General features: G+C 46.7%; 6 protein-coding genes and 1 non-coding gene across 15 annotated transcripts; 2 read left to right on the top strand and 5 right to left on the bottom strand.

Moving 5' to 3' along the window:
- Positions 1 to 280: 280 nt before the first annotated feature.
- LOC144486728 (uncharacterized) lies at positions 281 to 7,690 on the bottom strand. Of its 2 annotated transcripts, none has more exons than XM_078204754.1 (2): positions 7,571 to 7,690; positions 281 to 3,462 (listed from the first exon to the last, which is right to left on the bottom strand). In XM_078204754.1, exon 2 carries the CDS (start codon positions 3,340 to 3,342, stop codon positions 2,533 to 2,535), a length of 810 nt encoding a protein of 269 aa, XP_078060880.1. In that variant the 5' UTR covers positions 3,343 to 3,462; positions 7,571 to 7,690; the 3' UTR covers positions 281 to 2,532. The 2 variants fall into 2 exon arrangements, with proteins under 2 accessions (XP_078060880.1, XP_078060881.1); XM_078204755.1 differs by having other exon boundaries at positions 7,540 to 7,656.
- LOC144486716 (uncharacterized) lies at positions 7,424 to 50,728 on the top strand. The gene is made up of 4 exons (XM_078204724.1): positions 7,424 to 7,474; positions 7,982 to 9,058; positions 50,031 to 50,343; positions 50,428 to 50,728. The coding sequence occupies exons 2-4, from the start codon at positions 8,266 to 8,268 to the stop codon at positions 50,726 to 50,728; spliced, it is 1,407 nt and encodes a 468-aa protein (XP_078060850.1). The 5' UTR covers positions 7,424 to 7,474; positions 7,982 to 8,265.
- LOC144486720 (uncharacterized) lies at positions 11,287 to 19,476 on the bottom strand. 2 transcript variants are annotated; one of them, XM_078204737.1, is made up of 3 exons: positions 19,343 to 19,476; positions 18,191 to 18,793; positions 11,287 to 13,835 (listed from the first exon to the last, which is right to left on the bottom strand). In XM_078204737.1, the coding sequence occupies exons 2-3, from the start codon at positions 18,682 to 18,684 to the stop codon at positions 13,124 to 13,126; spliced, it is 1,206 nt and encodes a 401-aa protein (XP_078060863.1). In that variant the 5' UTR covers positions 18,685 to 18,793; positions 19,343 to 19,476; the 3' UTR covers positions 11,287 to 13,123. The 2 variants fall into 2 exon arrangements, with proteins under 2 accessions (XP_078060863.1, XP_078060864.1); XM_078204738.1 differs by lacking the exons at positions 18,191 to 18,793; positions 19,343 to 19,476 and adding an exon at positions 17,138 to 17,439 and having other exon boundaries at positions 11,287 to 14,401.
- Positions 23,216 to 48,678, bottom strand: LOC144486723 (uncharacterized). 7 transcript variants are annotated; one of them, XM_078204746.1, is made up of 3 exons: positions 48,593 to 48,678; positions 29,647 to 29,763; positions 23,216 to 24,569 (listed from the first exon to the last, which is right to left on the bottom strand). In XM_078204746.1, exon 3 carries the CDS (start codon positions 24,475 to 24,477, stop codon positions 23,422 to 23,424), a length of 1,056 nt encoding a protein of 351 aa, XP_078060872.1. In that variant the 5' UTR covers positions 24,478 to 24,569; positions 29,647 to 29,763; positions 48,593 to 48,678; the 3' UTR covers positions 23,216 to 23,421. The 7 variants fall into 7 exon arrangements, with proteins under 7 accessions (XP_078060872.1, XP_078060869.1, XP_078060868.1 ...); XM_078204743.1 differs by lacking the exon at positions 48,593 to 48,678 and adding an exon at positions 30,944 to 30,997; XM_078204742.1 differs by having other exon boundaries at positions 23,223 to 24,486.
- LOC144486712 (uncharacterized) lies at positions 39,509 to 70,298 on the bottom strand. Its single transcript, XM_078204721.1, is given in 6 exon segments — positions 39,509 to 40,242; positions 40,324 to 40,699; positions 42,188 to 42,355; positions 57,745 to 58,834; positions 63,984 to 64,679; positions 70,255 to 70,298. Coding segments are annotated over 5 exon segments (2,949 nt in total). The 5' UTR covers positions 64,565 to 64,679; positions 70,255 to 70,298.
- A 14,188-nt stretch (positions 70,299 to 84,486) lies between these two features.
- trnav-aac (transfer RNA valine (anticodon AAC)) lies at positions 84,487 to 84,559 on the top strand. Its single transcript has one exon. It is a non-coding gene; the product is annotated as a tRNA-Val (tRNA).
- A 21,941-nt stretch (positions 84,560 to 106,500) lies between these two features.
- LOC144486731 (uncharacterized) lies at positions 106,501 to 123,505 on the bottom strand. The gene is made up of 5 exons (XM_078204759.1): positions 122,761 to 123,505; positions 111,119 to 111,418; positions 110,126 to 110,236; positions 109,653 to 109,685; positions 106,501 to 107,134 (listed from the first exon to the last, which is right to left on the bottom strand). Exons 1-5 carry the CDS (start codon positions 122,816 to 122,818, stop codon positions 106,644 to 106,646), a joined length of 993 nt encoding a protein of 330 aa, XP_078060885.1. The 5' UTR covers positions 122,819 to 123,505; the 3' UTR covers positions 106,501 to 106,643.
- Positions 123,506 to 133,633: the final 10,128 nt, after the last annotated feature.

Genomic DNA, 133,633 nt, shown 5'->3' on the forward strand with positions numbered 1-133,633 from the left:
GATGTCAGGGGTAGGTTCTTTACCCAGAGGGTGGTGAGGGATTGGAATGCCCTGCCAGCATCAGTAGTAAATGCGCCTAGTTTGGGGGCGTTTAAGAGATCCGTAGATAGGTTCATGGACGAAAAGAAATTGGTTTAGGTTGGAGGGTCACAGTTTTTTTTTTTTGTTTTTTTTTTTAACTGGTCGGTGCAACATCGTGGGCCGAAGGGCCTGTTCTGCGCTGTAATGTTCTATGTTCTATGTTCTATGTTCTATGAAAGAGGAGGGTGCAGAATGGAGTATTACAGTCATAGCTAGGATATAGAGAAAGATCAAATTAATGTGAGGTAGTTCCATTCAAAAGTTTGATGGCCTCAGGGAAGAAGCTGTTCTCGATTTGGTTATACATGTTCTCAGACCTTTATATCTTTTTCCCGATGGAAGGAGGTGGAAGAAAGAATGTCCAGGGTGCGTGGGGTCCTTGATTACGCTGGCTGCTTTTCTAAGACAGTGGGAAATGTAGACAGAGTCAATGGATAGGAGGCTGGTTTGCATGATGGATTAGGTCATTCATGACCCTTTGTAGTTTCTTGTGGTCTTGGACAGAGCAGGAGCAATATCAAGTTGTGATACAACCAGAAAGAATGCTTTCCAGAAAGGGAGGAGAATGTTACGTGACAACCAGAATATCAGTTTCAAATTTCTATCCTGTGCTTACATTCATTGCTTTGATAGATGTTTTTATTTACAAGGGATTAGAATGGAAGGATTTTCAGTCAGAAACATCTTGATTCATTTGGACACGACTATCATCAGCGATCAAATGTCAGAGGAACACTGATGCCCTGTTCAAAAAGATTTCAATCATCAGTGCGAATGGAAAAGTTGTGTGATGCACATTCCCAAGAGAGAGAGAGAGATTTCCAGGAAAAGAGACATAAGAATATATGAACAAATGAACTATGAGCAGGCCACTCAGGCCGTTTCAGTGCTCAGCGCCGACAACTGCCAGTTTCCAGATGCAATTTTACAACTCATCCGCTTCATCCTGGACCACAATGTCTTCACCTTCAACAACCAGTTCTTCATCCAGACACACGGAACAGCTATAGGGACCAAATTCGCACCTCAATATGCCAACATCTTCATGCACAGGTTCAAACAAGACATCTTCACCGCACAGGACCTTCAACCGATGCTATACACTAGATACATTGATGACATTTTCTTCCTTTGGACTCATGGTGAACAATCACTGAGACAACTATATGATGACATCAACAAGTTCCACCCCACCATCAGACTCACCATGGACTACTCTCCGGAATCAGTTGCATTCTTGGACACACACATCTCCATTAAGGATGGTCACCTCAGCACCTCACTATACCGCAAGCCCATGGATAACCTCACGATGCTCCACTTCTCCAGCTTCCACCCTAAACACGTTAAAGAAGCCACCCCCTATGGACAAGCCCTCCGTATACACAGGATCTGCTCAGATGATCGCAACAGACACCTCCACGCGCTGAAAGATGCCCTCATAAAGAACAGGATATGGCGCTCAACTCATCGATCGACAGTTCCGACGTGCCACAGCGATAAACCGCACCGACCTCCTCAGAAGACAAACACGGGACATGGTGGACAGAATACCCTTTGTCGTCCAGTACTTCCCCGGAGCGGAGAAGCTACGGCATCTCCTCTGGAGCCTTCAACATGTCATTGATGAAGACGAAGGTTTGTGACAAATCCCCACATTAACATGGTCAATTCCCCTATATTTCTGTGCTTGTGTCTCCAATTGGGCCCCCAGACTGCCATCATTTCCATCCACTAATGGAAATGTTCATATATTTGGCATGGTGTGACACCCCTATGGCTGTAAAATGGTAGATCCTCTGGCTCAGTATGAGCTGTGACTTGGTGGACGGGCTATGAATGTGATATAAATACAGCCTTACAGATGATGCATTTCGTCCAAGTCAACTTGACAGTCAAATGATGAGGGCTGAATGGACTCCCCGAACTCTCTCGTTGCATATTGTTCTTATTGAATGGGATCATACCTATCCAAGCAGTGTAAAAAAAAGGAAACAACAGGAAACAAGTAGCCAGAGTAAATCTTGGTCCAGAGAAAGCTCACTTCAAAAGCAACTAACTTGTGTTAATATTAAAAACATTTGCCACATATTGTTTGACACAAAACTGATTCAGTTTAATTTTATCCAGAACATTAACACCTATTACCGAGCTGCAGTTTATGAACACCAGCAGAATCGGACCCTAATGAATGTTGTTCAGTCCTGGGTGTGATTAACAGCAAACTCTAACTCCTGCCTTCACTTATGAATTCGCTGATGCGTCAGCAGGTTGGATTTCCGAGTGAATCCCTTCCCACACTTGGAGCAGGTGAACGGTCTCTCCCCAGTGTGAATTCGCTGGTGTTCAGTGAGATGGGATGATTGTCTGAATCCAATTGCACAGTGAGAGCATCTGAACGGTCTCTTGTCAGTGTGAACATGCTGATGGGATTTCAGTTCTCCAGAACTTTTATAGTAATTCCCAGTCTGGGCACTTGAAAGGTCTCTCTCCAGAGTGAACCCGCTGGTGCACCATGAGTTGGGATGACCGACTAAATCCCTTCCCACACTCCGTGCAGGTGAATGGCCTTTTCCCAGTGTGAATTCGCTGGTGTTCAGTGAGTTGAGATGATTGCCTGAACCCAGTCCCGCAGTGAGAGCACCTGAACGGTCTCTCCTCAGTGTGAACACGTTGGTGGTACGTCAGTTCCCAGGAGCTTTTATAGCCCTTTCCACATTCTGCACAGTAAAAAGGTCTTTCCTCAGTGTGAACTTGCTGATGGCGTGTCAGTTCCCGGGAACTTTTAAAGCACTTCCCACATGCAGGACATTTAAAAGGTCTCTTGTCAGTGTGAACTCGCTGGTGTGATAGCAGGTTGCTTGTGTGAATGAATCCCTTCCCACACAGGGAGCAGGTGAATGGCCTCTCCCCGGTGTGAACTCTCTGGTGTACCAGCAGATTGGAGGACTGAGTGAATCCCTTCCCACATTTGGAGCAGGTGAATGGTCTCTCTCCAGTGTGAACTTGCCGGTGTCTCAGCAGGTTGAACGACTGAGTGAATCCTTTCCCACACACAGAGCAGGTGAACGGCCTCTCCCCAGCATGAACTCGCTGGTGAATTTCCAGTTCAGATGGGGAATAGAATCCTTCCTCGCAGTCCCCACATTTCAACGGCTTCTCTTCAGTGTGACTGCACTTGTGGTTCGTGGGGTCAGATGATTCATACACAGAACACGTGTACAGATTCTCCCCACTGCAATCGATGCTTTTTTCTTCCATGTTCAAAATCCAATAATGATACAATGGTTACAATAAATTGGGCGACTCCATCAGATCCTGATGTGATGTTCGCTTTGTAATTCCCGACTGAAAATCCTCCTCTTCTAAAACCCTGTGAAACTGATTTAAATGGAAAAAAGGCAGTGAGAGAGAACCCACAGAAACTCAAAGGCAGGTTGTGAAATTGAGCTGAATGGATCTGGTCATTTGTGGGGCCGGCAGTAGGAAAAAGTGACCATGGAAACTGCCGGATTGTCATTGGGCGGCACGGTGGCACAGTGATCAGCACTGCTACCTCACAGTGCCAGGGACCCAGGTTCAATTCGCGGCTTGGGTCACTGTCTGTGTGGAGTTTGCACGTTCTCCCGGAGTTTGTGTGGGTTTCCTCCGGGTGTTCCGGTTTCCTCCCACAGTCTGAAAGACATGCTGGTTAGGTGCATTGACCCAAACAGGTGCTGGATTGTGGCAACTAGGGGAATTTCACAGCAACTTCATTGATGTGTTAATGTAAGCCTACTTGTGACTAATAAATTTTTAACTTTAAAAAAACTCAACTGATTCACTAATGTCCTTCAGGGAAGGAAACCTGCTCCCTGGTCAGGGGCGACACAAGACTCTGGACAATCTGGGAGAAGAGATCGAGGGGGAAGAGGCAGTGAGACAGAAGTAGGAGAGGGTGAGACAGAATTGGGCAGCACAGGAAAAAAGGAATTTCAAATATTTCAAACTCCCACAACCTCCACCACCTCGATGGAGCAATGAAGCAGGCGTATGGGAACACCATCATCTCCAAGTTCCTTTTCAACTCACACACCATCCTGACATGTCTGACATCCAGTACTGGATGAACAGAAACTTCCCCCAATTGAATATTAAGAACAAAGCCGTTGTCTTCAGTCCTCACAACAGACTCCACTCTCTCTCCGTGGCAACTGTCTGAGGCTGAACCAGACTTCTCACAACCTCAGTGTCCTGGCTCATCCCAAACTGAGCTTCCAGCCACATATCCTCATCATCACCCAGAATGCCTATTTCCACCTCAGTAACATCGCCCGAGTCTCAAATCATCTTGTTCAGAAACTCTCATCCATTCCTTTGTTACCTCTGGACTTAACTCTCCCAGAGCACTCTTTGCTGGCCTCCCACATTCAGCCTCCCTGCAATCCTGAGGTCATCCAAAACTCTGCTGTCTGTGTAATTATTCAAGACTTGTTCACCCATCACCCCTGTGCTCACTGACCTATAAAGGTTCCTGTTTAAGAACCACTAACATTTTAAAACTCCCGTTCTTGTTTCCAAATTTCTCCATGACTGCGACCACTCCTCCCTCTGTAATATCCTTCAGTCACACAATTCTCCATCATCGATGCTCTCCCCTAATTCCAGCCTCTCTTCAGTGTGAACATATTGATGGGATGTCAGTTCTTGGGAACTTTTATAGCACTTCCCACAGTCTGGGCATTTAAAAGGTCTCTCGTCAGTGTGAACTCGCTGTTGTGTCACGGATAATGATGACTGAGTGAATCGTTTCCCATATACAGAGCAGGTGAATGACCTCTCCCCGGAGTGAACCTGCTGGTGTTTCAACAGATTGTTTGACTCATTGAATCCCAACCCACACTCAGAGCCGGTTCACAGCCTCTCCCTTGTGTGACTGCGTCGCTGAGTCTCCAGTTTAGATGGGTAACTGAAGGCCTTCTCACAGTCCTCATGTTTCCACAGTTTTCCCCGGTGTGATAGTGTCTCGATAGGTTAGATGATTGGTTGAAGCCTCATCCACACATAGAACATATGTACGGTTTTTCCCCACTGTGAACAGTGCTTTTTCCTTCAATGTTCAAAATCCCATAATTTGGACACTCCATCAGATCCTGATGTGAATGTTTGGTTTGAGTTTCCTGACTACATATCCTCCTCTTTCAATATCCCATGAAATTAATTTAAAACAGAGAAAAGGGAGTGAGAGAGTGCCCACAAAAACACAAAGGCAGGTTATGAAATTGAGCTGAATGAATCTGGTCATCTGTGGGGCCGACCTGAGGAAAAAGTAACCATGGAAGCTCCTGGATTGTCACAAAAACCCAACTGGTTCACTAATGTCCTTCAGGGAAGGGGACTTACCACCCAGTCTGGGCCTACACAAGACTCTGGCCTCTATGGGAGGGGAGAGAGGTGAAAGATGCAGGAACAAAGGAGGTGATTTTCTACTTTGAATTCTAGAACTCTGACAAAATTCTCCAAACCTTCAACTTCCGCACCAAGGAGGACCAGGTGTATGCGAACACCATAATCTCCAAATTCCCCTCCAACTCGCACCGTCCTGCCCTGTCGGATATCCAGTACTGAATGAACAGCAATGTGCTCCATTTAACTACTGGGAAGAAGAAAACCATTGTTTCTCTTCAGTCCCCGCTACAAACTCCACTCCCAAACTACTGACTCCATCCTTCTCCCTGATAACTGTCTGAGACTGAACCGGACTGTTCCCAGCCTCAATAACAGCTTTCACTCTAAACTGAGCTCCTGACCTCATATCTGCATCATCACCAAGACTGCCAATTTCCATCTCAGTAACATCATCTGTCTCTTTCCTTGATTCTGCTCATCTGCAGCTGGAACTCTCATCCATTCCTTCAATAACTCCAGACTTAACTATCCGAATGCATTCCCGGCCTCCTACATTCAATCGCCCTGAAGTCTTAAAGTCATCCAAATCTCTGCTGGCCATGTGCTTCCTCACACCAAGTCTTGTTCACTCATCACCCCCGACCTCACTGACCTGCAAAGGCACTTAGTGTATAACACTTCTTTGAAATGCCGTGGGAAAGTCTATGACATGGAAGACATATAAATACAGATTGTTATTATTGACATGTATCAGCGTTCCTTCATCATTACTGGGTGAATAACCTGTAACTCTTACTGAACGAATTGTGGGAGCACCTTCACCACATGGACTGCAACGGTTCAAGAAGGTCAAACATCATCTTGCCCACAGGTACCTGGGGATGGGGAATGTTTGCTGCTGGTCTTGTTAGTGAAAGGACACAGTCTATTTATTTATTAGCATCATAAGTAGGCTTACATTCACATTGCAATGAAGTTACTGTGAAAACTCCATAGTCGCCACACTCCGGCACCTGTTCGGGTTTACTGAGGGAGCATTTAGCATGGCCAATGCACCTAACCAGCACGTCTTTCGGACTGTGGGAGGAAACCAGAGCACCCAGAGGAAACCCACGCAGACACGGAGAGAATGTGCAAACTCGACACAGACTCCACAAGGCTGGGAATCGAATCCGGGTCCCTGGCGCTGTGACGCAGCAGTGCTAACCACCGTGCCACCTTAATTTTCACATCAAAGCAAAAACAGTGACTTAACTATTTGGGACTTTCAAAGGTGGTGATTTTAACCAACATTCCCCACGGTGGTGAATGTTGAGTTTAAAAGTTGGCAAATTATGTTACAGTCATATAAAATATTGGTTAGGTCACATTTGGAATACTGTGTCCAATTCTGGTCGGCATTCTACCAGAAGGACGTGGTAGCTTTGGAGGGAGTACAGAAAATGTTTACCAGGATGTTGCATGGTATGGAGGGTATTAGCTATGAGGAAAGATTGAATAAACTGGAAAGATGGAGGCCATGGGGCAACCTGATAGAAGTTTATAAAATTATGAGGGGCGTAGGTAAGGTAACAGTTGGAAGCTTTCTTCCTGGCAGAAATGACAATCACAAGGGGGCACAATTCAAAGTAAGGGGGGGGGGGGAAAGTTCAGTGGAGACACGGGGGGAAGTTTTTTTACACAGTGGGTGGTGGGGCCTGGAATGCACTGCCAAGTGAGGTGGTCGAGGCAGATACATTAGCAACATTTAAAACTTATCTGGATAGAAACATGAACAGACGGTGTATAGAGGGATATAAGCGGTTGGTTTAGATAGGATAACGTGATGGGCGCAGGCTTGTGGGCCGAAGGGCCTGTTCCTGTGCTGTACTGTTCTTTGTTCTTTATCCCCTATCCACACCATAGGGGAACAGTGCGCAGGCGCAGTACCGAACATGGTAGGGAGCATGCGCGATGTCAGTGATGGCGAAGGGGAGAGAGGATCCTTTTGTCTGATCCGCAGCCGGTAAAGATGTGGAAACGCGCAGGGCCGATGGAGTCGGCGGGTGAACGGGGAGGGTTTCTAAATACCTGCTGAAAGCCTCAAACCGCGAATACGGACCTGCAGGTTCCGCGTTTGCAGCTCCGGTTTGTCCTCCCGGGGCGAAGACCCCGGTTACCAGCCGCCATCTTAGTTCAGCGGAGGGCAGAGCGCATGCGCTGGCGTCTTGGTGACGCGCATTGTGACACAACAGAGAGTGGATGGGATTCAGGATTTCTGTTTTTAACTGGGTCCTAGTGCCCGAGGCCACATAAAAGGTTCAGAGACACTGGTCAGAACTTTCTGGTTCAGTGAGGAAGGTTCCCTTTGGTTTTGTTGATGCTTGGTTGTTGATTTTTGTCTTTCAGTTCGTTTGGACCATATGATTGGAGGGAATAAGAAAGGAAAGAATGTTCCATCCAAACTAGAATTGTCTGTTTTGAATTTCTATCCTGTATTTACACTGATAACTTCTGTAAACTCCTTTTACAGGGGATTAGGATGGGAGGATTGACAGGTGGGAAACTTAAATCAAACATCACATTGAGATCTGACAGTCATTCGATTCATCAGGACCTGAATATCAATGTGGAAGGAGAAATGTTTATTTGTTCTGTCTGTGGGAAAAGATTTCAGACATCAGTGTGATTGGAAAAGCACCGAGACACACACACACCCGAGTGAAGGTGTTCCAGTGAACTGACTGTGGAAAGAGCTTGAACCAGTTACACAGCCTGAAAAAACATCACACCATTCACAGCAGGGAGGAACCGTACATGTGCAGTGTGTGTAGTCAACTGATCATCAACCTGGAGAGACACAAGGATACCGGCACCATGGAGAAACCATGGAAATGTGAGGATTGTGGGAAGGGATTCAAATGGCCATCCCAGCTGGAAATCCATCAGCGCACTCACACTGGGGAGAGGCCATTCACCTGCTCCATGTGTGGGAAGGGATTCAGAGAGTCATCCAACCTGCTGCAACACCAGCGAGTTCACACTGACCTGAGACCTTTTAAATGTCCAGACTGCGGGAAGGGCTATAAAAGTTCTGGGGACCTGATGTCCCATCAACGTGTTCACACTGACCAGAGGCCATTTAGGTGCTCTCACTGCGGGACTGGGTTCAGGAAATCATCTGAATTCACTGTACACCAGCGCACTCACACTGGGGAGAGGCCATTCACCTGCTCCATGTGTGGGAAGGGGTTCATTAATTCATCCAACCTGTCGAGACACCAGCGCACTCACTCTGATGCAAGAACTTTTAAATGTCCTGACTGTGAGGAGAGCTTTAAAAACAGTGATAATCTGCTGAGACATCGACGCACTCACACTGGAGAGAGGCCATTCGCCTGCTCTGAGTGTGGGAAGGGATTCACTCGATCAGCCGCACTGCTGACACACCGGCGAGTTCACAGCGGAGAGAGGCCGTTCACCTGCTCCGAGTGTGGGAAAAGATTTACTTGTTCATCTCATCTATTGAAACACCAGCGCACTCACACTGTGGAGAGACCATTCACCTGCTCTGAGTGTGGGAAGGGATTCACTCAATCTTCTAACCTGCTGACACACCAGCAAATTCACAAGTGAGTGCAGAGGTTGGAGTTCTCTGTTATTGCTGCTGTTGATCACATTGAGGACTAAATGTGTGGATTAAACCTGAGGTGTGTAAGGAATGTGTCCCAGCTGCTCTCTTCCATGGTTCAGAGCTCCTCGGCACGGAACAGAGGCTCCTTTACAACTGTGTTTAGAGTCAGGAAGAACAACAGTGAATGCTGGAAACATGCTGTCAAATCAGAGATTGTTGTAAAACTGGGATCTGTTCCTGAGTGAGAGTGAAACAGCAGGTTTAAGTTTCCTGTCTGGAACTGATTGTGGTAATTATGGTAATCATAGAATCCCTACAATGCAGAAGGAGGCCATTTGGCCCATCGAGTCTGTACCGACTCTCTGTCAGAGCATCTTAGAACATAGAACATAGAACATTACAGCGCAGAACAGGCCCTTCGGCCCACGATGTTGCACCGACCAGTTAAAAAAAAAACTGTGACCCTCCAACCTAAACCAATTTCTTTTCGTCCATGAACCTATCTACGGATCTCTTAAACGCCCCTTCCCCAGACACACCCCTCCCACGCTAGCCCCATTACCCCACGCATTTACCCCACTAATCCCCCTAACCATAACATCTTGGGACATCTATGGGGCAATTTAGCATTGGTCAATCTGTCTAACCTGTACATCTTTGCACTGTGGGAGGCAACCAGGGAGCATTTCCGTGGAGATGCTGCTTCTACCCAGAGTGTAATGGTAATGCTGCTGCACTTTGATACGACTGCTCAGACATCAGACTGTGTCAGCTCTTATTGATAGTGAATAAAATCTAACCACTGTCACCAATAAGGGCTATTACTGGGAATCATTTCAGAGTTTGGGAAAAGAGAATAAAGGGCTAATGGACACCCCGAATCCCAATTCTATAGATTAAAAGGATGTTCACAATGCTCTGGGTCCAAATGGTTTCTCTTCAGCTCCTCTGCACCTGTTACTGTGACTCCACACTTTGGGCACATGGACTGAACCCCAGGGGTTCCGTCACCACCTGCCCCAATCGCCCAGTCTCCTGCCCCGATTGGCTGGAGGCCCATTTCCCAGTCAGTCTTCCAGCACCTTCCTGTCTCTCTATCAGTGCGACGTCCAGGGCAGTTTCCCAACTGGGGCACAGGCCCCATTATTCTCAGCTAAATTCAGCTCTTAGCTCCGTTGCCTGGCTGGCATTGACACAAGCAATAGAGACAGAAAGGTGCCCCAGGGTCAAGTGGGAACCTGAAACTTGTAGCTTTCAACAAACTCTTCAACATTTGTGCATTCAATACCTGTTTTTGTATGAGGTTGTTATTTTTCCATTGAGGCACTGGAGGCAAAGAATAACTTTCCCTTTCTAACTTTGTATTGTCTGTTGTATCAGCCACGGCGCAGTGGATCACAGTCTTCCACAAGAAACTACCAAGGGTCATGAACAAAGCCCAGTCCATCTCACAAACCAGCCTCCCATCCATTGACTCTGTCTACACTTCCCGCTGCCTTGGAAAAGCAACCAGCATAATTAAGGACCCCACACAACCTGGACATTCGCTCTTCCATCTTCTTCTGTTGGGAAAAAGATACAAAAGTCTGAGGACACGTACCAACCGACTCAAGAACAGCTTCTTCCCTGCTGCCATCAGACTTTTGAATGGACTTACCTTGCATTAAGTTAATCTTTCTCCACATCCTAGCTATGACTGTAACACTACATTCTGCACTCTCTCGTTTCCTTCTCTATAAACGGTATGCTTTGTATAGCGTGCAAGAAACAATACTTTTCACTGTATGTTAATACATGTGACGATAATAAATCAAATCTTCACTCTGAATCTGAAGATTGTTCTTTCCAATCCAAGTCCATTGACCTGAGGCCAACATTCAAAGTGCCAGCACTGAGGGAGTGCTGCATTATTAGAGCTGCTGCCTTTAGGATGAGATGTCAACCCAAGTACCCCATCTGCCCCTTTTATCCCCAAAGTGACCATTACCTGACATCAGAGTTGGGCTGATTGTGACGTGACACTTGGTCAATTTGGTGACCAGATTAATTTAACCGGATCCCCAATTACTGACACCACCTTCTCTCATTATCTTAGACAGGAATACAATTGCACAGTTTCACACTAACCCTTTATCTGATTCTATACAATCAGGTACTCAGACAATTTCAAATTCTGAGACAAATCAGAGCTTGAAGTTCTCTCTTGAAAATACATTTATCATCATTGCACATTCTTCACATACACAGCAATTCAGATTATAATTTTTACAGCAAATAAAACTCAGCTTTTACGATAAGCCGACATGTGACACTAATAGATAAATTTAAAAACAGTGACTGATTCTTGATTGATTTATTAATTGTAACTCAATTAAATCTCACGACTTCTCCAATCATCTATTGCTGATCGCCAGCTAATTAATACAGTAATCTTTAATTAATATACTTGGCTACTACAAGATAGACTAGTTCAGAAAATGTGTGCCACGGAAATGTATACAGCAACATCATGCTGAGCAGAGCATATAAAAACTGCATTCATCGTGGACCCAAATGTATGGATTTCATTTTTGATGAGACTTTGTAGAAATGGAATTGTTATTTTTAAAAGACAGTTTGTAGAAAGACAACAGCTTTCTTCCTTACTAATCCTGACCAGACTGAACCTTATTCTTCAGCTGGACTTTGGAAGAATATGATATCCTGTAGCTTATCAAAATTAGAGAATAATTTCTTCCTTTAAACAATTTCTGCTGGCTCTGCGGTTTCTGGAAACATTTCAGGTGATTCAGTGTTAATATTTTAAAATAAAGATCTAGCCTTTATGATGTAATTGTCTATTACACTGAGTCACGAACGATATCTTAATCAAGGTTCATTACTGAATCTGTTTCATGACTGGGTTTTAATATAAAATCAATTTGTAGCAAATAAAGACAACTGACAGAAGGTGAACAGACTGTTAGAAGCCACATGTTTTGAGTTTAAAATGGCTTCCTTGACCTTGTTACTTATAGCAATGAACATGGTATGAAAATGATTGAATTTTAAAACTAAATTTGATTACCCAGGCCTGCAGTTTCCTCCATTAGCACAGTCACTACAATTCACAGAACTTCATTCACTGTATAATGCTTCAGGACAAAGGCAGAGTTCGATAGATTCCAGAGAAACAAGGTGGTGAAAGGTTATCAGGGGGAGGTGGGAATGTGGAGTTGAGGTTTCAATTAGATCAGCCATGATCGTGTTGAATGGCAGAACAGGCTCCTGATTCACATGTTCATCTGACACCCGGTGGTTGTGAGAGGTGCTACAGAAATGCAATTTTTTCTTGTTCTCCACAATATTGTATATATTACACTCAGTCCCTGCATCAAAATCATTGTTAAAGGTTGAGTCTAAATTTGACACATTTTGAATGATGGGCTGCTTTTCTCTAGAAAAGAGAAGACTGAAGGGTGACCTGATGGAAGTCTTTAAGGTTATGAAGGGGTTCAATAATCCAATAGGGATTTCAGTGAGAAACCTCTTTACCAGCGAGTGGTGAGAATGTGGAACTCACTACCACAGCGAGTGGTTGAGGTGAACAGCATGAATACATTGAAGGGGAAGCTGGATGAGGGAGGGAGAAAGAAATAGAAGGATATGCTGATGGGGGGAGATGAAGAGGGGTGGGTGGAGGCTCATGTGGAGCATAAATACTGACACAGACCAATTGAGCCGACTGGCCTGGCCCTGTGCTGTAGACTCAATGGAACAGAGACTAATGTATTTATTTTAGATCTACCTGTAGTGGTAGGAAAAACACTATTTACTGTCCAGGATAAAATAAATATCCTTCATCAGTTTTTGTGGATCATTTCAGTGGAAATGTGCCCTCGCTCAAAGAGCATCAGCCCACTGGAGGTAAAGTTGTGAGACCAGCCAGTCCAGCAGAAAGAAACCCTCCGACCCTCTCACTTCACCAACTGTCAGAATGAACATGCTTCAGTCCTGGATGTGATTAATAGCAGCAATAACAGCAGAATTCAGCACCTGTCATCACTTGTGAACTCGCCGGTGTCTCAGCAGCTTTGATGACTGAGTGAATCCTTTCCCACAGTCAGAGCAGGTAAACAGTCTCTCCCCAGTGTGAACTCGCTGGTGTGCCCGCAGGTTGGATGAATTACTGAATCCTTTCTCACACTGAGAGCAGGTGAATGGTCTCTCTCCGGTGTGAACCCGCTGATGTGTCTGCAGGTGGGATGACTGAGTGAATGTTTTCCCACAATTTGGGCAGGTGAATGGTCTCTCCCCAGTGTGCAATCGTCGATGTTTCTGCAGATTTGATGCATAAGGGAAACGCTTCCCACACTCAGGGCAGATGAACGGCCTCTCCCCAGTGTGAACTCGCTGATGTATCAGCAGATAGGATGAATCAGTGAATCCCTTCCCACACTCGGAGCAGCTGAACGGTCTCTCCCTGGTGTGAATTCGCTGGTGTCTCTGCAGGTTGGATGAATTACTGAATCCTTTCCCACACTCAGAGCAGATGAATGGCCTCTCCCCGGTGTGAACTCGCTCGTGTGTCTGCAGGTGGGATAACTGAGTGAATCCCTTCCCACACTCTGAACACGTGAACCATTTCTCCCCGGTGTGACCTCGCTGGTGCATCAGCAAGTTGGATGATTCACTGAATCCCTTCCCACAATCGGAACAGGTGAATGGCTTCTCCCCGCTGTGAACTCGCTTGTGTGTCTGCAGGTGGGATGAACTTGTGAATCCTTTCCCGCACTCAGGGCAGGTGAATGGCCACTCCCCTGTGTGAACTCGTTTGTGTGTCTGCAGGGAGGATGAATGAGCAAATACCTTCCCACACTCCAAGCAAATGAACGGCCTCTCCCCAGTGTGATTACATCGATGAGTTTCCAGTTGGTGTGAGAAATTGAATCCTTTACCACAGTCTCCACATTTCCACGGCTTCTCCATGGTGCTGGTGTCCATGTGTCTCTCCCAGTTTGATAGTCAGCTGAAGCCTCATCCACAACAAAACACCCGAACGGTCTCACCCCAATGTGACTGGTGCTGTCTTTTCAAGCTGTGTTGGAGTTTTTTTCCACAGTCAGTTCACTGGAACGCTCTCACTCCGATCTATGTGCGTCCATGCTTTTCCAATCACATTTATGGTTGAAATCTCTTGAAGCAGAAGAACAGACAAATATTTCTCTTTGTAGATGCCAAAGGCGGATGTTGTCCAGGTCCCGATGAATGGAGTTAATCTGTCAGATCACCATGAGTATTTGTTTTGAGATTTCTGTCTGGAAATCCTCTTCTGATATCCTGTAACACAAATTTCCAAAATTCATCACTGTCAGTGCAACTTAGAAATTCAGAAAAGACAATTCCAATTTTTATAGAAAATTCTTTACTTTTTCCCACTATACACCCTCCCAATTCTCCTAAAGGTGCCAATTCATGTTGGTTAACCAATCTATGCTCACCACTTCCTGTTCAAATGTGTGTAATATGCAGCACTCATTACTTGGTTGGAGATATGGTGGGTGCAGCGAGTGATCATGATCTGGAACTGGGTGCCCACGGATCTGGTGGCATTGAAAGCAATTAAAGATTTCAAACTGAAATTGGAGGCACACTTGAAGGAAATAATCTTGCAGGAGAATGAGTAGATGGAGGGGCAATGGGTCTGACTGGATTGCTCTATAAGGAGTTGACATGGACTCCTTCTCTATTGGAATAACGATGCCTGGAAATATATTAACATAGTTACAATGTTCTCATAGAAACCCTACAGTGCAGAAAGAGGCCATTCGGCCCATCGAGTCTGCACCGACCACAATCCCACCCAGGCCCTACCCCCATATCCCTACATATTTTACCCACTAATCCCTCTAACCTACACATCTCAGGACACTAAGGGGCAATTTTAGCATGGCCAATCAACCTAACCCGCACACCTTTGGACTGTGGGAGGAAACCGGAGCACCCGGAGGAAACCCATGCAGACACGAGGAGAATGTGCAAACTCCACACAGACAGTGACTCGAGGCCAGAATTGAACCCAGGTCCCTGGAGCTGTGAAGCAGCAGTGCTAACCACTGTGCTACCGTGCTGCCCCATTCTATTACAAGACTAGAATTATAGAATCCCTACAGTGCAGAAGGAGGCTATGCATCTCATCCAGTCTGCACTGACCACAATCCCACCCAGACCCTATTCCCATAACCCCACTTAATGACCCTGCTATTCCCACAGACACTCGGGTCAATTTTACCACGGCCAATCAACCTAACCCGCACATCATTGGACGAACCTGTGTTGAAGATATTAAAAAGGCCATGTGTTTAACATAAAGTCAATTTATTTGACTATTATCCACAATATTAACATCTATAAATGGACTGTAGTTTATTAACAGCAATGGAAACAGACCCATTCGAACATAATAATTAGGAACAGAAGGAGGCCACTTGGCCCCTCGAGCCTGTTCCACCATTCAATAAGATCGTGGCTGATCTGATTGTAACCTCAACCCCACATTCCTGCCCACTACCCTCACCAATAATCTTCCATCTCCTTGTTAATCAGGAGACCATCTTGCTCTGTCTTCAAAATATTCCAAGATTCTGCTTCCTCTGCCTTTTGAGGAAGAGAGTTCCAAAGATCCATGATCCTCTGAGAGAAAACACTTCTCCCTATCTCTGTCTGAAACACATTTTTAAACAGTGTCTCCTTGTTCAAAATTCTCCTGCAAGAGAAAAAACATCCTTTCCACAACAACCCAGTCAATAGCCCTCAGAAACGTAAAAGGTTTCAATCAAGGCCCCTCTTGTTCTTCTAAACTCCAGTGAACAAGCCCAGATTCTCCAATCTTTCCTCATAAGACAACCTGCCAATTTCTGGTATTAGTCTGGTAGACATTCTCTGAACTGCTTCCAATGCATTTACATTTTCCTTAAATAAGGAGTTCAATACTTTAACAACACTCCAGATGTGGTCTCACCAGTGTCCTGTATGACTGAAACATAAACTCACTCCTTTTGTAACCACTTTCCTCACAATAAACAATGACATTCTATTAACTTTCCTGATTACTTGCTGTACCTGCATTCCAGCCTTTTGTGATTCATGCACTAGGACACCTCTGAATCTCAGAGCTCTGCAACCTCTCACTATTTAATGTTTTTTGAAATATTTGGCAGGAATTCCTGCCAAAATTGATAATTCCACATTTGCCCATGTTATGCTCCATTTGCCAAATATTTGCCCACTAGCTGAACTTTATCTACATCCCTTTGTAGCCTCCTTACATCCTCTTCACAACTTACTTTTCTACCTTTGTGTCCTCAGCAAATTTAGCGACCATGCTTGCATCCAAGTCATTTACATAAATTGTTAAAAGTAGAGGTCCCAGTTCTGATCGCTTTGGCACACCACTCGTCACATCCTGTCAACCAGATAAAGATCCATGTGTGCCAACTCTGTTTCCCGTTAGCTCGCCAATCGTCTTTCCATGCCATATTACCCCCACACTGTGAGATTCTATTTTCCACATTAAGCTTTGATGTGGCAGCTTATCAAATGCATTTTGGAAATCTAAGTACAGTACATTCACCTTTGCTGCCCCATTATCCAATATATAAAGGCACCATCTCCCAGATGTCCCCTTGAGAGGGAGAGCTGACTGGTGGTCACTTAACCTGAGGATCATAAATTCATAAGATATAGGAGCAGAATTAGACCTTCGGCCAATCGCGTCTGTTCCACCATTCTATCATGGCTGATAACCTCCTCATCCCCATTTTCCTGCCTTCTCCCCATAACCCTTCAACCCATTACCAATTAAAAATCTGTCCAACTCCTCTTTAAATTTACTCACTGTCCCAGCATCCACCACCCTTTGGGACAGCGAATTCCACAGATTCACAACCCTTTGGGAGAAGCAGTTTCTCCTCAACTCTGTTTTAACTTTGCTGCCCCTTATCCTAAGGCTATGACCTCTCATCCTAGAATGCCCCAGAAGAGGAAGCATCCGTTCCACGTCTGCTTTATCCATACCTTTCATCATCTTGGATCACCACACCTCACGTGAGGGGCAAGATTGAGGAGACGGCACCTTCATGAATAACCTTGGTTGGCACGAGAATTGAAACTGTGCTGTTGGTGTCGCTGTGCATCACAAACCAGCCACCCGGCCAACTGAGCGAACCGACCCCCTTTATCCAAAGTATATGTGACTCCTTCAAAGAACTCCAATAAATAGGTCGAATATGATTTCCCTTTCTCAAACCATGCTGACTCTCTCTGGTTGTCTGAATTTTTCTCATTCTCATGATATCTTTAATAAAGATATTTTCCCTACATCAGGTTTTATATTAAGTGGTCTTTAGTTTCCTTTTTGCCTCCCTCCTTTTTTTGAATAAAGGAGTTACATTTGCTACTTTGCAATCTACTGGAATCTTCCTCAAATCTCGCGACTGTTAGATAATTAAAACGGTGCTATTTCCTTCCCTGTTCAAAATTCTCTGCTGTTCAGGTTACGATACATTGTGCAATTCCATCCAATCCTGATCTGATGTTTTGTGCAAGTTTCCTGACCCCAAATCCTCCCCTTCGAAGACCAATTATATCAACACCTATAACAGAGCTGGAGTCACTTTTCAATTCAGCAGAAACAGACCCAAAGGTACATGATTCAGTCTGAACACGAAAACAGCAAAATCCAATCACAACAGTTACTTGTGAACTCGCTGGTGTCTCAGCAGATTGGATGACTGACTGAATCCCTTTCCACACTTGGAACAAGTGAACGGCTTCTCCCCGGTGTGAATTCGCTGGTGTGTCAGCAGAGTGGATGAGTGAGCAAATCCATTCCCACACTGGGAGCAGGTGAACGGTCTCTCCCCAGTGTGAGTGCGCTGGTGTACAGTGAGTTGAGATGATTGCTTGAACCCAGTCCCACAGTGAGAGCACCTGAATGGTTTCTCATCAGTGTGAACACGTTGATGGTAGTGCAGATTTACAGAATTTTTAAAGCATTTCCCACAGTCTGGACATTTAAAAGGTCTCTCATCAGTGTGAATCCGCTGGTGTGTGGAGAGGGTGGCTGACTGAGCAAATCTCTTCCCACACTGGGAGCAAGTGAATGGCCTCTCCCCAGTGTGAATTCGCTGGTGTAATGCGAGGTTGGAAGACTGAGCGAATCCCTTCCCACACTGGGAGCAGGTGAACGGCCTTTCCCCAGTGTGGATTCGCCGATGTTTCAGCAGATGGGATGAGGCAGTGAATCCTTTCCCACACTGGGAGCAGTTGAATGGTCTCTCGTCAGTGTGAGTTCTCTGGTGTATGTGTAAGCTGTTTGACTGAGTGAATCCCCTCCCACACTGGGAGCAGGTGAATGGTCTCTCCCCACTGTGACTGCGCCGATGAATCTCCAGCTGGGAAGGGTAATCGAATCCCTTCCCACAGTCCCCACATTTCCACAGCTTCTCCCTGTTGCGACTGCAATTATGTTCCGAAAGGCTGGATGATTGGTTAAAGTCTTGTCCACACACAGAACACGTGTACAGTTTCTCTTCACTGTGAACGGTGCTATTTCCTTCCATGTTCAAAACACAATGATATTCAGGTTACAATAAATTGGCTAACTCCATCAGGTTTTGATATAATATTTGGTTTCAGTTTCCCAACTGCAAATCCTCTTCTTCTAAAACCCTGTGAAATTGATTTAAAACAGAAAAAAGGAAGTGAGAGAGAACCCACAAAAACACAAAGGCAGTTTGTGAAATTGAGCTGAATGAATCTGGTCATTTGTGGGGCTGGCACTCGGAAAAAGTGATCATGAAAACTGCTGGATTGTCATAAAAACCCAGCGGGTTCACTGATATCCTTCAGGGCAGGAAATCTGCCACACGGTCTGGACACAAGACTCTGGACACTGAGAGAAGACAGAAAGAAGTAGGAGAAGTCGGGGTGAAGGAGAGGGATTTTGTACATTGACAACTCAATGAGAACTTTGACAGAAAGTTTCCCAAACCCTCAACCTCCACCCACCTAGAAGGACCAGGGTAGCAAATAGATGGGAACACCATCACCTTCAAGTTCCTCTCCAACTCACACACCATCCTGACTTATCTGACATCCAGTACTAAAAGAACAGAAATTTCTTTCATATAAACACTGGGAAGACAACCCATTGTCTTCAGTGTCAAAGTGAGGGAGCGAAAGGATGTCAATGTCTTTGAGCGAGAAAGAAAAAGAGACCTGGGCCGAGTCTTGCTCCTAATTCCGATGTTGTCTGTTTCCTTTCCAGAGTCTGCACCCTCCCTGGATTCACTTCCTTTCCCTTCAGTTGTTGCAAGTCCCCAATTTCCCCCAGAATGAGAAAAGAAACATTGATTTCCTCCCAGATGTTGTCCAGAAGAGGAAGTTTCAATCTGAACATCGTTGGCCAACTTCCGCATTGAGACGTCACAATGGAACCGAGCCTGAATTAGCCAATAGGAATAAGTCTGTACCGATGTGACGTCCTGGAGTTCCAGTGTGCAGGCCCGGGCGTGCAGACATGGGAGCCCCGCCCCCTCCCATTGATTCCCCCGCCCCCTGCCATCTCCTCGAGCCAAGGTTTCCAGGCAACCGGCTGGCGGCTCCGGCCAGAGCGAGAAGCCGCTCGGTGATCTCCCCCTCCCCCCTCTCTCTCCGGCGGCTGCTCCAAAAAGAGATCGAGAGCGACCGCTGGCGCCAGCCGCACTGCGCCTGCTCCGGACAGCTCGGCTCAGCAGCGCTCTCTGCGCCTGCTCCGGACAACTCGGCTCAGCAGCGCTCTCTGCGCCTGCTCCGGACAGCTCGGCTCAGCAGCGCTCTCTGCGCCTGCTCCGGACAGCTCGGCTCAGCAGCGCTCTCTGCGCCTGCTCCGGACAGCTCGGCTCAGCAGCGCTCTCTGCGCCTGCTCCGGACAACTCGGCTCAGCAGCGCTCTCTGCGCCTGCGTGCTGGGCTGCCAGCTGAGGGAGTGGGGGAGGGGACTTTGCAAAATCTTCCCACCATTTTCTTCCAAGTCCCGCAGTTTGATTTGAAACAGAACAGCTTCTGTTTGTAGCTTCACCACAGACTCAAACTTCACCACAGACTCAAACTTCACCACAGACTCAAACTTCACCACAGACTCAAACTTCACCACAGACTCAAACTTCACCACAGACTCAAACTTCACCACAGACTCAAACTTCACCACAGACTCAAACTTCACCACAGACTCAAACTTCACACACAGACTCAAACTTCACCACAGACTCAAACTTCACACACAGACTCAAACTTCACCACAGACTCAAACTTCACACACAGACTCAAACTTCACACACAGACTCAAACTTCACCACAGACTCAAACTTCACACACAGACTCAAACTTCACCACAGACTCAAACTTCACACACAGACTCAAACTTCACACAGACTCCAACTTCACCACAGACTCAAACTTCATCCTCTGGACAACATCTGTGAGGAAAACACTTTCTTTCTGCCCCTGGGAAATACAGAGACAGAGAAATTCTCTGGAACTGGAATTAGAGTCAAATATACTGAGGGAGAAATGTTTGTGATTTTGTGGAACCTGTTTTTATTGTCTGAGCTTTTTAAAGTGTAATTTATCCTGTCTATTCAAATACTGTTTCTTAATGCATGATTCAGTGATGTTAATTTTAGATTAATTTTTAAAGTAAAATTGTTTTAAAATGAAACATTGTCTTTGTTTATTCGATTGGGATTTGTGAGAATTTGTTTATTATAAGGTGACCATGAGGATCGTAACAACATTGATATGTCTGGTGTTGTTATATGGTGTGGAGATGCCGGCGTTGGACTGGGGGAAACACAGTAAGAAGTTTAACAACACCAGGTTAAAGTCCAACAGGTTTATTTGGTAGCAAAAGCCACACAAGCTTTCGGAGCTCTAAGCCCCTTCTTCAGGTGAGTGGGAATTCTGTTCACAAACAGAGCACATAAAGACACAGACTCAATTTACATGAATAATGGTTGGAATGCGAATACTTACAACTAATCAAGTCTTTAAGAAACAAAACAATGTGAGTGGAGAGAGCATCAAGACAGGCTAAAGAGATGTGTATTGTCTCCAGACAAGACAGCCAGTGAAACTCTGCAGGTCCACGCAACTGTGGGAGTTACAAATAGTGTGACATGAACCCAATATCCCGGTTGAGGCCATCGTCGTGTGTGCAGAACTTGGCTATCAGTTTCTGCTCAGCGACTCTGCGCTGTCGTGTGTCGCGAAGGCCGCCTTGGAGAACGCTTACCCGAATATCAGAGGCCGAATGCCCGTGACCGCTGAAGTGCTCCCCAACAGGAAGAGAACAGTCTCGACAATCACCAGGCAAGACTGTTCTCTTCCTGTTGGGGAACACTTCAGCGGTCACGGGCATTCGGCCTCTGATATTCGGGTAAGCGTTCTCCAAGGCGGCCTTCGCGACACACGACAGCGCAGAGTCGCTGAGCAGAAACTGATAGCCAAGTTCCGCACACACGAGGACAGCCTCAACCGGGATATTGGGTTCATGTCACACGATTTGTAACTCCCACAGTTGCGTGGACCTGCAGAGTTTCACTGGCTGTCTTGTCTGGAGACAATACACATCTTTTTAGCCTGTCTTGATGCTCTCTCCACTCACATTGTTTTGTTTCTTAAAGACTTGATTAGTTGTAAGTATTCGCATTCCAACCATTATTCATGTAAATTGAGTCTGTGTCTTTATATGCTCTGTTTGTGAACAGAATTCCCACTCACCTGAAGAAGGGGCTTAGAGCTCCGAAAGCTTGTGTGGCTTTTGCTACCAAATAAACCTGTTGGACTTTAACCTGGTGTTGTTAAACTTCTTACGTTGTTATATGGTGCACATGATGTAGAGATGCCGGTGTTGGACTGGGGTGGGCACAGTAAGAAGTCTCACAACACCTGGTTAAAGTCCAATGGGTTTATTTGGAATCACGAGCTTTCAGAGCGCTGCTCCTTCTCACCTGATGAAGGAGCAGCGCTCTGAAAGCTTGTGATTCCAAATAAACCTGTTGGACTTTAACCTGGTGTTGTGAGACTTCTTACTATGTGGTGCATAATGGGTATATTATTTATGGATTTGTATTACAGTTGATGTTGTTTAATTCCAGAATAGTATTGTAACTACTCTGTATATTTTCCAGTCAAAGAGTCATCAGAGCACAAGATAAATCAATTCAGCAGCTTGAGTCCGTGCCAAGTCTCTGTCGGGGAATCCACTCAGTGCCATTTTTCCTCGATATCCCTGTTCCCCAGTACGTTTCATTCCTTCAAGTGCCCGACCAATTTTATTTTGAAATCACTGGTCGTCTCCACTTCCACCACTCTCATCGTCAGCGAGTTCCAGAACATGATTGCTTGCTCCCTAAGTCAAGTTCTTCCGCACCCACCTGTATCTCTAATCATGTAATAGAGTTCTGAATATTGCATACATTTTTAGTTCACTAAATATGCAAATTTTTTATATGCTTAGACACGAGCCTGTGTGAAGATTTCAGGAATATGTGTCCTGTACATGAAACAGTCAGCACGGATCTGTCGATTAGGATGAATCAGCACCCTCAGGACAATGTCTCTTTCAGGTCCAGCAAAGTGAGAATGGAGGGAGAGTGTTTGGGATGGAGATTTACAAATTTTCAAGAATGAGACGAAAGAATGTTCCACAGAAACGAGAATTGTCTGTTCTGAGTTTTTATCCTGTACTGACAGCAATGATTTTTGTGAATTTCTTTCACAGCCTATTAGAAGGGGAGAATTTACAGACACAAATCTCTGACGTTAGAATCTGACAGAGTCACACAATTATTCAGGATCTGAATACCATCGGCATTTGAAACTAGAATGGGAAATGTTTGTCTGTTCCTTCAAAGTGTTTAAACATCAGTGTGACTGGAAAATCACTGAGACACATCCACTCGAGTGAGAGTATTCCAGTGAACTGACTGTGGAAAGAGCTTTAACCAGTTACACAGTCTGGAAAAGATCGAAGGATTCACAGTGAGGAGAGTGGCCATGTATGTGTTACCTGTTATTATGTTTGAGATATTAAAAAGAGTCAACACAATGTGTGAGTTTGACGCAAAGCTGATTTATTTGACTTTTAGTGAGAATATTAGCCCCTAAAGTGGCTGGGGTTTATTACCAGTGTAAACGGACCCTAATGAAGATGGTTCAATCCTGAATGTGAAGAACAGCAACATCCAATCACTGTCGTTACTTGTGAACTCACTGGAGTCTCAGCAGGTGGATGAAGTCGTACATTCCTTCCCACACTCAGAGCAGGTGAATGGTCTTTCCCCAGTGTGAATTCGTTGGTGTACAGAGAGTTGAGAAGATCACACAAGATCGCACCAGTCCCACAGTGAGAGCACCTGAATCAGTGTGAACACGTTGATGTCGCGTCAGTTCCCCAGAACGTTTATAGCACTTCTCACAGTCTGGGCATTTAAAAGGTCTCTCGTCAGTGTGAACTCGCTGGTGTGCAGTTAGTTGAGTTGATTGTCTGAACCCAGTCCCACAGTGAGAGCATCTGAAAGGTCTCTCGTCAGTGTGAACACGTTGATGGGACATCAGTTTCTCAGAGGTTTTGTAGCATTTCTCACAGTTTGGACATTTAAAAGGTTTCTTGTCTGTGTGAACTCGCTGGTGTGTCAGCAGGATCGATGAGGTAGTGAATCCCTTCCCACATTCAGAGCAGATAAATGGCCTCTCCCCAGTGTGAACTCGCTGGTGTTTCAGCAGGTCAGATGACTGAATGAATCCCTTCCCACAGTCGGAGCAGGTGAACGGCCTCTCCCCAGAGTGAACTCGCTGGTGAACAGTGAGGTCAGACGATCGTCTGAACCCAGTCCCACAGTGAGAGCACCTGAATGGCCTCTCCTCAGTGTGAACACGTTGATGGCGCATCAGTTCCCCAGAACTTTTATAGCACTTCCCACAGTCTGGACATTTGAAAGGTCTCTCGTCAGTGTGAACTCGCTGGTGACTCAGCAGGTGGGCTGAAATAGTGAATCCCTTCCCACACTCGGAGCAGGTGAATGGTCTCTCGCTGGAGTGAACTCGCTGGTGTGTGAACAGAGAGGATGACTGAGTGAATCCCTTCCCACATGTGGGGCAGGTGAATGGCCTCTCCCCAGTGTGACTGCGCCAATGCATTTCCAGCTTCGACGGGGAAATGAATCCCTTCCCACAGTCCCCACATTTCCACAGTTTCTCCTCAGTGTGACTGCGATTGTGTCTCCACAGGTCAGATGATTGTCTGAAGCCGTGTCCACACACACAACACGTGTACGGATTCTTCCCACTGTGAAATGTGCTTTTTCCTTCCATGTTCCAAATCTGATGATATCAAAGTTACGATAAATTGAGCCACTCCGTCAGCTTCCCAACGGCAAACTCTCCCCTTCTAACACCCTGTAAAACTGATTTAAAACAGGAGACACGGAGTGAGAAAGAGAGAGCCCACAGAAACACACAGGCAGCTTGTCAAACTCTCCCCTTCTAACACCCTGTAAAACTGATTTAAAACAGGAGACACGGAGTGAGAGAGAGAGAGCCCACACAAACACACAGGCAGCTTGTCAAACTCTCCCATTCTAACACCCTGTAAAACTGATTTAAAACAGGAGACACGGAGTGAGAGAGAGAGAGCCCACAGAAACACACAGGCAGCTTGTCAAACTCTCCCCTTCTAACACCCTGTAAAACTGATTGAAAACAGGAGACACAGAGTGAGAGAGAGAGAGCCCACACAAACACACAGGCAGCTTGTCAAACTCTCCCATTCTAACACCCTGTAAAACTGATTTAAAACAGGAGACACGGAGTGAGAGAGAGAGAGCCCACAGAAACACACAGGCAGCTTGTCAAACTCTCCCCTTCTAACACCCTGTAAAACTGATTTAAAACAGGAGACACGGAGTGAGAGAGAGAGAGCCCACAGAAACACACAGGCAGCTTGTCAAACTCTCCCCTTCTAACACCCTGTAAAACTGATTTAAAACAGGAGACACGGAGTGAGAGAGAGAGAGCCCACAGAAACACACAGGTAGCTTGTCAAACTCTCCCCTTCTAACACCCTGTAAAACTGATTTAAAACAGGAGACTCGGAGTGAGAGAGAGAGAGCCCACACAAACACACAGGCAGCTTGTCAAACTGATCTGAATGAATCTGGGAATTTGTGGGGCCGGCGCTGAGAAACATTGACCATGAAAACTGCCGGATTGTCACAAAAACCCAACTGGCCTCAATGGGAGGAGAGAGAAGGAGGTGAAGGAGAGGGATTTTGTATTTCTACAAGACATATTAAGAGAGTAATTAGCAAAGCAAATTTGACCCCGAGCTTCATAAAGTGTGATATTGGTCTATAAACAGGGAAGTTATTCTGAATATTTATAAAGCTCTGGTCACCGCTCTTCAGGAAGGATATAAAGATCCTTGAGAAGGTGCAGAGGAGATTTACCAGAATGGTTCCAGTAAAGGAGGTTGAGGGGAGATTTGATTCAGGTACACAAGATTCTGACAGGTTTCGATCAGGTGGATAAAGAAAATCTGTTTCCATTTGCTGATCGTACAAGGGCCAGGGGGACAGATTTAAGGTTTTGGGTAAAACCTTGATTGAACATAAGAACATAAGAAATAGGAGCAGGAGTAGGCCATCTCGCCCCTCGAGCCTGCCCCGCCATTCAATAAGATCATGGCTGATCTGACGTGGATCAGTTCCACTTACCCGCCTGATCCCCATAACCCTTAATTCCCTTACCGATCAGGAATCCATCCATCCGCGCTTTAAACATATTCAGCGAGGTAGCCTCCACCACCTCAGTGGGCAGAGAATTCCAGAGATTCACCACCCTCTGGGAGAAGAAGTTCCTCCTCAACTCTGTCTTAAACCGACCCCCCTTTATTTTGAGGCTGTGTCCTCTAGTTTTAACTTCCTTACTAAGTGGAAAGAATCTCTCCGCCTCCACCCTATCCAGCCCCCGCATTATCTTATAAGTCTCCATAAGATCCCCCCTCATCCTTCTAAACTCCAACGAGTACAAACCCAATCTCCTCAGCCTCTCCTCATAATCCAAACCCCTCATCTCCGGTATCAACCTGGTGAACCTTCTCTGCACTCCCTCCAATGCCAATATATCCTTCCTCATATAAGGGGACCAATACTGCACACAGTATTCCAGCTGCGGCCTCACCAATGCCCTGTACAGGTGCATCAAGACATCCCTGCTTTTATATTCTATCGTAAGAAGTTTAACAACACCAGGTTAAAGTCCAACAGGTTTATTTGGTAGCAAAAGCCACACAAGCTTTCGAGGCTCTGAGCCCCTTCTTCAGGTGAGTGGGAATTCTGTTCACAAACAGAACTTATAAGACACAGACTCAATTTACATGAATAATGGTTGGAATTGCGTCTCATTTTGCGTTTTCCAATCAACCGGCACTACCCCAGAATGCAACGAGTTTTGATAAATAATCACTAACGCATCCACTATTACCTCTGACATTTCTTTCAATACCTTGGGATGCATTCCATCCGGACCCGGGGACTTGTCTACCCAGCACTGCCTCTCTGGTAACATTATATTCTATCCCCCTCGCAATATAGGCCAACATCCCATTTGCCTTCTTGATCACCTGTTGTACCTGCAGACTGGGCTTTTGCGTCTCATGCACAAGCACCCCCAGGTCCCTTTGCACGGTAGCATGTTTTAATTTGTATCCATTGAGATAGTAATCCCATTTGTTATTATTTCCTCCAAAGTGTATAACCTCGCATTTATCAACGTTATACTCCATTTGCCATATCCTCGCCCACTCACTCAGCCTGTCCAAATCTCTCTGCAGATCTTCTCCGTCCTCCACACGATTCACTTTTCCACTTATCTTTGTGTCGTCTGCAAACTTTGTTACCCTACACTCCGTCCCCTCCTCCAGATCATCTATATAAATGGTAAATAGTTGCGGCCCGAGTACCGATCCCTGCGGCACGCCACTAGTTACCTTCCTCCAACCGGAAAAACACCCATTTATTCCGACTCTTTGCTTCCTGTCGGATAGCCAGTCCCCAATCCACTTTAACACACTATCCCCAACTCCGTGTGCCCTAATCGTCTTCAGCAGCCTTTTATGGGGCACCCTATCAAACGCCTTTTGGAAATCCAAAAACACCGCATCCACCGGTTCTCCTCCATCAACCGCCCTAGTCACATCTTCATAAAAATCCAACATGTTCGTCAAGCACGACTTTCCCCTCATGAATCCATGCTGCGTCTGATTGATCGAACCATTTCTATCCAGATGCCCTGCTATCTCCTCTTTAATAATGGATTCCAGCATTTTCCCTACTACAGACGTTAAGCTGACCGGCCTATAGTTACCCGCCTTTTGTCTCCTTCCTTTTTTAAACAGCGGCGTAACATTAGCCGTTTTCCAATCAACCGGCACTACCCCAGAATGCAACGAGTTTTGATAAATAATCACTAACGCATCCACTATTACCTCTGACATTTCTTTCAATACCTTGGGATGCATTCCATCCGGACCCGGGGACTTGTCTACCCAGCACTGCCTCTCTGGTAACATTAATTGTATTAAGTATTTCTCCTGCTGCCAACCCTCTATCGTTAATATTTGGCAAACTATTTGTGTCCTCCACCGTGAAGACCGACACAAAAAATTTATTTAAAGACTCAGCCATATCCTCATTTCCCACTATTAACTCCCCCCTCTCGTCCTCCAAGGGTCCAACATTCACTCTACCATTCACCATACAAGATCCTGAGGGGACTTGACAGGGTGGATGTGGAAAGGACATTTCCTCTTGTGGGAGAATTTTAAACTCGGCACCACAAACTAAGGGGTCACCCGTCTAAATTAGAGATGAGGATTTTTTTTCTCAAAGGATTGTGAGACTTTGGAATATTCTTCCTGCAAAGGTGGTTGAGGCAGAGTCCTGAATATCTTACAGCAGAGGTGGATAGGTTCTTGATAAGCAAGGAGGTGGAAGGTTATCGGGAGTAGGCAGGAACGTGAAGTTGAGATTAAAATGAGATCAGCCACAATCTTACTGAATGGGAGAGCGGGGCCGAGTGGCCGACTGCTGCTCCTAATTTGTATGTAAACAGTTGTTTCTGTCGTGTTATCACGTTCGCTTCACACGCGAAATGTGCCCGGTTCGAAATCGGGCCGAAACACTGTTGGATCTTTCTCATTAAACATGAGCAAAGTCTACATGATTGCTCAACATTTTGCGAATCTCAATGTTACATCAACTCAAATGCTTCTTTACAGTAAATGGCAGAACCCTTAAGGGTATTGATAGGCAGAGGGATCTGGGTGTACAGGCACACAGGTTACTGAAAGTGGCAACGCAGGTGGAGAAGGTAGTCAAGAAGGCAAATAGCGTGCTTGTCTTCATCGGCTGGGGCATTGAGATTAAAAATTGGCAAGTAATATTGCAGCTATATAGAACCTTGGTTAGGCCACACTTGGAATATAGTGTTAAATTCTGGTCGCCACACTACCAGAAGGATGTGGAGGCTTTGGAGAAGGTACAGAAAAGATTTATCAGGATGTTGCCTGGTATGGAGGGCATTAGCTATGAGGAGGGGTTGAAGAAACTTGGTTTATTCTCACTGGAACGACGGAGGTTGAGGGATGACCCGATACAAGTCTACAAGATTATGAGGGGCATGGATAGAGTGGATAATCAGAAGCTTTTTCCCAGGGTGGAAGAGTCAATTATTAGGGGTCACAGGTTTAGGTGCGAGGGGCAAGTTTTAAAGGAAATGTACGAGGCAAGTTTTTTTACACAGAGGGTGGTGGGTGCTTGGAACTCACTGCCGGGTGAGGTAGTGGAAGCAGATCTGATAGTGACTTTTAAGGGGTGTCTTGACAAATACATGAATAGGATGGGAATAGCGGGATATGGTCCCTGGAAGGGTAGGGGGTTTTAGTTCAGTCAGGCAGCAAGGTGATGCAGGCTTGGAGGGCCAAAGGGCCTGTTCCTGCACTATAATTTTCTTTGTTCTTTGTTTTGTTCTTTAGTACAGGAGATGTGAGGAAGAGTGTTTTTAGACAGTGAGTGCGAATGACCCAAAACTTGCTGCCCATGATTGGGGTGGAAATGGACATGATGAATAATTTCAAAAGGAAATTGGATAGACATTGGAGGAAAAGAAATCTGCAAAGATATGAGGATAGAGCAGGGGAATGGGACTGGATTGCTCTAGGCAGATGACATGGACTCAATGGGCCAAATGGCCTCCTCTGTGCTATAATGACTTCCTGTAATCTCACCTTGTGATTTAACCTGGGGAGTTCAAATATCACTCAGGCAAATCTGTGCTACACTCCCTCCAAAGCCATTCTGTCCTTCCTAAGGTATGTTGCTCAGAACCAAGCACAGTTCTCCAGGATTTGTGAATCTCAGGGCTTTTCCAGTCACACTGAGACCTGAAATCTTCTCTCTCAGACAGAATCGACAAACCTGTTACCTTCCACATTCAGAAGCTGCTGATATCCAGGTCCTGATTTTTTCGAGTGACTCCGTCAGATCACGATGTGATGTTTGATTTGTGTTTCGCGTCTGTCAAGTCTCCACTTCCAGCACCCTGTAAATTTACAGAAACCATCACTGTCTGTCCAGGATAGAAATTCACAACATTCTCTACTCCATAATCGCCAACTGTGATTAAATGTATTCCTGGAGGTTTTATCACATCTTTTATGTTGCCCCCATCCTCCAACCTCATTCCACACTGCCTTCCTAGGCCAATTGGAAAGCAAAAAGACTCATCACGTTACAGGACGATTGATGGTCAACCAAACAACTTTTATCTTTTGTCAATATTTTAATACCCAGTGAAGAGAAATATTCAAACGAAATTACAAAAAAGTATATTTTTTAATGTCCAGACAATTTTCCAGAGATGCAGGTTTGAATCCCACAGTTCAAAGATGTGTAGATTAGGTGGATTAGCTATGCTAAATGTACAGGGTTACAGGGATAGGGCTGGATGGTGGGCCAAATGGCTTCCTTCTGCACTGTGGGGATTCTATGATCCTATGGTACGGTGAATTTTGAATATAATTAAAATCTGGAACTAAAAGCCTACTGATAACCATGAAACCATTGTTCGTTGTTGTAAAAACCCATCTAGTTCACTAATGTCTTTGAGGGAAGGTAATCTGCTCTCCTTACCTGGTCTGGCTTATATGTGACTCCAGATCCACAGCAATGTGGTTGACTCTTAAAACGTCCTCTGAAACTTAGTTCAAGGACAAATAGGAATGGGTGATGAATGCTGGCCCAGCCAGGGACACCCACAGTGTGAATGAATTAGGAAAAATATCTGCCATCCTTACCCGGTCTGGTCTAACTATATATCAAGAGCAATGTGGTTGACTCTTAAAATGCCCTGAGATGGCCAAGCAAACCACTCAGTTCAAGGACAATTAGGGATAGACAATAAATGTTGGCCTAGTCAGCAATTTCCACATTCCCTGGACAAATAAAAAATTCCTGGAGACTTCAGTCCAATCCGGGAGAGTTGGTAACCGGTCCAGGCTCATAGCGCATGCGCCCTGCTGCACATTGTTCCTGTAAAGATGGCGGCCGCTAACCCGGGCCTGGAGTCGCTCAGCTCCGACTCTATTCGGTACCGATTGAAGCGATACCGGGAACATGTTATCTGAATTAAGGCATCCACTAGGTATTTATGAAGCCTCCCAGCCCACTCCGCTGCTTCTGTCCCTCCCCGGTCACCCAGCGGCTCCATTACTGAACCTCACTCCATTGTTTCTTTCCGGCTCCTCGCAGCTCCAGTCACAGTCCGGACTGCGCATGCTCCGGTCAGAGCCAGGTCCTGCGCTTGCGCAATAATTGCAGTAATGTGGATAGGGCACAGTCTCACCCGCAGAGAATGTTGGGTAATCACCTCACCATTCAAACCCATATTGTTCAATAGAAAATACGATTTGCGATCTGATTATGATTGGTACCATTGGGCCAAGGTTCAAATGTGTTACTTCAATTCATTTGGCAACTAAGCAGCATAGGCCTTCCAGCACATTTCTGTCCTGGGTGTGATTGACAACATAACAATCACCTGCATTTAGATGTGAACTCGCTGGGGTGAACAAGTGATTTGTGCCCTCTTGGACAGAACAGTTAAACTATCCCTCGCCAATAAGAGGGGTAGTTAAAATGCTTTGAGCTTTTAAAGTTATAGATTGTTAACCACTGAGGAAATCCCTTTGCGAACGTTAAGTGTTTGAGTGGTCTTCCTCTGGTGTAATTGTGCTGTTCTATCGGTAAATGGGATGACTGAGTCAATTTTCACATTCAGCTGGGAAATAATTTGTTGATGGTGGGATTTAATCCAAAGGTTTACAGCTTGGACGGGAATCTCAAAAATTGGGCAAAAAATGCTGGTCTTGCCAGCAATGCCCACACCCCACGAATTATTATTATTTTTAAACAGTTCCTTTTGAAGTGCTCTCCATCTCCCTGTCTCCTTCTTCCTCAAAGCATCAAACTTAAGGGAAAAGCATATAGCTACACAGAGGTGAGTGACAGGTCAGATGATTGGCTGGAATATAAAGAACAGTAGAGAATTACTAAAAGGTTAATTGGAAGAAAAATATTAGAGTATGAGAGGAAGTTAGCTGTTAAAGTAAAAATGAATAGCAAGAGTTTCTAGAGGTATTCGAAAAGGAAAAGAGGAATAAGGTGAGTGTTGGCTCTCTGGAGAATGAGAATGGGGAGTAATAATAGATAATAAATGGCCAATGAAATAAACAAATCTTTCATAGAAATCATAGAAACCCTACAGTACAGAAAGAGGCCATTCGGCCCATCGAGTCTGCACCGACCACAATCCCACCCAGGCCCTACCCCCATATCCCTGTTTCTGTCTTCACTATAGAAAATACAAAACCAGCCAGTCCTCGCTGTAAATCAGGAGGTGGAAGGGGGAGAGGAACTAGGAGAAATTACAATGACGTGGGAAGCTGTACTGAGCAAACTGATGGAGCTGCGGCTGACAAGTCTCTGGGTCACGATGGAATTCATCCTAGCATCTTAAGAAGGTGGTTAATGAGATAGTGACAGTAGATTTGTTGGTGTTAATTTTCCAAAGTTCCCTAGATTCTGGAGAGGTTCCATCAGACTGGAAAGTAGCAAATATAAGCCCTCCAATTCAAGAACGGATGGTGGCATAAGACAGGAAATCTAGGCCAGTTCGTTAGACATTTGTTGTGGGGAAGATGTTAGAATCAATCATTAAGAACCTAAGAACATAAGAAATAGGAGCAGGAGTAGGCCATCTAGCCCCTCGAGCCTGCCCCGCCATTCAATAAGATCATGGCTGATCTGAAGTGGATCAGTTCCACTTACCCCCCTGATCCCTATAACCCCTAATTCCCTTACCGATCAGGAATTCACACAGGTGAGAGGCCATTTCAATGTTCTGACTGTAAGAAGAGCTTTAAAACCAGGACAAATTTGAGAAAACACCAGCGAGTCCATTCTGGGGAGAAGCCGTTCACCTGCCCTGTGTGTGGCAAAGGATTCAATCGTCCATCCAGCCGTCTGTCACACCAGAGAGTTCACATGTGATTACCGAGGTTGGATTCTGCTGTTATTGCACCCAGGACTGAACCATGTTCATTCTGACAGTTCAGGTTTATTTCAGTTGATATTAAACTCCAGTCCAGTTAAAGAGATGAATAGAATGAATATGATTGCGTTAAATACAGTGTATGTGTCCTTGATTTTTCCATGATAAGAGGAGACTGACTGATGTCCTGTTATCGACTGTCCCATTGTTGGGTATTTTCTCCTTTGTTAATGGAAAACTTGTATTAATATAGCGCCTTTTGCAACTTCAGGGTGTCCCGAAGTGCTTTACAGCCAATGAAGTTCTTTTGAAGTGGAGTGCCTGCTGTAATGTCGGAAATGTAGCAGCCAGATTGTATACAACAGGCTCCAACAAACACAACTAAGATGCTGGAAACACTCAGCAGGTCAGGCAAACATCTGTGGGGAGAGAGAGAGAGAAATTTCAAAACAGAACTATGATTCTGACCAGATAGTCTGAGTGCTGATCACTGAGGGCTACGTATTGAGCAGTTCACCCGAAAGAACTTCCCTCTTCAAAATATCATAATGGGAACTTTTACCTCCTGCAGGAGCAGATGGGTTATAATTGAAGGTTTCCTCTGAAGGACAGCAGAGTATTCCCTCAGGAATGCACCAAAATACCAGCTGCATTTTATGATCAGGTTTTTGGAGGTGAAGTTGAATCCACATCCTCCTGACTCAGAATGGGAATGTAACACTAACACCTCATCATTAACTTCTGGATTATTTCAGCTCTCACATCTTTGGTTGGTCTCCTGAACACATTAACCCACTGGGCTCTTTGACAAAGCTAAGTGGATTCTTTGAGTTTTTATTAAGCAAATGGTGATGGTTTCCACGGTCACTTTGGTGGTGATATCACAGCAAGAGACCGAGAATTGTTTTAATGAATTCAAGAACTGACATCAAACGTCACAACATGGTGACAATTTGAATTAAAGGCTTTGCTTTTCAAAGACTGAGTCTTAACCATTCAGGCCACTTGTTGTCTTTCAAGGTAAAGTGCTTGAGATCAGGAGACATGGAAGTTACCTCCAAAATGATTGCAAACACTTCTCACTCTGATACAAAAGCACAATTTTAAAACCAACAAATCTGGGCATAATTGTGATTGAAATTGATGAAATAAAGTGAAGGGGAGGAGATAGTATCGTGGTATTATAGCTAGACTATTAATCCAGACACTCAGCTAATGCTCTGGGGACCCGGGTTCGAATCCCGCCACTGCAGGTGGTGGAATTTGAATTCAATATAAAAAAATCAGGAATTAAGAGTCTGCTGATGATTGTGAAACCATTGTCGATTGTCAGAAAAACCCATGTGGTTCACTAATGTCCTTTAGGGAAGGAAATCTGCCATCATTACCTGGTCTGGCCTACATGTGACTCCAGAGCCACAGCAACTGCTCTCGGGCAACTAGGGATGGACAATAAATGCTGGCCATCCAGCGACACCCGTGTCCCACCAATAAATAAAAACAAGTTGCTATTTCACACATCCAAAGGGAGATTTCACTGAAGTTTGGGGGATTGTCAAATTTTCAAAACACAAACTGGCAACAAACAAGCTTGGATATTGGAAAAAAAGGTTTCCATTGGGGAAATAAATTGCAGATTAAGGAAACCTGTCATAACACTGGGAGTCCAAAGATGTGCGGGTTAGGTTGATTGGCCATGCTAAAATTGCCCCTTCGTGTCCTGGAATGCGTAGATTAGAGGGATTAGCGGGTAAAATATGTAGGGATATGGGAGCAGGGCCTGGGTGGGATTGTGGTCGGTGCAGACTCGATGGGCCGAATGGCCTCTTTCTGTGCTGTAGGGTTTCTATGATTCTATGAGTTGAATTTGAGCTAATATTGAAATTTACAAAAAAAGTGGGTGACTTTTATATAAAACTATCTAAAATAACAAACAAATTGTGTTGCCACCTGGAATCAAATTGGCATGTTTGATTCCTGTTTTAAAGATATTACGAGAGTTGGACAGAAAAGTTTCTCCAGGCCACATGAATGAGATGGGATGGTAACTAATGGGATGTTCAAATGAGAGCAAGTGATTGAGGGTGAGAAATAGAGTGACGGGAAAATAACACACCACTGATTGGGAATTGAAATAACCCAATGTGGGTGCTGTTCAATGGAATATGGCAATGAGGTATTGATGTATATTTTAGTAAAGGGAAAGTCTAGATGCGACTAATAAAATGATGGCTCTCTTGGGGATGTTTATATCCTTGTGCATGAACTTTCACAGAGAATTGCATTTGATAAACTGGCCACTGCCAAAGATGTTGAAGAATGCATGGGAAGACAAGCAAAGATCCTTACAGACATCTAGTGTGACTAGGTAGTAAGTTTCAGAAGAAATTATTCATATTCAGACCAGTTACATTTTATGTTTACTTAAGTAAACTTTACTTTTGGGGTGGTACGGTGGCACAGTGGTTATCATTGCTGCCTCATAGCGCCAGGGATCCATGTTCGATTCTGGCCTTGGGTGACTGTGTAGAGTTTGCACATTCTCCCCGTGTCTGTGTGGGTTTGCGGTTTCCTCCCACAATCCAAAGATGTGCGGGTTAGGTTGATTGGCTATGCTAAATTGCCCCTTAGTGTCAGGGGGATTAGCAGAGTAAATATGTGGAGTTACAGGGATAGGGCTCAGGTGTGATTGTTGTCAGCGCAGGCTCGATGGGCCAGATGGCCTCCTTCTGCCCTGTAGGAATTCAGTGATCCTGAAAAAGACATTTAGTGTCCAGTGATTAACCATTTGTATTAATCAGTGAACTGTATTAATTAGTCACCAGTCAGAAACAAATTATCAAAAAAAAGTGAGCCTCAATTAATTATCATTGAAAACTTAATGATCTATTAATAGTTTTTCAGTTAAATGTTAGTTTCAAAATGGCTTCATTGATCTTGTTAGCTTACTTCATAGAATAGAATCATAGAAGCCCTACATGCAGGAGGCCATTCAGCCCATCGAGGTTGCACTGACAACAATCCCACCTGTGCCCTATCCCCATAGCCCTATCCCTGTAACCACAATATTAATAGTTATATTAAAAGCCTGGTATATTCTTATAATTCTGTAAGCCAGTTTTAAATTGCATACCACAATTTCTGTAAGAAGGAATGTGTGATCTGATGAGATGATTAACAACGAGTCCTTTGCGGCCTGGGTTAAACTGATTTGGAGCCGAAAGGTTACACAATGAATAGAAGGCTTGCCCAGGATCAGATAGGAGGGATGCACTGAACAGTCCCATTCTATCTCTATCTGAGACAGTTAACCAAATCATTCAAAATCACTTGAATCGATTCAATAATGAAATCAACCAACCATTGCATTCTACCCAGTTTATTCGAGTTGAGGTAAGAGCCATTGAAGGATTTAAATCTTGAGGATTCGAATTTTTAAATCCCTCGAGTTGCTGGCCAAGGACTGGAAGCCCCAAAGCACGATTCTCATCAGAATTGTTGTCAATCAAGGGGTACACAAGGAATTATGCTTTTACAGTCTGATCAACCAAGAGAAATGGTAAAAGTCTGTTCTGTATTGATAAATGTATCTTTTTCCTTCTGTATTGATAAGTATTTGCCTTTTAAATAAATTTATTTCAATTTACCATCTGAGATTCTTGTCTTACCCAGTGGTTAAGTCTTGTTCAAACTAAAACAATTGAATGAACAATTGACAAGCTCTGATGGATTGGGTTGATTGTCACTCGCCTTAAATAAATTATAAGCTGGACACCATCCAGGACAAAGCAGCCCCGCTGGCATCCCATCCACAAACATTCACCCCCTTCACCATCGATGAACAGTGGTAGCAGTGTGTACCATCCGTAAGATGCACTGCAGTAACTCATCAAGGTTCCTTAGGCAGCACCTTCCAACCCACTACCATTTAGAAGGACAAGAGCAGCAGAAACATGAGAACACCACCACCTAGAAGTTCCCCTCCAAGTCACTCACCATCCTGACTTGGAAATATATCACTATTCCTTCACTGTCGCTGGGTCAAAATCCTGCAATTCCCTCCCTAACAGCACTGTGGGGGTACCTACACCTCAGGGACTGCAGCAATTCAACAAGGTAGCTCACTATTACCTTCTAAACGGCATCTAAGGATGGACAATAAATGCTGGCCGAGCCACATCACATGAATAAAAAAAAAAGAAATTGTTAACGTGAAAAGTAATTTTTTTAAAAAATCATCAATGTGTTGACACTTACTCCACAGAGAAACTGACTTTAAAACACCCAGGACGGAACTAAAATCATTGGTTCTGGTCAACAGGAGTAAAATTGAAATAAAGGAATTGAGTTTGGACAACTGGAGACTAGGAATAAATAATCCTGAATGAGAATTATCCTCAAGATAGATACAGGTGAAGGGAGAGCTGGTGAATTTTTAAAGTCCAAGCATGATCTGTCACTTTAATGGTATGTATTTATTTGCTAATAATTTAGAATTAACGGCACTCCTGAGGATAAGGAAAATCAGAGAGTGTTGTGCGGAGTGCCAATCTCCACACAAAATGACCATCTTTGAAAAAGTTAAAAACAGGCTCCTGAGAGGGAAAAAAATACTCTGGAATTTTTTTTTAAGTGATCCACACTGCGTGGCCTCTGTCAGGCAGGAGACAACCTGGGAAGAATTTCCTAACACTTCAATTCAGAAGGAGCTGGCTCTGCCAACCATCAACAACAGAAACAATCACTCATCCTGTCGGATCAGGAAACCAGAGTAGAAATGTCAGTTACCAGGGGACATAGGTTTAAGGTAAAGGGGGGAAAGTTTAAAGGAGATGTGAGAGGCAAGTGTTTCACACAGAGGATGTAAATGCCTGGAATGCGCTACCAGAGGAGGTGGTAGACGCAGAATGTTTAATAGGCATCTTGACAGATTCATGAATAGGCAGGGAATAGAAGGGTATGGACCACATAGAGGCAAAGGGTCTTTAGTTCAGGAAGGCATCATGTGTCAGCATAGGCTAAGTGGGCCAAAGGCCTGTTCCTGTGCTGTAATGTTCTTTGCTCTCCTTTCACAGCTCGTATGTTTCTGCTGATCTATTTTGTTCATACATGATATTTAAACGGCTGCCTCTTCATAAACTACTTTAAAATTATGTCAGCGTAATCTCCCTTATCCCCCACCTCACTTTGTGGATAACCTGTGACTCCCAAAACCAAACCTTAACAGTTCCAGCTCTTGATAACTTCCAGAGTGTCTCTTTGAGCCTTGGTATTCAGGGATGGTATTAGTAACAATGGCCTTGGGAGTGTTTGATGGGGTCATATATGTATAGAAGAGGATTTATTCTGTATCTAACTCCGTGCTGTATATTTCCTGGGGATATTTGGGGAAGAGAGTGTAAGGGGAGCTTTACTCTGTATCTAACCTTGTGCTGTATCTGTCCTGGGAGTGTTTGATGGGGACAGTACAACGGGAGCTTTATTCTGCAACCCCGTGCTGTACCTATCTGGGAGTGTTTCATGGGGACAGTGTAGCGGGAGCTTTACTCTGTATCTAACCCCATGCTGTACCTGTCCTGTGAGTGTTTGATGGAAACAGTGTAGAGGGAACTTTTCTCTGTATCTTACTCCATGCTGTCCTGGGAATGTTTGATGGGGACAGTGTAAAAGGAGCTTTATTCTGTATCTAACCCCATGCTGTACGTGCCCTGGCAGTTTTGATGGAGTCAGTGTAGAAAGGGATTTAATCAGTATCTAACCCCGTGCTGTATGTTTCCTGGGATTGTTTGATGGCCCCGCAAAATGACACTGCGCATGCTTCTGATCGAATCCAGTTCTGCGCATGTTCACTGCTCTCTTGTAGCATGAATAGGGCATATTCATATCCGCACGGCATGGTGGGTAACAGCAGCGCCATTGTGACTTGAAACTGGGAATAGGAATCCCAAAAGAACAGGGAGCAGTGATTATAAAAACCAGGGAATTAACAGAAAAGTCCCAGGAAGACTGAAGTCAAAGAGACAAAAGGAACTGGAAACTGAGCAATGTACTTACTGTTCCCTGAAGTTAAAGACAAAGAGAAAGGCTCCCAGTTAAAGTCAGAGCTGACAGGTGCAGACTTGGTGAAGTTGACTCGGGAGAAGCCAGATATCTGAAGCAATCCTAAGGTTGATGATATCTTAATACAGCCTGTGAAGCAGTGATCTTCCGTTAGCATGGCTGAATGATTGTGTGGAAGCTTGATTGCACGTGGCAATCCAAGGCATGTCTTTTCGAGTGTTGAGTTTGCAAACATTTGTTTGGAAGCTGCAGTTCCAATGAAACCAGTTGGCTCACAATGTGATCATCATCTGGGGGAAATTCAATGAGAAATCCACAGAAGATGTATTTGGTGGTGTCTGCCACTTGGTATGAGAGTGTGATGTATCTGACCACAGTCAGAGCTCACAGGTGCAGACTTGGTGAAGTCTATCCAAGCTTTGTAAAAAAAGGAAACAAGTAGCCAGAGTAAATCTTGGTCCCTTAGCCAGAGGAAGCTCACTTCAAAAGCAACTAACTTGTGTGAAGAAATATTAAAAACATTTGCCACATTTTGTTTCACACAAAACGGATTTAGTTTAATTTTATCCAGAACAGTAACACCTATTTCCGAGCTGCAGTTTATGAACACCAGCAGAATGGAACCCCAATGAATGTTGTTCTGGGTGTGATTAACAGCAAACTTTAACTCCTGCCTTCACTTATGAATTCGCTGATGCGTCAGCAGGTTGGATTTCCGAGTAAATCCCTTCCCACACTTGGAGCAGGTGAATGGTTTCTCCCCAGTGTGAACTCGCTGGTGTTCAATTAGTATCGACGATCGACTGAACCCAGTCCCACATTGAGAGCACATGAATGGCCTCTCGTCAGTGTGAACACGTTGGTGGGACCTCAGATCTCCAGATCGTTTGTAGCACTTCCCACAGTCTGGGCATTTGAAAGGTCTCTCCTCAGTGTGAACCCGCTGGTGAGCCATGAGTTGGGAGGACTGAGTGAATCCCTTCCCACAATTGGAGCAGGTGAACGGTCTCTCCCCAGTGTGAATTCGCTGGTGTTCAGTGAGATGGGATGATTGCCTGAATCCAATTGCACAGTGAGAGCACCTGAACGGTCTCTTGTCAGTGTGAACATGCTGATGGGATTTCAGTTCTCCAGAACTTTTATAGTAATTCCCACAGTCTGGGCACTTGAAAGGTCTCTCTCCAGAGTGAACCCGCTGGTGCACCATGAGTTGGGATGACCGACTAAATCCCTTCCCACACTCCGTGCAGGTGAATGGCCTTTTCCCAGTGTGAATTCGCTGGTGTACAGTGAGTTGAGATGATTGCCTGAACCCAGTCCCGCAGTGAGAGCACCTGAACGGTCTCTCCTCAGTGTGAACGCGTTGGTGGTACGTCAGTTCCCAGGAGCTTTTATAGCCCTTTCCACATTCTGAACAGTAAAAAGGTCGTTCCTCAGTGTGAACTTGCTGATGGCGTGTCAGTTCCCGGGAACTTTTAAAGCACTTCCCACATGCTGGACATTTAAAAGGTCTCTTGTCAGTGTGAACTCGCTGGTGTGATAGCAGGTTGCTTGTGTGAATGAATCCCTTCCCACACTGGGAGCAGGTGAATGGCCTCTCCCCGGTGTGAACTCTCTGGTGTACCAGCAGATTGGATGACTGAGTGAATCCCTTCCCACATTTGGAGCAGGTGAATGGTCTCTCTCCAGTGTGAACTTGCCGGTGTCTCAGCAGGTTGAACGACTGAGTGAATCCTTTCCCACACACAGAGCAGGTGAACGGCCTCTCCCCAGCATGAACTCGCTGGTGAATTTCCAGTTCAGATGGGGAATAGAATCCTTCCTCGCAGTCCCCACATTTCAACGGCTTCTCTTCAGTGTGACGGCACTTGTGGTTCGTGGGGTCAGATGATTCATACACAGAACACGCGTACAGATTCTCCCCACTGCAATCGATGCTTTTTTCTTCCATGTTCAAAATCCAATCATGATACAATGGTCACAATAAATTGGGCGACTCCATCAGATCCTGATGTGATGTTCGCTTTGTGTTTCCCGACTGAAAATCCTCCTCTTCTAAAACCCTGTGAAACTGATTTAAATGGAAAAAAGGCAGTGAGCGCGAACCCACAGAAACACAAAGGCAGGTTGTGAAATTGAGCTGAATGAATCTGGTCATTTGTGGGGCCGGCACTGGGAAAAAGTTACCATGGAAACTGCCGGATTGTCATTGGGCGGCACGGGGGCACAGTGATCAGCTCTGCTGCCTCACAGCGCCAGGGACCCGTGTTTGATTCCCAGCTTGGGTCACTGTCTGTGTGGAGTTTGTACGCTCTCCCTGTGTCTGCGTGGGTTTCCTCCGGGTGCTCTGGTTTCCTCCCACAGTCCGAAAGACATGCTGCTTAGTTGCATTGACCCGAACAGGTGCTGGATTGTGGCAACTAGGGGAATTTCACAGCAACTTCATTGATGTGTTAATGTAAGCCTACTTGTGACTAATAAATTTTTAACTTTAAAAAAACCCACCTGATTCACTAATGTCCTTCAGGGAAGGAAACCTGCTCCCTGGTCAGGGGCGACACAAGACTCTGGACAATCTGGGAGAAGAGATCGAGGGGGAAGAGGCAGAGAGACAGAAGTAGGAGAGGGTGAGACAGAATTGGGCAGCACAGGAAAAAAGGAATTTCAAATATTTCAAACTCCCACAACCTCCACCACCTCGATGGAGCAATGAAGCAGGCGTATGGGAACACCATCATCTCCAAGTTCCTTTTCAACTCACACACCATCCTGACGTGTCTGACATCCAGTACTGGATGAACAGAAACTTCCTCCAATTGAATATTAAGAACAAAGCCGTTGTCTTCAGTCCTCACAACAGACTCCACTCTCTCTCCCTGGCAACTGTCTGAGGCTGAACCAGACTTCTCACAACCTCAGTGTCCTGTCTCACCCCAAACTGAGCTTCCAGCCACATATCCTCACCATCACCCAGAATGTCTATTTCCACCTCAGTAACATCGCCCGAGTCTCAAATCATCTTGTTCAGAAACTCTCATCCATTCCTTTGTTACCTCTGGACTTAACTATCCCAGAGCACTCTTTGCTGGCCTCCCACATTCAGCCTCCCTGCAATCCTGAGGTCATCCAAAACTCTGCTGTCTGTGTAATTATTCAAGACTTGTTCACCCATCACCCCTGTGCTCACTGACCTATAAAGGTTCCTGTTTAAGAACCACTAACATTTTAAAACTCCCGTTCTTGTTTCCAAATTTCTCCATGACTGCGACCACTCCTCTCTCTGTAATATCCTTCAGTCACACAATTCTCCATCATCGATGCTCTCCCCTAATTCCAGCCTCTCTTCAGTGTGAACATATTGATGGGATGTCAGTTCCTGGGAACTTTTATAGCACTTCCCACAGTCTGGGCATTTAAAAGGTCTCTCGTCAGTGTGAACTCGCTGTTGTGTCATGGGTAATGATGACTGAGTGAATTGTTTCCCACATACAGAGCAGGTGAATGGCCTCTCCCCCAGGTGAAGCTGCTGGTGTTTCAACAGGTTGTTTGACTTATTGAATCACAACCCACACTCAGAGCCAGTTCACAGCCTCTCCCTTGTGTGACTGCGTTGCTGAGTTTCCAGTTTAGACGGTAACTGAAGGCCTTCTCACAGTCCTCATGTTTCCACAGTTTTCCCCGGTGTGATAGTGTCTCGACAGGTTAGATGATTGGTTGAAGCCTCATCCACACATAGAACATATGTACGGTTTTTCCCCACTGTGAACAGTGCTTTTTCCTTCAATGTTCAAAATCCCATAATTTGGACAACTCCATCTGATGTGAATGTTTGGTTTGAGTTTCCTGACTACATATCCTCCTCTTTCAATACCTCATGAAATTAATTTAAAACAGAGAAAAGGGAGTGAGAGAGTGCCCACAAAAACACAAAGGCAGGTTATGAAATTGAGCTGAATGAATCTGGTAATCTGTGGGGTCGACACGAGGAAAAAGTGACCATGGAAGCTCCTGGATTGTCACAAAAACCCAACTGGTTCACTAATGTCCTTTAGGGAAGGGAACTTACCACCCAGTCTGGGCCTACACAAGACTCTGGCCTCTATAGGAGGGGAGAGAGGTGAAAGAGGCAGGAACAAAGGAGGTGATTTTCTACTTTGAATTCTAAAACTTTGACAAAATTCTCCAAACCTTCAACTTCCACACCAAGGAGGACCAGGTGTATGCGAACAGCATAATCTCCAAATTCCCCTCCAACTCGCACACTGTCCTGCCCTGTCCGATATCCAGTACTGAATGAACAGCAATGTGCTCCATTTAACTACTGGGAAGAAGAAAACCATTGTTTCTCTTCAGTCCCCGCTACAAACTCCACTCCCAAACTACTGACTCCATCCTTTTCCCTGACAACTGTCTGAGACTGAACCGGACTGTTCCCAGCCTCAATAACAGCTTTCACTCTAAACTGAGCTCCTGACCTCATATCTGAATAATCACCAAGACTGCCAATTTCCATCTCAGTACAAAGATCAAAGAACAAAGAACATTACAACACAGGGACAGGCCCTTCGGCCCTCCAAGCCTGCACCAACCATGCTGCCCGACTGAACTAAAACCCCCTACCCTTCTGGGGACCATATCCCTCTATTCCCATCCTATTCATGTACTTGTCAAGATGCCCCTTAAAAGTCACTACCGCTTCCACTACCTCCCCTGGCAACGAGTTCCAGGCACCCACTACTCTCTGTGTAAAAAGTCTGCCTCGTACATCTCCCTTAAACCTCGCCCCTCGCACCTTAAACCTATGCCCCCCAGTAATTGACTCTTCCATCCTGGGAAAAAGCTTCTGACTATCCACTCTGTCCATGCTTCTCATAATCTTGTGGACTTCTATCAGGTCTCCCCTCAACCTCCTTCGCTCCAGTGAGAACAAACCAAGTTTCTCCAACCTCTCCTCATAGCTAATGCCCTCCATACCAGGCAACATCCTGGTAAATCTTTTCTGTACCCTCTCCAAAGCCTCCACATCCTTCTGGTAATGTGGCGATCAGAATTGAACACTATATTCCAAGTGCGGCCTAACTAAGGTTCTATAAAGCATCAACATGAGTTGCCAATTTTTAAACTCAATGCCCCGGCCGATGAAGGCAAGCATGTCATATGCCTTCTTGACTAGTTTCTCCACCTCCATTGCCACTTTCAGAGACCTGTGTACCTGATGTGACCTGTGTACCTGACCTGAGTAACATCACCTGACTCTGTCCTTAGACATGATGTGTAGTTGCCGGCGTTGGACTGGGGTGAACACAGTAAGAAGTCTCACAACACCAGGTTAAAGTCCAACAGGTTTATTTGGTAGCAAATACCTTTAGCTTTCGGAGCGCTGCTCCTTCGTCAGATGGAGTGGAAATGTGCTCTCAAACAGGGCACAGAGACACAAAAAACAAGTTACAGAATACTGATTAGAATGCGAATCCCTACAACCAGCCAGATCTTAAAGATACAGACAATGTGGGTGGAGGGAGCATTAAGCACAGGTTAAAGAGATGTGTATTGTCTCCAGACAGGACAGCTAGTGAGATTCTGCAAGTCCAGGAGGCAAGCTGTGGGGGTTACTGATAATGTGACATAAATCCAACGTCCCGGTTTAGGCCGTCCTCATGTGTGCGGAACTTGGCTATCAGTTTCTGCTCAGCGATTCTGCGCTGTCATGGATTCATGAGGGGAAAGTCGTGCTTGACGAACATGTTGGATTTTTATGAAGATGTGACTAGGGCGGTTGATGGAGGAGAACCGGTGGATGCGGTGTTTTTGGATTTCCAAAAGGCGTTTGATAAGGTGCCCCATAAAAGGCTGCTGAAGAAGATTAGGGCACACGGAGTTGGGGGTAATGTGTTAAAGTGGATTGGGGACTGGCTATCCGACAGGAAGCAAAGAGTCGGAATAAATGGGTGTTTTTCCGGTTGGAGGAAGGTAACTAGTGGCGTGCCGCAGGGATCGGTACTCGGGCCGCAACTGTTTACCATTTATATAGATGATCTGGAGGAGGGGACGGAGTGTAGGGTAACGAAGTTTGCAGACGACACAAAGATAAGTGGAAAAGTGAATCGTGTGGAGGACGGAGAAGATCTGCAGAGAGATTTGGACAGGCTGAGTGAGTGGGCGAGGATATGGCAAATGGAGTATAACGTTGAGAAATGCGAGGTTATACACTTTGGAGGAAATAATAACAAATGGGATTACTATCTCAATGGAAACAAATTAAAACATGCTACCGTGCAAAGGGACCTGGGGGTCCTTGTGCATGAGACGCAAAAGCCCAGTCTGCAGGTACAACAGGTGATCAAGAAGGCAAATGGGATGTTGGCCTATATTGCGAAGGGGATAGAATATAAAAGCAGGGATGTCTTGATGCACCTGTACAGGGCATTGGTGAGGCCGCAGCTGGAATACTGTGTGCAGTATTGGTCCCCTTATATGAGGAAGGATATATTGGCATTGGAGGGAGTGCAGAGAAGGTTCACCAGGTTGATACCGGAGATGAGGGGTTTGGATTATGAGGAGAGGCTGAGGAGATTGGGTTTGTACTCGTTGGAGTTTAGAAGGATGAGGGGGGATCTTATGGAGACTTATAAGATAATGCGGGGGCTGGATAGGGTGGAGGCGGAGAGATTCTTTCCACTTAGTAAGGAAGTTAAAACTAGAGGACACAGCCTCAAAATAAAGGGGGGTCGGTTTAAGACAGAGTTGAGGAGGAACTTCTTCTCCCAGAGGGTGGTGAATCTCTGGAATTCTCTGTCCACTGAGGTGGTGGAGGCTACCTCGCTGAATATGTTTAAAGCGCGGATGGATGGATTCCTGATCGGTAAGGGAATTAAGGGTTATGGGGATCAGGCGGGTAAGTGGTACTGATCCACGTCAGATCAGCCATGATCTTATTGAATGGCGGGGCAGGCTCGAGGGGCTAGATGGCCTACTCCTGCTCCTATTTCTTATGTTCTTATGTCGTGTGTCGTGAAGGCCGCCTTGGAGAACGCTTACCTGAAGATCCAAGGCTGAATGCCCACGACTGCTGAAGTGCTCCCCCACAGGAAGAGAACAGTCTTGCCTGGTGATTGTCGAGCGGTGTTCATTCATCCGTTGTCGTAGCATCTGCATGGTTTCCCCAATGTACCATGCTTCGGGACATCCTTTCCTGCAGCGTATCAGGTAGACAACGTTGGCCGAGTTGCAAGAGTAGGTACCGTGTACCTAGTAGGCGGTGTTCTCACGTGAGATGATGGCATCCGCGTCGATGATCCGGCACGTCTTGCAGAGGTTGCTGTGGCAGGGTTGTGTGGTGTCGTGGTCACTGTTCTCCTGAAGGCTGGGTAGTTTGCTGCGGACAATGGTCTGTTTGAGGTTGCGCAGTTGTTTGAAGACAAGAAGTGGGTGTGTGGGGATGGCCTTGGCGAGATGTTCGTCTTCATCAATGACACCGCTCGACAATCACCAGGCAAGACTGTTCTCTTCCTGTGGGGGAGCATTTCAGCAGTCACGGGCATTCAGCCTCTGATCTTCAGGTAAGCGTTCTCCAAGACGGCCTTCACGACACACCACAACGCAGAGTCGCTGAGCAGAAACTGATAGCCAAGTTCCGCACACATGAGGATGGCCTAAACCGGGATGTTGGATTTACGTCACATTATCAGTAACCCCCACAGCTTGCCTCCTGGACTTGCAGGCCGTTCTGTCTGGAGACAATACACATCTCTTTAACCTGTGCTTAATGCTCCCTCCACCCACATTGTCTGTATCTTTAAGATCTGGCTGGCTGTCGGGATTCGCATTCTAATCAGTATTCTGTAACTTGATTTGTGTGTTTCTGTGCCCTGTTTGAGAGCACATTTCCACTCCATCTGACGAAGGAGAAGCGCTCCGAAAGCTAATGGTATTTGCTACCAAATAAACCTATTGGACTTTAACCTGGTGTTGTTAAAACTCTTACTCTGTCCTTAGAAACATAGAAATCCTACAGTGCAGAAAGAGGCCATTCGGCTCATCGAGTCTGCACCGACCACAATCCCACCCAGGCCCTATCACCATATCCCTACATATTTTACCCGCTAATCCCTCTAACCTACGCTTGATTCTGTTCGTCTGCAGCTGGAACTCTCGTCCATTCCTTCAATAACTCCAGACTTAACTATCCGAATGCATTCCCGGCCTCCTACATTCAATCTCCCTGAAGTCTTGAAGTCATCCAAATCTCTGCTGGCCATGTGCTTACTCACATCAAGTCTTGTTCATCATCACCCCCGAGCTCACTGACCTGCAAAGGCATTTAGTGTGAAAAACACTTCTTTGAAATGCCCTGGGAAAGTCTATGACATGGAAGACACATAAATACAGATTGTTATTATTGACATGTATCATTGTTCCTTCATCATCACTGGGTGAATAACCTGTAACTCTTACCTAATGCATTGTGGGAGCACCTTCACCACATGGACTGCAACGGTTCAAGAAGGTCAAACATCATCTTGCCCACAGGTACCCGAGGATGGGGAATGTTTGCTGCTGGTCTTGTTAGTGAAAGGACACAGTCTATTTATTTATTAGCATCATAAGTAGGCTTACATTCACATTGCAATGAAGTTACTGTGAAAACCCCATAGTCGCCACACTCCGGCGCCTGTTCGGGTTCACTGAGGGAGAATTCAGCATGGCCAATGTACCTAACCAGCACGTCTTTCGGACTGTGGGAGGAAACCAGAGCACCCAGAGGGAACTCACGCAGATACGAAGAGAACGTGCAAACTCCACACAGACTCCACAAGGCTGGGAATCGAATCCAGTGTCCCTGGCGCTGTGAGGCAGCAGTGCTAACCACCGTGCCACCTTAATGTTCACATCAAAGCAAAAACAGTGACTTAACTATTTGGGACTTTCAAAGGTGGTGATTTTAACCAACATCCCCCACGGTGGTGAATGTTGAGTATAAAAGTTGGCAAATTATGTTACAGTCATATCAAATATTGGTTAGGTCACATTTGGAATACTGTGTCCAATTCTGGTCGGCATTCTACCAGAAGGACGTGGTGGCTTTGGAGGGAGTACAGAAAATGTTTACCAGGATGTTGCATGGTATGGAGGGTATTAGCTATGAGGAAAGATTGAATAAACTGGAAAGATGGAGACCATGGGACAACCTGATAGAAGTTTATAAAATTATGAGGGGCGTAGGTAAGGTAACAGTTGGAAGCTTTCTTCCTGGACAGAAATGACAATCACAAGGGGGCACAATTCAAAGTAAGGGGGGGAAAAGTTCAGTGGAGACACGGGGGGGGACGTTTTTTTTACACAGTGGGTGGTGGGGCCTGGAATGCACTGCCAAGTGAGGTGGTCGAGGCAGATACATTAGCAACATTTAAAACTTATCTGGATAGAAACATGAACAGACGGTGTATAGAGGGATATAAGCGGTTGGTTTAGATAGGACAACGTGATGGGCGCAGGCTTGTGGGCTGAAGGGCCTGTTCTTGTGCTGTACTGTTCTTTGTTCTTTATCCCCTATCCACACCATAGGGGAACAGTGCGCAGGCGCAGTACCGAACATGGTCGGGAGCATGCGCGATGTCAGTGATGGCGAAGGGGAGAGAGGATCCTTTTGTCTGATCCGCAGCCGGTGAAGGTGTGGAAACGCGCAGGGCCGATGGAGTCGGCGGGTGAACGGGGAGGGTTTCTAAATACCTGCTGAAAGCCTCAAACCGCGAATACGGACCTGCAGGTTCCGCGTTTGCAGCTCCGGTTTGTCCTCCTGGGGCGAAGACCCCGGTTACCAGCCGCCATCTTAGTTCAGCGGAGGGCAGAGCGCATGCGCTGACGTCTTGGTGACGCCCATTGTCACACAACAGAGAGTGGACGGGATTCAGGATTTCTGTTTTTAACTGGGTCCTAGTGCCCGAGTCACATAAAAGGATCAGTCACACTGGTCAGAACTTTCTGGTTCAGTTCGGAAGGTTCCCTTTGGTTTTGTTGATGCTTGGTTGTTGATTTTTGTCTTTCAGTTCGTTTGGACCATATGATTGGAGGGAATAAGAAAGGAAAGAATGTTCCATCCGAACTAGAATTGTCTGTTCTGAATTTCTATCCTGTATTTACACTGATAACTTCTGTAAACTCCTTTTACAGGGGATTAGGATGGGAGGATTGACAGGTGGGAAACTTAAATCAAACATCACATTGAGATCTGACAGTCATTCGATTCATCAGGACCTGAATATCAATGTGGAAGGAGAAATGTTTGTTTGTTCTGTCTGTGGGAAAAGATTTCAAACATCAGTGTGACTGGAAAAGCAGCGAGACACACACACCCGAGTGACAGCGTTCCAGTGAACTGACTGTGAAAAGAGCTTGAACCAGTTACACAGCCTGAAAAAACATCACACCATTCACAGCAGGGAGGAACCGTACATGTGCAGTGTGTGTAGTCAACTGATCATCAACCTGGAGAGACACAAGGATACTGGCACCATGGAGAAACCATGGAAATGTGAGGAACATAGAACAGTACAGCACAGAACAGGCCCTTCGGCCCACGATGTTGTGCCGAGCTTTATCTGGAACCAAGATCAAGCTGTCCCACTCCCTATCATCCTGGTGTGCTCCATGTGCCTATCCAATAACTTCTTAAATGTTTCTAAAGTGTCTGACTCCACTATCACTGCAGGCAGTCCATTCCACACCCCAACCACTCTCTGCATGAAGAACCTACCTCTGATATCCGTCCTGTATCTCCCACCACGAACCCTATAGTTATGCCCCCTTGTAATAGCTCCATCCACCCGAGGAAATAGTCTTTGAACGTTCACTCTATCTATCCCCTTCATCATTTTATACACCTCTATTAAGTCTCCCCTCAGCCTCCTCCGCTCCAGAGAGAACAGCCCTAGCTCCCTCAACCTTTCCTCATATGACCTACCCTCCAAACCAGGCAGCATCCTGGTAAATCTCCTCTGCACTCTTTCCAGCGCTTCCACATCCTTCTTATAGTGAGGTGACCAGAACTGCACACAATATTCCAAATGTGGTCTCACCGAGGTCCTGTACAGTTGCAGCATAACCCCACGGCTCTTAAACTCCAACCCCCTGTTAATAAAAGCTAACACACTATAGGCCTTCTTCACAGCTCTATCCACTTGACTGGCCATCCCAGCTGGAAATCCATCAGCGCACTCACACTGGGGAGAGGCCATTCACCTGCTCCATGTGTGGGAAGGGATTCAGAGAGTCATCCAACCTGCTGCAACACCAGCGAGTTCACACTGACCTGAGACCTTTTAAATGCCCAGACTGCGGGAAGGGCTATAAAAGTTCTGGGGACCTGATGTCCCATCAACGTGTTCACACTGACCAGAGGCCATTCAGGTGCTTTCACTGCGGGACTGGGTTCAGGAAATCATCTGAATTCACTGTACATCAGCGCACTCACACTGGGGAGAGGCCGTTCACCTGCTCCATGTGTGGGAAGGGGTTCATTAATTCATCCAACCTGCTGAGACACCAGCGCACTCACTCTGATGCAAGAACTTTCAAATGTCCTGACTGTGAGGAGAGCTTTAAAAACAGTGATAATCTGCTGAGACATCGACGCACTCACACTGGAGAGAGGCCGTTCACCTGCTCTGAGTGTGGGAAGGGATTCACTCGATCAGCCGCACTGCTGACACACCGGCGAGTTCACAGCGGAGAGCGGCCATTCGCCTGCTCGGAGTGTGGGAAGAGATTTACTTATTCATCTCATCTATTGAAACACCAGCGCACTCACACTGTGGAGAGACCATTCACCTGCTCCATGTGTGGGAAGGGATTCACTCAATCTTCTAACCTGCTGACACACCAGCAAATTCACAAGTGAGTGCAGAGGTTGGAGTTCTCTGTATTGCTGCTGTTGATCACATTGAGGACTAAATGTGTGGATTAAACCTGAGGTGTGTAAGAAATGTGTCCCAGCTGCTCTTCCATGGTTCAGAGCTCCTCGGCACGGAACAGAGGCTCCTTTACAACTGTGTTTAGAGTCAGGAAGAACAACAGTGAATGCTGGAAACATGCCGTCAAATCAGAGATTGGTGTAAAACTGGGATCTGTTCCTGAGTGAGAGTGAAACAGCAGGTTTAAGTTTCCTGTCTGGAACTGATTGTGGTAATTATGGTAATCATAGAATCCCAACAGTGCAGAAGGAGGCCATTTGGCCCATCGAGTCTGCACCGACTCTCTGTCAGAGCATCTTCCCCAGACACACCCCTCCCACGCTAGCCCCATTACCCCACGCATTTACCCCACTAATTCCCCGAACCATAACATCTTGGGACATCTATGGGGCAATTTAGCATTGGTCAATCTGCCTAACCTGTACATCTTTGGACTGTGGCAGGCAACCAGGGAGCATTTCCATGGAGATGCTGCTTCGACCCAGAGTGTAATGGTAATGCTGCTGCACTTTGATACGACTGCTCAGACATTAGACTGTGTCAGCTCTTATTGATACTGAATAAAATCTAACCACTGTCACCAATAAGGGTTATCACTGGCAATCATTTCAGAGTTTGGGGAAAGAGAATAAAGGGCTAATGGACACCCCGAATCCCAATTCTATAGAATAAAAGGATGTTCACAATACTCTGGGCCCAAATGGTTTCTCTTCAGCTCCTCTGCACCCTGTTACTGTGACTCCACACTTTGGGCACATGGACTGAACCCCAGGGGTTCCATCACCATCTGCCCCAATCGCCCCGTCTCCTGCCCCAATTGGCTGGAGGCCCATTTCCCAGTCAGTCCTCCAGCACCTTCCTGTCTCTCTATCAGTGCAACGCCCAGGGCAGCTTCCCAATTGAGGCTCAGGCCCTGTTATTCTCAGCGAAATTCAGCTCTCAACTCCGTCACCTGGCTGTCACTAACATGAGCAACAGAGAGAGAAAGGTGCCCCAGGCTGAAATGGGAACTTGAAACTTGTGGCTCCAAACAAACTCTTCAACATTTGTGCATTCAATACCTGTTTTTGTATGAGGTTGTTATTTTGACATTGAGGCACTGGAGGCGAAGAATAACTTTCCCTTTCCAACTTTGAATTAGAACCATAGAACCATAGAAAATTACAGCTCAGAAACAGGCCTTTTGGCCCTTCTTGTCTGTGCCGAACCATTTTTTGCCTAGTCCCACTGATCTGCACTTGGACCATATCCCTCCACACCCCTCTCATCCATGAACCCGTTCCAAGTTTTTCTTAAATGTTAAAAGTGACCCTGCATTTACCACTTTATCCGGCAGCTCATTCCACACTCCCACCGCTCTCTGCGTGAAGAAGCCCCCCCTAATATTCCCTTTAAACTTTTCTCCTTTCACCCTTAACCCATGCCCTCTGGTTTTTTTCTCCCCGAGCCTCAGCGGAAAAATCCTGCTTGCATTCACTCTATCTATACCCATCAAAATCTTATACACCTCTATCAAATCTCCCCTCAATCTTCTACGCTCCAGGGAATAAAGTCCCAACTGAATCAATCTCTCTCTGTAACTCAGTTTCTCAAGTCCCGGCAACATCCTTGTGAACCTGTCTATTGTCTATTGTATCAGCCACGGAGCAGTGGATCCACACGCTTCCACAAGAAACTGCAAAGGGTGGTGAACGTACCCAGTCCATCACACAAACCAGCCTCCCATCCATTGCCTCTGTCTACACTTCCAGCTGCTTTGGAAAAACAGCCAGCATAATCACGGACCCTACACAGCCCAGACATTCTCCCTTCCACCTTCTTCCGTTGGGAAAAAGATACAAAAGTCTGAGGACACGTACCAACTGACTTCCCTGCTGCCATCAGACTTTTGAATGGACCTACCTCATATTAAGTTGATCTTTCTCTACATTCTAGCTGTGACTGTAGCACTACATTCTGCACTCTCTCCTTTCCTTCTCTATGTATGGCATGCTTTGTATCGCGTGCAAGAAACAATATTTTTCACTGTACACTAATACATGTGATGATAATAAATCAAATCTTCACTCCGAATCTGAAGATTGTTCTTTCCAATCCCAGTCCATTGACCTGAGGCCAACATTCAAAGTGCCAGCACTGAGGGAGTGCTGCATTATTAGAGCTGCTGCCTTTAGGATGAGATGCCAACCCAAGTACCCCATCTGCCCCTTCAAGGACATAGATGTTACCATGGATATGATTTTGAAGAAGAGCAGGGGGGGGCTATCCCCAGAGTCCTGACCAATATTTATCAATCAACATCACTACAGATCATCTGCTCGTGATCATGTTGCTGCTTTTGGGATCTTGCTGTGTACACATTAGCTGCCACATTTCCTGCATTACAACAATGACCACACTTCAAAGCTGCTTCATTGGTTGGAAAGTGCATTGGGACATCCTGTGGTCCTGAACGATGCTAAATGCAAGTTTTTAATTTCAGATTTGTGTTCCCTGATCTTGATATCTGAATTTTAATTGATTTCAGCCACCCCCCAACTTGCCATTTAACAAATTCACCTTGGATCGAAGAATATTTTAACCAATTAAGGCAACAGCAGGAATCTACGGTGGGTAAATTTTAAAAATAAGTTTATTCGACAAGAAATGTTTACTTCAAACATTGGCTTTTACAGCTTGATGTGGGTGATCAGTCTGTCGAAGGTTAACCCTCTCTGGCTCCTTCTTTGACAGGAATTCTTGTGGATTTCAACCTCAGAAGTCTGGTTCCTTCTTTGACAATAATTTACCTGGAACTCGACCCTGTGAATATTCAGTACTTGGCTGGCAGGGAAGATGTTGGGAATCTCTACTTTTATCCCCAAAGTGACCATTACCTGACATCAGAGTTGGGCTGATTGTGACGTGACACTTGGTCAATTTGGTTACCAGATTAATTTAACCGGATCCCCAATTACTGACACCACCTTCTCTCATTATCTTAGACAGGAAAACAATTGCACAGTTTCATACTAACCCTTTATCTGATTCTATACAATCAGGTATTCAGACAATTTCAAATTCTGAGACAAATCAGAGCTTGAAGGTCTCTCTTACCAGTACATTTATCATCATTGCACATTCTTCACATACACAGCAATTCAGATGATATGTTTTTACAGCAAATAAAACTCAGCCTTTTACTATAAGCCGACTTGTGACACTAATAGATAAACAAAAAAATGACATTCTTTATCGATTTATTAACTGTAACTCAATTAAATCTCACTACTTCTCCAGTTATTTGTTACTGACTGCGAGCTAATTAATACAGTAATCTTTAGTTAATAAACTTGGTTCCTACAAGATAGACTGGTTCAAAAAGACAGTTTGTCGAAAGACAACAGCTTTCTTCCTTACTAATCCTGACCAGACTGAACAATTAACCTTATTCTTCAGCTGGACTTTGGAAGAATATGATATCCTGTAGCTTATCAAAATTATAAAATAATTTCTTTCTTTAAACAACTTCTGCCGGCTCTGCAGTTTCTGGAAACATTTCAGGTTATTCAGTGTTAATATTTTAAAATAAAGATCTACCCTTTATATAATTGTCTATTACACTGAGTCACTGATGATAGCTTATTCAAGGTTCATTACTGAATAACCATATGTTACATATAAAATCAATTTGTAGCTAATAAAGCCAGTGACAGAAGGTGAACAGACTGTTAGAAGCCACATGTTCGATTTTAAAATGGTTTCCTTGACCTTGTTACTTATAGCAATGAATATGGTATGAAAGTGATTGAATTTTAAAACTAAATTTGATGACTCAGGCCTGCAATTTCCTCCATTACAACAGTCACTACAATTCACAGAACTTCATTCACTGTATAATGTTTCAGGACAATGGCAAAGATAGATAGAGAAACAAGGTGGTGAAAGGTTATCAGGGGGAGGTGGGAATGTGGAGTTGAGGTTTCAATTAGATCAGCCATGATTATGTTGAATGGCAGAACAGGCTCCTGATTCACATGTTCATCTGACACCCTGTGGTTGTGAGAGGTGCTATAGAAATGCAATTTTTTTTTGTTTCCCCACAATGTTGGATAATTACACTCAGTCCCTGCATCAAAATCATTGTTAAAGGTTGAGTCTAAATTTGACACATTTTGAATGCTGGGGTGGTTTTCTCCAAAGAGAAGACGAAGAAGTGATCTGATGGAAGTCTTTAAGATTATGAAGGGGTTCAATAATCCAACGGGGATTTAATGAGAAACCTCTTTACCCAGCGAGTGGTGAGACTGTGGAACTCACTATCACAGCGAGTGGTGAGACTGTGGAACTCACTATCACAGCGAGTAGTGAGACTGTGGAACTCACTATCACAGCGAGTGGTGAGACTGTGGAACTCACTATCACAGCGAGTGGTGAGACTGTGGAACTCACTATCACAGCGAGTGGTGAGACTGTAGAACTCATGACCACAGCGAGTGGTGAGAATGTGGAACTCACCATCACAGCGAGTGGTGAGAATGTGGAACTCACCATCACAGCGAGTGGTGAGAATGTGGAACTCACCATCACAGCGAGTGGTGAGAATGTGGAACTCACTGTCACAGCGAGTGATGAGAATGTGGAACTCACCATCACAGCGAGTGGTGAGACTGTGGAACTCACTATCACAGCGAGTGGTGAGAATGTGGAACTCACTATCACAGCGAGTGGTGAGAATGTGGAACTCACTATCACAGCGAGTGGTGAGACTGTAGAACTCATGACCACAGCGAGTGGTGAGAATGTGGAACTCACCATCACAGCGAGTGGTGAGAATGTGGAACTCACTATCACAGCGAGTGGTGAGACTGTAGAACTCATGACCACAGCGAGTGGTGAGACTGTGGAACTCACTATCACAGTGAGTGGTGAGACTGTGGAACTCACTATCACAGCGAGTGGTGAGACTGTGGAACTCACTATCACAGCGAGTGGTGAGACTGTGGAACTCACTATCACAGCGAGTAGTGAGACTGTGGAACTCACTATCACAGTGAGTGGTGAGACTGTGGAACTCACTATCACAGCGAGTGGTGAGACTGTGGAACTCACTATCACAGCGAGTGGTGAGACTGTGGAACTCACTATCACAGCGAGTGGTGAGACTGTAGAACTCATGACCACAGCGAGTGGTGAGAATGTGGAACTCACCATCACAGCGAGTGGTGGGAATGTGGAACTCACCATCACAGCGAGTGGTGAGAATGTGGAACTCACCATCACAGCGAGTGGTGAGAATGTGGAACTCACTATCACAGCGAGTGGTGAGACTGTAGAACTCATGACCACAGCGAGTGGTGAGAATGTGGAACTCACCATCACAGCGAGTGGTGAGAATGTGGAACTCACTATCACAGCGAGTGGTGAGACTGTAGAACTCATGACCACAGCGAGTGGTGAGAATGTGGAACTCACTGTCACAGCGAGTGATGAGAATGTGGAACTCACCATCACAGCGAGTGGTGAGACTGTGGAACTCACTATCACAGCGAGTGGTGAGAATGTGGAACTCACTATCACAGTGAGTGGTGAGACTGTGGAACTCACTATCACAGCGAGTGGTGAGACTGTGGAACTCATGACCACAGCGAGTGGTGAGAATGTGGAACTCACCATCACAGCGAGTGGTGAGAATGTGGAACTCACTATCACAGCGAGTGATGAGACTGTAGAACTCATGACCACAGCGAGTGGTGAGACTGTGGAACTCACTATCACAGTGAGTGGTGAGACTGTGGAACTCACTATCACAGCGAGTGGTGAGACTGTGGAACTCACTATCACAGCGAGTAGTGAGACTGTGGAACTCACTATCACAGCGAGTAGTGAGACTGTGGAACTCACTATCACAGCGAGTGGTGAGACTGTGGAACTCACTATCACAGCGAGTGGTGAGAATGTGGAACTCACTATCACAGCGAGTGGTGAGACTGTGGAACTCATGACCACAGCGAGTGGTGAGACTGTAGAACTCATGACCACAGCGAGTGGTGAGAATGTGGAACTCACTATCACAGCGAGTGGTGAGACTGTGGAACTCACTATCACAGCGAGTGGTGAGACTGTGGAACTCATGACCACAGCGAGTGGTGAGACTGTAGAACTCATGACCACAGCGAGTGGTGAGAATGTGGAACTCACCATCACAGCGAGTGGTGAGAATGTGGAACTCACCATCACAGCGAGTGGTGAGAATGTGGAACTCACCATCACAGCGAGTGGTGAGACTGTGGAACTCACCATCACAGCGAGTGGTGAGAATGTGGAACTCACCATCACAGCGAGTGGTGAGACTGTGGAACTCACCATCACAGCGAGTGGTGAGAATGTGGAACTCACCATCACAGCGAGTGGTGAGAATGTGGAACTCACCATCACAGCGAGTGGTGAGACTGTGGAACTCACTATCACAGCGAGTGGTGAGAATGTGGAACTCACTGTCACAGCGAGTGGTTGAGGTGAACAGCGTGAATACATTGAAGGGGAAGCGAGATACATACATGAGGGAGAAAGGAATAGAAGGATACGCTGATGGGGGGAGATGAAGAGGGGTGGGTGGAAACTTATGTGGAGTATAAATAGTGACACAGACTGATTGAGCCGACTGGCCTGGCCCTGTGCTGTCGACTCAATGGAACAGAGACAAATGTATTTTAGATCTACCTGGAGTGCTATTAAAAGCACTATTTACTATCCAAGATAAAATAAATGTCCTTCATCAGCTTTTGTGGGTCATTTCAGTAGAAATGTGCTCTCCCAGGCTCAAAGTGCATCAACCCACTGGAATCAACATCGAGAGACCAGCCAGTCCAACAGAAAGAAACTTCACCAAAATGATTCAGTCCTGGACATGATGAACAGCAGCAATAACAGCAGAATCCAACCCCTGTCATCATTTGTGAACTTGCTGATGTCTCAGCAGCTGTGATGACTGAGTGAATACCTTCCCGCACACAGAGCAGGTAAACTGTTTCTTCCCAGTGTGAACCCGTTGGTGTGCCCACAGGTTGGATGAATTACTGAATCCCTTCCCACACTGAGAGCAGGTGAATGGTCTCTCTCCAGTGTGAACTCGCTGGTGTGTCTGCAGGTGGGATGACTGAGTAAATGCTTTCCCACAATCAGAGCAAGTGAATGGTCTCTCCCCAGTGTGCACTCGTCGGTGTTTCTGCAGATTGGATGCATCTGGGAATCCCTTCCCACAATCGGGGCAGGTGAACGGTCTCTCCCCAGTGTGAACTCGCTGGTGTATCAACAGATGCGATGAATCAGTGAATCCCCTCCCACATTCGGGGCAGGTGAATGGCCTCTCCCCAGTGTGAATTCGCTGGTGCATCAACAGATGGGATGAGCGACTAAATCCCTTCCCACAGGTAGAGCAGGTGAATGGTTTCTCTCCAGTGTGAACTCGTTGGTGCATCAGCAGACTGAATGAATCACTGAATCTCATCCCACACATTGAGCAGGGGAATGGTCTCTCTCTGGTATGAACCCTCTGGTGCATCAGCAGGTTGGATGAATCAGTAAATCCCTTCCCACACTCGGAGCAGGCGAACGGCCTCTCCCCAGTGTGAACTCGCTGGTGCCTCAACAGGTTGGATGAATCACTGAATGCCTTCCCACACTCAGAGCAGCTGAATGGTCTCTCCCCGGTGTGAATGCGCTCGTGTGACTGGAGGTGGGATAACTGAGTGAATTCCTTCCCGCACTCCGAGCAGGTGAACCGCCTCTCCCTGGTGTGAACTCGCTGGTGCATCAACAGGTTGGATGAATCACTGAATCCCTTTCCACAATCGGAGCAGGTGAATGGCCTCTCCCCAGTGTGAACTCGCTTGTGTGTCTGCAGGTGGGATGAACTTGTGAATCCTTTCCCACACTCAGGGCAGGTGAATCGCCTCTCCCCTGTGTGAACTCGTTTGTGTGTCTGCAGGGAGGATGAATGAGCGAATCCCTTCCCACACTCCAAGCAAGTGAACGGCCTCTCCCCAGTGTGACTGCGTCGATGAGTTTCCAGCTGATATGGGAAATTGAATCCTTTACCACAGTCTCCACATTTCCATGGTTTCTCCATGGTGTAGGTGTCCATGTGTCTCTCCCAGTTTGACAGTCAGTTGAAGCCTTGTCCATACATAAAAAACCTGAATAGTGACTAGTGATGTCTTTTCAAGCTGTGTAACTGGTTGAAGCTTTATTCCACAGTCAGTGCACAGGAACACCCACTCATGTCTGTGTCTCCACGTTTTCCAATCACACTTATGGTTGAAATCTCTTGAAGCAGACAGAACAGAGAAATATTTCTCTTTATAGATTCCAAAGGCTGATGTTGTTCAGGTCCCGATTTATCAAGTTAATCTGGCAGATCACCACGAGTATTTGTTTTGAGAAGTCCAATTCTGATATTCTGTAAAATGAGTTCCAAAATTCATCACTGTCAGTGCAACTTAGAAATTCAGAAAAGACAATTCTAGTTTTTATAGAAAATTCTTTACTTTCTCCCGCCATTCTTACCCTGCATCTAATACACATCATAGAACAACACTCGACATATCCCTGTCCTGTATTAATTTACTGTCTCCTTAATATCAGCTATCTCCTGGGGATCCACCCCTTTAATTGTGACCATTACGAATATAGACCATCCTTTTAGCCAGACAAATAAATGTATTAAGCTGAGGGAGCTAAAGAATGTTAATGTCTTTAAAAGAGAAAGACTTGGGGCAACCTTTCCAGAGTCTGCAGCCTCCCTGGATTCACTTCCTTTCCCTTCAGTTGCTGCAAGTCCCCAATTTCCCCCAGAATGAGAAAAGAAATGGAAAGGGGGAGAAAAGAAAGTGTTTTACTCACAGAGGTTGGAGAGACAGAAGAACGTTTCTGTCTGCATGAAGCTCAATCTGCATTGTCACAAAGACAGCATTCTGATTGGCTGGAGGACCAGAGGGCTTCCGGTCCTCCAACTATTCTCATTGGTGAATGTCTCACGCGACATAATGGTGGGTGGGACCTCCTCCGTACATGCGCACCTTCCCTCTCCCCTGGACATGCGCATTCGGGGTCGCCTGCTTGCGTGGCGAATAGAGCGGTTTCCCCAGCGCCGTGGATTGTGGGTATGCGGCTGCCATTATTCAGCCGTCTCCAAACTCCTGGGACTGGGGTGAAAATTCGTGGGTTTGGGTTTGGTACCTGTGGGTTATAACTGGATTTGATTGTGACGCCCCTTTCGCAAAAGAGCTTGTTAAATACAGCTGTAAAGATTTGGACAGTGGCACAGTGGTTAGCACTGCTGCCTCACAGCGCCAGGGACCCAGGTTCAATTCCAGCCTTGGGTGACTGTCTGTGGGGAGTTTGTACATTCTCTCTGTATCTGTGTGAGTGGCTGGGCTTCCCCGTCTTGCCAGCGGTTGACATGAGCTGGCCATGTCAATGATGAACCTCATGCAGGAGGACACCAAGGCAGCCTCATGCAGGAGGACACCAAGGGCAGCCTCAAGGCTGGTTTGGCCCTTCTGGTTCCCCTCTCCCCCTGCTCCAATGGCACAGACATTTGGAAATATGTAACCAATGTCCAACTCCTCAGTGCCAAAAGATATTGCTGATTTTTAAAATTACTGCCTCTGAAAACTGGCATGGTTTGCAGAGATTAACAATTTAATGCACTTAACTGGACAGACTGGAAAATGCCCACATCTTTTCTCTGTCGAGTTAATCCACTCGAATGATCATCTGATGAGTCAGCTGACACTGTCCCATGCAGGGAGCCTTTTAAAGTGCTGGCCGTGACCTTGTTCTGGGTCACTGCCTGCAGTCTACAACACTAGACATCCCACTCTCCAACACTCATTGAGCAAAATGAAGGTCTACAACCCGCCCTTGCTGCTAATTGGTGACAATGAATGTATTATCAGACACGCAGTGATGGCGACCCAGAAGTCGGAATGCTGCTGAATTCCGGATGTGGAATGTGCTGTCATAGAAGCGAGAAGCAGGAGTAGGCCATTTGGCCCTTCAAACCTGCTCCACCATTCATTATAATCATGGCTAATCATCGAATTCAATGGGCTGATCATCGAATTCAATATCCTGATCCCACATGACTGCATTGTTCAGCTGTTGGAAGTTACCTCAAAACTGATTGCAAACGTTTATGTCTCTGATGTAAATCACCATTTAAAGTCAATAAGGCTGAGTGTAATTATTGAGCTCTGATGGAGGGTCATCTAGACTCAAAATGTTGGCTCTATTCTCTCTCCACAGATGCTGTCAGACCTGCTGAGATCCCAGCATTTTCTGTTTTTGTTTCAGATTCCAGCAGCCACAGTAATTTGCTTTTATCTTAAGAGATTATTCCTCAAATTGAAATTGACAAAATAAATTGATATGAATGGCTGATTTGAACATCCAAAGGGAAAGTTTAAGGGAATAATCACATTGTCAGAACAAAAAGAAACTAACAACTAACAGCCAGGTGGTTCCTCAGTGTCAAAAACGATTTCTTTTTCACAATAATATTTCTACTTGAATTTGGGTTAATTTCGGAAAAAAAGTCAGAGAAAATTTGTGTTATCTTTAGGAAATAAAAGACCATCTAAAACAAAGATCTTGATAATGCCTGAAATCAAATATGATTATAATATATGAAATATGATATGGGGAAGTTTAGGAGTGAGAGGAGGAGAAATTTCTTCATGCAGAGAGTGGTGAACTTGTGGAATTCGCCAGCACAGAAGGCTGTGGAGGCCAAAACATTAAAAATATATCTGTTTACCTTCTGAGATATATTCAGACTCTAAAAGCCTCAAGGAGTTTGGGGGGATCAGTGGAGAATGGTGTTGAGATAAGGGATCAGTCATGATCATATTGAATTGCAGAACAGGATCGAAGGGCCAAATGACCTACTCCTGCTTCTATTTTCTATGTTTCTGGAAGTCAACAAAACAAGAATCTCATCAGGACTGTTGTTAAAAATGGAAACGAGGAATTACACATCTTCAGCCTGATCAACCAACATAAATTATAAAAGTCTGTTTTCTTAAGTATATTTTTCCATTCTATATTGACAAGTATTTTTCTTTTAAATAAGCTTCCTTCAATTGATTATCTAAGATTCCTGTCATAGAATCCCTACAGTGCTGAAGGAGGCCATTCGGCCCAGGGAACCTGCACCAACAACAATCCCACCCAGGCCTAACCCCATAACCCATTTACCCTGCTAATCCCTCTGACACTAAAGGTCAATTTAGAATAGCCAATCAACCTAACCCACACATCTTTGGAGTGTGAGGAAATCAGAGCATCTGGAGGAAACCCACGCAGACATGGGGAGAATGTCTTATCCAGTGGTTAAAAGTCTTGTTTAAAGTAAAATAACTGAGGGAGTTGTTTACAGGCATCGGTGAATTGGGCTGATTGCAGACAGAATGAGCAGGACAGTGAGAGAGAGCTGTGTCTGCACTGGCGCAGAGACAGAAATCCGATTGGAGGGTTGAAACATGGAGTTACAGGATTTGGGAGGTGACAAGGACGTTACAGGGGAAAAGACGATTAGAGATTGGGGCGGGAGTTTACAAGGATATTGGGAGTTAAGGGTTGGTTTCATTGGGGGAGGGTGCTGGTGATGATGGCAGAACTGAAGGACATAGGAATACCTGAAGGGAGAGAACCATGAACGATATCAGTGAAAATAGGGAAGTTGGGTGAGGAGCAGTTTAGTGGGAATAAGGTCGAGGGAGGAGGTGGGATTGCTGGAAAGATATACTCTGAGAGGATACAAGGAGAGATAGGAGAGAATTGAAACAAAGGATCAAATTCAGGGCTACAGCAAAGGGGGGTCATTAGAAAGAGTTTGGCTCGGTGGGCTAGGGGAAGGGAGGGAAGCAGTAGAGGCAGCTGATTACATTGTCTAAATCTTAATGACAAAGAAGCTCCATGAGCTCCTCACACTGGAGGTGAAGATGGAGGAGACAGAGGAAAGAGACCTTCAAAGGATCCAAATTGTGTTTGAGATATTAAAAAAGCTCAACACTCTTCATGTCGAACACAAACTGAATTTATTTTACATAACAATGTATAACTTAACATTTATAACTATGCTTTGTTTATTAACAGCAATACTGTGATAACTTTCCACACAAATATGAACATACAAATTAGGAGCAGGAGAAGGCCACTCGGCCCCTCTAGCCTGCTCCACCACTCAATAAGACCCTGGTTGATCTGATTGTAACCTCAAATCCACATTCCTTTTACCCCCTGTTAATCAAGAATCTATCCAGCTCTGCCTTCAAAATATTCAAAGACACTGCTTCCAATGCTTTTTGAGGAAGACCCAGAGACTCGCTGCCCTCTAAGAGAAAACATTTATTTCTCATCTTTGTGTCAACTGAGCAACATTTTATTTTTCAATAATGTATTCAATAATAAGTATTAGATTCGCTCACATGAGAAATCATCCTCTTTAAATCGATCCTGTCAAAATACCTCAGGAACTGAAAAAGATTTCAATCAAATTGCCTCTTACTCTTTTAAGCTCCAGCAGATACAAGCTCAGGCTACTCAGTCTTTCCTCATAAGACAACCTCCCATTTCTGGTATAGTCTAGTAGACCTTCTCTGAACTGCTTCTAACACATTTACATTCTTCTTTAAATAAGGAGACAAATACTTTAATCATATTCCAAATCGCCAGTGTTCTGTAAAGCAGAAGCATAAGCTCTGTTTTGTATTCAATTCCCCTCACAATGAACAATAACATTATGTTAACTTTCCCAATTACTTGCTGTACCCTTCTACTAGCCTTTTGTGACTCATGAACCAGGACACTCAGAATCCTCTGACGGGGAACTGAATTTCTCCTCACAGTCTCCACATTTACACGGTTTCTCCCTAATGTGACTGTGGATGTGAATGGTGCTGTTTCCTTCCATGTTCAAAATTCTCTGCTGTTAAGGTTACGATAAATTGTGCAGCTCCATCCAATCCTGATCTGATATTCTGTGTGAGTATCCTGACCCCAAATCCTCCTTCTAAGCCAATTATATTAACACCTATAACAGAGCTGGAGTTATTTTTCAATTCAGCAGAAACAGACCCAAATGAACATGGTTCAGTCTGAATATGATTAACTGCAAAATCCAATCACAATAGTTACTTGTGAATTTGCTGGTGTTTTCGCAGCCTGGATGAAGTAATGTATCCCTTCCCACACTGGGAGCAAGTGAATGGCCTCTCCCCAGTGTGAGTTCGCTGGTGATTTAGCAGTGTGCATGAGGTAATAAATCCCTTTCCACACACAGAGCAGGTGAATGGCCTCTCCCCAGTATGAATTCGCTGGTGTTTCAGCAGCATGGCTGAGGTAGTGAATCCCTTCCCACACTGGGAGCAGGTGAATGGCCTCTCCCCAGTGTGAACTCGTTGATGATTTAGCAGCGTGGATGACTGAGTGAATCCCTTCCCACACTGAGAGCAGATGAATGGCCTTTCCTCAGTATGAATTCGCTCGTGTATCGCTAGGTTGGATGACTGATTGAATTCCTTCCTACACACAGAACATGTGAACGGTCTCTCCCCTGTGTGAATTCGCTGGTGTTTCAGCAGATGGGATGAGGTAGTGAATCCCTTCCCACATTGAGAGCAGGTGAACGGTCTCTCCCCTGTGTGAATGCGTCGATGAGTTTCCAGGTGGGATGGGTAATCAAATCCCTTCCCACAATCCTCACATTTCCAAGCCATCTCCCTGTTGCGATTGCAATTATGTTCCGAAAGGCCAGATGATTGGGTGAAGTCTTGTCCACACACACAGAACACGTGTACAGTTTCTCTCCACTGTGAATGGTGCTTTTTCCTTCTATATTCAAAATACAATGATATTCAGGTTACAATAAATTGGTCGACTCAATCAGGTCTGAGATCACATTTGATTTCTGTTTACCAACTGCAAATCCCCCTCTCCTAAAATGCTGTGAAATTGATTTAGAACAGAAAAAAACTCATTTTCTTCTCATGCAACTGGCAAACATTATTTTATCTATGGAAAGAGACATAAAGTTAAAAGGCAAAAGCGATCGAAGGATATGGGGGTTTGGGCTATTATCATAATGAATAGAAGAGCAGGCTTGAAGGGCCAAATGGCCTACTCCTGATCCTATTTTCTATGTTTCGATGGAACTCAATGTCTATGAGGATGGTGGAACAGGAGACAAATGGTTTCAAAATGAGATTGGATCGGCACACAAAGGAAATGAACATGCTGCATTAATGGAGATATAGAGGGGAATGGGGCTGAGTGATCGCTTTGCAGAAAGTTGACATGGACTCAAGTTCCTTCTGAAGTGTGGAGTCTATGACTGGAAATGTATAACATCGCTGCAGTACCAGATTACAAGAATGGAAATAATAAATACATTATTTTACTGAAATATAAATATTAGACCTAATACGTACTATAAAACAACACTGGATATATCTCTTCTTGTGGCGTCCCAAGCCAACTGATAACTCTAAAATAAACACATTTCCAGACAATTCCAAGGATAAAATGAGTGAGGTTTCACTTTTTAAAATGTTTCATTGTAAAAGTCAAAATAAAAGCAACATAAATGAATCAGGCATTGACAGACAAATAGCATTTGAATAGATGGGATACTTTTTACTTCAATAAAACCAGTCTCCACAAAATCACCAGCAATTCCTCCCTTAGAATTCATGGCACTAATTTAATTTACTACAACTCTCTGTATTTCCCAGAGAGAAAAAACACAGGAGAATGGCACTCAGTCAAAATGCTCATTTGAAGAGTCGGGTACAGATATAATGTTCTAAATGGCCCGTATATATTTATACATTTGCATATTTAATGGATAATAAATGTGTGTAATATACAGCTCTCTGTTATGTGATTGGCGAGATAGGGATCAGTGAGGAAGAACTTTGTTTAGGCCCTGGAACTTGCTGCTGATGAGAGTGGTGCAACAAGAGATGATCAGTGATTTCAAAATGAAATTTGATGAACACTTGAAGGAAATAAACTTTCAGGGAAATGGGGATATCGAGGGGGTATGGAATTGACTGACTTTCTGTACAGAGGGTTGGTATTGACTTGAGTTGCCAAATAGATTCATTTTGTGCCACAGTGACTCTGTGGCTGGAAATATAAAACAGCAACGCTGCTATATATTTCAAGACAAGAAATAATTATAATGAACTTCAGAGAATCATAAATGATTTTGTGTGTGCCATATGACCATACTATCTCTGTCCTCAGTTGATTTACTGTTCCTTTAAACGTCATCCATCTCTTGGGAAAACGTTATAATTGTGAACATTAGATAGGAGGCCATCCTATTAACCAGACAAATAAATGTGTCAAACTGAGAGCTAAAGGATGTCTTTGAGAGAAAAAGGAAAACTTCCCCCTCTGGCCAACATCTGTGAGGAAAACACTTTCTTTCTCCCCCTGGGAAATACAGAGAGTTGTGGGACTCTGTAACTGGAATTAGAGCCAAATATACTGAGGGGGAAATGTTTGTGATTTTGTGGAATCTGTTTTTATTGTTTGAGCTATTTAATGACAAAGTTATCATGCGCATTCAAATACAATTTGAATGTCATTGCATGATTCAGCAATGTTCAAAGAATCCCTAAAGTACAGGAGGTCATTTGGCCCATCGAGCCTGCACTGACATCAATCCCACCCAGGCCCTAATCCTTCAACTCCACGTACTACCCTGCTAATCCTCCTGATACTAAGGGCAATTTAGCATGGCCAATCCACCTAACCCTCAGATCTTTGGAGTGTGGGAGGAAACCAGAACACCCTGAGGAAACCCACACAGACACAGGGAGAATGTGCAAACTCTACACAAGGCCAAATTTGTACCCGGGTCCCTGGTGCTGTGAGGCAGCAGTGCTAAACACTGTGCCACTATGTTGCCCGTTTGATAATTTTAATTAGATTGTTACAGAAAAAGTTTTTAAAATGTGAAATGTTGTCCTTCGGTTTATTCCATTGAGTTTCTCTGGGAATTTATTTGCTTTAAGGTAATTGGTCTCCACAAAGATCATACCAACAGGGATACATCTAGTGTTATCCTTTGGTACATTAGTATAATATTTCTGTCATTTGTTCTTATTTCTGGTCTGGTACTTTGGAACTATAGCTATATTCTATATTTCCAGCATTAGATCCATGATGGCAGATGAGTCAATTAGTCAACTGGAATCCATGCTAACTCATTATAGGACAATCCAGTTAATCCCATTCCCACTATGTATCTCCGTAGCCCTGCAAATTTATTTCCTTCAAGTTCCATCCAATCTTGTTTTGAAATAATTAATTATCTCTGCTTCCACCACCCTCATTGGCAGCCAGTGCCAGGTCGAGATCGCTCACTGCCTGAGGAGTGGTCTTCCTCATAACCCTGTATCTGGAAATTACACTGACATTTAGTCCAATAAATATATATACATGTGAGCAGCTGGCATGAAGACGGTGTGTGTGTCCTGGACAGGAAGCAGTGAGCAGGGATCTGTTGATCAACATGAATTAGCACCTTCAGGAGAATTGGGAGGATATATATTAGAAATAGCAGAATGAGAAAGGAGAGAGTGTGTGGGATGGAGATTTACAACTTTGGGAGAAGGAGCGAGGAAAGAATATTCCATAGAAACTAGAATTGTCTGTTTTGAACTTCTATCCTGCACTGATAGTGATGCTTTTTGTCAAGCCTTTTAAAGTATATCAGAAAAGGGAGGATTTACAGAGTGAAATCCCAACAAACATCACATCCAAGATCTGATAGTCACTCAATTATTGGTGCCTCAATTTCGTCTGCATTTGAAACTTCTTCAAATAGTTTAAACATCAGTGTGACTGGAGAGAACACACGCGTGCATGCACACACACTTTCTATGTCATCCTTGATGAAGACCGACACACATTTGTTTAATAATAAATAAGAACAGGAAATGCTGGAGAAATTCAGCAGGTCTGGCAGCATGTGTGGAGAGAGGAGTACGGTTAATATTTTGAGGCCATACGAACTTCTACAGAACTGTTTCTTTTCTCAGCCATTTCCTCATTCGCCATTATCAATTCTGTGGTAACAAACACACATTTTTTCTTTCTTTTTCATGCATCATGTTTTTACAGTCAGTTTTTATGCTTTTTACCAGTTCTTTCTCATTGTTTTCTTTTTCTTTATCAGTTCCTTTGTGCCAAATTCTAAAAAGATCCAAATCCTCTGGCTTAATACTTTTCTGATCACTTTGTGAGCCTCTTCCTTTGATTAATGCAAATATTTACTTCTCTCGATAACCACAGTTGCAATCACTATTCCTGCAGGACTTTTGTCTTTAAAGGAATGCACACTTGTTATAAATCATGTATTAATTCCTGAAATGTTAGGTATTGCCTATCTTCTATCATATCTTTTAATGTAGCTTCCCATCTACCTAAGCTAACTTTCCCCTCAAATCTTTGAACTTTCCTTCTATGAGGAACACTCAGCTGAATTAAACAAAAGAACCTATTAAACACCACAGCCCATCTCCATGGCAACATGGCATGCTTTGGGGTGTTCCAAATAGAAATGCAAAGTAAATATCTTTGACCTCCCAAACATCCTTTCATTCTATGATTCAGATGAAATATCAAACTAGAATTTTGCAACAAGGCTCTAAGAGTATCAAACCATTGGAAGCAAAGTTCCGAGACCAGCCAGTCCACCAGAAAGAAACATTCTGACACTCCCACTTTGCCACCTGTCAGAATGAACATGGCTGAGTCCCAGAAGTGATTAATAGCAGGAACAATGGCAGAATCCATTCTCTGTAATCACTTGTGAACTCGCTGGTGTGTCTGCAGATGGGATAACTGAATGAATCCCTTTCCACACAAGGAGCAGATGAATGGCCTCTCCCCAGTGTGAACCCGTTGATGTGTCAGCAAGTTAGATGATTGAGTGAATCCCTTCCCACACTCAGTGCAGGTGAACGGCCTCTCCCCAGTGTGAACTCGCTGGTGCATCTGCAGGGTGAACGATTCAATGAATCCCTTCCCACATTCAGAGCAGGTGAATGGCCTCTCTCCACTGTGAACTCGCTGGTCTGCCAGCAGATGGGACAACGGAATGAATCTCCTGCCACACTCAGAGCAGTTGAATGGTCTCTCCCCAGCGTTAACACGCTGATGTGTCTGCAGGCTGCATAAGCGACTGAATCCCTTCCCACACTCAAAGCAGGCGAATGGCCTCTCTCCAGTGTGAAGTCGCTGGTGTGTCAACAGATTCCATGAGTGAGTGAATCCCTTCCCACACACAAAGCAGGTGAACAGCTTCTCTCCACTGTGAACTCGCTGGTGCATCCGCAGGTTGTTTAAATGCAAAGCAGCCAGCATAATCAAGGACCCCACACACCCTGGACCTAAGGTCATGCACCAACTGACTCAAAAACAGCTTCTTCCCTACTGCCATCTGACTCTTGAATGGACTTACCTTGCATTAAGGTCATTCTCCGCACCCTAGCTATGACTGTAACATTACATTCTGCACTCCTTTCCTACGTATGGTATGCTTTGCCTGTACAGTGCGCAAGAAACAATACTTTTCACTTTATAGTAACACACGTGACAAGAATAAATAAAAAATCAACAGTCTCCAGACTCTCCACTCTTCATCCACAGTTTCAGCCACTCTCCCCTTGTGTTCACCTGCATTTTTCCAGACTCTGCGTTTCATCATGTTTTCCAGATATCTCCCCCACCCCAGATTGTTCACCTGCAGTTTCCAGGCTCCCCAGGCATGTGCTCACTTACAGTTTCCTGCCACCCCACCCCACCCACATTCACCCAGTGTTTAGGCCCCCTTCTGAACCTGTGTTCACCCACAGTTTCCAGCTCCCCACGCCGGCTTACCCACAGTTAGCAGGCCCCACACAATGCTCAATTTGTCAGCAACAGCACCACACTATGCATGCTCAGAGCACAGGCCGATTCCATACCTGTGCACTGGGTACCTAGAATCATGCATAGGGACTTTATGGGGTGCTCTGGGTAACTAATGCAGCATTGACAGAGTGAATTTCAGATAGATCATTAATGTTTTAGCATTCCAATTGAGATCAGGAAGAGAGCAGACAGAGACTCAATATGAAAAATCATCACGATCTGTTCAGGATAGAATTCAGATGAGAGACATTTCTCTTGGTTTGAGTTTTGCAGATAGAAATTCATTCCTTTCCTCTGCTGGCAGGGAGCACTGCGCATGCGCACTGTTGCAACCTCATGCGATCAAGAGGCAGCCTTGACCCCAGGTCTGTCATCAAAAAACTCGCAGCTTCTCTTCCTGAAAACACGGAACCGATAGCTTCTTATTCGGATCGTGAATCCTCCAGAAGGTGTTAATGGAACCTCCCAGTCCACTCACCGGCTCTGTTCCTCTCCTGTCCGGGCCTCATGTCTCCCTGCGGATTCCACACCACTGTCTGCATCCGCACTGCGCATGCTCCAGTCACAGCCCCGCACAGAGCCTGCGCAGCGGGCTCCGGCAGAGGTTAGGGCCCCGCCCCTCATTCACTCCTATTGGTTGGAAGACCAGCCGCTCCAGCTCGGTCCTCCAGCCCCGCCCCTCATTCACTCCGATTGGTTGGAGGACCAGCCGCTCCAGCTCGGTCCTCCAGCCCCGCCTCTCATTCACTCCGATTGGTTGGAGGACCAGCCGCTCCCGCTCGGTCCTCCAGCCCCGCCCCCTCACATTGTTCCGGAATCTCACTCTGCCGCTTCCGCCTTCACCCCCAGCAGCAACTTCAACCAAAGACCCAACTGGGAAAAGGTGAATATTTCCGCATGTTTAAAATCAGTCATAAAATCATTAAATATGATTTGTTGTTGTGAGCTGCATTATTTGTGAGAATGAGAGTGACGGAGTGGGATTGATCCACAGCCTGAGTCACCAGTTTAAGGACAGGAGGAGAGAGAATCTGGAGAGGACAAAAGAATCAGGAGACTGCAGTGAGCATGGATCTGTCAATCAGCCTCAATCAGCACCTTCAGGAGAATTGGGAGGGTGAATATTAGATACAGCAGAGTGAAAATGGAGGGAGAGTGTGTGGGATGGAGATTCACAGCTTTTGGGGAATGAGAGAGAAAGAATGTTCCATAGAAACGAGAATTCTCTGTTCTGAATTTCTGTCCTGTACTGACACTGATGACTTTTGTAAACTCATTTTACAGGATATTAAAAGAGGAATCACAGACCGAAATCTCAAACGTCACATCAGATCTGACAGAGTCATATTCCTTGGGAGCTGAATATCATCGGCCTTTGAATCCAGAAGGACAAATGATTGTCCGGTCTGTCGATTTGAAAGGATTTCAAATGTCAGTGTGACTGGAAAAGGACCAACACGCTGCCACGCTCGGGTGAGGGTGTTAAAGAGCTTTAACCAGTTACACAGCCTGAATAAAGATCACACCATTAACAGCGGGGAGAGACTGCACTCGTGTTGTGTGTGTGTTAACGAGGCTTCAACTGATTGTCCACCAAAGAGAGAGGCAAGGACACATGCACCATGGAGAAACCATGGAAATGTGGGGACTGTGGGAAGAGATACAGATCCCCATCAGAGCTGGAAGTTCATCGGCGCAGTCACACTGGAGCGAGGCCATTCGCCTGTTCTCAGTGTGGGAAGGGATTCAGTGAAATATCCCACCTGCGGACACACCAGCGAGTTCACACTGGGGAGAGGCCGTTCACCTGCTCTCTGTGGGAAGGGATTCAGTCAGTTATCCAGCCTGCAGACACACCAGCGAGTTCACACTGGGGAGAGGCCGTTCACTTGCTCTCAGTGTGGGAAAGGATTCAGTCAATTATCCAACTTGCAGACACACCAACGAGTTCACACTGGGGAGAGACCGTTCACTTGCTCTCAGTGTGGGAAGGGATTCAGTCAGTTATCCAACCTGCGCAAACACCAGCGAGTTTGCACTGGGGAAAGGCCATTCACCTGCTCTCAGTGTGAGAAGGAATTCACTCATTTATCCAGCCTGCAGACACACCAGCGAGTTCACACTGGGGAGAGGCCATTCACCTGCCCTCAGTATGGGGAGGGATTCACTCAATCATCCAACCTGCAGACACACCAGCGAGTTCACACTGGGGAGAAACCATTCACTTGCTCTCAGTGTGGGAAGGGAGTCACTCAGTTATCGAGTCTGCGGACACACCTGCGAGTTCACACTGGGGAGAGACCATTCACCTGCTCTCAGTGTGGGAAGGGATTCAGTGATTCATCCAGCCTGCGGAGACATGAGCGAGTTCACACTGGGGAGAGGCCGTTCACCTGCTCTCAGTGTGGGAAGGAATTCACTCAGTTATCCAATCTGCGGACACACGAGCGTATTCACACTGGGGAGAAACCGTTCACCTGCTCTCAGTGTGGGAAGGGATTCACTGACTTATCCAACCTGTGCACACACCAGCGAGTTCACACTGGGGAGAGGCCGTTCACCTGCTCTCAGTGTGGAAAGGGTTTCAGAGTTTCAGCCCAGCTGCTGAGACACCAACAAGTTCACGAGTGATTCCAGGGGTTGGATTCTGCTGTTATTGTTTCTGCTCTCAATTACATCCAGGACTGCATTTTATTCATTCTCACAGTTAGTCAATGGGGAGGGTCGGAGGGTTTCTTTCTGCTGGACTGGCCGGTCTCACGACATTGCCTCCAGTGGGCTGATGCTCTTTGAGTCTTGTTGCAAATACCTGGTTTCAAATTTCACAAGGATCACAGAGTGACCGGGTGTGAGGAAGTTCAGAGATATTTAGTCAGCATTTCTGTTTGAAACCTCCCCAAATGACCATCCAATTTCCTTTGTAATTGTTTATTGTCTCCATTTCCTCCACCCTCGTAGGCAGCGAGTTCCAGGTCATCACCATTCACTGCATCAAAATATTCTTCCTCACATCCCCCCCTACATCTCTGACCCAAAACCATAAATCTGTGACCTCCTCGTCCTTGTCCCATCAGCCAATGGGAACGGATTTTCTTTGTCCACTTTATCTAAACCTGTCAGAATCTTGTCAGGAATGTGTAGCTGGAAATCCCTCCCTAACAGCACTGTGGGTGTACCTACACCTCAGGCATTGTAGCAGTTCAGGAAGGCAGTGTTGGGGTTGACCATGGCCGAGGCAGCTACATACAGCCACATATTCTGTTATAATTGAAGGACAGCAGATTGAATGTGAGGCATTATGGGACTGGACTATCTTGACCACATTCCTGTGACTGCTCAGTTTCTGCAATCACGAACCATTAAAGCTGCTTAGCAGGGCCCCGACAGAGGACCTTGTGAGAATATTTACACAGAACGAGTTAGAATGAAACTTATTCCATAGGTTTGGGCGGCATGGTGGCACAGTGGTTAGCACTGCTGCCTCACAGCGCCAGGGACCCGGGTTCGATTCCTGGCTCGGGTCACTGTCTGTGTGGAGTCTGCACATTCTCCCCGTGTCCCTGTTTCCTCCCAAAGTCCAAAGATGTGTGGGTTAGGTGGATTGGCCATGCTAAATTGCCCCTTAGTGTCAGGGGGACTAGCTAGGGTAAATGCATGGAGGATAGGGCCTGGGTGTGATTGTGATCGGTGCAGACTCGATGGGCCAAATGGCCTCCTCTGCACTGTAGGATTCTATGAATCTATGAATAACCAGCTGATATTCAGTGGCTGAGATATCCAAATCTGTAAAAAGGGGGTCTGACCAATCAACAAACGGTGGTAGGTAGTAGATTAAGAAGCGTTCTCAGGCATTAAATTATTTTATCATAAATTTGTGATAAGAACTGTGAAGGTCTTGTGACCCGGTAGTCGGTGAGGTGACGGTACACTCCAAGTAGCACTGGACTGAAAAGTGGATCTCTAAGAGTGGATTCTAATGGTTATAATCTTACCCAAGCATGGCCAGTGAAAAATTCAGAGCTCGAGTGGGCACCAGACAGATTTCTTACCTGTCTTTTGGAAACTAAGAACAAGAAACTTATCGATAAAATGATTTGAGAATAGAGCCAACATTTTGAGTCGAGATGACACTTCATAGGAGCTCTGATAAAGGGTCATCCAGACTTGAAACTTGGCTCTATTCTCTCCCTACAGATGCTGTCAGATCTGCTGGGATTTTCCAGCATTTTCTGTTTTTGTTTTACTTTTATAATAAATGATTCGGTCTGATTGGAATCCCCACGATCCTCCTGCAAATCAGAGAGAAAGTGGTGACAAAAGGAGAAAAAGGATATGGATGATAAAGTCTGGGTTCTGATTCTCCGAGCCCGTGTAGAATTAACAAAATGAGTGAACCAGTTTATAAAGAATAGAAATTACCCATCCCTAACAAAAACTGATCAAATTAAAATAGGTTGAGGAATATAACAAAAAAATTAATAGATGAAGTTTAAAATCAAGTTTCTTTTGTTGTTAGAGAGGGGATTTTTTACAGTAACTTCATTGCAGTGTTAATGTAAGCTTACTTGAGATTAATTATAAACTTTAAGTTTTTTAAAGTTATTTTGTCAGAGGGGTTCAGAATACCTTGAGATTAAAAACTAATAAAAGCTATTGAAACAGGGTGGACTGACTTAGACTAACATAGAATAAGGACGACAACGTGCCTTATTTATATTATACAAAGGTACTGTCTGCATAGAGATACATATAACCACTGGTAGAGAATTTAAATATGTACTTTTTGGACTAAAATGTACACCTTGGCCAAACTGCAGACTGCCCGAAAGCATAATGGGATAAAAGCTGAGTGAGACAGGCCACATTCTGTCAGAACAGTGAAGCCACAGAGCACAGTTTTTATCAGCATGAGTTATAAAAGTAAACGCTTCCCAGACACTAGAATGAATAGAATTATTCATTTTTTACTGATAAGGGATGGCTCAGCAGACAGTGGAAAGGAACTTTTGAACCCTCTAAGCTATGTAATAGAAGTTGCTGAGAGTCAGTTAGAAAGCAACCTTTGAACCCTATGGACCTACGTAAGTGAAAGTTTGCTAGTAACAGTGGGCAGGAACTTTCAGATTCTACAGACCAATGAATTCCCATTCTTCCAGAAGATAGGATGTTATTGGCCAAGGTAAATATTGTGCACGAACATGATTGGAGCATCCAGTTAGGATGACAGAGTGGGCGGGTGAAACGAACTTTCAAAATAGTATAACTACGCGGCCAATGTATTGTAACTTTAGAAAGGAGTTGGACTGCCCAGCTGCCTTTCTCCCAGCGTGTGTTGGTCAATAAATAATGTCTTTAACCCGTATACTGTCTTTTGCAAATCATTGTATTAGCCGAGTTCAGCTCAATACTTCGCCTCTGAGAAAAACCCTCATCATATGTAAAGTGAAGTAATTGTGGGCCAAGTCAGAGGGTAAAATGCAATTGGCTGAAGTATATGACGTGTTGAAAATGATTGGTTTACACCTGATGAAAGGCAGGAGAATTGATATGAAGAATGTATTATTGAGCCATCCTAAGCATTGTATGTCTGTTATTGGAGAGATCAGGATGCTTCTCTTCTCGAGAGGGATTAACACCGTCCAATAATTTCTCCCTTCAATCAAATAAAAGATAAGTCTTTAAACTGGGACACTGGCTTTCATGAGTCTTTGTATTGTCTGAAGATTTTGGCAATACCTGGTCTCCAGCGGTAATGTACCCAGTGTGTTGGGGGAAATGAACTCAGAAGAATCATTCAATACTCAAGCCTGATTCAATCAACAAACAGTTTATTGAGTTACGCCAGGGGGAAGAAGCCACAGGGGCTGACCATGTGTAACTCCACCCAACACAGAATATCATCAATTCTTATCCAGCTGGACACAATCCAATCAGAATGGTTATAGATTACATATATTATGTATGTGTCCAATGAAATTAGTATCTGGGCATTCGGGGCTTTGTGATCATGCAAAACAGATTATGGCTAGGTGCGGAGGTCACAGGGTAGTTGTCATGGGTGACTTTAACTTTCCAAATACTGATTGGAACTTTTTAGGTTGAATAGTTCAGATGGGGCAGTTTTTGTACAGTGTGTGCAAGAGAGTTTCCTGACACAATATGTGGATAGGCCGACAAGACGTGGGGCCACATTGGATTTGGGTCTGGGAAATGAACCGGGCCAAGTGTTTAGCTTTGGTTGTGGGAGAGCACTTTGGAGATAGCGACCACAATTCGGTGTCTTTCGTTATTGCAATGGAGAGGGATAGGGCCATACGGCAGGGCAAGGTTTACAATTGGGGGAGGGGTAATTATGATGCGATTAGGGAGCATGAGATGGGAACAGAAACTGTCAGGGAAAGGCTCAAATGAAAAGTGGAGCTTGTTCAAGGAACAAATTCTGCGTGTCCTTGATAGGTATGTCCCTGCCAGGCAGAGAGGAAATGGCCGAGTGAGGGAACCATGGTTCACAAAAGAGGTTGAATGCCTTGTCAAGAGGAAGAAGGAAGTGTATGTTAGGATGAGAAAACAAGGTTCAGTTGGGTCCATTGAGGGTTACAAGTTAGCAAGGAATGAGCTGAAAAAAGGGCTTAGGAGAGTTGGAGGGTGCATGAGAAGTCCTTGGCGGGTCGGATCAAGGAAAACCCCAAGGCTTTTTACTCTTATGTGAGGAATAAAAGGGTGAGGTTAGGGCCGGTCAAGGACAGTAGTAGGAACTTGTGCATGGAGTCAGAACAGATAGGAGAGGCGATGAATGAATACTTTTCTTCAGTGTTCATCAAGGAGAGGGGCCTTTTTGAGGATGAGAGTGTGATACAGGCTGATAGGCTGGAGGAGGCAGATGTTCTGAGGGAATATGTATTAGCAATTTTGAAAAAACCTGAAGGTTGATAAGTCCCCTGGGCTAGATGAGATATATCCTAGGATTCTTTGGGAGGCAAGGGATGAGATTGCAGAGCCTTTGGCTTTGATCTTTGGGTCCTCGCTGTCCACAGGGATAGTGCCAGAGGACTAGAGAGTGGCGAATGTTGTTCCTCTGTTCAAGAAAGGAAATAGGAATGATCTTGGTAATTATAGGCCAGTTAGTCTTACTTCGGTGGTTGGTAAGTTAATGGAAAAGGTCCTGAGGGATAGGATTTACGGCCATTTAGAAAGATGCAGCTCAATCCGGGATAGTCAACACGGGAAGGGTAAGTCTTGCCTCACAAATTTGATTGAATTTTTTGAGGAGGTAACTAAGTGTGTAGATGAAGGTAGAGCAGTTGATGTCATATACATGGATTTTAGTAAGGCGTTTGATAAGGTCCCCCATGGTCGGCTCATGAAGAAAGTAAGGAGATGTGGGATAGAGGGAAATTTTGCCGATTGGATAAGTAACTGGCTATCTCATAGAAGACAGAGGGTGGTGGTGGATGGAAAATTTTCAGACTGGAGACCAGTTACCAGCAGTGTACCAGAAGGATCAGTGCTGGGTCTTCTACTATTTGTGATTTTTATAAATGACTTGGAGGAGGGGGCTGAAGGGTGGATCAGTAAATTTGCGGATGACACCAAGATTGGTGGAGTAGTGGATGAGTAGGAGGGCTGTTGTGGGCTGCAAAGAGACATTGATAGGATGCAGAGGTGGGCCGAAAAATGGCAGATGGAGTTTAACCCTGATAAGTGCGAGGTGATTCATTTGGTAGGACAAATTTGAATGCGGATTACAGGGTCAAAGGTAGGGTTCTGAGGAATGTCGAGGAACAGAGAGATCTTGGGGTTCATATCCACAGATCTCTAAAGGTTGCCACTCAAGTGGATAGAGCCGTGAAGAAGGCCTATAGTGTGTTAGCGTTTATTAACAGGGGGTTTGAGTTTAAGAGCCGTGAGGTTATGCTGCAACTGTACAGGACCTTGGTGAGACCACATTTGGAATATTGTGTGCCGTTCTGGTCACCTCACTATAAGAAGGATGTGGAAGCACTGGAAAGAGTGCAAAGGAGATTTACCAGGATGCTGCCTGGTTTGGAGGGTAGGTCTTTAGGTTGATCTTTCCCCGAATTAAGCTGAAAAATGATGCAGATAGTTTGACGTCTGTCTAATGCACAAGTACTGAGTGCCCAGTGCAAGAGGATAATTGATAGATACCGTTTTAAATACACAGGGAAAAAGTAATCACCCAACTCAGAATTGAGATGCGGTTCGACTGGGAAAACAGAGATTTCAGTCAGTCAATATTATTAACCCAGCAACTTCAACATGTGACATCTCTGAGTCTGCCTTTGATATTTAATCACTTTTGAAAGATGTGGTCTGTCACACAGTTAACTGATCTGGAGCATTTAAAATACAGATTGATGACCTTGTTCTCCTGAAAGACCTGCGGGTTTGTGTGAATGGGATCGGGGAATGATTGGACTTGATCTGATAGTAATATGAGTAAAAATATCTCAAATTTACCAACAGTGACAATTATTGACCTCAATGAGGGAAAACACTCAGATGGGGCTATATTGTCACGTTCACTATGGGTAAAATTTCTCTGATGTTTAACCCCATGTGTTGTCCTGACAATGAACCATTGATTATCGACCTGTGCCAGTTTTTGTATGAGGCCCGCGGGAGCCTCATTCACTGTGGGTCTCGGTGCACAGTAATACACGGCGCTGTCTGTCATCTTCAAATCTTTCATGGACAAGTGAAAAGTGGTTTGTTTCAGGTTGAGATTCCCACTGAAGTGTTCAAAGCCGGGAGCCGTATCGGTAAACCCACAACTAGCGGCTCTGAGCAGATACTGAGGAGCTCGGTGTGGATACTGGCGATACCAGAACAGGTCATGCTGTGTAGCTGAACTCGATGCAGAGTAACTGCATCATATTGCTGAATCTTCACCCTCTGCTGCTTCAACAACTGGTTCTAACTGGGGCACTGAGTCTCTGTTACTCATGTCATGGCCCAAAAGTTAAAATTCTAAATTGGGGCAAGGCGAATTTTGATGGTATCAGGCAGGAACTTTCAAAAGTTAATTGGAGGAGTCTGTGGGAAGGCAAAGGGACGTCTGGTAAGTGGCAAGCTTTCAAAAGTGTGTTAATCAGGGTTCAGGGTAAGCACAGTCCTCTTAGAGTGAAGAGCAAGGCTGGTAGACGGAGGGAACCCTGGATGACTCGGGATATTGAGGCCCTGGTCAAGAAGAAGAAAGGGGCACATGACATGCATAGGCACTGGGATCAAGTGAATCCCTTGAAGAGTATAGGGGGTGTAGGAGTAGAGTTAAGAGAGAAATCAGGAGGGCAAAAAGGGGACACGAGATTGTTTTGGTAGATAAGGCAAAGGAGAATCCAAAGAGCTTCTACAAATACATAAAAGGCAATGGAGAGAGTAGGGCTTCTTAATGATCAGCATGGTCATCTACGTGCCGATCCACAGGGATGGGTGAGATCCTAAATGAATATTTCTCATCAGTATTTAGTGTTGAGAAAAGCATGGATGTTAGTGAACTTGGGGAGATAAATAGTGATGTCTTGAGGAGTGTACATATTACAGAGAAAGAGATGCTGGAAGTCTTAAAGGGCATCAAGATAGATAAATCCCCGGGACTTGATGAAGTGTGTCCCAGGACATTGTGGGAGGCTCGGGAGGAAATTGTGGGTCCCCTAGCCGAGATATTTGAATCATCGATAGTCACGGGTGAGGTGCCTGAAGATTGGAGAGTGGCAAATGTTGTGCCTTTGTTTAAAAAGGGCTTCAGGGAAAAGCCTGGTGAGCCTCACATCTGTGGTGGGTAAGTTGTTGGAAAGTATTTTGAGAGACAGGACCTACAGGCATTAAGAGATGCAAGGACTGATTAGGGACAGTCAGCATGGCTTTGTGAGTGGAAAATCATGTCTCACAAATTTGATTGAGTTTTTTGAAGGGGTAACCAAGATGGTGGATGAGGGCAGTGCAGTTGGTGTTGTCTTCATGGACTTTAGCAAGGCCTTTGACAAGGTACCGCATGGTTGGTTGTTGCATAGGGTTAAATCTCATGGGATCCAGGGTGAGATATTTAAATTGATACAAAAGTGGCTTCTGGACAGAAGCCAGAGTGTGGTTGTAGAGGGTTGTCTTTAAAACTGGAGGCCTGTGACCAGCGGTATGCCTCAGGGATCAGTGCTGGGTCCACTGTTATTTGTCATGTATATTAATGATTTGGATGATAATATAGGTAGCATGGTTTGCAGATTACACCAAGATTGGTGGCATAGTGCACAGCGAAGAAAGTTATCTCCGATTGCAACGGGATCTTGATCAATTGGGCCAGTGAGCTGACGAATGGCAGATGGAGTTTAAGTTAGACAAATGCGAGGTGATGCATTTTGGTGGATTGAACCAGGGCAGGACTTACACAGTTAATGGGAGGACGTTGGGGAGAGTTACAGAACAAAGAGATCTAAGGGTACATGTTCAGAGCTCCTTGAAAGTGGAGTCACAGGTGGACAGAGTGGTGAAAAAGGCATCGGCATGCTTGGTTTCATTGGTCAGAACATTGAATACAGGAGTTGGGATGTCTTGTTGAAGTTGGACAAGACATTGGTGAGGCCACACTTGGAATACTGTGTACAGTTCTGGTCACCCCATTGTAGAAAGGATATTATTAAACTGGAAAGAGTGCAGAAAAGATTTACTAGGATGCTACCGGGATTTGATGGACTGAGTTATAAGGAGAGGCTGGATAGACTGGGACTTTTTTCTCTGGAGCGTAGGAGGCTGAGGGGCGATCTTATAGAGGTCTATAAAATAATGAGGGGCACAGATCAGCTGGATAGTCAATATATTTTCCCAAAGATAGGGAAGTCTAAAACCAGAGGGCATATGTTCAATGAGAGGGGAGAGATACAAAAGTTCCAGAGGGGCATTTTCTTCGCACAGCAGGTGGTGAGCATCTGGAACAAGCTGCCAGAGGCAGTAGCAGTGGTGGGTACAATGTTGTTTTTTAAAAAGCATTTTGACAGTTATATGGGTAAGATGGGTATAGAGGGATATGGGCCAAATGCGGGCAATTGGGATTAGTTTAGTGGTTTAAACAAAAAGGGCGTCATGAACAAGTTGGGCCGAAGGGCCTGTTTCTATGCTGTAAACCTCTGTTACTCTGTGACTCTATGACTCTATCTCTGAAAATAAACAGCGGACACAAAGCGGATTAGGAGGAACAACAACGGAATAATTGCCTCGAGATGGAAATGGGGAACTAATCTGGTGATTGCCGGATTTCACCCAAAGGTTCAAAATGACCGAGCTGTGATCAGGACAATAACCAGAGTCAGACAGAATTTCACCCCCATGATTCCAGTTAGAGCTTCAGAAACAGAGACAGTGATCACTGACTGTACCAGAACTGCAATTGGAGAAGTTGAAACAGTCAGTGGAATGGTATGAGGTCGAACGTGACTCCCTGTCTCCGCCCATTTTTACATCTTCAAACAGGCGCTTCCTCTCGAAGGAATGGTGACCTTGCATAAGTGATCAGAGAGCGCCCTCCCGTGGACAGCACTGCCGCATATTGGAAACAGACACACACACGGCCACCTGCAAAGACTGACACATTTCGAGATATTAAAATCATAGAATCCGTACAGTACAGAAGAATGCCATTCGGCCCAGCGAGTATGTACTGGCCACAACGCCACCCAGGCCCTATTCCCGTAACCCCATATATTTACCCCGCTAATCCCCCTGACACTTGGGTCAATTTAGCATGGCTAATCAACCGAACCTGCACATCTTTGGATTGTGGGAGGAAACCGGAGCACCTGAGGAAACCCAGCAGACACGGGGAGAGCAGATACATACACGGCCACGTGCAAAGGCTAACACATGTAAGGATATATAACCATATAGATATATGCCCAGGCACTGACATCAACGTCCCTCGCTATAAATACAGAATTATTCTGTAGATTTGTGATATATATTAGTCTCAGCTGTTAACCATGATAATACATGAAATCATAGAAATCATAGAAACCCTACAGTGCAGAAGGAGGCCATTCGGCCCATCGAGTCTGCACCGACCACAATCCCACCTCCGTGTTCACTGGAAGCGTCGTATACCGCACAGAATCAACAAAGTATAGACACAGGGACAAGTAAACACAGTGATCGATTCTCAAACCGATCGACTCAAACATAGACACACAGTCACTGAGGAAGATAAACAATCAGATTAACACAGCCATAGACACACTAAAGAGAAGTGCGCCCATTGACAATGCCAAAAACGTACTAGTTCCAGAGTAAACTTCCTGAACTCGAATTCCCTGGGGTCGTGTCAGTGCGGCAATATCCCGTTAGATATTCATCGCGATGGAACTGTCCATTTTAACAACAGGAACAGCCAGAAATCTATTTCTTACCAACGGTGATCACTAATTGATGACTATAAGCAATTGACGACTATTGGAGAATAAGCAACAATGCTTATTTATTTTTATTTTTTTACAGTCAACCATATTCTGGATGTGTCCGTGTCATGTTTAAAGTTTGTTTATTAGTGTCACAAGTGGGATTACATTCATACTGCAATTAAGTTACTGTAAAAATCCACTGGTCGCCACACTCCGGGAGAACTTTAGCATGGTAATGCACCGAACCAGTGCATCTTTTGGACTGTGGGAGAAAACCAGAGCACACAGAGGAAACCCACGCAGACACAGGAAGAACATACAAACTGCACACAGACCCAAGCCAGGCATCGAACCCGGGTCCCTGGCGTGGTGAGGCAGCTATGTGCCACTGTGCCACCCCGTGTGAGATCAGTGCATGCAAGACAGATTTCCCACCCATTCTCAATGTTATCGGATTAAATGTTCGGGACACAGGAGGACAACACAAGGAGACTGCTTTGGGTGCAGGTGATTCATTCTCTTCTGTTATATTCCACATTCTGTGGAAAGTTGTGGAGTTACTTAGTTATATTATATATAATTCAGAAATAATGAGGAGATGCTTCATCCGATTAAACTCGTTTTGTAAATTCAATATGAAATCAATTGCATAAATAAATATATGTCTACATTGAAAGCTAAATTGGGAAGCTATATCCAATACTTCATGCCATTGGATCAAGGAAACGTTGTTACTTAAAGCAAACTGTATGGACACGGATTCCACAGAAACTCCTTCTTCAAATGGGGATTGAACAATGACTTGAAAGGGAGAAAAATCAGCTTCATGGAATGAGAGGAGGAAACTGAAATGAGAACAAAGAACAGTGCAGCACAGGAACAGGCCCTTCGGCCCACCAAGCCCACACCGATACATCAGTTGGGTAGCTCGTAATCAAATAATTGGCATAGGCATTGTGGGTCAAAGGGCCTCTTATTGTTGCCTGCCATTGTCAACCATTTTCAATCATTCTTGGATCAATATGTCTACAGCATTCACAATGAGTGTTGCAACATTTCAAGAGACTCCCATTGGGTGCTTGCAAGTGGTGATTGCATTCACCTCACACACGAAAGCTCCCCAGTTCAAAGCCATGCCGGAATGTTATTAGTATTTGTTCTTTAAGGATGAGGGAAGTTTACATGATTTAAATTTGTTACTGAACATTATCCGCAACTCAATATTAACGCCATATTATCTTTGCTCTGACCTCGGCCTCAAAATCTTACAACAAAATCTGAAATCTTGTATTTTTATGACGCAATGAAAGGAAATAGAGGTCCCTTTTTGACACCGTGTTCATATCAGCAACTCGTTCAGTCCACAACAGAATTTAATGGCTTTATTGATGCAGACGAACAAAGTTAATCACCATCTGAAACATATCTAAAAGTATAAATGATGTGGAGATGCCGGCGTTGGGCTGGGGTAAACACAGTAAGGAATTTAACAACACCAGGTTAAAGTCCAACAGGTTTATTTGGTAGCTAGTGGCGTTTGCTACCAAATAAACCTGTTGGACTTTAACCTGATGTTGTTAGACTCCTAACAGTATAAAGACAGGCATACGTGAAACTGTAACTGAACTAGAGGAAATAGCGCACATTGCACACCATCTTTTTAACATCGTTGTTCAGAGTAAAGAATTAGGGAAAGCCTCTCAGACAGATGAGGAAATCGAGAATCAGTGTGGATCTGCTGGACTTCCTGCAGATGAACGAGATTTAGGCGCCAGAATGTTTCACTCGCAGAGTAAAGAGGGATCAAGTATAACTAACAGATAATTCTTAAATCTCTTCCCTTTAAAGATATCTGATTTTGTTTAAAAGCTGACTGTCTCAAATAAGCACCATGGGATGTGTATTACCCAGTGACTCGATTTCTTTTGTTGGTCAGTCATGCTTGCAATTCAATGTTGTATATTTCAGAGATATTCAGTTCAAAATGAGGTGATATGTAATTAATAAAAATATATTAATATTAAACGTTGAAAAGCAAACAAGCACTGGGTGGAGCTGGTTAAAATTATTCGAAGGAAGATGAGAATGATGCATTAATGATTGAGCAGAAATCATTGCTCCTTAGATGTTTGCTGGACGACCACTTTTAAATGTTGAAGTTGAAGATAAGTTGAGAAATCAAGTTGAAAGAAATGTTTTTTGTCTTGTATTAATTGACATGGGCTCTCAGTGTAACCATTAGAACCTGCAGCAACACAGTGGGGGTGAACATTGCGGTCAGGCCAATTGGTGGCGCTATGTTGTCAGTTGTTCCTGTAGTGTAGTGGTTATCACGTTCGCCTAACACGCGAAAGGTCCCCGGTTCGAAACCGGGCAGAAACATTAATTTACTCATTCATTGTGAGAGTAGTTTTGCATGGTTTCAGTTTTTGCTGCACCTCTTCCGAATCTCGATGTTGCAGCCATATTATCTTTGCTCTAAACTCGGCCACAAATGCTCTCAGCAAAATCAGAAATGCTGTAGTTTAAGACGCAATGAGGAAATAAATGTGTGTATTTGGACACCGTGCGCATATCAGCAACTTGTTCAAACCACAAGAGAATTTAATGGTTTTATAAATGCAGACTAACATAGTTAATCACCATCTGAAACATGTCAAATAGTATTGTGTGCTCATAAAGACAGACACAAGTGAAACTGTAAATGAACTAGAGGAAATGGCAGACATTGTCCAGAAGCATCTTTTTGAAATTGTTCTTCATAATAAAGAAATAGGAAAAAGCACTCAGGCAGATGAAGAAATCGAGACTCAGTGTAGATCTGCTGGACTTTCCTATAGATGAACGGGATTTAAGCACCAGAATATTTCACACGCAGAATAAAGAGGGATCAAGTATAACTGACAGATCATTCTTAAATCTCTTCCCTTTAAAGATATCTGATTTTGTTTAAAAGCTGACTGTCTCAAATAAGCACCATGGGATGTGTATTACCCAGTGACTCAATTTCTTTTATTGGTCAGTCATGTTTGCAATTCAATGTTTCATATTCCCGAGATATTCAATTCAGAATGAAGACGTATGTATTAAATACATGTATTAATATTTAATATCGAATAACGAAACAAATATTGAGTAACCAGCCAACGATTCAAGTCTGGATGACCCTTCATCAGAGCTAAGAGCAAAGAAAAGCAGAAAAGATTTAAATTATGGGTGGAAGGGTGGAAGGGGGGTGCTGTAATTGGACAAAGGGAATGCAAATGAGGATAAAGATGGCTGAGAGAGATGCTAAAAATGTCCATTAAGCGATCAGAATAGCAGAGCAGAGGTAAAGGTGGTTAAGGCAGTTGCCCTGAAAGAGGAGTGGGGGGCGGGGGGGGGGGGGGGGGGAGGAGGGGGGGGCGGGGGGCGTTGGTGGGGGGTGGGGGGAGAGGCAAGAAGGAGAGCAGGAATGAAGAAATGGAAATGAGAAAGAAGTATGATAAAAATGGGTAAATGAGATGAAGAGAAGAAACAGAATGAAATAAAATAAATGGAAAGGGGATAAAGGTGGCGGGGAGAGTTCATGCTCTGAAGTTGTTGAACTCAATGTTTATTCCAGAAGGCTGTAAAGTGTCCAATTGGAAGATGAGGCACTGTTCCTCCAGTTTGCGTTGGGGTTCATTCAAACATTGCAAAAGGCCAAGGACGGACATGTGGACAGGAGAGCAGGGTGGGGTGTTGAAGTGACAAGAACTGGAAGTTCTGGGTCCTGCTTGCAGACGGACTGAAGGTGTTCAGCAAAGCGATCACCCAGTTTGTGTTTGGTCTCTCCAATGTAGGAGAGTAGACTTCATGGGGAGGAGCGAATGCAATAGACTAGACTGAAGGAGATGCATGTGAATCGCTGCTTCACCTGAAAGGGGTGTTCAGGACTTGGGATGGTGAGCAGGGAGCAGGTAAAGGGACAGGTGTTGCACCTTCCACCATTGCATGGGAAGATGCTGTGGGCAGGGGATGGGATGTTGGGTGGGATGGAGGCGTGGACCAGGCTGTCCCAGAGAGAACCTTCCTTGTGAAATGCTGTTGGGTGTGAGTGGTGAGGTGAAGATGTGTTGAGGAGTGGCTTCATGCTGGAATTGGCAGCAATGGCGGAGGATGATACTTTGAACACGGAGGCTGGTCTCTGATCTGGTAAAAAGCATGAACAAGGGGAGCCCTGTCCTCTTTCTAGGAGGGATTATGTGAATGCCAAATCTTTCCTGATTTGTATTATTCTTATTGTGATGTAACCTATAGATTGTAGGACTCCTGTGAAACTGAATGCGAGTTGTTTTCTGCACAGATAGCTTTGAAATTTGCTGTTGAGTGCAATGAGGTTGGGTTCAACGCCTGCAATGTTCTGCGAACGCTCCACAATTTAAAAATAAGTCTTTAATTCCAAACTGCGGTCGCAAACAATGGGTATATTCCCATTACCATGACATTAATTGTATCGCAGCTTGATGTATTTCCATTCACTGGCTTCCAGCGCACCACCGACTGGTGGAGCAAGACCACAAAGTGGCATGATTGTCTTTTGGAAGAATGAGTCGAGTACGGTTCTGTGCTGGATCTGCCTGACAGATTGGATTCTGCAGTTGTTTTCTCCACTGCTGCTGGAAACAGTTAGGTGGTGGTTTCATCTGAGGTTAACTTGGTTTCCTCTGTGTGTGTGTGTTTGAGAAGCTGACAGCTCAGTTAACATCTTGCCATTAGGCAATCCTCAATCGTCTCGGGCTCATTCCTCCAGTGTAAGCAGGTTTTTGCACGAAAGTGGACCTTCTTTCTATCACTGTGCGTCTGAACGCGCAGTAATAAACGGCAGCATCAGTCTGGCTCAGGTCCAATATATTTAAACTCATGAATTTGTTCGAGGCCTGTAGATCCACATAGAACCGACTTTTAAAAACATCTGCGTTATCTTCATAACCATCAGGATCTTTCCGCAGAATAAAGACGGGCTGCGTGTCCGGAAGTTGTCGGTACCAGTACAGCCTATAGTCGCTCTCTGTGGTTTGATAGTCACAGGTCAAGGTCACGATCTCGCCTTCTCTCTTAACATCTGATGAGAGCGACTGGGTGACAGAATCTCCATGACTCAGGTCTGAAAATAACAAAACAGAAAATGTTCAGACGGGCGAATCATGAAAGAGACGGTCTGGAACCAAGCTGGGAAATGTGAGAAACGGTGCAATGTATTTTTCACATAATTACTGTTAGGAATGGTCCCCACATTACCCACACACCGACCAGCCACATTGTCGCTGTGCGCTCTGTAGAAGGGGAGCTGGGTGTTTGATTTCATCAAGTCTAATGTTTGCCCTCAATAATCAGCTTCCTGTTTCCGGATGTTCTCAGCTCCCTCCCTTCTGTCCCCAGTAATGCTGTGTGACACCCAAGGTGGTGAGATAGCAGACAGTAAAAAAAACGCACCGTGAGCTGGATGACAATCACTATTTGTTAAGAAGGCATATGGTGTCTTGGCGTTTATTGGTAGGGGGATTGAATTTAGGAGTCGTAGCGTTATGTTGCAACTGTACACAACTCTGGTGCGGCCGCACTTGGAGTACTGTGTGCAGTTCTGGTCCCCACATTACAGGAAGGATGTGGAGGCTTTGGAGAGGGTGCAGAGGAGGTTTACCAGGATGTTGCCTGGTATGGAGGGGAGATCCTATGAGGAGAGGCTGAGGGATTTGGGATTGTTTTCGCTGGAAAGGCGGCGGCTAAGAGGGGATCTTATTGAAACATATAAGATGATTAGAGGTTTAGATAGGGTGGATAGTGATAGCCTTTTTCCTCTGATGGAGAAATCCAGCACGAGGGGGCATGGCTTTAAATTGAGGGGGGGTAGTTATAGAACCGATGTCAGGGGTAGGTTCTTTACCCAGAGGGTGGTGAGGGATTGGAATGCCCTGCCAGCATCAGTAGTAAATGCGCCTAGTTTGGGGGCGTTTAAGAGATCCGTAGATAGGTTCATGGACGAAAAGAAATTGGTTTAGGTTGGAGGGTCACAGTTTTTTTTTTAACTGGTCGGTGCAACATCGTGGGCCGAAGGGCCTGTTCTGCGCTGTAATGTTCGATGTTCTATGTTCTATCCTTACAGAGAGAACTTGCAGATTTAACGATTGACTTGGGGAAGAATGTAGAAAAATGGGGTGTAGGAATATGGGAACAGCAGTAGGCCATTCTGCCCTTCGATTCTGTTTCGTCATTCAGTTAGATCAGGACTGATAAGCCTGAACACCACTTTCTGGCGCTATCTGCATCGCCCTTGATGAGATTTTGCTCCTTAAAGCTATTGATTGAACATACTCAACAATTGACATTCCACAAAGCCCGTTAATTTTCTTATTTTCTGTGACCCGGAAGCTAAGGAAGGCTAAATAGCTCTGCCATTTTATTTTTTAAACGTCCATTAGCCTTATTATAAGGACAGTTTCAATCGTGAATCCAGTGAAAGTTTGTTCTGTGTGCGGGACATGGGTGCCACTGGTTGGCCAGCATTTATTGTCCATCACTAGTTGAGAATCAACCACATTGCAGTGGCTCTGGTGTCACATGTAGGCCAGACCAGGTAAGGAATGCAGTTTTTCTTCCCGAAATTACATTAGTGAACCAGATTCTTAATTGTACATAGAACATAGAACATTACAGCGCAGTACAGGCCCTTTGGTCCTCGATGTTGCGCCGACCAGTGAAACCAATCTAAAGCCCATCTAACCTACACTATTCCAATATCATCCATATGTTTATCCAATGACCATTTAAATGCCCTTAATGTTGGCGAGTCCCCTACTGCTGCAGGCAGGGCACTCCACGCCCTTACTACTCTCTGAGTGAAGAACCTACCTCTGACATCAGTCCTAAATCTATCACCCCTCAATTTAAAGCTATGTCCCCGCGTGCTAGCCAACACCATCCGAGGAAAAAGGCTCTCACTATCCACCCTATCTAATCCTCTGATCATCTTGTATGCCTCTTAACCGTCTTCTCTCTAATGAAAACAACCTCAAGTCCCTCAGCCTTTCCTCATAAGACCTTTCCACCATACCAGGCAACATCCGAGTAAATCTCCTCTGCACCCTTTCCAATGCTTCCACATCCTTCCTATAATGCGGCGACCAGAACTGCATGCAATACTCCAAGTGTGGCCGCACCAGAGTTTTATACGGCTGCAACATGACCTCCTGGCTCCGAAACTCAATCCCTCTACCAATAAAAGCTAACACTCCGTACGCCTTCTTAACAACACTATCAACCTGGGTGCCAACTTTCAGGGATCTATGCACATGGATACCGAGATCTCTCTGTTCATCCACACTACCAAGTATCTTACCATTAGCCCAGTACTCTGTAATCCTGTTACTCCTTCCAAAGTGAATCACCTCACACTTTTCCGCATTGAACTCAATTTGCCACCTCTCAGCCCAGCACTGCAGCTTATCTATGTCCCTCTGTAACCTGCAACAACTTTCCGCACTGTCCACAACTCCACCGACTTTAGTGTCATCCGCAAATTTACTAACCCATCCTTCCAAGCCTTCATCCAAGTCATTAATAAAAATGACAAACAGCAGTGGCCCCAAAACAAATCCTTGCGGTACACCACTAGTAACTGAACTCCAAGGTGAACATTTCCTATCAACCACCACCCTCTGTCTTCTTACAGCGAGCCAATTCCTGATCCTAACCGCTAAATCACCCTCAATCCCATGCCTCCGTATCTTCTGCAATAGCTTACCGTGAGGAACCTTACCAAACGCTTTACTGAAATCCATATACGCCACATCAACTGCTTTACCCGTATCCACCTCTTTGGTCACCTTCTCAAAGAACTCAATAAGGTTTGTGAGGCACGACCTACCCTTCAGAAAACCGTGTTGACTATCTCTAATCAAATTATTCCTTTCTAGATGATTATAAATCCTATCTCTTACAATCCTTTCCAAAACTTTGCCCACAACAGAAGTAAGGCTCACTGGTCTATAATTACCAAGGTTGTCTCTACTCCCCTTCTTGTACAAGCGGACAACGTTTGCTATCCTCCATTCTTCTGGCACTATTCCTGTAGACAATGACGACATAAAGATCAAAACCAAAGACTCTGCAATCTCCTCCCGAGCCTCCCAGAGAATCCTGGGATAAATCCCATCCGGCCCAGGGGACTTATCTATTTTCACACTTTCCAGAATTCCTAACACCTCCTCCTTATGAACCTCAATCCCGTCTAGTCCAATAGCCTGTATCTCAGTATTCTCCTTGACAACACTGTCTTTTTCCTGCGTGAATACTGACGAAGAATATTAAGTTAGCGCCTTTCCTATCTCTTCAGGCTCCACGCACAACTTCCTACTACTTGTCCTTGACTGGCCCTAATCTTACCCTAGTCATTCTTTTATTCCTGAAATACCTATAGAAATTGTAGATTTATTTTTACTGAATTGGGTCTTCGCACTCTAGCTGAGCTTTTGGATTAATCGTCGAGCGATAATATCACCAGGACATCGTCTCCCCTGTAGTGAATATCAGCAAAACTGAAAATGTATGGAGGCACTACAGAGTGAATCATGCTGCATTTAAAGAAGTTCAATGTTATTACCATTCTCTGCTCCGTTCACCCTGTGACTTTGAGGCAGTGTTTTGGTGCGGGGCTCCCTCTGGTTTCTGTCTCTGAGTCTGTCAGTCCGCAGTAATACACCGCGTGGCCAGACAATCGCAGCTCACGGATGGGGAAATTCCCATTGTTTTTCGACCGGTCAATAGATGCAGAAAATCAGGCTCCCATGTCCTCTGCAATGGAAATGTCTCCATAATTAGAATGTAGTTCAAGAAAATGGGAGCTTTCTCTCGGTCCTTGCGGGACAATTGAATGTAATATGCACCAACTGCTCAGCAGTTGAACTTAATGGTCACCGAGTCTCCTTCAAACGTCAAGCTGAATTGTGGATTGTGGTCGGTGTATACTCCATGGGCCGAATGGCCTCCTTTTACACTGTATAGTTTCTATGATTCGGTGAAGTTTTGGGAACCGGAGTTCGAATTCTAACACGACAGATTAACTCAATTCAAGGGCAATTAGGGATGCCTGTAAATGAGTAAAGAAAATACTATCTATGCAACTTTTCCTCACTTAAACGAATAGGTTTTGAGAAAGTTTGCACCCGATTTTGAAAGGTCGGGCCAATATGTAAACATTGCTATATCTTGCAGTGTGTGGGTCAGTGGCGCAATGAATAACACGTTTAGCTACGGATTAGAAGTGTCCAGATTCGACTCCTGGCTGACACATGGGCACTTTTCAACAATAGTTCATTAACTCCACGTTAGTTTCAATGAACAAAACGTGTTTTCAGTAACTTTAAACAAATGTTGACCAAATACAGTCAGCTTCTATGAAGAAATTTTTCCTGGGTGATTGTTTTTTTAAAGTTGACTATTTTAAGAAAAGTTCCACTCAAAAACTTTCATCAATTACTTTTAAACTAGTTTCTTTAAATGACGAATTCCCCTTAAATTGTGGTTGGTGCTGACTTGGTAGGCCGAATGGCCTCCTTCTACACTGCACGGGTTCTCTGGATTCTCTGGATTCATCGCAGTAACCGGCTCGTGGGACCGCGTCTGCAGCAGTGAAATCTGCAGAAATATAGAAATATCGAACGTTAAGTTGATATTGTAACTAATAGCGTCAGGGAACGGATCACATTGTAAACCTCGATCAGGTCACCCTTCAACCTCCTTATCTTGTCAAAGGCTTCACTGAAGTCCATGTATATAACATCCACTGCCTTTCCCTCTTCTACCATCTTAGTCAGTTCCTCGAAAATCGCGATGAAGTTAGTGAGGCATGACCGCCCCTTCACAAAACCACGCTGTCTATCACTAATAAGTCCATTTGTTTCCAAATGTGATAAACCCTGTCCCTCAGAATATTTTCTAATAATTTCCTGGATTATCCCTGCTGCCCTTCTTACAAGGGCTGCTGCCATTCTGGAACTATCCTTCAGTCCTCTGGAACTTCACCTGTAGCCAGTGAGGATACAAAGATTACTGTCAAGGCCCCAGCAAATTCCGCCCTTGCCTCCCTCAGTTTTCTGCGATAGATCCCATCAAGCCCTGGGGGCTTACCTACTTTAATGTTTTTTTAAGACGCCCAACACCTCCTCCTTTTCGATATCGAGATGACCCTGAATATCTACTCATCCAACCCTTGGCTCCTCATCTATCAAGTCCCTCTCTTTTGATGAATACTGAGGCAAAGTATTCATTTAGTATTTGGGAGAAAGAGTCGAGAGCTTCAAGTTTTTAGGTGCCCAGATCACCAACAATCTGTCCTGGTCCCCCCACGCCGACACTATGGTTAAGAAAGCCCATTAACGCCTCTACTTTCTCAGAAGACGAAGGAAATTTGGCATGTCAGCTACTACTCTCACCAACCTTTACAGTTGGGCCATAGAAAGCATTCTTTCTCGTTGGATTACAGCTTGGTATGGCTCCTGCTCTGCCCAAAGCCGCAAGGAACTAGAAAAGGTCGTGAATGTAGTCCAATCCATCACGCAAACCAGCCTCCCATCCATTGAATCTGTCTACTCTTCCTGCTGCCTCGGCAAAGCAATCAGCATAATTAAGGATCCCACACACCGCGGACATTCTCTCTTCCACCTTCTTCTTTCGGAAGAAAGATACAAAAGTCTGAGTTCACGTACCAACCGACTCAAAAACAGCTTCTTCCCTGCTGCTGTCAGACTTTTGAATGGACTTACCTTGCATTAAGTTGATCTTTCTCTACACTCCAGCTATGACTATAATCGTACATTCTGCACTCTCTCGTTTCCTTCTCTATGAATGGTATGTCTTGTCTGTATTGCGCGCAAGAAACAATACTTTCACTGTATGTTAATACATGTGACAATAATAAATCAAATTACAACATCTGACTTGGAGACAACGAAAGGGCTCGTCCACGATTTGAACCCGGGACCCCTTGCATGCTCATCAACTGAAATTCCCTAAGCGCGAATCAGACCCCTGCACCAACGAAACTGATGTGGAGATGCCGGCGTTGGACTGGGGAAAGCACAGTAAGAAGTCTCACAACACCAGGTTAAAGTCCAACAGGTTTATTTGGTAGCAAATACCATAAGCTTTCGGAGCACAGCTCCTTCGTCAGATGGAGTGGATATCTGTTCTCCAACAGTGCACAGAAACTGCACATAAGCAAGCATTAAAATATAACTCATTTATCTTTCTCCAAAGCAGTTCTGACACCTCCAGTGAAAGACGAAATTGTTGAAAAAACTCACCGCATCAGCATTTGTGGACTTAAAGCTCCAGCGAAATATCCGCCCAATATTGTTATCTCGACTGTCTGCAGCTGGGGGCTTTTGTTTATAAAGTACACATGTTACAGTCAATATTTTAACCCAGCGACTTCAACATGTGACAACTCTGAGGCAGCCTTTGATATTTGATCACTTTTGAAAGGTGTGGTCTGTCACAGTTAACTGATCTGGAACATTTAAAATACAGATTGATGGCCTTGTTCTCTTGGGAGATCTGCGGGTTTGTGTCAATGGGGTCGGGAAACGATTGGATTTGATCTGATATTAATATGAGTAAAAATATGTCAAATTTCTCAACATTGACAATGATTAACCTCAGTGAGGGAAAACACTCAGACGGGGCCTAATTGTCACGTTCACTATGAGTAATTATTCTCTGAAGTTTAACCCCATGTGTTGTCCTGATAATGAATAATTGATTATCGACCTGTGCCAGATTTTGAATGAGGCCCGCGGGAGCCTCATTCACTGTGGCTCTCAGTGCACAGTAATACTCGGCGCTGTCTGTCACCTTCTAATCTTTCATGGACAAGTGAAAAGTGCTTTGTTTCAGGTTGAGATTCCCGCTGAAGTGTTCAAAGCCTGGAGCCGTATCGGTAAATGAGCGGCTCTGAGCAGTTAATGAGGAGTTCGGTGTGTGTACTGGCGATACCAGAACAGGTAATGTTGTATAGCTGTACTCGGTACCGAGTAACTGCAGGGTATTGCTGAATCTTCACCCTCTGCTGCTTCAACTCCTGGTTCTGACTGGGACACTGAGTCACCGTCACTCATGTCTGAAAATAGACGACAGACCCGCAGCGGGTTAGAAGGAGTAACAACAACGGAATAATCACCTCGAGATAGAAATGGGGAATGAATATGGTGACTGGCGGATTTCACGCAGAAGTTCAAAATGACAGACCTGTAATCAGAGTAAGAAAGAGTTTCGCCCCCATGGTTCGAGTCTGAACACCAGAAACAGAGAGTCATCACTGCCTGCATCAGATCTGCAATTAGAGAAGTTGAAACAGTCAGTGGGATGTTATGAGGTCGAAGGTGACTCCCTCTCTCCGCCCATTTTTACATCTTCAAACAGGCGCTTACTTCCATTAGAAGGGGATCGTGATATTTCATAAGTGATCAGAGAGCGCCCTCCCGTGGACAGCACGGCCGCATATTGGAAACAGGTCCACACACGGCCACCTGCAAAGACTGATACCTATCTAGGTAATAGAATCATAGAACCCCTACAGTACAGAAGGAGGCCATTCGGCCCACAGAGTCTGTACCGATCACAAGCCCACCCAGGCCCTATTCCCATAACCTCATACATTTACCCCGCTAATCCCCTGACACTAGGGTCAATTTAGCATGGCCAATCAAACTAACCTGCACATCTTTGGACCGTGGGAGGAAACCGAAGCACCCGAGGAAACCCATGCGGACACGGGGAGAGCAGATACACACACGGCCACATGCAAAGACCAGCATGTATAAGGATATACAACCATATAGATATATGCTCAGACAGTGACATCAATTCTAACGTCCCTCGTTATAAATCCAGAATTATTCTGTAGATTTCTGACACATTAGTCTGAGTTGCTAACTATGGAAATACATGAATAACTCCAACTCCGTGTTCACTAGAAGCCTCGTGAACCGCACAGAATCAACAAAAGCATAGACACAGGGACAAGTAAACACAGTGATCGATTCTCAAACTGATCGGCTCAAACATAGACACACAGACAATCACTAAGGAAGATAAACAAACAGATTAACGCAGCCACTGACACACTCAAGAGAAGTGCACTCACTGACAATCCCAAAAGCGTCCTAGCTCCAGAGTAACTTTCTGAACTGGAATTCCCGAGGGTCGTGTCGGTGCGGCAATATCGTGTTAGATATTCATTGCGATGGAACTGTCCATTTTAGCAACAGGAACAGCCAGAAATCTGTTTCTCATCAATGGTGGACACTTTTGGAGAATAAGCAATAATGGATGTATTTATTTTTACACAGTAAGAAGTTTAACAACACCAGGTTAAAGTCCAACAGGTTTATTTGGTAGCAAAAGCCACACAAGCTTTCGGAGCTCTAAGCCCCTTCTTCAGGTGAGTGGGAATTCTGTTCACAAACAGAGCTTATAAAGACACAAACTCAATTTACATGAATAATGGTTGGAATGCGAATACTTACAACGAATCAAGTCTTTAAGAAACAAAACAATGTGAGTGGAGAGAGCATCAAGACAGGCCAAAAAGATGAGTATTGTCTGCAGACAAGACAGCCAGTGAAACTCTGCAGGTCCAGGCAACTGTGGGGGTTACAAATAGTGTGACATGAACCCAATATCCCGTTTGAGGCCGTCCTCGTGTGTGCGGAACTTGGCTATCAGTTTCTGCTCAGCGACTCTGCGCTGTCGTGTGTTGCGAAGGCCGCCTTGGAGAACGCTTACCCGAATATCAGAGGCCGAATGCCCGTGACCGCTGAAGTGCTCCCCAACAGGAAGAGAACAGTCTTGCCTGGTGATTGTCGAGCGGTGTTCATTCATCCGTTGTCGCAGCGTCTGCATAGTTTCCCCAATGTACCATGCCTCGGGACATCCTTTCTTGCAGCGTATCAGGTAGACAACGTTAGCCGAATTGCAAGAGTATGTACCGTGTACCTGGTGGATGGTGTTCTCACGTGAGATGATGGCATCTGTGTCGATGATCCGGCACGTCTTGCAGAGGTTGCTGTGGCAGGGTTGTGTGGTGTCATGGTCACTGTTCTCCTGAAGGCTGGGTAGTTTGCTGCGGACAATGGTCTGTTTGAGGTTGTGCGGTTGTTTGAAGGCAAGAAGTGGGGGTGTGGGGATGGCCTTGGCGAGATGTTCGTCTTCATCAATGACATGTTGAAGGCTCCGGAGGAGATGCCGTAGCTTCTCTGCTCCGGGGAAGTACTGGACAATGAAGGGTACTCTGTCCACTGTGTCCCGTGTGTTTCTTCTGAGGAGGTCGGTGCGGTTTTTCGCTGTGGCGCGTCGGAACTGTTCATCAATGAGTCGAGCATCATATCCTGTTCTTATGAGGGCATCTTTCAGCGTCTGGAGGTGTCTGTTGCGATCCTCCTCATCCGAGCAGATCCTGTGTATACGGAGGGCTTGTCCGTAGGGGATGGCTTCTTTAACGTGTTTAGTGTGGAAGCTGGAGAAGTGGAACATCGTGAGGTTATCCGTGGGCTTGCGGTACAGTGAGGTGCTGAGGTGACCGTCCTTAATTGAGATGCCTGTGTCCAAGAATGCAACCAATTCCGGAGAGTAGTCTATGATGAGTCTGACGGTGGGATGGAATTTGTTGATGTCATCATAGAGTTGTTTCAGTGATTGTTCACCATGAGTCCAATGGAAGAAAATGTCATCGATGTATCTAGTGTATAGCATCGGTTGAAGGTCCCGTCCGGTGAAGAAGTCTTGTTCGAACCTGTGCATGAAGATGTTGGCATATTGAGGTGCGAATGTGGTCCCCATGGCTGTTCCGTGTGTCTGGATGAAGAACTGGTTGTTGACGGTGAAGATGTTGTGGTCCAGGATGAAGCGGATGAGTCGTAAAATTGCATCTGGAAACTGGCAGTTGTTGGCGCTGAGCACTGAGGCCGTTGCAGCAATGCCATCGTCATGGGGGATGCTGGTGTAGAGTCCCGAGACATCCATTGTGACGAGGAGCGCTCCTGGTTCAACTGCTCCATGTGTGCCGAGTTTCTGTAGGAAGTCCGTCGTGTCGCGACAAAAGCTGGGGGTTCTTTGTACAATGGGTTTCAGGATGCCCTCGACATAGCCGGAGAGGATCTCGCACAGGGTTCCGTTTCATGAAACGATGGGACGGCCGGGTGTGTTTGCCTTGTTTATCTTCGGGAGGCAGTAGAGATCTCCAACGCGGGGAGTATGTAGGATGAGAGCACGGAGGGTGTTCTGTTGGTCCGGATCAAAGGTCTTGATCAGAGTGTTGAGTTGACGGGTGTGTTCTTTGGTCGGATCTGCAGGTAACTGTCTGTAGTGTTCCTCGTTGTTGAGTTATCGGTACACTTCTTTGCAGTAATCCGTTCTGTTCAGTATGACGATGGCCCCTCCTTTGTCTGCTGGTTTGATGACAATGTTGCGGTTGGTCTTGAGAGCGTGGATGGCGTTACGTTGTGCTTGGGTGATGTTCGGGGCTACCTTGTGAGTGCGGCTGATGAATTTGGTGTTGACGCACCTCCTGACGGCTTGGGCATACATGTCAAGTCGAGGGCAGCGGCCTTCCGGAGGAGTCCAATTCGACTCTTTCCTCTTCGGATGCACTGCGGATCTCTCTGTCGGCTGTTCCGGTTCATTGGCTGTCTCATTGTGTTCGTTGTTGGCCTCTTGGGGTTTGTGGAAGAACTCCCTCAGCCTCATTCGCTTGATGAATTCCTCTGTGTCTGCTGCGAGACTGATGGGGTCTATTTTGGTGGTGGGGCAAAAATTAAGCCCTTGGCTTAATTCATGTAAATTGAGTTTGTGTCTTTATATGCTCTGTTTGTGAACAGAATTCCCACTCACCTGAAGAAGGGGCTTAGAGCTCCGAAAGCTTGTGTGGCTTTTGCTACCAAATAAACCTGTTGGACTTTAACCTGGTGTTGTTAAACTTCTTACTGTGTTTACCCCAGTCCAACGCCGGCATCTCCACATCATTTATTTTTACAGCCAAACACATTCTGGATGTGTCCGTATCATGTTTAAAGTTTATTTATTAGAGTCACAAAAGTAGGATTACGTTAATACTGCAATGAAGTTACTGTGAAAATCCCCTAGTCGCCACACTCCGCCACCTGTTCGGGGACACTAAGGGAGAAATTTAGCATGGCAATACACCGAACCAGCACGTATTTCGGACTGTGGGAGGAAACTGGAGCAAATCCACACAGACACGGGAAGAACGTGCAAACTCCACACAGAACCAAGCCAGGAATCGAACCCGGGTCCCTGGCGCTGTGAGGCAGCAGTGTGCCACTGTGCCACCGTGCCACCCCGTGTGAGGTCGGTGTAGGTAAGACAGATTCCCCACCCATTCTCGAGGTTGTCAGATCGGATGTTCGGGACAACTCAAGGAAACTGCTTCAGGTATAGGTGATTCATTCTCCTCTGTTATATTCCACACTCTGTGGAAAGTTGTGGAGTTAATGTAGTTATATTAGATATGATTCCGAAATAGTGAGGAGATGCTTCATCCGATTAAAGTCGTTTTGCAAATTTGATATGAAATCAATTGCTTAAATAAATATATGTTTACATTGAAAACTATATTGGGAAGCTATATCCAATACTTCATGCCATCGAGTCAGGGAAACGTTGTTACTTAAAGCAAACTGTACAAGGATTCCACAGAAACTCCTTCTTCAAATGGGGATTGGACAATGACTTGAAAGGGAGAAAAATCAGCTTCATGGAATGAGAGGAGGAAATTGAAATGAGAACAAAGAACAGTGCAGCACAGGAACAGGCCCTTCGGCCCACCAAGCCCGCACCGACACGTCAGTTTGGTAGCTCGTCATAAAATAATTGGCATAGGCATGGTGGGTCGAAGGGCCTCTTATTGTTCTTTGCCATTGCCAACCATTTTCAATCATTACAACAATCTGAGGTCCCTATCTGCTTCAGGAAGTGGAGATAGTGACCACAATTCGGTGTCTTTTGTTATTGCAATGGAGAGGGATAGGGCCGTACGGCAGGGCAAGGTTTACAATTGGGGGAGAGGTAATTATGATGCGATTAGGCAAGAATTAGGGGGCATAAGTTGGGAACAGAAACTGTCAGGGAAAGGAACTAATGAAAAATGGAACTTTTTCAAGGAACAAATACTGGGTGTCCTTGATAGGTATGTCCCTGTCAGGCAGGGAGGAAATGGCCGAGTGAGGGAACCATGGTTCACGAAAGAGGTGGAATGTCTTGTGAAAAGGAAGAGGGAAGCTTATGTAGGGATGAGGAAACAAGGTTCAGATGGCTCGATTGAGGGTTACAAGTTAGCAAGGAATGGGCTGAAAAAGGGGCTTAGGAGAACTAGGAGGGGACACGAGAAGTCCTTGGCGGGTCGGATCAAGGAAAACCCCAAGGTTTTTTACACTTATGTGAGGAATAAAAGAATGACCTTGGTGAGGTTAGGGCCGGTCAAGGACAGTAGTGGGAACTTGTGTATGGAGTCAGTAGAGATAGGGGAGGTGATGAATGAATACTTTTCTTCAGTGTTCACCAAGGAGAGGGGCCATGTCTTTGAGGAAGAGAAGGTGTTCCAGGCTAATAGGCTGGAGGAAATAGATATTCGGAGGGAGGATGTCCTGGCAGTTTTGAATAAACTGAAGGTCGATAAGTCCCCTGGGCCTGATGAAATGTATCCTAGGATTCTTTGGGAGGCAAGGGATGAGATTGCAGAGCCTTTGGCTTTGATCTTTGGGTCCTCGCTGTCCACGGGGATAGTGCCAGAGGACTGGAGAATGGGGAATGTTGTTCCTCTGTTTAAGAAAGGGAATAGAAATGACCCTGGTAATTATAGACTGGTTAGTCTTACTTCGGTGGTTGGTAAATTGATGGAAAAGGTCCTTAGGGATGGGATTTACGACCATTTAGAAAGATGCGGATTAATCCGGGATACTCAGCATGGATTCGTGAAGGGCAAGTCGTGCCTCACAAATTTGATTGAATTTTTTGAGGAGGTAACTAAGTGTGTTGATGAAGGTAGGGCAGTTGATGTCATATACATGGATTTTAGTAAGGCATTTGATAAGGTTCCCCATGGTCGGCTTATGATGAAAGTGAGGAGGTGTGGGATAGAGGGAAAGTTGGCCGATTGGATAGGTAACTGGCTGTCTGATCGAAGACAGAGGGTGGTGGTGGATGGAAAATTTTCGGATTGGAGGCAGGTTGCGAGCGGAGTGCCTCAGGGATCAGTGCTTGGTCCTCTGCTCTTTGTAATTTTTTATTAATGACTTAGAGGAGGGGGCTGAAGGGTGGATCAGTAAATTTGCTGATGACACCAAGATTGGTGGAGTAGTGGATGAGGTGGAGGGCTGTTGTAGGCTGCAAAGAGACATAGATAGGATGCAAAGCTGGGCTGAAAAATGGCAAATGGAGTTTAACCCTGATAAATGTGAGGTGATTCATTTTGGTAGGACTAATTTAAATGTGGATTACAGGGTCAAAGGTAAGGTTCTGAAGACTGTGGAGGAACAGAGAGATCTTGGGGTCCATATCCACAAATCTCTTAAGGTTGCCACTGAAGTGGATAGAGCTGTGAAGAAGGCCTATAGTGTGTTAGCTTTTATTAACAGGGGGTTGGAGTTTAAGAGCCGTGGGGTTATGCTGCAACTGTACAGGACCTTGGTGAGACCACATTTGGAATATCGTGTGCAGTTCTGGTCACCTCACTATAAGAAGGATGTGGAAGCGCTGGAAAGAGTGCAGAGGAGATTTACCAGGATGCTGCCTGGTTTGGAGGGTAGGTCCTATGAGGAAAGGTTGAGGGAGCTGGGGCTGTTCTTTTTGGAGCGGAGGAGGCTGAGGGGAGACTTAATAGAGGTTTATAAAATGATGAAGGGGATAGATAGAGTGAACGTTCAAAGACTATTTCCTCGGGTGGATGGAGCTATTACAAGGGGGCATAACTATAGGGTTTTTGGTGGGAGATATAGGAAGGATATCAGAGGTAGGTTCTTTATGCAGAGAGTGGTTGGGGTGTGGAATGGACTGCCTGCAGTGATAGTGGAGTCAGACACTTTAGGAACATTTAAGCGGTTATTGGATAGGCACATGGAGCACACCAGGATGATAGGGAGTGGGATAGCTTGACCTTGGTTTCAGATAAAGCTCGGCACAACATCGTGGGCCGAAGGGCCTGTTCTGTGCTGTATCGTTCTATGTTCTATGTTCTAAGAAGATGACCATCATCCCGGTACCTAAGAAAAATCAAGCAGCATGCCTTAAGAACTATCGGCCGGTGGCTCTGACATCCATCATTATGAAGCGCTTCGAAAGGTTTGTCATGGCACGAATCAATTCCAGCCTCCCGGACTACCTGGATCCACTACAGTTGCCTATCGCCGCAACAGGTCCACAGCAAGACGGCATTTCCCTGGCCTTGCACTCAACCCTGGATCACCTAGATCACCTATTTATCGACTACCGCTCAGCCTTCAACACTATTATTCCACGAAACTCATCTCCATACTTCGTGGCCTGGGCCTCAGCACCTCCTTTGTGACTGGATCCTGAACTTCCTAACTCACAGACCACAATCTGTAAGGACAGGCAACAACACCTCCTCCACGATCATCCTCAACACCGTGCCCCACAAGGCTGTGTTCTCAGCCCCCTACTACACTCCTAATATACCTATGACTGTGAGGCCAAATTCCCCTCCTATTCGATTTTCAAGTTTGCTGACGAGACCACTATAGTGGGTCGGATCTCAAACAATGATGAGACAGAGTACAGGAATGAGGTAGAGGATCTGGTGAACTGGTGCAGCAACAATAATATCTCCCGCAATGTCAACAAAACGAAGGAGATTGTCATCGATTTCAGGAAGCGTAAAGGAGAACATGCCCCTGTCTACATCAATGGGACGAAGTAGAAACGGTCGAGAGCTTCACGTTTTTAGGTGTCCAGATCACCAACTATCTGTCCTGGTCCCCGCATGCCGACACTATAGTTAAGAAAGCCCACCAACACCTCTACTTCCTCAGATGACTAAGGAAATTTGGCATGTCAGCTACGACTCTTACCAACTTTTACAGATGCACCATATAAAGCATTCTTTCTGGTTGTATCATAGCTTGGTATGTCCTGTTCTACCCAAAACTGCAAGGAACTACAAAAGGTCGTGAATGTGCCCAATCTATCACACAAACCAGCCTCCCATCCATTGACTCTGTCCACACTTCCCGCTGCCTGGGCAAAGCAGCCTGCATAATTAAGGACCCCATGCACCCCGGACATTCTCTCCTTCACCTTCTTCCTTCTGGAAAAAGATACAAAAGTCTGAGGTCACGTACCAACCAACTCAAGAACGCCTTCTTCCCTGCTGCCGTCAGACTTTTGAATAGATTTACCTTGCATTAAGTTGATCTTTCTCTTCACCCTAGCTCTGACTGTAAGACTGCATTCTGCACACTCTCATTTCCTTCTCTATGAGCGGTATGTTTCGTCTATGTAGCGCGCAAGAAACAATACTTTTCACTGTATGTTAATACATGTGACAATAATAAATCAAATCAAATCAAAATCATACTTGGATCAATATGTCTACAGCAGTCCCAATGAGTGTTGCAACATTTCAAGAGAGTCCCATTGGGTCCGATGGACGCCAGCAGTTTCTGTAGTGTAATGGTGGTTGCATTCGCCTCACACACAAAAGGCCCCTCGTTCAAAGCCATGCCGAAATATTATTAAAATTTGTTCATTCAGGGTGAGGGAAGTTTACATGATTTTAAATTTGTTGTTAAACATTATCCGAAACTCGATATTAAAGACATGTTATCTATCATTGCTCTGACCTCGGCCTCAAAATCTTTCAGCAAAATCAGAGATCTTGTATTTTTATGACGCAATGAGAGGAAATAGATGTTCCTGTTTTGACACCGTGGACGTATCAGCAACTCATTCAGTCCACAACAGAATTTAATGGCTTTGTTGATGCAGACTAACAAAGTTAATCATCATCTGAACCATGTCTAATAGCATTGTGTGCTCAAAAAGGCAGACACAAGTGAAACTGTAACTGAACTCGAGGAAATGACGCACATTGCGCGGAACCATTATTTTAACATCGTTCTTCAGAGGAAACAAATAGGGAAAACCACTCTGACAGTTGAGGAAATCGAGAATTCGTGCGGATCTACTGGACTTTCCTGCAGCTGAATGGGATTTAGACGTCTGAGTGTTTCATACACAGAATAAAGAGAGATCAAGTATAACTAACAAATCATTCTTAAATGATCTTTAAGTTATCTTTAAAGATATTTGATTTTGTTTAAAAGCTGATTGTGGTCAATCTCAATGAAGCACCGTGACTTGTGTATTACCCAGTGATTCGATTCCTTTTGTTGGTCAGTCATGTTTGCAATTCAATGTTTCCGATTTCGGAGATATTTCATTCAGAATGAGAAGATATGTGATTAATAAAAATATATTAATATTAAACATTGAACAACGAACAAATATTGGATAGAACTGGTTGAAATTATTCGAAGGAAGATGAGAATGATGCATTGATGATTGAGCAGAAATCATTGCTTGCTTCAATATTTGCCGGACGACCGCTGTTAAAGGTTGAACTTCAAGATAAGTTGAGAAATCAGGTGCCAGGTGTGCGAGCATCTTACGTCATTGTCGCACTGTGCTCCTGGAGAGCCGCAGCCGGCGGCGGCACGTCGCCTCCGAGACAGCCTCAAATAAATTTCTGGGCCTGTACCACCTTGCCCTCTCAACCTTTTTGAGAGACTGCTCACCCACCTCCTGGACCTCAGCGACAGCTCCCTGCTGTCCTTCCTGAGGGACTGGTATTGACTGCTCCTGCGGTGGTCTCCCCACACCCGCCGCCTCCTGAGCCACCTCCTCTTCCTCCTCATCCACCACCATAATGGCCAGCTCCAAATCTATTAATCTAAAATCCATCTGCACAATGGGGTTTGGAAAGACAAAGAATTACTGATTCGTGTCATTGGAAGCATCGACCCAGCACCACCCTAATTCCTCACTTGGGCCAATACTCCCAGTTGTGGGTACTGTCAACACCACACAATCCATGGTGCCGGACGCGACCTGATTCGGTTGTGTGAAATTCCCATCATGACAAATGCTGGCACAGATTATGCAGGTGAGTGTGCAGCTGTGGCACTGCGCACCCTTGAACAATTGCCATATGTGCAACTGCAGTATCCGTTACAGGCATGGTCAGTGTCACGGGGCAGAGGCAGAGTTAAATCATCACCGGATAGGTGCCCAGTGACAGCAGATTCCATGCAGTCGAAGTGCGAACCACCGCACCCCGGCCTGGAGCAGCAGCTGCTTGATGTGGTTAAGCCTCAGTCAGCACATGGTGCACTGGCCCCCCCTCCCTCCCCCGGAAACACAGTACTCAGTGCAGTTCCTAACCACACCCCAGGTCCAGATAATACCACTGCACAGTGCCCTCAAGGGGAAGGCTGAGCAGCACTCCTTCAGGGCCCCTTTTCCACAAAGTTATAGCAGTGCCCTCTGGGGGAAAGCTGAGCAGAACTCATTCAGGGCCCGCCCACCTAGAGCTCTGAGAAAATAGAAGCCCCCCCCCCACCCCAACACCAAATCCGCCTCCCCACCCCGCCACCCCAGGTATCACTGGTCCACCAGCCAGCACCGGAAGACAGCCAGGAGGAACCCCACCAAGCACCTCCAGTGCCTGCCAGCAACATCCCCCACATTCCTTTCGCTTCAGGTCCACAGCAGTCACGAAGCTTTGCAAAACACTGCTTCAGCCTTATTGGAATCATGGAGGTGACTCTCCCAGAAAAATCCAAGTGTGGCATTCGCGGGAAAGCTGGAATAATTCACGCTGGTTTAATCAGCGGGAGTTCAGATTAGAGTCTCCCACACTTTGTACAATGCAGAGCCCACCGGCGCGAATATCATTAAATCTCAGGGGGCGGGGCCTATTCGCAATGGGGGGTGGGCTGAATTCAGCGGGCCTCTGCGCATGCGCAGTGACCCCGCTCGCTCGCTGGTCAGCCCGGGACCCCCGCAGTGTTCCTCCCCAAAACCTCCCACGATCGTGGCCGCCCTGTCCATTTGCGGGCCAACCCCGAACCCCCACGTCCCAGACCGATCTCCAATCTTGCTCCTTCCCACAGTGGGAATAATCTCTCTCTCTAACGACTCGGCCCAGATGTCTCAGAGTTTTAAAACCTCTCTTGAATCCTCTTTCTACGTTCTACGCTCGAAGAAACAGACCCAGCTGCTTCCATCTATTCACAAAACGGTACTTCCTTATTTCTGGTGTCATTCTCTTGAATCTTTTCCACCCACGCAGCCATACTTTAACATCCTCCCTGCAGTACAGAGTGCCGAACTAGAACAATGCTCTACTTGAGGCAGAATCAGTTTTTACAGCCGTGTAAATCACATTTTAACACATTTGTGCACATACATTAAGATAAACTCTTTATACTTTCCTCATTAGCAAGCACAGACGGTTAACATACGAAACAATCATATTGGAAAGCAAGTCTCATACCGATATAAATCTAAGCCTCTGATCAACCTAGACAGTTCAGAGCAAACAAAGAAGGTTTTTATTTAGAGTGCAGTCAGTGTTGCAATGTTAGACATGGGGCAACCATGTTATGCAAAGCGATATCGCAAAAACAGCAATGTGAGACAAGGAGACCAATGTTTTTATCTTTCAAAGCTGTCGTCTGAGAAACAGCGATTGTCCCCAGGAAACAAAGAGAATGTCACACACTTCCTCATAGCCCTGTTCACAGTACTGGCCCTGTGATCTTTACTGAGTTACAGACTGGATTCGAATTGATGGGTTCAGGATGGTCTACACATAGAATAACAAATAACTGGGAGTGAGTTACAGACCGGAATCCAAGCAATGAATCTAAGCAGAGGGTTTATATATAGGATAAGATACCCGGGAGTGTGTTACAGACTAGAATCTAATCAAGGGTTTGGTGTGGTTTATATATGGAATAACAGATACTTGGAAATGAGTTCCAAACTGCAATCCAATCTCGGGGTTTGGGGTGGTTTATCTATAGAATAACAGATACCCATAAGTGAGTTAAAGACTGGGGTCCAATCGAGGATTTTGGAGTGGTTTACATAAAATGACAGATACCTGGGAGTGAGTGACAGAGTAGAATCTAATTGAAAGGTTCATGGTGGTTTATGTACAGAATAACAGATACCTGGGAGCGTCATAAACTAGAATCTAATCGAGGGTTTCTGGTGGTTTATAGAACAACAGATACCCGGGAGTGAGTTACAAACTGGAATATAATCAAAGGTTTTCGAGTGGCTTAAATGTAGAATACGCTGGGAGTGAATTTGTACCTGTCTCACTTCCCAAATCTATCTTGTTGCCTTACAATGTTGTCTTAAGTGTCACCTCCTCTGCTTCTGCTGAATATGTTACTGCACTTTGACCATCAGGTCCCTGTCCGCTGAGGAGTTGGTAGTCAGCATCTTTTGGTCGTTTCTTCAGGCTTGTGTATGTTGAATCTTGTACTGGAACCATCTGGGGAGTGTTAGGCTTAGTCTCATCCTGCCTTTGGAGGCTTGCAGCAGGCCCAGCCTCGGCCTGCTCTCTTATTGAGCCTGAGCTCGGCCCAGACTCGGCCTGAATTCTGAGGCTTGCAGCAGGCCCAGCCTCGGCCTGCTCGCTTAGTGAGCCTGCACTAGGCCCAACCTTATCCAGCCTTCTGAGGCCTGCAGCAGGCCCAGCCTCGACCTCCACTGTCAGTTGCGAAGACCGCTTTGGCCTGCCCTGCACCCGTTGGCCAGTGGCCTGGGCTTGCTCCTTGGTGTCAGGTTGAGTTCCAGGACTTAGCAAATCAGAGTAAATTCCTTCTTCTCCTGCAAAGAGGAAAGATCAATTTCAGTGGAAAAAGAAACCTAGGAACAAGGAGCAGTTGGATGCAGTGAGCTTGGTTCTCGTCCTGTGGCACGATTATGCTGATCCTATCAACTCTATTCTCCACTCCACTCCCCGTTCTCTTTTAGAAAATGCCCGAAAATCTCTCAAACTCTGTCTTGAATCTACTCAATGAATGATCATCTACCGCTCTCTGGGTTAGAGAATTTCAAAGACTTACCACTCTGACTGAAAAGCCTGAAATTTGATCCCTTACCCTGAAACCGTGACCCCCATATTCCGGACTCCGCAACCGGGGGAGACATCCGGTAAGCATGTTGCACTTGAAACTGTGAGAGATCTGTATACGTTTCAAACAGATGGACTTCAACCCGGATAAGTGTGTGGTGATCCATTTTGGGATGAAGCAGCAATATAATATGAAGGGTACCATTCTTAGCAGTGTAGAGGATCAGAAGGACCTTGGGGTCCGGGTCCATAGGACTCTTAAATCGGCCTCGCAGGTGGAGGATGCGGTCAAGAAGGCGTACGGCGTACTGGCCTTCATTAATCGAGGGATTGAGTTTAGGAGTCGGGAGATAATGCTGCAGCTTTATAGGACCCTGGTAGACCCCACTTGGAGTACTGCGCGCAGTTCTGGTCACCTCATTACAGGAAAGATGTTGAAGCCATTGAAAGGGTGCAGAGGAGATTTACAAGGATGTTGCCTGGATTGGGGGGCATGCCTTATGAGGATAGGTTGAGGGAGCTTGGTCTCTTCTCCCTGGAGAGACGAAGGATGAGAGGTGACCTGATAGAGGTTTACAAGATGTTGAGAGGTCTGGATAGGGTAGACTCTCAGAGGCTATTTCCAAGGGCTGAAATGGTTGCTACGAGAGGACACAGGTTTAAGGTGCTGGCGGGGGGGGGGGGGGTAGGTACAGAGGAGATGTCAGGGGTAAGTTTTTCACTCAGAGGGTGGTGGGTGAGTGGAATCGGCTGACGTCGGTGGTGGTGGAGGCAAACTCGTTGGGGTCTTTTAAGAGACTTCTGGATGAGTACATGGGATTTAATGGGATTGAGGGCTATAGATAGGCCTAGAGGTGGGGATGTGATCGGCGCAACCTGTGGGCCGAAGGGCCTGTTTGTGCTGTGGCTTTCTATGTTCTATGTTCTATGTTCTATCACCTCTCACACTATTTGCTTCCAGAATACTAATCTCACATCAGCCAATATCCCTCAGCCCAGGAGTCAGTAGCAAAATGATTTTCTCTGTATCGCTCGAATATGAGTTAATTCGGTAAGGAGACCAAAACTGTTCGCAGTATTCCAGCTGTGACAGTACCAACGTAGCTCTAACAAGAATACCTCACTCTAATACACCAAATGCTTGTGTAAAAGAGGCAAACATGGGTTTCGAGCTGATTCCTGTGCCCGCCTGTTTGACAAATCTCCAGGCAAGGGAGATCGGGAGGCAGATTGACACAGAGACAGTCTGAGCATCTCCAAAATGATAAAATTACACTCAGTAATGTTTACAAATAAAAAATTCCCTCTTACACTGCCCCACAACCAAACATTCCGAACAGGTACAGCACGAGGTTAGGGACGGAATACATCTCCGTGTACATAGTTCCCATCAAACACTCCCAGGACAGGTACCGCACAAGGTTAGATACAAAGTAAAACTCCCTCCACACTGTCCTCATCAAACGCTCCCAGAACAGGTAGAGCACAGAGTAAGATACAGAGTAAAACTTGCTCTACACTGTCTCCATCAAACACTCCCAGGCCAGGTATAGCACAGGGTTAGATACAGTGTGAAGCTCCTTCGAGACTGTCCCCATCAAAAACTCCCAGGACAGGTACCGGACGGGGTTACATACAGAGTAAAACTCCCTCTACACTATCCCCATCAAACACTCCTCGGACAGGTAAAGCACAGGGCTCGATACAAAGTAAACCTTCATCGATACTGTCCCCCATCAAACACTTCCAGGACAGGTACAGCTCAGGATTAGATACAGAGTACAACTTCCTCCACACTATCCCCCATCAAACATTCCCAGGACAGGTACAGCACGGTGTCAGATACAGAGTAAAGCTCCCTCTACACTGTCCCCATCAAACACTCCCAGGACAGGTACAGCACGGGGTTAGATACAGAGTAAAGCTCGCTGTACACTGTCCCCATCAAACACTCCCAGGACAGGTACAGCACGGTGTTAGATACAGAGTAAAGCTCCCTCTGCACTGTCCCCATCAAACACTCCCAGGATAGGTACAGCACGGGGTTATATACAGAGTAAAGCTGCCTCTACACTGTCCCCATCAAACACTCCCAGGACAGGTACAGCACGGTGTTAGATACAGAGTAAAACTCCCTCTACACTGTCCCCATCAAACAATCACCGTTGTACCGGCGGAAAACTGCTGACCTCCTCGTACCCACAGTAATGGACAGCAGTTTGTTAGGCAGAGTCAGACAGTTTTGGCGTACACGCTGGATTGAACCCCTACCTTGGTTTTGTCTCCTTTTCTTTTCATTTTTACCTAGACATAAGAGGCAAAATAAGAGAAAGTCAGTATCAGATGATATTGAGTCTCTGTTATCACTCCCTCCCTCTCCCCACTCTCTCCCTCTGCTGCCACCCTCCATCCCTCTCCGACTAAAACCCCAGTTCCAGTGCGAGATTCCCTCTTTGCCGCACAGCACCAGTGCGAGATCTCCTGTCTCTCACAGCCCAGTGTGACATCCCCTGTCCCTCACACCCCCAGTGCGAAATCTCCTCTCTCTCACACCCCCAGTGTGAGATCCCCTGTCTCTCGCACTCCCAGTGTGAGATCCCCTGTCTCTCAAACCCTCGTGCGAGGTCCCCTGTCACTCATACCCCCAGTGCGAGATCCACGACCTCTCACACTCAATGTTCGGGAAGCATTCTGGGATTAAGAGGAGATTGTTTGCTGCTATGAGAACAGACCCAACACTTAACTGCTCTGCTGATGGCACAGATAGAAGGTGATCAGCAAAGCCGCCGTATAAACTGCCAAGAAAATTGCAGTAAGAATAATCTTCACTTTCTGGTACTGAACTGAGGAAACATCTGTAAATAGAACAATATGGAGAAAGAGAGTCGTTCAATAGCAAATGACAACAGCAGGACATTCTCTCACATGCAGTGTGTGTGCGCTTGTGTGTCTCCGTACATTTGTGTGTGTTCATATGTGTCGCGTGTGTGCAGCCTTCTTGAAACGCTGCAGTCCTCGTGCTGTGTGATCCACAATGCCATCGTGATTGTTAACATTGAGTGTCTCGCTGGGCTATTTCTGACAGCAGCTGAGAGTCAACCACATTGCTGTTTTTCGATTCACAGGTGGACCAGTCAGGGTAAGGACTGCAGTTTTTCTTCCCTAAAGGACAGTAGTGAACCCAACCATTTCCAAAAATGGTTTCATGCCACCAGCAGATTCTTAAATCCAGATTTTTGTTATTGAATACAAATACCACTGTCTGTGAGTGCGTGTGTGCGTGAGTGTATGTATGTGTGTGCACATAAGTGTGAGTGTCGACATGTGTGTGTGTATGTGCGTGTGTGTATGTGTGTGTGTGTTTACGTGTGCACATGTGTGTGTGTTTGTGTGTGCGCGCGCGTGAGTGTGTTTGTGTGTGTGTGTTGCACAGGTCTGTGTGTTTGTGTGCATGAGTATGTGTGTATGAATGAAAAAAAAAATCACACTCCTGATGTTGTGCCTCCTAGATGGTGGACAGATTGTGGGGAGTTAGGAAGCGAGTTAATTGACACAAGACTGCCTCATAGTGTCTGAGCAGTATCCTTCCTTATATCATGACGCAGAATATATTACAGTGACAGTGGTAGAATTGATCATCAACCCGCAGGTTAGGGGGGGATTCAGTGTTGGTAACGTCACTGAATGGCAAGGATTTGTTCATGCATTTGAGATGTAGTAAAACGATAGGTTGTTACCTGGTTGAATTCTGATATTGTTGCTGTAGCCACAAGTTTCTCCCAAATCAACAGTCTGCTCGACTCCTGCTGCAGCTTCCTTGCATTTATAAACCGTTTCTCCAAGCTGGGAATCGAGTGTGACATCCAAAATCATCCCACCAAACTTCAGCTCATGCCTCTGATCACTGATAACCTTCTTGTTCCCTCTGAACCACTCAACAGCCGAGTCACGCAAGCTGGAACACATCAGTTCCACTTTGCATGTCCCACTGCTGGGCTGCTTTCTCTCGAGGCAAATCTGCAGCTCCCCAGCAGTACCTAGTGTGAAAAAGAGATTCGTAACTCGAGCAGCTGGCTGCAAGCAAAGATCTATTTTTATTCTCTCACAAGGTGTGGGTGTCGCAGGCTGGAACAGCATTTATTGACCATCTCTAATTGGTCTTGAGAAGGTGGTGGTGAGCTGCCTTCTTGAACCGCGTCAGTCCCCGTGATGTAGGTATGCCCACAGTGCTGCTCGAAAGGGTGTTTCAGGATTTTGACACAGCGACAGTGAAGGAACAGTGATATATTTCCAAGTCAGGATGCTGAGTGACTTGGAGGGGAACCTCCAGGTGGTGGTCTTTCTGCTACTCTTCTAGATGGTAGAGGTCGTGCAATTGAAGCGTGCTGTCGAAGGAATCTCAGTGAGTTCCTGCAGTGCATCGCGTAGAGGCTACTCATGGCTGCCACTGTGCGTCAGTGGTGGAAGGAGTGAATGTTATTGGAAGGGCTGCTTTATCTTTGGCCGTGTAGAGCTTCATGGGTGTTGATGGAGCTGCACATACCAAGGCAAGAGCAGACTATTCCATCATACTCCTGACTTGTGCCTGATGGTGGGTCTGTCTTCACAACGGAAGACATGAATAATGTACCAAAAGCTCTGAGAGAAACAAGTTTTAATGAAGTGCTGAAGGAAATCAGTATTTATAGCGAAATGGTTTGGGGGAAAATAATGGGATTGAACAAAGAACAAAGAAAATTACAACACAGGAATAGGCCCTTCGGCCGTCCAAGCCTGCACCGACCATGCTGCCCGACTGAACTAAAGCCCCCTATCCTTCTGGGAACCTTATCGCTGTATTCCCATCTTATTCATGTATTTGGCAAGATGCCCCTTAAAAGTCACTATCGTATCTGCTTCCACTGCCTTCCCCAGCAGCGAGTTCCAGGCACCCACCACCCTCTGTGCAAAGCACGTGCCTCATACATCGCCTTTAAACCTTGCCCCTCGCAACTTAAACCTATGCCCCCGAGTAATTGACTCTTCTACTGTGGGAAAATAGCGTCTGACTATCCATTCTGTCCCCCTTCATGATCTTGTAGAGGTTGATCAGTTCGCCCGCTCAACGTTTGTCGTTCCAGCGAGAACAAACTAAGATTCTCCAACCTCTGCTCACAGCTAATGTCCTGCATACCAGGCAACATCCTGGTTAAAGGGTGGCAGGTAAGAAGATTGGATAGGATAGGATAGGATAGGATAAAGACAGCAAAGAATGACAAAAAGATTAATAAAGAGGGAGAATGAGAGAAAGTTATCGAGGAATATGAGAAATTGAAATGTAGTATATAATGTAACAATTTCCACAGATACTTAAAAAAGAAAAGTCAACAAAGTGAGCATTGGTCCTATAGAAAGTATGTCTGGGGAGTTGAAAAAAAACAATAAGGAGATAGTAGATGAACTGAACCAGTATTATAAAAAAAGGTTGGTGGCACGGTGGTTAGCATTGCTGCCTCATAGCGCCAGGGACTCGGGTTCAATTTTGGCCTCGGGTAACTGTCTGTTTGGAGTTTGCACGTTCTCCCCATGTCTGCATGGGTTTTCTCCGGATGTTCCGTTTCCTCCCACAGTCCAAAGATGTGCGGGTTATATTGATTGGCAATGGTAAATTGACACTCTGGTCAGGGGACTTAGCAAGGTTAATATGAAGGATGAGGGGAATAGGGTCTGGGTGGGATTGTGGTCGGTGGCAGACTTGATGCTCTCAATGGCTTCCTTCTGCACTGCAGGCATTCTATTCTATGAAATTTCTTCTGCACCCTCTCCAAAACCTCCACATCCTTCTGGTAGCGTGAAGACCAGAATTGAACACGATATTCCAAGTGCAGCCGAACTAAGGTTCTATAAAGATGCAACATGACTTGACAATTTTTAAACTCAATGCCCCGGCCGATGAAGGCAAGCATGCTGTATGCATTCTTGACTACCTTATATGAAACTACAGCACAAAACAGGCCGTTCGGCCCCACAAGTTGTGCCGAACATATCCCTACCTTCTAGGCCTACCTATAACCCTCCATCCTATTAAGTCCCATGTACTCATCCAGGAGTCTCTTAAAAGACCCTATTGAGTTTGCCTCCACCACCACTGACGGCAGCCGATTTCACTCGTCCACCACCCTCTGTGTGAAAAGGTTCCCCCTAACATTTCCCCTGTACCTACCCCCCAGCACCTTAAACCTGTGTCCTCTCGTAGCAGAGATTTCCACCCTGAGAAAAAGCCTCTGAGAGTCCACTCGATCTATGCCTCTCAACATCTTATACACCTCTATTAGGTCTCCTCTCATCCTACGTCTCTCCAAGGAGAAAAGACCGAGCTCCCTCAGCCTATCCTCATAAGGCATGCCAGTCAATCCAGGCAACATCCTTCTAAATCTCCTCTGCACCCGTTCAATCTTTTCCACATCCTTCCTATAATGAGGCGACCAGAACAGAGCACAGTACTCCAAGTGTGGACTGACGAGGGTCTTATATAGCTGCATCATTATCCCCGGACTCCTAAACTCAATCCCTCGATTGATAAAGGCCAGCACACCATACGCCTTCTTAACCACCTCCTCCACCTCTGGGGCCAATTTTAGAGTCCTATGGACCCGGACCCCAAGGTCCTTCTGATCCTCTACAGTACGAAGAGTCTTTACCTTTATATTGTACTCCTTCATCCCATTTGACCTGCCAAAATGGACCACTACGCATTTATCTGGGTAGAAGTCCATCTGCCACTTCTCCACCCAGTCTTGCATCCTATCTATGTCCCTCTGTAACTTCTGACATCCGTCCAGACTATCCACAACCCCACCAAACTTCGTGTCGTCGGCAAACTGACCAACCCATCCCTCCACGTCCTCATCCAGGTCATTTATGAAAATGACAAACAGCAAGGGTCCCAGAACAGATCCCTGGGGCACACCACTGGTGACCGACCTCTATTTAGAAAAATCTGTACCCACTCTCTGCCTCCTCTGGGCAAGCCAGTTCTGGATCCACAGGGCAGCAGCCCCTTGGATCCCATGCCCTCTCACTTTTTCTAGAACCCTTGCATGGGGGACCTTATCGAACGCCTTGCTAAGATCCATATAAACCACATCTACCGCTTTCCCTTCGTCACTGTGTTTAGTCACATTTTTCAAGAACTCCACCAGGCTCGTAAGGCACGATCTGCCTTTGACAAAGCCATGCTGAGTATTCTTGAGCATACTAAACCTCTCTAAATGCTCATAAATCTTGTCCCACAGGATCTTCTCCATCAGCCTACCAACCACTGAGGTTAGACTCACCAGTCGGTAATTTCCTGGGCTATCCTTAATCCCCTTCTTGAAAATAGGAACCACATCCGCAATCCTCCAATTCTCCGGCACCTCTCCCGTCTCCATCGACCTTCTCCACCTGCGTTGCCACTTTCAGTGACTTGGATATCTGCACACCCAGATCCCTCTGCCTGTCAATATTCTTAAGGGTTCTGCCATTTACTGTATATTTCCCATCTATATTAGACTTCCAAAATGCATTACCTCACATTTGTCCATTAAACTCCATCTGCCATCTCTCCGCCCAAATCTCGAACCATTCTATATCCTGCTGTATCCTCTGACAGTCGTCACTGCGATCCACAATTCCTCCAATTTTTGCATCGTCTGCAGACTTACTAATCAAACCAGTTACATTTCCCTCCAAATCATTTATATATATTACAAGCATCAAAAGTCCCAGCATTGATCCCTGAAGAACGCCACTTGTCACAGCCCTCCATTCAGAAACGCACCCTTCCATTACTACCCTCTGTCTTCTATGACCGAGGCAGTTCTGCATCCATCTTGCCAGCTGATCTCTGATCCCGTGCGACTTAACCTTCTGTACCAGTCTGCCATGAGGGACCTTGTCAAAGGCCTTACTGAAGTCCATGTAGACAACATGCACTGCCCTACCCTCATCAATCATCTTCGCCACTTCCTCGAAAAACTCGATTAGCTAAGTGAGACACGACCTCCCTATCACAAAACCATGTTGTGACTCACTAATACGTCCACTTATTTTCAAGTGGGAGTAAATCCTGTCTCGAAGAATGCTCTCCAATAATTTCCCCACCATTGGCTGAAGGCTCACCGGCCTTTAATTACCTGGTTTATCCTTACTACCCTTCATAAACAAAGGAACAACGTTATCCAATCTTCTGGGACCTCCACTGTACTAGTGAGGATACAAAGATTTCTCTCAAGTCCTGAGCAGTTTCCTGCCTTGCATCTCTCAGTATTCTGGGGTGTTTCCCATCAGGCCCCGTGGACTCGTCTAATTTAGTGCTTTTCAAGAACCCAATATTACCTCCTTTTTGGTCTCATCATGACCCAAACTATCTACACACACTTCCCCAGACTCATCATTAAGCAAGTCCTCCTCTTTTGTGAAAACTGACGCAAAGTATTCATTTAATACCGCGCTCATTTCCTCTTTTCCTCCAGCTCCATGCATAGATCCCCTCCCCTGTCCTCCTCCAGGTTCCTTGCTTTCTCTTCATATATGCATAAAAAGGATTTTCCTTAATCTTGCTGGCCAATTACTTTTTGTTACCCCTTTTAGCCCTCCTTACTCCTTGCTTGAGCTTCTTTCTACTTTTCTTGTATTCCACTTCTCCTTCGTGTGTTCCCATTCTCCTAGCCTTGACAAATGCTTCCTTTTTCTCCAGCCAAAAGAGAACATGCTGGAAAATCTCAGCAGGTCTGGCCGCATCTGTAAGGAGAGAAAAGAGCTGATGTTTCGACTCCAGATGACCCTTTGTCAAAGCTAAAAGACATAGAAAGTCAAAGATATTTATAGTGCAGGGTGAGGAAATGAAACATGAGTCATCGCCACAGGAACCATGAGCTTCCTTTTTTCTCTTTGACTAGGCTCACAATATCTCTCACTATCCAAGTTTGCTGAAACTTGCCACAATTACCCTTCAGCCTCATAGGAATGTGCCAGTCCTGAATTCCTACCAACTTGCAGTTGAAAACCTCCACATGTCAGAAATTGATTTGCCCTCAAATATCTGCCCCAATCTATATTCTTCAATTCCTGCCTAATAATGTTGTAATTCGCCTTCCCCTAATTTAGCACCTTCACTTGAGGACTACACTTATCTTTATCCATCAGTACCTTGAAGCTTACTGAATTGTGGTCACTGTTCCCAAACTGCTCTCCTCCTGAAACGTCGTCACCTGGCCAGGCTCATTCCCCAATAACAGGTCCAGTATGGCTCCTTCCCGAGTTGGACTATCGACATAATAGTTCAAGACATCCTCCTGGATGTGCCTTACAAACTCTGCCCCATCCACGTCGCGAGCACTAAGTAGTCCCAGTCATTTTGGGGAAGTTAATATCTCCCTCCACAGCAACCCTGTTACTTTTGCACCTTGCCAAAATCCGCCTATATATCTGTTCCTCTGTCGCTGGCTTTTAGGGGGACTACAGTAAACCCCCAGCGTTGTGACTACACCCTTCCTATTCCTGAGCTCTACCCATGTTGCCTCGCTGTATGAGTTCTCTGAGGTGTCCTCCCACAATACATTTGTGATATTCTCCAGTAGTGTAACTCCCCCAACCCTTTTAGATCCCCCTCTATCCCACTGAAAACATCTGTATCCTGGAACGTAAAGCTGCCAATCCTGTCCTTCCCTTAGCCAAGTCTCTAATGGCAACAACATCATAATTCCAAGTATTAATCCAAGCCCTAAGTTCTTACCTGTTACACTTCCCGCATTGAAACAAATGTACATCAGTCCACCAGAACCTCTTTGATGAGCAACCACACTCTGCCTGCTCTTTCTCTGAATTTTACTGGACCTACTCTCCAGTCCTCCTTAAGTGGGCGGCATGGTGGCACAGTGGTTAGCACCGCTGCTTCCCAGCGTGATGGACCAGGGTTCGATTGCCTTCTTGGGTTACTGTCTGTGTGGAGTGTGCACGTCCTCCCCATGTCTGCGTGGGTTCCTTCAGGGTGTTCCGGTTTCCTCCCACAGTCTGAAAGACGTGCTGGTTAGGTGCATTGATCCGAACAAGTGCCAAGTGCGGTGACTAGGGGAATTTCACCGTCACTTAATTGCAGTGTTAATGTAAGCCTTATTTATGACTAATAAATGAACTATTACTTTAAGTTAATTCACCTTTGCTTTGGTTCCTATCCCCTGCCAAAGTACTTTAAATCCTCCCGTGTGATACTAGCAAACCTCCCGGTCAGAATATTAATGCCCCTCCAGTTTAGATACAAGCCGTCCTTGTACAGATCCCACCTGTCCCGTAAGAGATCCCAGTGGTCCAGATATCTAAACCCTTCCCCGTACACCAGTTGTTGAGCCACATGTTGAGCTGTACTACCTTCCAATTTCTCGCCTCACTGGTACATAGCGCAGGGTCACTGTCTGTGTGGAGTTTGCACATACTCCTCGTGTCTGCGTGGGTTTCCTCCGGGCGCTCCGGTTTCCTCCCACAGTCCAAAGATGTGCGGGTTAGGTTGATTGGCCAGGTTAAAAATTGTCCCTTAGAGTCCTGGGATGCGTAGGTTAGAGGGATTAGCGGGTAAAATATGTGGGGGTAGGGCCTGGGTGGGATTGTGGTCGGTGCAGACTCGATGGGCCGAATGGCCTCCGACTGCACTGTAGGGTTTCTATGTCTTCTATCTAGGTAATAATCCTGAGATTACAATCCTAGAGGTCCTGCTTTTTAACATTCTATCTAACTTCCTAAACTGCTGCAGGATCTCATCACTCTTTCTAAAATGGTCTCTGGGGCCTTATAATCTTCATCTCAGAGTACATAACGGAACAGCCCTAGAGGGGGGTGGCACGGTGGCACAGTGGTCAGCTCTGTTGCCTCAAAGCTCGAGCTTTAATTCCAGCCTCGATCACTGTCTGTTTAGAGTTTACACGTTCTCCCCGTGTCTGCGTGGGTTTCCTCCGGGTGCCCCGGTTTCCTCCTACAGTCCAAAGTTACAGAGTTAAAGGTTCCAACAGTGCAGAAGGAGGCCATTCGGCCCATCAAGTCTGCAAGGAACGCAATCCCACCCAGGCTCTATCCCCGTAACCCCATGTATTTAACCAAGCTAGTCCCTCTGACACTATGGGGCACTTTAGCATGGCCAATCCACCTAACCCACACATGCTTGGAATGTGGGAGGAAATCGGAGCACCTGGAGGAAATCCACGCAGACACGGGGAGAACGTGCAGACTCCGCACAGACAGTAACCCAAGCCAGGAATCGAACCCAGATCCCTGGCGATGTGAGGCAGCTGTGCTAACCACTGTGCCACCGTGCCGCCTGCAGATTAGGTTTATTGGCCATACTAAATTGACCCGAGTGTCAGGGGATTGGCAGGGTAAATATGTGGGGTCATGGGAATAGGGTCTGGGTGGCATTGTGGTCGGTGCAAACTCGATCGGCCAAACGGCTTCTTTCAGAACTGTATGAATTCTGTGATTCTATGAAATAGGGACACATTTGGTGTCATTTTCCAGTTCTTTGGTCTCTGGACTGGTTCCTGCAGATTGGAGGGTAGATAATGTAAGCCCGCGATTCAGAAAATGGGGTAGAGAGAACAGGGTACTATGGACCAATGAACCTGACATCAGTATTGGCGAAGGAGCTGGAGTCCGTTTATCAAGTATTTCAAAACTCAGCAGTTGGAAAACAGTGGTATAATCAGGCAATGCCAGCATCTATTTACAAAGGAGAAATCATGCTTGGTGAATCTATTGGAATTATTTGAGAATGTAACCATTCGAGGAGAACTAGAGAAGGTGGTTTATTTGGACTTTCAGAAGGCTTTTAACAAGTTAGTGTTTTGAGATAGATAGAGAGCTGATTAGCAGGCAGGAAACAGAGTTAGCATAAATGGGTCTTTTTTCGATTGGCAAGCAGTGACTCGTGGACTACTGCAGGGATCGGTGTTGGGATCCCAACTGTTCACATAAAAGATTGATGATTCGGAAGAGGGAACGAAATGTACTAGCTCCAAGTTTGCAGATGACAAATTATGGTGGGAGGGTGAGCTGTGAGGGGGATGCAGGGATTCTTTAATCTGATTTGGACAGGCTGAATGAGTGCGCATACGCATGGCAGATGCAGTACAACGTGGACAAATGTGAGATTATCCACTTTGGTGGCAATAATAGGAAGACAGATTATTGTTTGAATGGTTGTAAACTGAGAGAGGTGGATTCTCACCGAGACCTTGGTGACCTCGTGCATCAGTTGCCGAAAGTAAACACTGAGGCACTTAGCAGGCAGTAAAGAAGGCAAATAGTATGTTGGACTTCATAGCGAGAGATAAGAGTGTCGGAATAGGGATGTTTTATTGCAATTGTGTCGGGTGTTGGTGAGGCCACACTTGGAGTACTGTGTGCAGTTTTGGTGTCCGTATCTGAGGAAGGGTGTCCTTGCTATAGGAGGCAAGCACCAAAGGGTTACCAGGCTCATTCCTGGAGTGGCAGGTCCGTCATGTGAGGAGAGACTAAATCAGTTACGCTTATATTCACTGGGGTTTAGAAGAGTGAGAGGGGATCTCATAGGAATTATTAAATGGCGGGGGAGTCCAGAATTAGGTGTCGTACTTTGAGGATAAGGGATGAACTGATTAAGACTGAGGTGATTAAAAATGTCTTCACCCAGAGAGTGGTGAATCTGTGGAATTCAATGTGACAGCAAGGAGTTAAGTCCAAAACGTTGTGTGATTTCAAGTTATTAGATATAGCTCAAGGGATCAAGGGATATGCGGGGGGTTGGGGGGGGCGGGTGAGGTGGTGGGGGGATGGTTGAGGGAGGGGGTGATCAGTTTCTGAGTATCTGACTGAGAAGATGAGTGGTTATGCTGTAGCAATGAGAGGCAAACATAAGAAATATTTCTAAAATCAACAAATGAGACGCCATCAAATCTGAATTTCAAATTGAGCCTGAGGGTTTTTAAAGTCTTAATCAAAGGGATTTCAGGAAAAGGTGAGCAGATGATGTTTGATCTCAAAGTAGACAAGATCATGTTGAAAAGCTCAACAGTTTTGTACTGCCTGTCCTCAACTGCCTCACACTCAGACCCTTCCTCACACTCACACACACCCCTCTCACCCTCCTTCATACACCCTCTACTATATAAGCACCCTCCATCACAAGCTCACCACCTCCCCCTCACATTATCTCCCTCACACCCCCCCACCCCTTCTCCCTCACCCCCTCTCCTTATGCACCCTCACTTATACCGTCACCCGCCCTCACAATCACACCCACCTTCGCACCCTGTCCTGCTTATACCTTCTCCTTCCCTCACATCCTTTCCTTCACACCTGCTTCCTCATGTGTATTCTCCTTCATACTCACCCCCTCTGCCACACTCTCCCCTTCCCTCTCCCTCACACACTCTCCCTCACACTCACACCATCCTTCAGGCTCACCGTTCCTCTCGCTCAGTCACATTCACTCACGCTGGTGCTCACTCACAACTCACACCTTTTCCCTCTCATACCTTCTCCCACCCTCTCATCCTTTCCTGCACACTCGCCCTCCTCCGCACTTATGCCATCCCACGCCCTCATCCCCTCTCCCCCACACTCACCCTCTTCCCGCACTCTCGCCCCCTGCCCTCACACGCCCTCACCCCCTTCCTCATCCTACCACTCCGCACTCTCGAGTCATAGAAACCCTACAGTGCAGAAGGAGGCCATTCGGCCCATCGAGTCTGCACCGACCACAATCCCACCCAGGCTCTACCCCCACATATTTACCCGCTAATCACTCTAACTACACATCTCAGGGACAATTTTTAACCTGGCCAATCAACCTAACCCACACATCTTTGGACTGTGGGAGGAAACCGGAGCATCCGGAGGAAACCCACGCAGACACGAGGAGAATGTGCAAACTCCACACAGACAGTGACCCGAGCCGGGAATCGAACCCGGGACCCTGGAGCTGTGAAGCAGCAGTGCTAACCACTGTGCTACCGTGCTGCCCAAGTCATAGAGCTTTATAGCATGGAAACAGGCCCTTCTGCCCAACTAGTCCCTGCCACCCTTTTTTTTAACCACTAAGCTAGTCCCAATTACCTGCATTTGGCCCATATCCCTGTCGACCCATCTTACCCATGTAGCTGTCTGAACGCTTTTTAAAAGACAAAATTGTACCCGTCTCTATTACTATCTTTGGCAGCTTGTTCCAGACACTCACCACCCTCTGTGAAAAACTTGCCCCTCTCGACAAATTTGTATCTCTCCCCTCTCACCTTAAACCTATGCCCTCTAGTTTTCCCCTACCTCTGGGAAAATATGTTGATTAGCTAACTGATCTATGGCCCTCATTATCTTATAGACCTCTATTCTCACCCCTAGGTCCTCCTAAGTCTCCTGCTCTCCAGGGAAAAATGTCCCAGCCTATCCAGCCTCTCCTTATAACTCAAACCATTAAGTCCTGGTAACATCCTAATAAATTATTTCTACATTCTTTCTAGTTTAATAATCTTCTTTATGAAATAGGATGACCAGAACTGTACACAGTATTCCAAGTATGGCCTTGCCAATGTTTTGTACAAATTCAACAAGACGTCCCAACTACTGTATTCATTGGTCTAACCGAGGGAACCAAGTATGCCGAATGCCTTCTTCACCACTCTGTCCTCCCCCTCCTCTCCACTCACCCCCTCCCCCGCACTCTCACCGTCCATCACAGGTACCCTCCATCACAGGCACCCTCCATCATAGACACTCTCCATCATAGTCACTCTCCATCTCAGTAACCCTCTCTCACACACCCCTTCCTCACGCATCCTCTGCCACTCCCTCTCTCTCAGGCCCTAATTCAATTGATGTGGTTCACTCCATCTTATCACTTTCTCACCTCACATCCTCCCCTCACTCTCTCACCTTTGCTGAATCTCTCTGTGACTCCCTCCCTCTCAATGCCTCTTTCTCACTCATCCTCTCTCGCTCCCTTCCTCCTACTCCCTCTCTTCACTCACACCCCTTCCCAATTTCTTCCTTTCCTCCCTCACCACTGTCTCCCTCATTCACCCCTCCATCACTCAAAACTCCCTTCCTTACTACTCACTCTATAACTCACTCACCACTTCTTCCCTGTCCCTCCCTCACTCTACCCCTCACCCCTTCACCACTCCCTCCCTCCATCACTCTTTCCCTCCCTCACTCACAACTCCCTTCTTCACTCACAATTCCCTCCCTCACTCACTCACCACTCCCTCCCTCACTCACTCACCAGTCCCTCCGTCAATCTTTCCCTCACTCACTCCATTCCCTCTATGTATAACTCACTCACCAGTCCCTCCGTCACTCTTTCCCTCCCTCACTCACCACTCCCTCCCTCACTCACCACTCCACAGTGACAGCAGGATCAGGGTTCCCCACAGATTTCCATACATTGGATCCATTGGTTGATTCCTGCGGATTGGAAGGTGCAGAGAGATGATGGACGAACGAGGCTGAGGGAATCTTCAGAAACTGCTGACGAATTGAATCCGTTCAGTGCAAGAATTGAAGGGTTTGGTCCAGAAACTTGCGATAGCATCTGAGACTTGGTCACTTCCTGAGAAAAGGTGTCAGCTGATAACATCCACAAAACCAAAATAGACGCCAGAGCACAAAATTCTTCTCGGAACTGACCACGACAAAGAGAGAGAGAGAGAAACAGAGTTAAAGCAACAACAGAAAGGGAAAGGGAGAAGGAGTAACAGAAAGAGGAACACAAAGGGAAACAGACAGGAGAGATGAAAAAGCAGCAACAAAGATTGAGAAACAGAAATAGAGATAGAAAGAAACAAAATGGCAGAGAAACTCGTCGAGAGAAACAAATTAATACAGAAAGGCAAGCAGAGAGACGTGGGCAGACAGAAGCAGAGGCCAAAAGAGAGAGACAGCAACAGAGAGAGAGAGAGACAAACAGGGAGACTGACGCGGGGGCCAGCAAAGGGAGAAAGAAACAGAGAGAGAGGGAGAAAGAAACAGAGATAGATAGAGAAAAACACACAAACACAGAGAAACAGAGAGAAAGACAGAAAGAGAGAGAGAAAGAGAGAGGGAGAGGAACGGAGACAGATAGAAGGAAACTGAGAGAGAGTGAAACAGCGGAAGAGAGAGAGGCAGGGAGAAAGAGACAGAGAGAGAGCGATGCAGGGAGAGAGAGAGGGGGGGGGGGGGGTGGTCGCAGGGCGAGAGAGAGAGGCAGGGAGAGAGAAAGAGAGGCAGAGAGAGAGAGAGACAGAGGGAGTGAAGCGGGGGGGGGGGGCGGCGGGAGAGGAGAGAGAGAGAAGCAGGGAGAGAGAGCAAGGCAGGGAGAGAGACAGGCAGGTAGAGAGTGAGAGAGAGGGAGAGGCAGGCAGAGAGAGAGGGAAAGGCAGGGAGAGAGAGAGAGAGAGAGGCAGGGTGAGAGGGAGAAGCAGGCAGAGACAGAGAGAGAGAGACAGGGAGAGAGAGGAAGAGAGGCAGAGAGAGAGGGAGAGAGAGAGGCAGGTAGAGAGACATAAAGGCAGGGAGAGAGGCAGGGGGAGAGGCAGGGGGAGAGAGAGGCGGGAAGTAAGATAGAGAGAGAGGCAGGGAGAACGAGAGAGGCAGGGAAAGAGAGAGAGAGAGTGGGACAGGGAGAGCGAGAGAGGGGGGCAGCGAGAGAGAGGGACAGGGAGAGAGAGGGGGGAGCAGGGAGGGAGAGAGAGAGACGGAAAGAGGCGGTGAGAGAGAAAGGCAGGGATAGAGAGAGAGGCAGGGAGTGTGAGAGAGAGAGAGACAGGGAGAGAGACAGAGGGAGAGAGATAGAGAGAGGGACAGGGAGAGGGGAAGAGAGGCAGGGAGAGAGAGTGGCAGAAGCAGGTAGAGAGAGAGAGAGAATGAGAGGCAGGGAGAGGGAAAGAGAGGCAGAGAGAGAGGCAGGCAGAGAGAGAGAGAGGCAGGCAGAGAGAGAGAGGGGGAGGGTGAGAGAGGGAGGGGGTCAGGGAGAGAGAGAGATAGAAGCAGGGCGAGAGAGAGAGAGAGAGAGAGAGAGGCAGGGAGAGAGAGAGGCGGGGAGACAGGAAAAGGCAGGGAGAGAGAGAGAGAGAGAGAAAGAAAGAGAGGCAGGGAGAGAGGGAGAGACAGAGGAAAGAGAGAGGCAGGGAAAGAGAGAAGGAGAGAGGGAGAGAGAAGCAGAGTGCGAGAGAGAGTGAGATGCAGGGAGAGAGACAGGCAGGGGGAGAGAGAAAGTAAGGCAGGGAGAGAGAGAGGGAGAGGCAGGGACAGAGAGTGTGTGTGAGAGAGAGGGGCAGGGAGATTGAGACAGAGAGGGAGAGAGAGAGGCAGGGGAGAAAAAGCGAGAGGCAGGGACAGAGAGAAAGAGAGGCAAGGAGAGGGGGACAGAGAGGGGCAGGGAGAGAGTGTGAGAAAGAGAGAGAGGCAGGTAGAGAGAGAGGCAGGGAGAGAGAGAGAGAGAGAGAGGCAGGGTGAGAGAGAGAAGTCAGAGAGAGCGGGGCAGAGGGAGAGAGAGAGTGAGAGGCAGGGACAGAGAGGAGGAGAGGCAGGGAAAGAAAGAGGGAGGGAGGGAGGGAGAGAGAGGCAGGAAGAGGGAGGCAGGGAGAGAGGCAGAGGGAGAGAGAGGCAGGGAGAGAGAGAGAGAGAGGAAGAGGCAGGGTGTGACATAGAAGCAGGCAGAAAGAGGGCGCGGCAGGGAGGGAGAGGGCGATAGGCAGGGAGAGAGAGGAAGAAAGGCAGAGAAAGTCGGAGAGAGGGGGGCAGGGAGAGAGGGAGGGAGAGAGAGAGAGAGACAGGCAGAGAGAGAGAGGGACAGGGAGAGAAAGGGAGACACGGGCAGGGAGAGAGAGGGGGCAGCGAGAGAGAGGGACAGAGAGAGAGAGGGGGGAGCAGGGAGGGAGAGAGAGAGAGATGGAAAGAGGCAGGATGAGAGAAAGGCAGGGATAGAGAGAGAGGCAGGGAGTGAGAGAGAGAGAGAGAGAGATAGAGAGAGACAGAGGGAGGGAGATAGAGAGAGACAGGGAGAGGGGGAGAGAGGCAGGGAGAGAGTTAGAGAGAAGCAGTGAGAGAGAGGGAGAGGCAGGTAGAGAGAGAGTGAGAATGAGAGGCAGGGAGAGGGAGAGAGAGGCAGGGAGAGAAAGAGAGAGGCAGGGAGAGAGAGAGAGGCAAGGAGTGAGAGAGGGGGGAGGGTCAGGGAGAGCGAGAGAGAGGCAGGGAGAGAGAGAGAGGGGGGGAGACAGGGAAAGGCAAGGAGAGAGAGAGGCAGGGAGAGAGAGAGAGAGACAGGGAGAGCGTGAGAGAGAGGCAGGTGGATAGAGAAAGAGAGGAAGGGGAGAGGGAGAGAGAGAGGAACGAGAGAGGCAGGGAAAGAGAGAAGGAGAGAGGGAGAGAGAAGCAGAGTGAGAGAAAGGTGAGATGCGAGGAGAGAGAGAGGCAGGGAGAGAGCGAAAGCGAGGCACGGAGTGAGAGAGAGAGGCAGGGACAGAAAGTGAGGGAGAGAGAGGCAGGGAGAGAGGCCGAGAGAGAGGGGGAGAGAGAGGCAGGAGGACAGAGAGCGAGAGGCAGGGACAGAGAGGAAGAGAGGCAAGGAGAGAGGGAGAAAGAGAGGCAGGGAGAGAGAGAGAGAGGCAGGGAGAGAGAGAGTGAGGCAGGGAGAGAGCGAGTGAGAGCGAGAGAGAGGCAGGTATAGAGAGAGAGAGAGAGGCAGGGGGAGAGCGAGAGAGAGAGAGGGAGAGAGAGAGGCAGGGAGAGACAGAGAGAGTGGAAGGGTGAGAGAGAGAAGTCAGAGAGAGAGGGGGTGGCGGCCGCGGGGGGGGGTGGCGGCCGCGGGGGGGGGGGGGCGGCGGCGGGGGGGGGGGGGGGCGGCGGCGGGGGGGGGCGGCGGCGGCGGGGGGGGGGCGGCGGCGGCGGGGGGGGGGCGGCGGGGGGGGCGGCGGCGGGGGGGGGGGCGGTGGGGGGGGGGGCGGCGGGGGGGGGGGGCGGCGGCGGGGGGGGCGGGGGGCGGGGGGGCGGGGGGGCGGGGGGGGGCGGGGGTGGCGGGGGGCGGCGGGGCGGGGCGGCGGCGGGGCGGCGGGGGCGCGGGGGGGGCGGGGAGGGCGGGGGGGGGCGGGGGGGGCGGGGAGGGCGGGGGGGGCGGGGGGGGGCGGGGAGGGCGGGGGGGCGGGGGGCGGGGGGGCGGGGGGGCGGGGGGGCGGGGGGCGGGGCGGCGGGGCGGGCGGGCGGGGGGGGCGGGGGGGGGGGCGGGGGGGACGGGGTGGGCGGGGGGGGCGGGGGGGCGGGGGGGGCGGGGGGGCGGGGGGGGCGGGGGGGCGCGGGGGGGCGGGGGGGGGCGGGGGGGGGCGGGGGGGGCGGGGGGGGGCGGGGGGGGCGGGGGGGGGGGCGGGGGGCGCGGGGGGGGGCGGGGGGGGGCGGGGGGCGGGGGGGGGCGGTGGGGCGGGGGGGGGGGCGGGGGGGGGGCGGGAGGAGGGAGAGAAACAGTCACAGAGAAAGCGAGGCAGGCAGAGGGAGAGCAAGAGCAAAGGAGAGAGAGAGCCATGGAGAGAGAGAGGCAGAGGGAGAGGCAGGCGGGGGGAGAGAGGCAGGGATGGAGAGAGAGAGCGGCAGGGAGAGCGAGAGAGGCAGGAAAGAGACAGAGATTGGGGCAGGGAGTGAGAGGGAGAGAGAGAGAGCGAGAGAGAGAGGGGGGAGAGGGAGGGAGAGGATGGGAGGGAGAGAATGGAAGAGGGAGGGGGGGGGGGGGCTGCTGGGAGCGAGAGACAGACGGGCAGGGAGAGAGAGTGAGGGAAGGAGAGAGAGGGGGAGCAGGGAGTCAGAGAGACAAGGGGAGAGAGAGTGTGAGAGAGAGATGGAGAGAGGCGGGGGAAAGAAAGGCCGGGATAGAAAGGGAGGCAGGGAGAGAGAGAGAGAGACAGACAGACAGAGAGACAGACAGACAGAGAGAGAGAGAGAGAGAAAGAGCAGGCAGAGAGAGAACGAGGCAGGGAGAGAGAGAGAGCGAGAGGCAAAGTGAGAGAGAGAGAATGAGAGGCAGGGAGAGGGAGAGAGGGGCAGGGAGAGAGAGAGAGGGGGAGGGTGAGAGAGGGAGAGATCGTGAGAGAGGGAGAGAGGTTGAGAGAGGGAGGGGGGTCAGGGAGAGAGAGAGAGACAGAGAAAGAGCTGGAGAGAGAGAAGCAGGGAGAGAGAGAGGCAGGGAGAGGGAAAGAGAGAGATAGGGACAGAGAGAGAGAGAGTAGGGAGAGAGGAAGGAGGCAGGGAGAGAGATCAAAGAGAGAGAGAGAGAGAGAGACAGTGGGAGAGAGAGAGAGAGGCAGGGAGAGAGAGAGAGGGGCAGGGAGAGGAAGAGAGAGGGTAGGGAGAGGGACTGGAAGAGAGAGTGTAGGGAGAGTGAGAGGCAGGGACAGAGAGAGGCAGGGGGAGAAGGAGAGTGACGCAGGGAGAGAGAGAGAGAGGCAGGGAGAGAGTGACAGAGAGAGAGATGCAGGCAGGGAGAGAGGGTGAGGGGCAGGGCGAGAGTTAGAGAGAGAGGCACAGAGAGAGAGGGAGAGGCGGGGAGAGAGACAGAGAGAGTATGAGAGGCAGGGGGAGGAACAGAATGGCAGGGAGAGAGAGAGCGAGAGAAGGAGGGTGAGAGAGGGAGAGGGGGTCAGGGAGAGAGAGAGAGAGCTGGAGAGAGAGAGAAGCAGGAAGAGAAAGAGGCAGGGAGGGAGGGAGAGAGAGAGAGAGAGGGGTCGGGTGAGAGAGAGAAGCAGTCAGAGAGAGGGTGCGGCAGGGAGAGAGATAGTGAGGGGCAATGACAGAGAGGAAGAGAGGCAGGGAGAGAGGAGAGAGAGAGAGGCAAGGAGAGAGAAAGAGAGGCTGGGAGAGAGAGAGAGGGAGGAGGAGAGAGAGAGAGGGAGGGGGAGAGGAGAGAGGCAGCGAGAGGGAGGCAGGGAGGGAGGCGGGGGAGAGAGAGGCAGGGAGAGTGAGATAGAGAGAGAGAGAGACAGGCTGAGACAGAGAAGCAGGCAGAAAGAGAGTGAAGCAGGAAGGGAGAGAGCGAGAGGCAGGGCGAGAGAGGAAGAAAGGCAGGGAAAGAGGGAGAGAGAGAGAGGCAGGGAGAGAGTGAGAGAGAGGGAGAGGCAGTCAGAGTGAGAGAGAGAGGCGGGGAAGGGAGAGAGAAGCAGTCAGAGAGAGAGCGAGGCAGACAGAGGGAGAGCAAGAGCAATGGAGAGAGAGAGCCAGGTAGAGAGTAAGACAGAGGCAGGCAGAGTGAGGCAGAGAGAGAGAGGCGGGGGGGGGGGCGGGGAGAGGCAGGAAAGAGAGAGAGAGAGACTGGGGCAGGGAGTGAGAGAGAGAGAGAGAGCGAGAGAGAGGGGGGAGATGGAGGGAGAGGATGGGAGAGAGAGGGGGGTGCTGGGAGCGAGAGACGGGGCAGGGAGAGCGAGATGGGGCAGGGAGAGAGAGTGAGGGAAGGAGGGAGAGAGGGGGAGGAGGGATTCAGAGAGACAAGGGGAGAGAGAAAGAGAGTGAGAGAGAAATGGAGAGAGGCGGGGGAAAGAAAGGCCGGGATAGAAATGGAGGCAGGGAGAGAGAGAGAGAGAGGCAGGGAGAGAGGCAGAGGGAGAAGATAGAGAGAGAGGCAGGCAGAGAGAGTGAGAAAGAGAGAGGCAGGTAGAGAGAGAGGCAGGGAGAGAGAGAGAGAGACAGGGTGAGAGAGAGAAGTCAGAGAGAGAGCGAGGCAGGGGGAGAGTGAGAGTGAGAGGCAGGGACAGAGAGAAAGAGAGACAGGGAGAGAGAGGGAGAGAGAGGGAGAGGCCGAGTGTGACATAGAAGCAGGCAGAAAGAGAGTGAGGCAGGGAGGGAGAGAGCGAGAGGCAGAGAGAGAGAGGAAGAGAGGTAGGGAGAGAGTGAGAGACAGAGAGAGGCGGGGGGGGGAGAGAGACAGAGAGGGGCAGGGAGAGAGAGAAGAAGGTGAGAGAGAGAAGCAGTTAGAGAGAGAGAGCGATGCAGGGAGAGAGAGAGAGTGAGAGGTAGGGACAGAGAGGAAGAGACGTAGTGAGTGAGAGAGAGAGAGAGAGAGAGAGGCAGGGAGAGAGAAAGAGACAGACAGAGAGGTAGGGAGTGAGGGAGAGAGAGAGGCAGGGAGAGAGAGAGAGAGAGAAAGAGCAGCAGCAGAGAGAGAACGAGGCAGGGAGAGTGAGGTAGAGCGAGAGGCAGAGAAAGAGAGGAAGAGAGGCAGGGAGAGAGGGAGAGAGAGAGAGGCAGGGACAGAGAGAGAGAGAGAGAGAGAAACAGGGAGAGAAAGAGAGAGGCAGGGAGAGAGAGAAAGAGGCAGGGGGAGAGAGAGAAGAAGGCAGAGAGAGAGAGGTCCAGGAGAGAGAGTGAGAGGCAGGGAGAGAGAGAGGGAGAGGGAGAGAGATAGAGATAGAGATAGAGGCAGGGAGCGAGACAGCAAGGGGCAGGGATCCAGGGGTTGGGGCAGGGAGAGAGAGAGAGAGAGAGAGAGAGAGACAGACAGAGAGAGGCAGGGGGAAAGAAAGACAGGGATAGCCAGAAAGGCAGTGTGAGATAGAGAGGCAGGGAGAGAGGGAGAGAGAGTTAATGGGAGAGAGAGTGAGGCAGGGAGAGGGAGAGAGAGGGTAGGGAGAGATCGAGTGAGGCAAGGTCTGTGAGATGAGGGGGGAGAGAGAGAGTGAAGCAGGGAGAGAGAGAAACAGGGAGAGGGAGAGAGAGAGAGAGAGAGGCAGGGAGAGAGAGAGAGAAGCAGGGAGAGAGAGAGAAGCAGGGAGAGGGAGAGAAGCAGGCAGAGAGAGAGCGAGGCAGGGAGAGAGAGACTGAGTGGCAGGGAGAGAGAGGAAGAGAGGCAGGGAGTGAGGGAGAGAGAGATGCAGGGAGAGAGAGGCAGGGAGAGAGAGTGGCTGGGAGAGAGAGAGAGAGGCAGGGAGAGAGAGGCAGAGAGAGAGGCAGGGGGAGGGAGAGGCAGTTGGGGAGACAGAGAGAAAAAGAGGCAGGGAGAGCGAGAGAGGCAGGGAAAGAGAGAGAGAGAGCGAGAGAGTGGGCCAGGAAGAGAGAGAGAGAGGCAGGGGGAGAGAGGGAGAGAGAGAGAGAGACAGACAGAGAGGTAGGGAGAGAGGGAGAGAGAGAGAGGCAGGGAGAGAGAGAGAGAGAGAGAGAAAGAGCAGGCAGAGAGAGAACGAGGCAGGGAGAGTGAGATAGAGCGAGAGGCAGAGAAAGAGAGGAAGAGAGGCAGGGAGAGAGGGAGAGAGAGAGGCAGGGACAGAGAGAGAGAGAGAAACAGGGAGAGAAAGAGAGAGGCAGGGAGAGAGAGAAAGAGGCAGGGGGAGAGAGAGAAGAAGGCAGAGAGAGAGAGGTCCAGGAGAGAGAGTGAGAGGCAGGGAGAGAGAGAGGGAGAGGGAGAGAGATAGAGATAGAGATAGAGGCAGGGAGCGAGACAGCAAGGGGCAGGGATCCGGGGGTGGGGCAGGGAGAGAGAGAGAGAGAGAGAGAGAGAGAGAGAGAGACAGACAGAGAGAGGCAGGGGGAAAGAAAGACAGGGATAGCCAGAAAGGCAGTGTGAGATAGAGAGGCAGGGAGAGAGGGAGAGAGAGTTAATGGGAGAGAGAGTGAGGCAGGGAGAGGGAGAGAGAGGGTAGGGAGAGATCGAGTGAGGCAAGGACTGTGAGATGAGGGGGGGAGAGAGAGAGTGAAGCAGGGAGAGAGAGAGAAACAGGGAGAGGGAGAGAGAGAGAGAGAGAGGCAGGGGAGAGAGGAGAGAGAAGCAGGGGAGAGAGAGAAGCAGGGAGAGGAGAGAAGCAGGCAGAGAGAGAGCGAGGCAGGGAGAGAGAGACTGAGTGGCAGGGAGAGAGAGGAAGAGAGGCAGGGAGTGAGGGAGAGAGAGATGCAGGGAGAGAGAGGCAGAGAGAGAGGCAGGGGGAGGGAGAGGCAGTTGGGGAGACAGAGAGAAAAAGAGGCAGGGAGAGCGAGAGAGGCAGGGAAAGAGAGAGAGAGAGCGAGAGAGTGGGACAGGAAGAGAGAGAGAGAGAGGCAGGGGGAGAGAGGGAGAGAGAGAGAGAGAGACAGACAGAGAGGTAGGGAGAGAGGGAGAGAGAGAGAGGCAGGGAGAGAGAGAGAGAGAGAGAGAGAAAGAGCAGGCAGAGAGAGAACGAGGCAGGGAGAGTGAGATAGAGCGAGAGGCAGAGAAAGAGAGGAAGAGAGGCAGGGAGAGAGGGAGAGAGAGAGGCAGGGACAGAGAGAGAGAGAGAAACAGGGAGAGAACGAGAGAGGCAGGGAGAGAGAGAAAGAGGCAGGGGGAGAGAGAGAAGAAGGCAGAGAGAGAGAGAGAGAGGTCCAGGGAGAGAGAGGGAGATGCAGGGAGAGAGAGAGAGGGAGAGGGAGAGGGAGGAGAGATAGAGATAGAGATAGAGGCAGGGAGCGAGACAGCTAGGGGCAGGGATCCACGGGGTGGGGCAAGGAGAGAGAGAGAGAGAGAGAGACAGAGTGAGGCAGGGGGAAAGAAAGGCAGGGGTAGACAGAAAGGCAGTGTGAGATAGAGAGGCAGGGAGAGAGGGAGAGAGAGTTAGTGGGAGAGAGAGTGAGGCAGGGAGAGGGAGGGAGAGGGTAGGGAGAGACCGAGTGAGGCAAGGACTGAGAGAGGAGAGGGAGAGAGAGAGGTGAGAGAGAGAGGAGAGAGAGAGAAACAGGGAGAGGGAGAGAGAGAGAGAGAGAGGCAGGCAGGGAGAGAGAGAGAGCAGGGAGAGAGAGAGAGAAGCAGGCAGAGAGAGAGCGAGGCAGGGAGAGAGAGACTGAGAGGCAGGGAGAGAGAGGAAGAGAGGCAGGGAGTGAGGGAGAGAGAGATGCAGGGAGAGAGAGGCAGGGAGAGAGAGTGGCTGGGAGAGAGAGAGAGGCAGGGAGAGAGAGGCATAGAGAGAGGCAGGGGGAGGGAGAGGCAGTTGGGGGAGACAGAGAGAAAAAGAGGCAGGAGAGCGAGAGAGGCAGGGAAAGAGAGAGAGAGAGAGAGCGAGAGAGTGGGCCAGGAAGAGAGAGAGAGAGGCAGGGGGAGAGAGAGAGAGAGACAGGGAGCGGGAGAGAGAGAGAGGGCGGGGAAGGGGGAGAAAGGGAGAGGGAGAGAGAGGCTGGGAGAGAGAGAGAGAGAGAGAGAAGGAGCGAGAGAGGGGGTAGGGAGAGAGAGAGAGAGAGGCGGAGAGAGGCAGGGAGAAAGAAAGACAGGGATAGAGAGAGAGGCCAGGGAGAGAGACAGAGGAAGAGAGATAGAGAGAGAGGCAGGGAGAGAGAGAGAGAGAGGCAGGGAGAGAGTTGAAGAGAGATGCAGGAAGAGAGCGGGAGAGGCGCGGGGGAGAGAGAGAGAGAATGAGAGTCAGGGCGAGGGAGCGAGAGGCAGGGAGAAAGAGGCAGGGAGAGAGAGAGAGGGGCAGGGAGGGGGCGAGAGTGCAGCGAGAGAGAGCGGGGGGCAGGGAGAGAAAGAGGGAGGGGGAGGGAGAGAGGGAGCAGAGGGGGAGATAGGTAGAGGGGAGGGAGGGAGGAGGGGGAAGGGAGAGAGAGAGTGAGAGACAAAGAGAGAGAGAGAGAGAGAGAGCCGGAGAGAGACAAGCAGGGGGAGAGAGAGAGAGAGGCTGCGAGACAGGGAGAGTCAGGGAGAAAGAGAGAGCGAGGCGGGGGGGGGGGGGGGGGGGGGGGCGGGGGGGGGGGGGGAGAGAGAGATAGAGAGAGAGAGAGACAGGGAGAGAGAGAGAGAGAGAGAGGCAGGGGATAGAGAAAAAGAGGCAGGAAGAGAGGGAGAGAGAGAGAGAGCGAGGCAGGAACAGAGACAAGCAGAGAGGGAGAGAGACGCAGGAGAGAGAGAGAGGCTGGAGCAGGTAAAGAGACAAATAGAGGGGCAGGAATGGAGGGAGAGTCAGGGAGGGAGAGAGGGAGAGAGGAGAGAGAGGGAGAGAGAGAGACAGGGAGTGAGTGAGATAGAGGGGCAGGGAGAGACAGTGTCTCTTCGCTGAGATTCTGTGCTTTTGCTCACATGGACACTGCATTTACTTTATCCTATGGATTTGGGAGTATATAGAACTCCCCCAAAACTTTAGCAGTGTGACAATTCTAATTATCTTCAAGGATCACACCGTGATGCCTCTGCCCAGAGCAGGGAAAATCCTGACATACATTCCCTGAATCGCCTACTTCCGGTGGCTGAGAATATCCTCCCAGGGTCACAGCGCGGAGAATTTCCTGTCCCACTCACGGCAATATTCGCCACTGGTGGGACC

Source organism: Mustelus asterias, unplaced genomic scaffold, assembly GCF_964213995.1.
Source record: "Mustelus asterias unplaced genomic scaffold, sMusAst1.hap1.1 HAP1_SCAFFOLD_433, whole genome shotgun sequence".
NCBI lineage: Eukaryota > Metazoa > Chordata > Chondrichthyes > Carcharhiniformes > Triakidae > Mustelus > Mustelus asterias.

Bases quoted from the DNA above. Each gene is read 5' to 3' on its own strand.
- LOC144486720 (XM_078204737.1), bottom strand. From the start codon at position 18,684: ATGGAAGGAAATAGCACCGTTCACAGTGAAGAGAAACTGTACACGTGT. The intron at 13,836-18,190 runs GTCAGCCACCCT...AGGATTCACAAG, and splicing joins TGTGGGAAGAGATTTGCTCA to TTCATCCCACCTGCAGACAC.
- LOC144486716 (XM_078204724.1), top strand. From the start codon at position 8,266: ATGTGCAGTGTGTGTAGTCAACTGATCATCAACCTGGAGAGACACAAG. The intron at 9,059-50,030 runs TGACACACCAGC...CATCCCAGCTGG, and splicing joins CACTCAATCTTCTAACCTGC to AAATCCATCAGCGCACTCAC. The intron at 50,344-50,427 runs GTTCATTAATTC...CTGTGAGGAGAG, and splicing joins TGCTCCATGTGTGGGAAGGG to CTTTAAAAACAGTGATAATC.
- LOC144486728 (XM_078204754.1), bottom strand. From the start codon at position 3,342: ATGGAAGAAAAAAGCATCGATTGCAGTGGGGAGAATCTGTACACGTGT.
- LOC144486731 (XM_078204759.1), bottom strand. From the start codon at position 122,818: ATGGATCCAATGTATGGAAATCTGTGGGGAACCCTGATCCTGCTGTCA. The intron at 111,419-122,760 runs GTGAGTGAGGGA...TTTTCACACTAG, and splicing joins CCTGCTGTCACTGTGGAGTG to GTACTGCTGGGGAGCTGCAG. The intron at 109,686-110,125 runs GTTAAGTGTTGG...TCTTATGTCTAG, and splicing joins TCTGTGCCATCAGCAGAGCA to GTAAAAATGAAAAGAAAAGG.